Source organism: Thunnus maccoyii, chromosome 17, assembly GCF_910596095.1.
Source record: "Thunnus maccoyii chromosome 17, fThuMac1.1, whole genome shotgun sequence".
Taxonomy (NCBI): Eukaryota; Metazoa; Chordata; class Actinopteri; order Scombriformes; family Scombridae; genus Thunnus; species Thunnus maccoyii.
The window spans coordinates 20,392,520-20,533,866 of NC_056549.1; the positions used below are offsets into that span (position 1 = coordinate 20,392,520).

Consider the following 141,347-nt stretch of genomic DNA (forward strand, 5'->3'; position numbering starts at 1 on the left):
TAGTTCAAGGTGCATGGCAGCACAGTCACATCACTGTTTGGTTTCGTATTATGGTGAGAATAGGTCTAACCTCCGATATATACGGGTCTATTTTAATCCCGTCAGCCTATTGGTCGGTTTAGCTATGACGCCTCCCCTCTCTTTTGGCAGTGCTTCCTGTAGTTCAGAGCAGGGCGGATGACGCACACTTCCCCAGAGAACTACAGTGCAAAAAAAAAGAAGAAGAAAAAAAAAAGTTTCTGCTGTGATGCAATTGTGGTCACAGATGACAGCTCAGTCTTTACACAGAAGAGAGAGGAGGTCACAGTTTATTTATTCAGAGATTACACCGACACGGAGCTCAACTACTCATATTATAATTAACTTATTACGTTTGTTTCCCCTTTGAGTTAAATCTTTATTTTGTACAAAATTGGTAATACAAAATACAGAGAAAACTCTACAAATTTGATTTTAAAGGGCGATTCATGGACATAATTGATTTAAGACGAAAAATATTTGTGTTATTGTATATGTTGAATGTTATGTCATGTCATGGTTTGTCACTTATTGTCTGCGACGCTATATGTGAATATTATTTAATACTGTTTTTAGCCATAAAAATGGAAATAAAGCCAAAAAATATATATTCAGATAGAATAATTATAAAAATAATAAAAAGAGATTATTTAAAATCGTATTTAGTTATAAAAGATTAAGCTTCAAAGCGTGTAGAAACCAAGAAGCAGTGATCATTACAGTGTGCTGGATGACATTCGACCCAGTTAAAGTGTGTAACTGGGACATAGAGCAGGCTACACACTTCTGGTTTTGATCTTTCAAACATGATAATGTCAAACCACTAGGCAAATCATGATAGAGTTACACCAAACAGACAATTACAGAAAAAGTCAAAAATCCATATGTCGTTATCCAGCAGTCACACAATGATTAATATTCAGGTGCACTCCCACGTGACATCTTCATGAGCTTTTTTAGCTTTATGGGCCCCTAAACCATCATGGTGAGTTGATGCAAGACTCTCATTTTCCATGCCAACAACCTTTAACATCATTTTCAGAAAAAAACTGATGAGATAAACCTTAACCCAACAAAACTGTGGATGAGGAAAGACCAGCTTCAGTTAAAAAGCCCCTTAGTGATAATAAAACTACCTTTAGTTTTGCGGGGAGGCCCCTAAAAAGTCCACTGGCGGTCCCTGGGGCCCTAGCTTGTGAACTAGCGCTCCCCCAGTTTACCGGTGACAGCAGGAACAGTCTCGGTCGTCTGTGCGCCACAGTGGGATGGATGAGCGCCATATTGCGCCTGGCTGAACAGAGGGAGGGGGAATCTGCGGCTGTGAGCTTCAGACCGCCGTATAATCATCTGCTGATCTCCAAAGCTCCTCAGCTCCGGTAAGACTTTTAAATAAGTGGATCAAGCTGTCTGTTGTACTGACCGAAATTTACAACAACAACAAGGAGATTCACTAAAACATTACTTGTCGCACTTTTTCCGCGCACTTTCTGCTGCTCTCCACAAAGGAGGCAAATCTCACAACAGGTGTCTGCGGGATTACACAGTGAGGATGAAGATGAAGCTCATGCGCCGCCGGCGACAAAGGGCAGCAACATAATTTACAGCCTGAGTTAAATACTGTTGTGATATTTGTTTTAATATGATAAATCGCTGTCGGTGAGGTTCAGAAGCGCAGAGGTGGACTTTCTCGTTTTCTGGGCTGGAAATCGTTTCCCTGTTGTTGTGGGTGTGTTACCATTTCACCCATAACACCAACACGAGTCTATCGTGAAAAATACTCACTTTGTTATATTTTCTTACACTGTAATAACCTCAAAGTGTTACAGTGCGGCTGAGTATTGATGGTTATCTGTAGTGAGGAGCAACAGTGTTTCTTTCCTCTTAAAGCGACGTTATTAAATAGAAACAAAACTGTGAATGTATCCCGTTAATCTAATTTGGGGTGTGTGTTTGTCAGCAAACAGTGGTGTTAAATTAAGCAGCTAAAAGAAAGAAGGGTGGGTGCTATAACTTTATCGTGGCCAGTGGGTGAGGCATATTTAACCTACCTGGTGCCTGCATGATTCAACAAGTCAAGTTAGCATTAAACTGCGGGACTTCCGATGTTCAACTCCAGAGTAAAGTCGTTATTGAGTAACAGAGGAGCGGGGACCTGGAAGATGCTTATACAACATTAAAATGGAAGTAACAGGCCCTTTGAAGCTTATATATAATTTGTTTAATTGGAAATACACACAATAGGTCCTTAACTGTTGCTACATTATAGAGGCACTGTGATCAAACAATATATTACATATGAGGCCTGATGGAGGGAATTCAAGTTATGTAACAATCAAAAATATTAAACATTATCTGGTGCTAGTTTCTCAAATGTGGAGACTTGCTTCTTTTCTTTGTTTTAATTGCAAACAGAATATTTTTGTTCTTAAAACTGCTGGTCAAAGTAAACCATTTGAAGATGCCACCGTGGGCTCTGGACAGTTGTGACAGTCATTTTACACTGTATTGATGTTTATAGACTAAATGATTCATATTTTTATCAAAAGTTATAATCACATAATCATTATTTGCAGCCTTAAAGTCTTCTATTAATCAAAAACGCCAAACACTGGTTCCAACTTCTCAAATGTGAAGATTTGCTACTTATTTCAACTGTATGTCATTAAGTTGAATATATTGGGATTTTGGATCGTTGGTTTGTAAAAACAAGCAATTTGAAAATTTCTCATTGACTGATAATTTACAGAGAAAATGAACAATCAAAAACTAATCAACAGATACGGTTGCAGTCAAAAGTTCGGACATACTTTCTCATTCATGGTAATGAGAAGGTGTAGGAACTCTCTTTAGCTACGCTATAAAATGTCAGAAAAATTGTGTAAAATCTCTGTTTCCCAAAACCCGATACGATTCATCCCAATCAACAGTCCTCAATTGGAAGACAATCAGTTTACTATCATAGAAACCACATCGGAGAAGCTGGAACCAGAGATTTTTTTTTCTTAAACAGTGACTCCAAACGATTAATCGATTATAAAAATAGTTGGCATCGACTAATCGATAAATTGACTAGCCTAATAATTTCAGCTCTAGTATAAAGTTGAAAATTGTTATGTTCAGGTTCAAGATTAAAGACAGCTGAGGTTAGTCAGAGGTTTGGTGTGGTTTAACAACTTGGCAGACTTGTGCTCTTATTTTAGAGCTCAGACACGGGCTCTTCCTGTTCTGTGTGTCTGGCTGCTGTGAGCTTGACGATTTTGGTGATTCATCCTGATGACTGTCGTCTCTCAGCCGGGTTTAAGTAACGCCGAAGAGGCTGAAACTCGTTTCTCCTCTTTCTCTCTTTTCAGGAAGGTACAGTGAGAACTACAGCCACACGGAGCACAGGTCTCTTTTTTGGAAACACTTTTTTATTAACAGCAGCTCCTCGCACAGAGCCAGGAAAAGGACAGAAAAATGCCCAAAGCGGTAAGTAGCCCCTTTGGTTTATTGATATTTCCTCTCACTGCTTGTATCGCTGCTTTAAAGGTATTCAAACCAACACAACATGTAACTTGAATGGAGGATTGAGCTTCCTAAATTCAGTACAATCTTCTATTTGAGGAGGAGTTTTCACATCTTTTCTTACATTCAAATAAATTATATTAGATTATAAACCTTTAGATTTTATGTGAACTGTTAAATATCTGTTACAGTGAATGTGAGCATGTTAATACTGATAAAACGTCATAGATGAGTGAAAGCTTTGACAGCTTGATTTAAAACAGACTTGTTCAGGTCTAAACGGTTTTAGTTTATGTTTGGTAACTACTTAATGGCTCATTTGGAGTAAAAAATCTTAAATCACTTGATGAGATTGACAGATTGTCAGTGTTAAAGTGATGCTATCACAGTAGTTTCCTCACTTTTAAAAACTGTATTTTACATTTTTACTTCTTCTAAACTCCCAAGTAAAACTTTGAGACTTTATACACTGAGTCAGAACAATGTCACTTTTCACTGGGTTGGATATAATGTCGTAGACACTTATCTGTAGGTCCTGTGTTAAAAGGGGAACACCACTCAAATCACATGCTCTGCTCATATCCTGGGGGTGTCCCATATGTACTCTATGACAACATCATCCACTTTCCTTTTGGAAGGCTTGGAACAATTGTGAGACTTATGCTCTAGACATGCACAGTTTGAGCTGTGTTTCATTTATAATGTGCTTTCATCGATGGACAAATCATGCTCTGTAATCTTGTACATTTGTCCAACATCATAAAACAGGCTGGTGGAAAATCTGTTGTTTATAATTTTGGGAGACTGCGATGAAAACAGGATATTTTCTCAGTTATTAGACGTTATTTTCAAGGCTGAAATGTTAGCCACTTAAAGTTGGGTTCCCAGAGTCATTTAGGTGACTTTATGGATACTTTGTACATTGATTTCATTTACTTTCAGTCATTATGAAATAGATTATATAAACAGTCATTATGTTTGATTAAGATGTCCTGGTTTATGCCTTCAAGTTCTCCTGACTCTCTTTGCCCCACCCCAGTTATTACATACTGTACAGTCGCACATGGCTCATGTCCCTCCCTCAGCTTACTGTTTGGAAATTTCTGGTAGGCGTATAATAGCATGTGTATATTTTAGAGTATGAAGGAAAATGTGATGGGAATTTGCTCGACATGGATATATGCCCGAAGCATATTTCCATTTTTAATTAAAAAGCACCACTGAACCGAACCCATGAGGTATGTCTAAACCTCACATGTCAAACTTTTCTGTATCCTCCGTTCTTTAAAAAAAAAGGTCAACTGAAACCTACAAGGGCTGCGACTAACATATATTTTCATTATCGAGGTTGAATTTGGATATTTTTTCCCAAAAAATGATTAATCAATTAATCAAGGTTGGCGACTAAAAAATTCAATGAATGGCCTAATTGTTTCAGCTCTAAAACAAACAGTAAATTAAACACAATCTTGATCAAACTGGGGAAGATTTTAGTAAAAAGACAAAAACTGAATCAAACTTTGCTGCCTGGTCAGATCATGACTGACAGGTTGAGCAGTGCAGCATTTTGTGATGACAATGACTAAAACCCTGGTCAGAGTCATCAAGTTTGTTGTTGTTGGTTTGTTTAGAATGGCCTCTGGGTTGTCATGAGCGTCGCCGTGGAAATGACATCATTACTGTCTGACAGCAGCAGTTGCAACAGAACAGACTTTTTTGGTCGATAGTGTCAGACTTTATTTTCTTTTCCGTGATATCAAGAACTCTCAAACCCCAATTTTAATTTGATCCTAGTACTGACTGTTCAATATGTGAACTCATGACTGCCTCAGCCTTTCCAACATACCATGAGAAATATGAATAGAACACTAAGTCTGTTTTAATGAAGTTGTTCCTTTGATGCCGTTTGCTCTATAAAGCTTCATACTCTCAGATTAATCCCTGAAATGCTGACTGTCACTTTTAGTATTGGTGAAATATGTAAATAAGGGTTTGTACCCTGACTTCCTGAAAAACTGTGAAATTAGATTACTAGTTGGAAGAGTATCAGTGGCTCAAGCTTGAAGCCAGAAACATACAGTATAATGGTCGGGAGAGGTGGGGATTGTGGGTGTGGGAGTGTCGAGCATCATCACCAAGAGCTACAGATAAGCCTCATGATACGTACAAGCTATTTAGAGTTATGTTAGTGCGTCATATTTAAATAGAATGGAGGTAAACAATAAATAACAGCCTTGTAAAACTAACGTGATCTTGTTTTTGTGCAGACAGTATGCAAAAAAGAAAGAAAGGGTTCTTATGGGAGCCCCGGATTTTATAGATTTTGTCGAAATATTAGATTTGTTTTCTAGATTTATAATGTTTACATTCAGTTATTCTTGTCTGCCATAAAATACACATGATGTCCTGGGTTTGAATCCAGACCCTGCGTCCTCACCACATGTCTTTCTTTCTTTACCGGTTCTATCTTTTTTCACTGGCCGCTGATAAAATGCAAATTTATCCCCAAAAATAACCTTTAAAACAAATTTTTGGTGTCATAATACCTTCAAAAGTTGTCCTACTTTAGACAGCTGTAGTACAGTCATTAAAGTTTAATGTGAAGTGATGGAAAAGTTTTTAAATTTATTGATAAAATAAATGCAAATCAAAGAGTATAACGTACTAACTTGCCTTAAATCTGATGCTAAGCGGCGCAGAAGCCTACAGGCAGTCTGAATACAGCTCAGATATTTTGAAAGGATATCAAACATTCCAACATTGTGTGACAATGCAACGGCAGGACGTTGGACCAGATTTAAGGAGCAGCGTGGAGGCTCCTGTACTGCTGCTTCTGTGACTCAGTTTTCACTTATCTGAATGACACATTGTCAGAAGTGAATGACGGAGCTCCTCGGCTCTCCCAAAATCCTGTTCCCCTGTGGTCACAGCTTGTGACACAAACCATACAAGGCGTGGCAATGATCAACATGGATGGGTGTTTCCTCTTTATGTCCAGTTCTATTGTTAGTGTTTGTCTTTTTTAAATAATTGATTACTCAATCATGCCTGGAACGCCCTCTAGTCCTGATTCACCAAATGAGAAATGGTCACAATGGACACATGTTTAATGTTGACTTATCCTATTAACATCCACTCACAAGATATGTTACTATGAACTGAGATGACAAGTTGATTAATTGATTAATCAATCATAGAAGGAAAAAAAAGTAATTATATAGCAATCATTTTTCTAATAGATTCATTTACTTGTCATTTTTCATGCAGAAATGCCAAATATTCTCTCATTCTAGACTCAAATGTGAGGGTTTCCTATTTTTCTACTTTGTATATCATTATAAACTAAATATTTTTTAATTTTTGATGTTAGTTGGAAAAAACAAGACATTTGAAGACATCATCTTTGAATATAATTGTTAGTTGCAGCTCTTATGTCACTTTCTAAAGCCTTAATGAAAGAAACATTAGGCCTGTTCTCTCCATCCATGTTGTACTGCCGCACTAGACTCAAATAGTAGCAGTCATTTATGGCTATATTGTTCTCAGACCATTTCAATAGAATCCCCATGGTGACTCCCATTGCAAGACTCTTGTAAAACCATGCAAACTATGCAGAGGGTTAAATATTGAAAGGTCCTCACTGAAGAATGCAACTTATTTACAGTTTAACTACTGAGGTGATGAACACCTCATCAGAGCAGCTCCTCAACTTTGAAAAGGCTGAAGGGTTAAGAAGTCTTTTTTTTTTTTTGCCTTGTTATGTCTCATCTTGTTAAAAATATATTGTAATCTAGTGTTTCTGCTGCATGGTCTTTGTTACCATAGAGCTGATGCTGCTAGTTGTCATTGTTTCTTGGTTACCGAAGCTTCGTGGCTTCCTCTGAGAGTGTGAAAACCTGTTGGGAAACCCACGCTCCTGTAGAAGAAATGATTGAGTCAGTTAGTACATTAATGATTTGAAACTGGGGTTTATACAGTTAATACAGACGCCTGTACTTTCCTCTGACTAAAGTTGCTCATTGTGGAACTCTGGGTCCCTGCCCAGTGTATTTTTAGCATATGTGTCATGTTTTCTTTACCGCTCTGAATGGCCTCAGTTTATTGTGAGTTACCGTTGGAGGACTTACTTTGAGATCAGATATCACTCACTCAGTGGTTTCTGTTGGCTTGCCCGATCCACACACATTCACATATTCCATTCTCTTGCTGGTCAGGGTGTGTTTCTACAGTAGGTGCTCCATCTGTAGCTGCTGTAAATTTATACAGTGATGTTGAGAGAAGTATCCCAAATCACACAATCAGTTTTAAACAAGTGAAGTCAGCCAGTTTCCGATCAGTTCTGATGCAATTTCGCTGTAGTTTTTGGTAATCTGGCCTCTTCTAGGACGCAGATGATGATAGCGAAGGGACCGCTGGGGCACTGCAGCTGAAAGGGGATCTTTGTTTTGCTGTGTAAAGTAACTGCAGCGTCTCCCCCCCCTCCTTCCCTTGCTTTTTAGCTCTGACTTGAAGCTGGTGTAAGCTGCTCTGTTGGATAGTTGATTCAAATTGCATGCACATGTTGCAAGTGCTCCAATCGTTTTGATTTTGTTGATAAAGCAAAAGTTTGCCATGACACACATCCTGGGTGAGTCAACTTAGCACCAAGTTAGTTAACTCTCCTCTAACCTTACTTGACAGCAGCAGACACATGGATAAAAAAAAAAATGGGGCATCCCTGAATATCCACTGTCTAGACTACTGTATCCTTGACAACACAGCGTAGAGGTGTTTGCCATCCAACGCTGTGATTGGATTTACCTTCTTTGCAGGATTTAAGTCTGTCTGTTAGTTGCTCAGCCTGTGTAGCTTCGGAGGAATCTGTGTAGCCGTGAGTCACCAGACCAGTCACTGCTGCAGCCCAGACATCCCTTTTCCAGTGGGCGTCATTGAATTTGTTCACCGCCAAGGCTCTGCGCCGCTCACAATGGACTGGAGATGAAAGATGTCACTGGAGGGTTCTGTGTACTGTGTCCACTAACCTCTTTGTATCGTTTTCACTGGGCATTAATAAGTTCAGCCACAATACTCGGAGGATCTGTGTCTTTTCATAACCCCCCCGCAAATACCAGAGACATTTGACATTATACCCACAGAACAGAGATTCAGTATTTGCATTACCTCAAAGCAGCGATTGTAAATATTTGTGCATTGTGGCATGGCCTTTGTGTGAAATTCAGATGCCATTTGCCGATTACTGGCTGAATCTACAATACATAATATTGTTTCTCTCCATTATGGCCCACAGTTGACGTCACCAGTCATGCTATTTGTAATGGTTTTGAAATTGCGTATTAATCACTCTGGTGGATTTCTAGAAGCAGACATTAAATTCTCTGCTCATGAAGCAGGTTTCAGTTAGATGGACCACCTTTTTTTGTATGCGCAGGTCATTCTGATCAATCATTAACCAGTGAACTGAAAGACATGCCTTTCTTCTGTGAATGGGAGGCAACAACTGAAGTAGTCTTGTTCTCCCATTTGTAATTTCAGAACAACATTCATGGAGCTTCTTGTTAGCTTGATGAATTATATGAGGAATTAGTGCTAGAAATGCCACTTCTAATTTTGTATGCAACAAACAAACATTCATATGCTACTTGAATTTAAAACTTACAGCCAACACTGAATGTTTTACCCAAACACCTAAGATCTTTTAGCAGGATTTTCCTCAATCAGCACATCTGTCTTTGAGAAGGCTGAGATAAACACGGAGTCCTGTGTGTTTACTCTGCAAATACAACCCCCCCCCTACCAAACACACACTAACACACATACACATGAAAGCAGCGCTCTGCAGTTTGCCACGCTTTTCCTCGTATTGGTCCTTACCTATGAGGAACCTCTCTGTACTGTACTGTAGCTCCGGTCATGTTTTGAACTGCTTTTTTTTCCTGTTTTTCTGCAGGTCAATGTTCGCGTCACCACCATGGACGCTGAGCTGGAGTTTGCCGTCCAGCCCAGCACCACCGGCAAGCAGCTGTTTGACCAGGTATGCTGCATATCAGTGCTGTATTGACCTCCAGCATCAAAATCGACCCATAAATGTGTTATCAGGATCGCTCTAAAAAGATGATTAACAAATTGGAAATCAGGTTTTTGGATAAAGCCATTTTGATTGAGAGGATTGGTATAAAAAAGCAGGACATGCAGGACTTACACAAGAGGTAATTTGTAGAGTTACAGGACTAGTTTAACATTTTGGGAAATATACTTTCTTGCGGAGTTAGATGAGAATTGTAAGGTGTGTAAGGTAAATATGTAGCTGGAGCTTAGCACAAAGACTAGAAACAGGGGGAAACAGCTAACCCAGCTTGTCAAAATATAATAAAACCTGCCTACCAGCACCTCTAAAGCTCACACATTAACACATTACACATCATTTGTGTGATTGGTACAAAAACCAAAGTGTAAAAATGACAAATTGTATTATGTGAGAGACTATTCCATGGCTGGGAGCAGCTGCCAGGCAACCAGTAGAGACCCCAGGAAGTTACTGGTCCCAGCCAGTAACAGATGTGTGAATGGTATTGATCTAATCTAACTTTCAGCAAGAAAGCAAATAAGCCTATTTCCCACAATGCTGAATTATTCCTTGAAATGTTTTTTTTTTTAATTTAACAAAAAGTATTTCAAAGAAAGTGCTTCACTTTGAAAGAACCAAGAAATCCTGCACAGTGTCCATCTGTTGTACTTGATTGACGTTTCGGTTCTCAAACCTTCATCAGGTGAATTTATATCAACAAACACAGTCAGTTTTTGATCCGATGCAGACTCATGTGCAAGAACTTTGTAGAATAAAGTAAACTGAGTCAAATTTAGATTTGTTATTAGTTCATCTATACTCTGCTGTAGCTTTACATTTCAACTGTCATCACTACAAACCACATAAAACTGCTCTAACCTTCCTCATCATGTCCGATAACTGGATTGACGTCACAGAGAAAGATCTGTGTCAGGAGAAAGTGTCTGCCCTCATTATCATCCCTCCAAAGCTCTTTCCATTCATTACTTCCAGGTCTGAAAAGTTATCTCCTGCAGAAGAGATTAGAGGAGCTTTTGGCTTCAAGTATCCTTATCAGCGCCTGCCTTCCCCGCGAGGTTCAGGGATGATTATAAATGGTTTCCTGTGATGAAAAATGACAGTTTAACATAAGTGAGCAAAAAGAACTTGAGGCATTTATTAAACTCATGATTAATGGCATCAGTAGAATCACCAGCGAAGTGGTGAATGAAGTGTGGGAGGAATTTACACAGCCTCTGTACAGAGTGAAAGGTGTGGCAATAATGAAGGACATATGAAAATTGTGGTTGTAGTTATGGCTCCCCAGTCTTACTACACGCTTATTTACAGAAGATATTAATTTCGGACATGATTATTGCAAGTGATCACCTGTGTTTTGTGATGTCTGTAATCTCCTTGATACGTCTTATTTAGAAAACATAAAGCATTTTATCTTTATAGTAATGTAAAGTCATTTTAGAACACATTTCTTCTATTTATTAAAGAATGAATGCAGCCATCATTGGCACTCAAATTGCTCTTAGCACTTTTATTAATGTTTGTTCATTACAGCGGACCTGGTTATGTAATAAATAGAAGTGGAGGTATGTAGCGTCAGGCTCTATTGTTGACTATTGTCAAGCAAAGAATCTTATTTTCATTTCTCTCCCTCTGCTTTTTGAACAATACTATTTCAAAGCTTGGGTCCTAAAATCCAAAAGTAGATGACATGTCATTAGCGTGAGCTCGTCTGAGGTTGTGTGACAGCACCGGAGGAGGAAAGGCATTGTTTTAGCCACTTCCTGTATAACTCGTTTTTTAATAGCTGGTGTCGCCGGCTGTGTGTACTGTGGCTGCACGTCAGGGGATTCACTGTTCATCTCAGAAGCACCGTAGAGAACATTTTAGTCAAAAAAAAAAAAATTAATAATTGAATATCCAATATGTGATTTTGCCATACTCAGACATTGTGCGCTATAGATGTAACTGCTTGTGTATGGATGGAGTTTGTTTAGTTTTGAGCACTCATGACAGTTGTATTGATTGAAGAATAGTGGCCAGAGCTCTAAAACCATCCATGTGTGGTTTTGTTAAAGGAAAGAATAGCTAAAGACCCAGGATATTCACCTCTGACATCTCTCTATTTATAGTTGTTGGTGAATTCCCCCGCCTACTTGTTAGAATGGCTCTCAAAGGGGTGTGCCGCAGATAATCACTCACTCCCTGTGAGTGTCAGAGACAGTTCAGTGCTCCATTTTAGCGCAAAGATACAGTTTACTAATTTGAGCATGGGAAACTGTCTACAAAGCTTCACACCTTGTCTGAGGTCTGAGCAGCGGTTAACATTGGAAGCAGATTAATTCAACTGACATTTAGCTTTAGTGGTTGGTCCCTGAAGTCTGCCACCGGCATGATTTAGTTTTAAACGGGCACTTTGGCAGTAATTAGGTGCAACGACACAAGTACACAGTCGCAGAGTGCTAGACAGGTTCTGTGGAAATGCTGAGTAACAGCAGTGAGCTCATTCCTAGGGCCAGCGTGAGGCCTGGTGTGGCCCGTGTGGTCAGCACTGATCATAGCCTTAGTCCCTGTCATGCCGCTCTTAAAAAGAAATGCCTGCCACTCCCCTACACACCCTCGTGCAGTTTAACTTCCATCTGCCTGCGCGCTGCTCGTTTCATTTTGCCTGGAGCCTCAGTTAGAGAAATGCTCTCTATTTTACTAATGTAGTTTCAAAAAGCCTTTTGGTTTCAGCTTTTGTTTTAGATTGGTTAAAATCAGAAGGAAGATTGATGTTTAACAGCTGAAACATGGCAACATTTTTAACAGTTCAGCAATAACTTGAACCAAATCCAAGTCTGGCTGACAGGTGCCAGGAGGAAAATATGAAACTAGTTCACTCTCAGAGCCAACAAAGACAGACACCCAACCCACATGTCAAAGCTGAATTTAAAAAAAAAGAATTGCTGCAAAGCTCTTCCAAGTCAAGAGAGGGAACATACTGCATGATGGCTTTACTTGTTAGCTCTAGTATTGTAGAACTATTCTTACATATTTAACTCTAAAATATTGGCTTTGTAACACTCCCTTTACTGTTCGCTTCACAATGAATGTGTGGTCTGACACTAGTAAACCCATTTCCTTTGGGCCAGTATATGCTGCCCCCCCCCCACCTCAAAACACACTCCTTCATCTTTGTGCCGGTCCCTGTTTGAGGCCTGACTGGGTGAACCCCTCCCTTTCCCTCTTCAGTCGCTGGAGGACTCGGCATTATTCAGCCCAGAGGATGCAGTGAGTAATGCTGTTTCAGCCCAGTGGCATTCCTCTCTCTCACCACAGGACCCGAGAGCCTATAAACCAGACGGAGGGACATTCACTCGTCTTTCACTTTCACTAAGTCATGTGAACTGTTCCTATGTATTGCTGCAACGTATACTCCTTCAACCTAAAATGAGTGTGAAGTGGCTGACGACACAGAATTCGACCTGACTACAAATGTTTCACTGAGTTTACAGTCTTTAATCATTGCCAGAGTGAAACAGACTTGTGCCTGCTGCTTGTAACAGCTTATAAAAAGAGTTGCTCTGAAGGAGTTTGGCTTCTATATTTTTGGGTTACAGTCACAAATATATTTCGCAAGCAGCTGCTCTCCATTTTGCATTGGAGTGTTTTAATTTCAGTAGTCTTAGGACCTCTTGATGTACATTGGAATGAACTAGCAACCCATTAAAGCCAAGGCAGGCTGCCAAACCAACCTGCTGCGATGTCAGTTTAGTAAACCTGTGTCCCTAGATTCAGATTTAATCCTCCTCTAATGAACTGTATTATTTTCAGTATCCTTTGTCAGCAGGTGTTCATAACATGTGTAACATGTCATTAAAGCTGGTTTACCCATTTGTCAGCGGAAGTACAGGCGCATTTTACCACAGTGATGTTGTTAAAGGTTAATAAGCTTGCCCAGGAAAAATGGTTACTTACCCATGGAGAAAAACAAGCATAACTCTTAAGGTATCTATGTGTTCCCACTGTGTTTCTCTGCCTCTCACTCTGCAGACCCCAAAGCACAACCACCATGAAAGGGCTGGTTGTGCTCTGAGTCCTTATGTGTTTCATTACAGGTGAGATGAAATGCTCTCTCATTTCACCCCCCTTCTAGTGCTTGTTGTCGAGCTAAATACAATCCATCAGAAAAGGTCCCTGAATCAAAGCCATTCATCTGCGCTTCCACAGGTCAGCCTGCCCTGTATTTTGTGTTAGCGACAAAGTGGGCAAGTTTGATTTTAATTTTAACCTTGGCTGGAGCTTATCATTGGGAATGGGCTTGGCCGGAGCAGCAGCGTGTTGACTAAGACTTCACCCAGGCAACTTAGCACCTCACCTGGTGATTGGGTGGGGAATTTGGCAGTGATTCATTCAAAAAGGGCCCGGCACAAAGATTGTCTAACTTAACGGCACACACACACACACGTAGACACAAAAACATGAATTCCGACATGGTACTGTTGGAAAAATCGCTTTGCCTCTCTGAAGCCCATAAAGAGCCTCTGGTCGTTGAGGTTTCTCTCAGAAGCCAGTGGAAAATGGCAGCTCCTCCTGCAGCATGAGTGATTATTCCAGATCTATAAGTGGGTTTTTACTTTCTGCCTGAGCTGCACAGTCAAACATTTTCTTTCAAAGTGCTGATCTGAAAACATTCTTCTATGGTCAGACCTAATTGTAAGTGAGGTTGAAATTAAAACTGCTCTCATAATCTGCCTTTTAAAAGATAATAACGAGCAGTTTTACAGGACTGTAAGTTGGAGTCCTCGCTGCAGCCCTCTCAATCTTTTCCAGTCAAAGACAGGATGCTAGTCATGCAGCACGCCCTCGTTATACAGTATCACTTCTCACTAGTCAAACAATAGGACCACTCTGTTAAAGACTAGTCCTAAGCATGCTCTTGTGTGCTGTGGCGTATTGAACCAGACAGACAGATGTGAACTAAGTGTTACTTCAGATGTGTCAAAAGTGTTACTGAAGCATCTGAACATTGCTAGTAAAGGTTATGATTGTTTATGATGGTTTTAATTGGTCATTTTAAGGGATATACAAGGATCAGTTGAGTCCAAGAATCTATCATACATTAGCTGAATTCCTCCAGACAAACATATGGTGTTTTAGAGTGTACTGTAGTTTGTCTTAGATGTATTTGGATGCAGTTTTTATCGTAAACCTGGCCAACTCCATGCTCAGACCTGGGAATGTGTAACACTATGAGGCTTGTCGACTAGAAAAGTCTTGTACCTGAGTATGTCACCTTAGGGTTAGATTCTCTCTGCTTTGCCAGCCTTTGTGAAGCACTAAAGGCCTTTCATAACTTCTCACTCTGCTGGAAGAAATCCATCAGTGATTCATTTACGTTTATTGGAAAAATTACCTCATTGATTTTTGAGGTGTGAGGACATGAGTTCTTTCTGTTAACTACTGAAGTTACGTCATCATCTCATATTCTGTGTTCGCTGGAAGAGCAGGTGGTGTTTTCTTTGAAGTAATGCAGTCTTAAATCTGGTCAAAGTTGATATCCTACTACTTCAACCAAATCAACATCAAAGTGTCTGCCATCAAGCATTGAAACTCTTCCAATTACGCGTTAACATTTTCCTATTTCTTTCCTTCAATTTATGAAGAAATAATTAAGCATAATATTTTGTTTCAGGGCATATTTTGGTATTGTGAAGTGAAAACCTGATACCAGCGCTGTTCCATGGAGTGTGTTTAAAGTAGCACTCTCAAAGATCTCCGTTTTGTTCTCTTTGGTGACACCTATGGCGATAATCGGTAATTACAGGTGTGTTTCTGGATCTCACTTCCTAAAGATCCAAACAGTGTCTCCTGTGTGATGTCAGTAACTGTTAACTCGCAACGCTAGCAGAGACTGGAAAAAACAGTAAGCCGTTTCACACACAAGTGAGTTGAAGAGCAAGTCTGTTGTGTTAGCTCTGCCTACCCTCTCTGGTTGACCAACCACTGCTGGGTGATGGAAAACGTGTCACTAACTGTGTGCTTGTGATTTTTTTTTTTTTTTTCCCCCGGGAATGTCGCCACCGACACCTAGTTTGTAATACTCATAATACTGCAAAGAGCTGCAAGAGCTTTCATCAATGGGCCACAGGCTCAGTCACCATTGTGTTACCTCATTTGGCTATAGATAGTCACTTAACGAACATTTATTTAAATGAAAATCTTCAAAGTTATTACTTTAAACCTCATTTCTTTTCTCTATCTGTAGGTGGTGAAAACCATCGGCTTACGTGAGGTCTGGTACTTTGGACTTCAGTATATGGATGGCAAAGGTTATTTCACTTGGCTAAAACTGGACAAAAAGGTAAGATTCATCCTCAGTAAATCAAGTGTTTTGTTTGATTTTGTCACATCATAATCTTTGTCTTTTGTAAATGCTCAGATGTAAAGAGCAACAAGGTTTGGAGAAAAATCTTGTCCAGTGATACAAATAATACGCAGTTTAGCTGAGGTGTTAAGCCACCCAGATCAATTTAGTTAGTAGATGATGGCCTATCTTAAGATGCATATCCTCCCTGAAAGTTAATATTTTATTTCATGAAAGTATTCATTCTTTATGATGTCAGCAGAGGTGGTCTTTTTCCAGACGGGGCAGCATGCCTTAACTATAAAAACATTGCAGGAAACCTTGCAATACTACATAATTCACCCATTAATCATAATGATCATAAATACTTTTTAAAAAGTAGACCCAAACATTATAATTTGTTTTCACATTCATTAATAATTATTTCATTATTTGCCCTTTTAATACCATGGAATTTTAATATCATTACACATCATGATACACTTTAACCCACAGTGCATGTTGGATATCTTCATGGTCATTTCACCTGCAATCTGAAAAATGTCCCAACTTCCGAACTTTTGCAACACATGGAGTCAAATTCAATAAACAATAGAGAAAGAATGCATTCCTCTGAGGGGGCGGCAGAATCACTGCTCCAGTGTTTGCCTTCCAGTCAATCAGTAGCCACCGTATTAAAGCATGTATATTATTCACATGGCTCTATTGTGGTCACTGTCTTCCATTTCCAACATGGCAGCAAATTTTTGAAAGTCTGTCTGATTTCTATCTGTGCTGTGGGGTCACAGCACTGCATGTAATCAGCTGGAGTTGGATTATTTGACTAGAGTGAGAAGTGTGAACTCTTTGTGAACCACAACTGCCTCAACTGTCTCTGTTGTTCCTGAGTAAACACAGGTTATCTGGGCGCCACTAACTGTTATTCCTGAAGTTGCTTATAATCCATCTAACATCTAATCAACAGTCTAATTAAGATTGTTTTTGTATCACAGTTGCAGTATAATGCACCTGCAGCCTTTTAGACCAGTTGTTTTTGCATTTATAATCTGCTAAATATACACCTGTCTCTGGGTAATAGTGCACCAGTTAAACAAATGTTTAGGCTATATATTTCTATGTAATGAGATCGAAGGGAGATTTTCTGATGAACGTCTCCCTGACTGAGACACACGTAGGAAACTGTGCTAAACTCTCTAGAGGAAGTTTGAAAGTTGCCTCTTTGCGCTTTATCATCATAAACAAGGGTCAGAGAGAGAGAGAGAAAAAAGGTTATGCTTGCCTCAGTCAGCAGCAGTATACTGTACACTGTGTGCTGACACTGCGCTGCAGCTCATCAGTACAATGCAAAGCTCAAACTGGAATATTCCTGGCCTTGTACAGCCCCATTCTCCCCATCAAGACCGCTTGGTTCCTGTTTTGAATTAAGAGGAAGAGGCATATTGTGTAAACACACACTCTAGCGGAGAGTTATTAAAGTTTATTTCCACCAAATGAAAATGGGAGATTCCATTTTGTAAGGGCGGGGCACCCATGAAACTGCGGAACTAGCTGTATAAAGCTGTGACACACAGTATTCATTCATGTTGCTAATTGTGATTGTTTTGTAGCCAGTAATACAACTATATTGTAAAGCATCATGATTCTCAGCATGATCATATCCTGGCTCTCAAGTTTGAGAAAATCAAAGCACTGACTTATACCCCAAATACACCTGATAAGATCAGTAATGTGCTTTTCAGTTTGACATTAACGGAAAAGTATGACTGTTAGTTTTGGGTAATGCGCCTATTTGCTTTCTTGCCAAGAGTTAGATGAAAAAAACGATGCCACTGCCCCATCAGTGCAGTACAAATGTGGCCTGTTACTAACAGCCTGTTAGCTTAGCATAAATACTAAAAATGGCTAGCATGGCAACCAGAGGAGACTCCAGACACTCGGCAAATTGTAGTTTTTACATTTAAGTTGTGCAGATTAAACAAACAAGATTTAATGTGTGTAGTTCGTGAGCTTTAGAGTTGCTAGTAGGTGGATTTTGTTCCCTCTGGACAGAGCAAGCTCTTTCCACCTGCTTCCCATCTTTAAGCTAAGCTAACCGGCTGCTGGCTCCAGCTACATATTTAAAGTACAGAGAGTGGTATAGAGTTGCAGGGATTAGTTGATTAATCAGGACAGAAAATTAATCAGTATCTATACTGATTAATATTTAATTTTTTGGTCATTTTTTAAGTAGAAATGCCAAATATTTGCTGGTTGTAGCTGCTCAGATTTGAGGATTTGATGCTTTTTTGTGTCATCCATGACAGTAAATTGATTTTGGACTGTTGATCAGACAAAACAAGACATTTAAAGATGTCACTATGAGCGCCAAGAAATAATAATGGGCATTTTTCCCTATTTTCTGACGTTTATAGACAAAACAATTCATCAATTAATTGAGAAAATAATCAGCAGATTAATCGATGATCAATCGTCTCATCTATCTTGGCAAGAGAGCGAATAAGCATATTTCCCAAAATGTCAAACTATTCCTTTAATGGTTACGTGACACTATTTGTTACTTAACTATGTTTTTAATTCCTCCCCAGGTGTCATCCCAGGATGTGAAGAAGGAGAATCCACTGCAGTTCAAGTTTCGGGCCAAGTTCTTCCCGGAGGATGTGTCTGAGGAGCTGATCCAGGACATCACCCAGAAGCTCTTCTTCCTGCAGGTGAAAGAAGGCATCCTGAGCGATGAGGTTTATTGTCCACCAGAAACAGCCGTGCTGCTGGCCTCCTACTCCGTTCAGGCCAAGTTTGGAGACTACAACAAAGAAGTCCACCGGCCTGGATACCTCCTTTCTGAACGCCTGCTGCCACACAGGTGAGATGTGCCAGTTCATTCAGGACAACAAATCAAGCTTTGTTGTTATAGTGTTATATTGTTTATATTGTTATATGGTCAAAATGCAAGATGCAGCCACAATGAAGCTGTTGGGTTGGCACTGGCAGAAAGTAATCTTGTTAGGAAGAAGGAACTAAAAAACTTATATTAAAAATTCCTAAAAGTGCTGAACTCATTAACATTGGTGGAACCTGCTGCAAAGAAAATCACCATCTCCACCCTGGTAGCCAAAGAAACAAAAGAAGAGAATGAGGTTTATGTAACAATTATGATTTCTAGAAAATTATGTAAGTAACTGTATGTGCGTGTGTTTGTGTGCCATCTATTCAAATGAGCTCCCTTTGGACCATCGCGCCTGAGAAAACAAAAGATAAGAGAGTCGCCACCAAGAGTGGGTGTGTGTAGAATCAGGAAGAATCCATCATCTTTCTTACTTTAGGGGTGGATGTGTTAGGGACTGGTGACAATGATTTCCGATCATATCAGCTCCATGTATCCCCTGTAAGAGTAGTGCCCTCCCTTCATGATACAGTTTGGTCAGAAACACCTTCTCCTGAGAGGGACATGCAGTTATTTGGCAATGTCAATACATGGCAGCTCAAATATGCCAAGATTGTGATGACTTTTCTAATACACATTTCTGGATATATTGAAAGATCACAAAGTTGTCGCCATGTCTGACATTGCTGTTGATTTGTGCTGCACAAACTAAGAAACTGTTAAGAATAAAAAAGCATAAATATCTAGTTGCCTATCACCTTTAGTTCATTGCTGTATAGGGAATGACACAACTGAAAACGAAGGCCTTTATACACCATGGTAGAGTAGCTAGATGGTAGATATTAATCTTAACTGTGCATTATAATGATCAAAGTAAAGTTGATACTTTGTTCATTTAGATGTGTCTGCTCATGATCTAAGACCTAGTGTAATGACAGTAAAACATTACCAAAAGAGGTTTATGCAAATCTAGAAAGTGTTATGCGGATGTCTGACTGAGCAGAATATGTGTTAGTCTTAACACAAAATTTGGTTGCTCTACTGATTTGCTCCCTGGCACGCACCCCATTGTGCCTTTCCTCTAACCGTGGCACACAGCACGTCACCAAAATACCAAAATAGTGCTGATAAGTAAGGAAATGCTACTTCACTAACACAAAGTTGCACTTTGCGCAGCACCACTGCTTGAAAAAACAGCCCATAATGCTACTTTCCACACCAAAACCAAAAATATCAGATTGTCTTGTCTGTTAATTGTCTCTGTATGGTCATATAGCTGACCTTTGTCACTTTCTTCTCTCTTTCTGTAGAGTCATGGAGCAGCACAAGTTATCCAGAGAACAGTGGGAGGAGAGGATTCAGGTGTGGCACGAGGAGCACCGTGGGATGCTGAAGTGAGTGTGTGTTTTATATAATGTCACTCATTGAGTTACAGTATGTCGGGATTGGTTGATTATTGCAGTATGAATAGGAATTGGATTGATAGATCATACCACTCGTTTCCTGAGCTCTGTCCATTCTTTCAGGGAGGACGCTATGCTGGAGTACCTGAAGATCGCTCAGGATCTGGAAATGTACGGAGTCAATTACTTTGACATCAAGAATAAGAAAGGAACAGAGCTGTGGCTGGGAGTGGATGCCCTGGGACTCAACATTTATGAGAAGGATGACAAGTAAGTACTGTATTTTGACAGACCCTGGAAGTAAACAGAGCAGCCCTGCTGTTAGTGTCTGGTCTGGTTCTTTTTTTCTGCTTGCTGCAGCCTTGAAACACAGAGCTAAACTGGCTGGGCCAGGTCCATGCCTGTACTTAATCACTATTCCAGTTTCTCAGCAGACAGTATGACAGGAATAACAATGAAGGCCAAATGGATACCGTCTTTAGAAGAAGAGCTAAAGCTGAGCCTTTTACTTTATCTATAATTTTTTTGCAGACACAAGAGACCCATATAATATGGTTTATGATTTCTGCCTCGTATATAATTGTGCTTGCTGTATTTGAGTCTGTCATTGTCTCTTATATATATATATGTAGGACATCTTTTGTTCCCAACTCTGCTTGAAATGGTGTAATTACTTCTCCACATACTGCTGATGACAATGACCTCCTGAAACATATAGTACATGTGTGCCATTCATACTGTAGATGGCATATGTACGTAATTGAAGTAAAATTCCTGCTGTACAGTAGCAGATGTTATTGTTCCCAGTTTTATTTCCAACCTGATTTAGTGCTAGCTCTTGTTTACTGGCTGGATCTAGTCTCATTTCTGTAACACAGAGGCATGTCTTGCATGTCCAGGTCCATGTGAATAGTTAAGTACTGCCCATTTCTTCAATTTATCAACAGTATAAAGAATGTAAAAAAAAAAAAAAAAGAAGTAAATATCCTTCTTTTGTATCCTCCTTGGATGAGGGTTTTTTTGTCTGGTGTTGTGCTTAAAGAGAAATCTACTTTGGAGATCTGCAGTGTTTACAGCATCCACCAACATACTGGTCGTGATTGCCCCTTTGTTTATGGGGCAATACAGTTTGGGAGATAATCACCCTCTATTTGGCTAAATGAGTTCTGACATCTGCTGTGGCTGGTGGCCTTGTCTGTGGGGCTACTGAAGTGAAGTGCACCGTGTTAGAGGAGCACTTCATCCCAGGTGACTTGCCTTTCAGTCACTGACCCTGTACACTGTACTGACCCGCTGGCTGAGCTGTGTTGTTCATGACTCTTCCCATATTAAACTATCTGCACTGTGTCAGCTTTCGTTCCAGCTGCTATTGAAAGCACTGTGGCCTTCTGTGTCTGCCTAGTGGAAGAAATGAATACAGCAAGCTGGTGGCAGTATAATGACAAAGTTTAGGGCTTTAATTGAACCTTTACTGGCTGCTTCTTTGTCTTTTATCAACACAAGATTTTCTTTTCAAGTCTAAATGGTTTAATTACGGTCACCACCATTGTGTTAAAGTTCATCTGGTCTTTCATTTAGCTTTATTGTAACTATACTGTGCTGTGAAACCTTCAGCAAGAGTGAGAAACACACTATTAAAAAGCATACAGGGTCCTTGTGTCCTTGTGTGAGTCTGTCTCTTTATGCGCTGCCTGGGATCAGCAAAGAAATGCCTTTCCTCCACGGTGCCCTCTGCCGTAACCATGGCTACGCCGACTGGTTTTTCAAGCTGTGCGGCACTTAAGAATGTGAGGCTAACCTACAACAGTGTCTCTCCAATGAGGGCAGCCGGCCCACAATGCAGCAGTGCAGCCAAGACTTCACCGAGGCACAAGTCTGGTGCTGGTTTAACTCCTTACGTGCCGCCGCTCCACAAACCACAGCACTGCTCATTTTATAGGACAGATTTCCTAGAGTTTGTCTTGAGCCAGCGTTTCCTCTTAGCAACCAGCCCAGTCAAACACACACACACAGTGAAACCAGTCAGACAGACTCACTAGCTCTAATGTTGGATTTACTTTGAAAAATTCTTGCAAATCACCACTGATTTTAGCAATTCCAATCAGTATTTTTCTTTTCAGCAGGAATGCCAAACTTGAATAGTGTCCAGCTTTTTTATTTATTCTTCTTTTATTTGACTTATGTGACAGTTAATTGAATATTTTTGGATTAAGACAAGCTTTTTGGCCTTTAGATAACTCTTACAGATGTCTGTAGATGAATCAATAATGGAAATAATTGTTAGTTGCGGCCCTACACGATTACAAAAATATATTAGATGCTCTTACTTTTTCTTGCTTTCACTGTTTTACACTCAATCAATAGTAGTAACATTGGTATCTAGCCAGACTACAACTGTACCTGAACCTGAAAAATACCTTTTATTACTCATGTATTTTGATATATCGTTTACATTAGCCTTTGCTATTAATTGCTAACATTCTGTAAGAGTTTTTCATACATTAGTAATGTATGTCACAGAAAGCACCTCATAAAATTCCAGCTACTATGATGATTTCCTTCCTTAATTTTTTTGTAAACACTATAATTCCCACTAACATGAATCCACAGATAGAGCACAGCTCCATAAACCACACAATGAGATAACTTCCACATTGTTTTCTCAATTCCACAAGTATGTGTCATGGGTCAGTAAGTGATTGAGATTCCAGTTCAGGCAGTACAGTTTCAGAGCCGAGTTTCACTGTGAGATGGATGACTGCTTTTCTAGATTACAACATTATGGGCCTGTCAATGTTTACAGTGCAACTTCGTCGTCGTGTCGAATGGGATTGGCATCCGTTCGGTTTGTCTGGCACAATAGAACCTCGAGCCACACCCCATACTCATCCCTCATACTTCAACAGCGGATACAGATATCCGTGTTGTCAGTCAGTCTGAGAGCGGTTTACTCTTATAGATAATTACTCCAAATCATCTGTATTACTCTAAAACTGATTGTGTTACAGCAGTAATAAAGTGTTTTCTTAAATAAGATTTACATTTTTGGTCTGTGTGTAAAGTGAAACATTCAAATTAAAAATCAAATCAAAAGATGTCAATAATGAAACTTATACAGTAGCTTATTATCACGGTATAACATTCATGTTCATGTGGTCACTCCCTCAGATTGACCCCAAAGATCGGCTTCCCCTGGAGTGAGATCAGAAACATTTCCTTCAATGACAAAAAGTTCATCATCAAGCCCATTGACAAAAAATCTCCGGTGAGTAACACTTCAGCAGCATGAGTCAATGTTTAGATTTCACACATTGTGACATACCTAATCCTGAACATCCTACCTCTTCTCTAAAACATCCCCCTTTCTGTCTGATTTCACAATCCCTTGTTCCTCTTTAGGTGAAATTACGCTTTTCAGAGCCTATTGAGTTTCAATGTGTGTCTATACTTAAGGACTGCTTCTGTTTTACTGGGGGCATTATGTGTCTCTGTAGTGGAGAGAAAAACCATTAGACATAGTCTGATCTAGCATACAGAATAGCCAGGGCTACTTTCCGGGCAGTGCTATTAGTGATGGAGCCCAATTACACAAACACAAAAGTAAGTCTATACCTTATCAGGGTACCTCAGGCCACTTGGCCTGGGAAGTAGAGCAGTCTGTGTAGTATTGTTTTTAGCAGAAATAAGAATTGAGTCTCCCTGCACATGCTCAGAGCCACTACTGGAGTCTTTGTCCTTTATCAGCAAATCACATTGAGCAGGCAGCAAGTGTTTGTTTATTTATCTGCTCTTGCTCTATGTCTCTTGCTCATCCCTCTTGTCTGTTTCTTCTCCAAATTTCAGGACTTTGTGTTTTATGCCCCGAGGCTGCGCATAAACAAGCGCATCCTGCAGCTGTGTATGGGCAACCACGAGCTCTACATGCGTCGCCGCAAGCCAGACACGATTGAGGTGCAGCAGATGAAGGCCCAGGCCAGAGAGGAGAAGCAACAGAAACAGATGGAGAGGTAAAAAAAAGAGAGAGAGATGTGTTTGATGACCGTAGTGATGTCGGTTTTGTTTGAGATTCTTTTGACATTGGACCTCTGACTATCAAATACCAGACTCATTTTCTTTAAATGTGTGTTATTTGAACTCAGAAGAGTTCAGGGCTGCACCTCACAATTATTTTCATATATTTTCTAATCTGAAGATTGTTTTCTTGATTAATCAATGAATTGTTCGGTCTATAAAAAGTCTGAGTATTGTAAAAACTGCCCATCAAAATTCCCAGAGCCCAAGGTGACACCTTCAGATGTCTTGTTTTGTCAGACCAACAGTCCCAAAGATATAATATAAACAGAAAAAAGAAGAAAATTCTCACAACAAATGTCCAGTTAACTATAACAATTAATAGATTATCAGATTATTTGCTCTGTAAGAGTTTCCATATTCTCAAGATACACCTTTATTTAAAAGAACACACTCTTTTGATAATGAATTTTAACACAGTACTGACCACACAGCACTAAAAGTTTGGATTTTTGTGTTGTATTTCTTTAAACATGTAGCTTTACTACATTATCAACAGCAGTAGATGATGCTCCATGTAGTAGATTAAGGCCAGCAGGGCACTATTAAAAAGTTTGACCTCGTTCTTTGCTTACTGAATCAGCTTTACCGATGGCAGATACTATTGTTAGCCAAGCTTACTGGTAGTCCACCTTCAATTCATGCAGTCCAACATGTAAAGTGAAACTACCATTCACTGGAAAATAATACAACATTCCTTTTCAAGTAAGGAGGAATCTACTTCCTGAATGGGCTGAACTGAAAGTGAATGGCTGTTGACCCTGGTCTCAGCTACAGCTGTCGGCCCACTGTCTGTCCCGTCCAGCTGTTTAAACATGGTGATGTAACGCAGAGCAGACAACAAAGTAAATACCAGTGAAAGAGCCATTAGATCACCAGGCCCCAGTAGAAAGAGTTAGAGTTCACACACAGTAGCTGACAGTGGTCAGTGTCTATGAGAGAGTCTGGGCTGTTGTCCAAATGTAGTTACAAGATGGTTTGTGATGACTTCCTTAAGAACCCTCATTGAAACATAATTAAACCCTCGGGGAGATATCAGGTGTTACTTAAGCAACTTCAGCAAAAGTAACATAATAATGCAAGGAAATGTAGATGGCAGGAACTCAGGAAGCCACTAAGAGTAACAAATACAGACAACAATATTGCTTAAACATCAGTGCCTTCACCTTATTTGCATATGTGGTAAATAAGAGAGTTAAGGCTTTGGAATATTCATATATATTGTATTTTTCCAAACATTTGTTGATGCCAGTTATTTAAAACCAAGGTTTTACTGTTTTTCTCTCTTTTATGTCATTCTAATCTTTAGATTTTTGACTGTTGGTCACATTTTATAGACTTTGCTCTGATGTTTTATTGACTAAACAGATAATCAGAAACAAAATTGACAAATTAATCAATAATGAAAATAATTTTTAGTCGCAGACTTAGACAAAATTCATTCAATATGGGTAAAACTCTTTGAAGAATCACAGATGACTGCACTCACATCTTGCAGCCTGCTACTGCAGCAGCAGTTTTCATCCACCTGTCATATGATGTTAATGCTGAAGTAATTTAGGGAAATGCTTGTGAGTGTGGTGCAATTTCAAAGTGAAAGGCCTCACCTGCAAATACTCATCATCTGAGGTAAATTTATATTTACATGAAAGTGTAGTGTTTTGTATGTGACCATAACAGAGGTAGAGGCCTTTTTTTTTTTTTTTTTTGACCAGAGCTGCTTGTGCAAATCTGTGGTGAATCTAGGCTCGTACGTGAGCTCACAGACTGTTGTTATTTATGTGTGCGTGTGCTCAACAACTGTTGTTTGTCAGCCGTAACTGTGTGTCGGCTGTGTCAGCTCTCTTTGTTGGCTCACGGAGGCTGTGTCTTATCTGCAGGGCCCAGCTGGAGAACGAGAAGAAGAAGAGGGAGGCCATTGAGAAAGAGAAGGAGCAGATGGAGAGAGAGAAGCAGGAGCTGATGATGAGGCTCTACCAGTTCGAGGAGAAGACCAAGAAGGCAGAGAAAGGTGAGGGGGGTGGGGGTCGGGATGGGTCACTGCACAGAGGGACCTTAGGGGCTTTCAATGAGAATAGAAAATGTGTGTGCACGTGCAAATAGTTAAAAAGTTAAAAAAATTCGTGTATATCTGATTGTGCGGGTAGGTTACTTGTTTTGTAAACAGCATGGATGATGAATGTAATAATCAAAGGATGTTCAAACAGCTGTAACTTTACTTTAGCAGTATTATTATCTATATATTATAAGCCTTGCAATTTGTATTTTTCTTAATTTTGTATTTTGATTATATTTTGGTTCAGTATCCAAACCACAATAACTTTTTGTGAGGCTGGACTCTACACTTCTAGTTTTACCTGTTTCTGCTTGTGACAATCTTGTCTACTGGCAGTAAAACAGAAAACAAATTCTGATTGACCTCAGAAATCAGGTCATGTCTTGTTCACAAACTCAGAGAGAAAGTTTCAGGCTAATACGATTATTAAGTGACTCCAGGGCTTTGTCTTAAGTCATGATAGCCTGGGCATAAAATAGCACCAAATGATTTGCAGTGTTTGTGTTTAAATGCTTTAAATACCAGCAGATTATGAACAATGTCACCTTCAATAATACAATTTCTTGAAAGAGCTTCATTGCAAGATTATTATACTTTTCTGATACTGACATCTGATTAGACCGTTTTCTCTGTTTTCTGTCTCCTTGTTTCTCTGGTAACATTTGGGGTAGCATCATGACATTGGACAGATTTACTTTTTGAAAATTGAAATTTCATCTGAGTTTTGAACTTTGTTGTAGAAATATTCTGGTTTTTAGATGACAGTAGATCATTTGCATACAGGCTGCTATATCATGCTATTATACCAACTACAACCAGCAGTTGGTAATATTTCTGTAGCAGTGTTATTACTTTGGTCATTAAGAAAGCTTTAATAAGTTTACAATGCCAGTAAATTTAGACTTGTTTTGTTGTTATGGAAAGTGTTTACAGCTGTAAAAATGATGTATTTGTTGAAACTTTATTATGGTATGATTGTATGATAGCTTAAAATGGTGTGAGCAAAATCATAATCATAATAAAGCGCTGAGGATTTGATGAAAAAAGGCAGGAAACTTAAGTTGGAATTTTTAATGGAAAAACTGGGAAAATCTCTCTTTTTTTTACATACTTGTAGCTGTCATTTTGTGTTTTCCTGTGTGCAGTAGCTTAGCATTTCTCTCATATGTCTTCCTCTCTCTCCATTCTGTATTATAGATCTTCAAGACCAGCTCCAGAGAGCCATGATGCTGGAGCAGGAGCGGAGGAGAGCTGAGGAGGAAGCAGCTCGTCTGGAGGCAGAGCGTCAGGCTGCCCTGCTGGCTAAAGAGGAGCTGGCTCGCCATGCCGAGGACCAGAAAAAGAGTCAGGAGCAGCTGGTCAGTATTTCTGTGACTGTTCATTTTTACAACACAGAAGAACTGCCTGCAGTGGCTCAATTTAAATAGGGGAAAAAAAAGGCTTCCTGGCAGGGTTTATTAATGAAAAGAAAGCCTGGCTAGTTCATCAACAAAATCTCAAGATAAGTTTGCAAGATAAGATGAATTGTCCAGGTCAGTACCAGGTACATTGCATTGTGGAATATTCAACAGTGCCTGGCTGCTGTAGCTCCAGACAAAACCACTTTGTAGCGTCCAGCTGAACCACACCCCATTACTTCAGACTAACCGCCCCCTCACCCCGAGCTGCACGGCTGTGGACCACCCAGCATGTGTGCAATGTGTGCTACTCCCTCTTTTACTTTAACAGTCCTGACAATAAAGCTGCGGTTCCTTCTCCACATTCAGCCACTGACAGTCAAACACCAGCACAGTTTTATCGGACAGACACCTGCTGCGTCACCCTTTATACTTAAACCCTATTAAGACTCTTGTGCAATGGATTAAGTGTCCGTGCGACTTCCACTGACTGTGACTGAAAAAGACATGTAGGAGTCGTGTTAAAAACGTGTTAAACAATATTTAGCATTAACCTCACTCACCCCCACAAGACCTATTAATGCTATTTCAACACTGTGTCGGGTATTTTTTAACTGAGTGGCCAATTTTCCAGCTGAACACCTTTCACATAACAATTTCAGGGCCAAGTGCTTCAGAGTGGGCCGAAGTCTGTTCAGTATCTTTTTCACACACACACACACACACTGAACACCCAAAGCAGGTGCGCCGTTTAATACTGAGCCTGGTTAGTTCAGTCTGGTGAAAGACAAGCTGTTCCCATTGTTGTGGTGGTCAGAAGGAATGTACCACAACACCCGCAGAGGCTGCACAGAGTCTGGTTACATTTCATCAGGATGTTCTCCTCAAAGTGCCAGCTGCTTTTTTTTCTGCTACTGCTGTATTTATATTGACGTTACTCCATTTTTCTGGTATTACTGAAAGCCCTGAATGCTTTGAAAGTTAAGATCATTAAACTATCAAAGCTAAAATTACTTAAAGTGCCATGTTTAAAGGAGGTTTCAACAAAGCCACTGGAAAGCTGTTGTTATTTATAGTGATTATTAGCTCAGCCAAGAAATGTTGCTTTAACCTTCTTGTTTCTAAAAAAAATCAATTTTAAATGACAGAAATGTCTTTGAAAAGTAATGTAAAGCAAATCTGAGGTTACTTGTCAGGTTCTTTTTTAACACTGACCCATGTAACATTAGAGTGGCTGTAGGATTCAATGAACAAACTCTCACGTGCAATCAGTACGGTTTGCTGCATATTTCAGATATCACTCACCTGCTGGGGGATTCATTTGAAATCTGCAAATATGACAAAGATGTTCCAGCTTAAACATACATAAACAACATAGATTGGCATAAATAAATGTGCTGCAAAGACTGAAAATCAAGAGTATCTAGTTGTGCTAGTAGTTAGTTTGTACTTGTACCTCTTCAGTAATTGTTTGTCTTGTTGTTTTATATCAGGCTGCAGAGCTGGAAGAGCACACAGCCAAGATCGCCCTGCTGGAGGATGCCAAGAGACGCAAGGAAGAGGAGGCTGAAACTTGGCAGCTCAGGGTGAGAGCTTTAACTGAAGGGACACTGCAGTGTGCAATGTACTGAGGCTCATTCAGCTATTTTTGTCTGGTGGGAAAATTGGAGAAGGTTATTTACAGTAGACAGTTACATTATACCTACAGGGACTGGAGTGTCATCGGTTTAGACTCTTTTCTTCTATTCCAAAATATTTAACCAGACGGATCCACAAAACTGTCTAATGAACAAGCTAGTAGTGAGTTTGTTTGTTTGTGTTTTAGAGTTCCGATTGCCGTAATTGGGCATTGTGACACTCAAACATACAATACAAAAGGTGACATAACTTTCTAACACAGTTCAGAGACCAAAGAAGAGCAAACTGACTGTCTTCCTCTGTTCCTCCTCTGTTCTCACCAGGCCAGGGAGGCCCAGGACGATCTAGTGAAGACCAAGGAGGAGCTGCATATGGTGATGACGGCGCCCGCGCCACCTCTACCTTTACCTCCCCCTCCCCCCATGTACGACCACCTTGACGACAACAGCGACAGCGAGGAGAACGCCAGCACGCACAGCGCTGACCTGCAGACTGAAGGCATCAACGACCACCGCAACGAGGAGGATCGCCTGACTGAGGCTGAGAAGAACGAGCGCGTCCAGAAACAGCTGAAGGTGAGAACAGTGTGATCAGAAGACATTACCCCCACCCAGTATGTTAAGTTGCATACTAGACCACATTTGACTCCAAACTAGTTGTGATATCACAAATCATGTTCAGAGGCACACACCTTAAACACAAACTTTCCATTATCAGTAGCTGAATCTGAAAACAGCCTTCTAGTGTCAAACATACTGTTTATCATTCTGCACAGTGAAGCTCAAACATTCAAGTGTAGGAACAATACGAACAAAACACGTTTTTGAATGGAGGGGGGACCTTAAGAAATATAGTTGTTTGGTTTAAACATACTTCAAGCTTATCTAACAATTGGGTGTGGAAATCAGTAACACCAGCAATGTAAGCGATGTGGAGGTGTGAGATATGTGCTGCAGAGGTGTTAAACGGTGCAAAATGAAATGAAGATGATGGGTGGATGCCTGCTAAAGGAAGAGAGAGAGTAAGCAAACGGGCCTACAAGCCCAGCTGAGCTAGATCAGAGCTGTGTCTGCAATCACTCCCTTTTTACTACATAGTGCGCTATATTCACTGTCCACTGTTTTAATTCAGTGTCATATGGTGCATTATGATCAAAAATGACTGTTCAGTACACCTGTCTTGATTTGACACATGGGAATCATACTTTCCTGCTCACTACTGAGTAAACTTCAGTTATGTAAGGAGAAGTGAATGAGTGAACAAGGGAGTGATTTCAGATAGTGCGGAACAGCAGTGGGACAGATGTCAGACTGACGCGGTGGCACTACAATGGTCTTCTTTTATGGTTGAATTACATCATTGACAGTGTTTGTCGGGTTTGTTCATCTCATGCCTCCTCTCTTCCTCTCCCCCTCAGGCCCTGACTTCAGAGCTGGCTCAGGCACGTGACGAATCCAAGAATACCCAGAACGATCTTCTTCACTGTGAGAACGTCCGGGCCGGTCGAGACAAATACAAGACCCTGCGACAGATCAGGCAGGGCAACACCAAGCAGAGGATCGACGAGTTCGAAGCCTTATAAGAAGGCTCCAGCCCTCAGCCACTTACCCTTTCTGAATGGTCTCTACATCTCGCTCCTTGGCTGACACATATCAACACACAGAAAGAAACACGCCCAAACTCACAAACACACATCAGTTGAAACTGGAGCAGTATAAGCACAGCAGAAGCATCATTTACAGAGAGACAAATTCCAGCTGAGAGATTGTCTGGCAGTATGCAGGGCTTTGCAAATCCTTTGAAGAAAACTTAGTGCCAAAACATTTTCTCTTCTTAGTGTTTCAGATCTTATTTGTGTATTTGATTGTGTGTAATTTGATCAATTAAGACCAAATCATTATTGTTTTTAACCAGAGATGGGATAAGTTAGAGGGACTAGCCAAATTTTATTATTATTTCACGATGTGCACATAGAGTATGTAATCAAAGCCTCGCTTCTTTTCGATGTCTGTCATTTGTTGTGTAGGAAGAAAAGGACAGTTTGTCGTTTCATAGCGACCACTCAGAAAGGGGTAAACAGTATAAGCAGAAAAAAAATGTATGTTTGTTTTTGTTTTCCATTATATTTGAACACTTACATTTATGTTTAATATTGCTATTCAGTAGTTTAAATTCATACCTAGTTTGATATTTATACTGTATATGGGACATTAAAAAGGGTATTTCATCTTGGTTTGTATATTTTTGCTATCTACTAATGAGAATGAAAACATTTACTATGTTTCAAAGGTTTTATATATTGACCAAAATAATAGCAGTCTTATGTTCCATACATTTTCCTTTAGATCACTAAATTAAAGAGATTTAATTGTAAATTATTATTTTTTACTGTAGGAAATATCCAGCTGCATGCCATTAAATCAGTTAAGGAGATTGCTATCTATCTAGGTACTTTTGATTAGGTTTTTTGCCGTGCATTTCACAGCATGCCGAGGGATGTCTATCCTCAGAGCACTGTGTTGACTCGGACACTTTAGGTTTAATATATTTTATTTCTGTCTAATCTGTGTCATGTCGCTGTCAAGTGAGAGTTGAGCACGTGTTGTGTGCTTTGACCCTCCGAAGTGGCCTTTCTCTCTGGCTGAACCTCTGCAGGGTGCAGTCCCAGACAGTTGGTCTTCACTTTTTAGCCAAGGTGCATAGTCTCAAAAATATGGATGTAACTTTGAAAACCTTTTTACAGGTTTTTTTTTAGTGTTAGACCTCCACTGAGGTTAAAAAGATGGTTGAGGTGAATGTTATGAAGAGTTTTTATTTTGCAATTTGGTCACAATGGACTGACCCAGACGGTCACCAACATGTCATTCTCCTCTCTCTGGACATGGACTAGAGTAGCATCTACTGCCACTGTAATGGAAACACACAGCTCTGCTGGCCTTTGTATATGAACAGGATTTTATAATGAGGTGTTCAACATATTGGCAATAAAAAAAGTCTATGATTACACATCAGAGTGTATTTTCTTTGTATGTTATGAAAAGGTTGTGGACTCATGTTTTTGTGTACTTTTGGATTGGGGATGTTTTTTTATGGTTTGGGTTTCCAATTAAAGAGTAAGGTTGGCATTTTTAAATGTTTCTTATTTTTAACAAGCTGCATGAAAAGATCAAAATCAACATATCAAAAAAATCAACTTAATCCATTTGTTGCTACTGGAGATTTTTTTTTTAAAAATGCCAAAACAAACACAAACGGGAATATGAATATATAGTTTCATTTGAAATGAAAGCTATGTAACTTCTTAACATTGTAGCATCTGGGCACTAGTTGTCAGCAAACTTTACTCTGACGAAAATAATGCTTTTGGTGGGGACGATTTTCAGCCATGGATTAATACACATTTGGTGTGCTGGTGAGTATTTACTGCAGCAGGATTTAAAATAAACTACAGTGCCCATGTTGATCATAATGAAGGAACGTGTCTACCAGTATGTGTTGTGTTTTCAATTGTTTTCGGACAACAGGCACAGAAGAATGAGATATATCAGGTTATATCAGGCAGGTTTGCATACATGATATGGACTGTTGTTGGTTTTGGTTGTTCAATTAGATGACAAAACAGAATATCACCAGCCTTATCCTTTGAGACAAATTATATTTTAGACAAAAGTGTGCTTCCAACGTTATGCAATAGTTTGTCCAATGCCACTCCCTTCCTGTTTCAAAAAAAGGAACCATAAAGAAATGTTTTTCTGAGTTTGGTGTGGAAGAAGTTGACTGGCCTGCACAGAGCCCAACTGGGATGAAGTGGGACACTGATTGTGAGCCACTCTTTATGGCTCTATCTCACTATGGGTGCAGAATGGGAGCAAATCTCTGCAACCAGATTCAAAGAACTTGTGGAGAACCGGTTGGAGGCTGTTGTAGCAGCAGCTCATTGATGCCCATGGTTTTTGGCCATGTTTGAGGTATGGCTATATGACCACCACTTTGGTCCAGACTGAAATATCTCAACAACTATTGGATAGACCGCTGAAATTTTGTGCAGACGTTCATGGTTCTTAGAGGATGAATCTTTATTATGTTGGTGAACCCTTGTATCCTATATGACCAATTCCCATCAGCCTCAACTGTACTTTACTTAGTGTATAGCAAATGTTATCATGCTAACATGCTGAACTGAGATGATGCCATCAATGGTAAACATTATATCTGTTAAACATCAGCATGTTAGCATCCTGGTGTTAGCATTTAGCTCAAAAGTTGCCTAAAATCTTGTTGAATAGGGTATTATCAATCACATATAGGTGTTATGTTTAGGTTTAAAGGATAGGTTCACAATTTTTCAAGTCTGTCTTAAAACAACAGTCAGGTGTCCATATGAACACTGAAAGAGGTTTTCCTCGCTTTAATCATTCTTCCTGTTCATACTGATTATTAAAAGATCTCCTTTAATGATGATACTGTACCAATCGCCAGAATAAAACGTTGGCATTGTATGTTTCTGCAAACCACAAATATTCTGAATCTCTGTTTCAATTTCTACTTTTCAATGTTTAAGGTTTGGGTAGGCTTAGGCACAAAAAACACTTGGTTAGGGTTAGGAAAAGATTATAGTTTGGGTTAAAATATCCGGTTTTATTGCCAGAAAAACGGCTGTAAATGTCCAAATACCCAGTTTTGTTGGTTGAAATGGGAAGCGAGCAGTGGTCTCTGCTGCTTTGATGCTTTTGCAACTTTCTGCCATGCAACTAACTTTCTAGCCAACCACCCAAACCACCTCCTCCTGACATGGAAGTGAGCTCATATTGATGTCATCTGAACTACGTCACTTTTCCTATGATACATATTGCACAAATGATGATAAGCTACGTATTAAACGCGTTGAAACATAAAGATTCAACTTATCTGTGGTCTGCAGAAATGTACAATGCCAACATTTTATTCTGGCAACTGGGCTGTACTGACAGTGATGGAGGCCAAAATCCACAGTGTGTCCACATAGTCATTTTGGTCCCCATCACTTATATTGTAAGTGAATTATGAAAGGATCTTCTAATGGTCAGTATGAACAGGATGAAGAATGATTATGGTAAGAAAAATTTCAATTTCAATGTTCATTTGGGCACCTGACTGTGAACCTGCCCTTTAAACATATAAGAAATGAATACTTTAAATTATAAAGTGCTTTAATTTAACAGATAAATAAATTAAAAACAAATTTCTTTACAATACGTGCATGGCTCAGCTCATAAAAATACAATCCTGTCACATGAGGCTTTGTAAATTGAATGAATCATAAATAGCTGACAGCTTATTACAGTATGAATATGGTACAGCAAACAGAAAGTGCTGAGTCTGTTGACTGATGACTTCATGTTCCCTGGCTGTTGACGTTGGCGAGAACTGGCAAGCTGATGTCACGCCACTTGTTGGGCATCCTTTACACTGGTTGCCATGGTGACTCTGGAGAAGAGGGGGTTAATGGAGAATTCCAGGTCAGTGACATCACCGCTCCTGCTAAAGGAACGTGTTTTCTTCTTCTTCTTCTTCTTCTTTTTCTTCATGGAGCTGTGAAACCAGAGACTGAGCATGTCTTTCACACGCTGCTAAGACGGAGACAAGAAAGACCTCATTGTACAGAAGGAACATGCTGAAGAGTCTGCCCGCCTGCCCCTAAATGCCTGTGAAATAACTTCAACCGCTTCCTGTGGCGGGTGTGGCTCCAAATGTCATTTGTGAGAAATATTATCCCAGTGTCTATTCCAGTAATTTCATTTGCATGGATGTTTATCTGCTTGACTCCTCTGATTGATCATCACTTTAAAGAGGAAATTGAATTTGAAAGATGCCTTGAATGCAGTAGAGTGACATCTATTCTATGTTAAAACTGGACCAGTAAAGCATTTCCTCAAACCCCCCTATATTTAACGTTTCTATAGACACTTAATAAATTGTATAATACACTATAATGTGGTTGTAAGCTGATATAAGGACTTTTAAATGGTTTTTTATGTATTTCTCAACAAATACACTATGAAGCATTCATAACAGTGCATGAACAGTTAATGAATGATTGATAACTCAGTATAGCTGTATATCATGTTTAATGATGTACACACAATAATATATCCTTAAAGTTTAAAAACATTTAACTGTTTATACGCATGTACTTATATATACATGTACACATATAATTATTCACAGACACATTTTAAAACTGTTTGTAAATGTATATAAAACTCATAAAAACGTGACATTTCAGGTTTCATTCTTGACTGAGGAAATAGTAAATTAAAACTGCAATAATCAGTAGTTTTATATTAACAATAGATCAAATGACTGCATGTTATGTGAAAGGTATTGCTTGTTGTGACAAATCCACAGATAGTTATCACCCAACTGTGATTCCTCTCAGGTCTACAGAGCTTTCAGTTCTTTGTTGTGGTTTTCAGGTCCTGCAACCTTACTATTTTGGTTGACCCCCACCAGTATTTTCAGGCTCAGCAGACAGCTGAGTCAAAAAAAATCTGATAATGCAAGAATTCTTCATTCAAGGTCCAGTTACTAGATTTATCCCAGAGCTTTCAGCTGCATGTCATGGCTTTCATTAGCAAATGGAGTGGATGGAGAGAGAAGAATTTACAAATACATACTTTATTAATAAATAAAATCAATATAATTAACAAATAAAATAAATAAATACATGTACATATTTCATGTTCATATACAATAGGTGGATACGATTCATATGATTACAACTGTGTTACATTGTCAATCATGAATTCATTGCTCCAAATGCTTCACAGCATGAGTTGTAGTTGTTGACAGATACATTGATAATCACTTAAAAATGTTTGTATATCTGCCTACAACTAGCATGCTATAAACCATTTATTAAATGTTTACATTGGGCTTATTAACATAAAATTGTGTGTAATGAGTTCCTAGAGAATTTATTATTTAATATGTGGAAAATCTCTGCTGTTACTGAGGTCCATTCAAGCCTCTCCCAACAGGGGTCCCTCAGACAGCCAGGAGAGGCCTTGGTCCCACAGCTCCAAGTTCAGAGATCCATCCAAATTCTCCATTCTCACCCTCAGAAATGGGCGTCATCTGGACGAGCTCTCTGCCTTCTCCCAGAGTCAGACACCTAAACACAACACACAAATAGCTGTATAAACATACCAGCATGCCTATTAAACACTTACACTTTTAATGCATTCACAAACACACACCAGAACACACATAACACACCTCGCAGGCCTGCAGGCACTGAAATGCATACACAAAGAGACACGCAGCCCACAATGAGGAGTATTTACACTCTGACGCAGGTGTTCTAACTAGTGTTTGCATTAATGGGAAGGTGTTTGGCACCTATGATAAGGACAGTTAGTTGATCATTGCCATGTGGCTGAGTGTTAACCCCTGAGAGGCGCAAGACAACATGATGGTCATGGTCGTGTCCAAAAGAGAGATTCTTCTGACCTCTAGTGCTGGAATAAAAGAACCTCAGGATGATGACTGCTGAAATATGGTGTTTTTATCCCTTTTAAACCCTGCTTTCAACTCATTGTAAAAGTATCATTTATAATGTGGGGCTTTAATTTACTATTTTCATATTGAATAAGTGGGCCTGCATTTGAATTGTTGTAGCACATCTATAGCACATTTTAACCACATGATAACCACAACAGTAAATACAGTATAATCTACCATAATGACACTGGAGGTAATGAGACTCTTATAATTATAATTCTATTCTATAATTTATTTAGTTTTTTAAGATATGATATATATTATGAGCTGAAATTCTTATTAATATGACTTATTTTGTTATCTAATTAATATTAATAGTTGATATTAATAATACAATTAATAACATTATAGGTGGATGAAAACCTTGCAACTCAAGTCAAGTTTAGAAGCCCAATATCACAGACTACAATACTACTACTACAATGTCTCAGTGGGCTTTCCAACACAACCCACAACTCTCTGAACAGACAATAAAAAGTAGCCTTTAGTGATAACTGTACTTTATTTTCAGTTGAATGATTCCCCATTCTGGTTTTAGACAGTAAGGGTCAGAATTAAAAAAAAAAAAAAAAAAAAAACATTTCAAAAAAAAAAAAGCAAATTAAACACATAGCTGCTTTCATTTCTCTCCAAAAGCTGACATTATGTAGTGTTTTTGTGTATAACAACAAATGCTAAATCATCCATTTTCAAGCTTTTGGTGCAAATTTAAAGATTCCCTCCAGGCATGTTTTAAGGCATCCAGGAATACTCTGCTTTGAATATTTGTATCAATTACCTGATTAGAAATTCTTATTATGACATCTAACCCTTTCTACCTTATTAAAATCCAGAATCTATGATTATGCAAATATTTGCGATTACAAAAAAATAAAAGCTGGACACAAGATGTCTCCTACTTCACTGTCAAGTAATTTTTCAGTGTACAGTATGTGCACTGGAGGCTTCAAGTTTTCACATTACAGTTGTGATATATACGGAAAACATACTTTTGAGTGGAGGGGGACTTTAAGGATAACCACCGAAAGTTTAGTTGAATGAAAATGCAGATACGACATTAGATTATTTATTAAATTAAGTTAATATAATTAAATTCTCTAGCGAACAGAAAGATGTGTCTCTCTTTCTGGCAGATATTTAAGGGAGCTGAGCTGCAGGAGCTCACCCTGGTTGATGGAGCTGAACTTCACTCTGACCACTTCTCCTCCATCCTGCTCCACAGCGCCCCCCTCTGGACTCTGGGCCTGCTGGAGAGACAGAAAAACAAGAGAGACAAAGAAAATAAAATAAGACACATGTGGCTTCAAAACAAAACAATCCTTCAAGCATTAAAACTTAAAGTGTTTTTCTTCTCTCATCTTGATAATATTACAGCTGAGTATCTGCTCTGGTTTACCTTTGGACACAGTGGGTACCAGTTGAAGCACTGGGAGGCCTTATCCTCAAATCTCCAGCCGTCTAGTGGGATGAGGACCTCGCCGAGAAACACCTTCCTTTTTAGGGTTCCTGAATGCCACACAGATGCCTGCAGTCTCTTTCCAAACAGCAGATGGCGCTCTATGTGATGCTGTGAAAATCAAGGCAAGAAACTGAATTAAATCTGACCAAGTCAAGCATGATGCAACACCAAATTGACTAATTCAAGTAGCTGAAGTTGAAAGTTTTCTCTTTTTACCTGTAAAACCTCATTATAAAGTGGATCTGTGGTGTTTCTCTTGACTGTCGTCTTCAGTTTGTTGCTCTTTTCTGGTAGCACGTAGAGTTTGACATATCTGGAATTAATGATACAGGATGTGGTTTTCATTGAGACTCAAGCAACAAAATATGCTCATATATTCTGCAGAGTGTTATATTGTATTATATTATCCTCACGGGTGACACTTGCTCCTCTTGGTGTCTCCATTGGTGAGATTTCTGCAGGCACCAACTGTGATCTCCAGACAGGAGCTGTTTGTGTTATAGGCCAGAGCTAGCTGTAGCTCTCCTGCCACAGCAATGCCCTCGAAGAGACCACAGTCTGTGTTGATGCTACTGTTACTGCCCTGAGGAAGCAAAACACAAGCTGTAGCTTCAATCAGTAGAAGTAAAGCAAAACAAAGAAAAAGGGGATTTCACATTTATGAGCTAAGACGCTGAACTGATGACTATCTAAAATCTGATATATCAACTGCCACAGGATGTTTGCTTGTCAATATATTTTTTCTACTTACTCTGTTTCCTCCAGAGTACTCAGAACCGAAGGAAGTTTCTTCTTCAGCCCCCGTGGAGGAGCCTTCCTGGTCACTGTCTTTGCTTCTCTTGAACAGGTTTGGAAGACTTGGGCCTTTGCAGAGCTGAAAAGAAGAAGGATTTTTTATATATAGACTGGTAGCATGATCTATCAAAAGGGATATGATCAGTTTGATAAATAATACCACCAACTACACATTACCTCTGAACCAGGTGCTGGCATTTGTTGTGGAACAAAAAAAAAAACAACAACCCACAATTTGAGATTTAAGGTTGTTGTTCCTACTTAACGCCAGTAGAGTCCGGTAAAGGTCTTAGATTACCTCATGCCACTTTAATTGTCCTGTTCAAAGATCTCATCACCACAAATTGTATTGTCTGTCGCAATTGGCAGACCTTGTCTAGACATTGTCGGTAAAGATGGACTCAGAAATTGGACTGAAAATTAGATTTTGTCGTTTCTTTTCTATCTCAACTTTAAGCACTTAAGGTGGCATTTCTAAGACTGTGCATCTAGAGTTCAGTGCGTTCTGTTGCCCTACTAAATGTAGTATGCACTGTTGCAGCCAACTTACATTGCTAGATTTGTTGATGTCAGTGTCAGACAGGCTCTTTTGGGTGGTAAAGGTAAAACATGACACTCTTCTGCTGTTGTTGTCGACTTTCAGCAGGTCACCTCGCACATCATTCTGAGACGTGGAAATCTCTGCATTGAGAAAAGAGAAGTCAGACACTCCAAATCTCAGAAAAAAGTTAAAACACAAAGAGTAGCGTGTGATTTGTCCAGAGGCTGGACAAATGTTCACATAGCTCAAAACACTGTGTGAAGGTTTTTTTTTTGTAATGCATACAGACATGTTGCTTACTGAGCCCATGCACTGCTGTCATCCATAGAAATAGTTTTAAGTGCTTTTCTCTGTCTTTTGGTTCTTTTAACTCTTTTGAAGTTTTAAGTTTTTGTTTAAATTCCTGGTTCAGTTCCTCTGCTTTGTATACTTTTATACAGACCTCCTAAGCTAAATAGTTTTATTCATGAATTTTCTGAGCTTCTCTCTTGTTTATACCCAAATATGATGACAGTTCATCCTTGATTGCAATATCCATGTATGTTGTCCTTCTAACCCTCTTTCCTGTGATTTCCTGGATCTTATTGAGTCTTTTAGTTTCAACCAAATTGTTAAAGATGCCAAACATTCTACAGGCCATACTTTAGATCTGGTCCTCACTAGTGGTTTTCTCCCCATAAATGTGAATCTTGTTGACGTTTATCTCTCAGATCACAAGGCTATTGTTTTTTAATGTTCTTTCATCTCCTCCCACTGGTAAGCTTTGTGCAATTGTCCTGTTATGTGTTCTTAATGCTGATTCTGCCAGTAAATTCTGTGAAGCTTTTGTCCAATACCTTAACCTTGAGCTCTTTTATGCAGCAACAGTGCCCTGATGCCTTGGCTACTTCTCTCAACTATATCTGCCTCTCTCTCTCTCTCGCCTTTCTAAAATATCTTTAAATCTAAAGTGTTGGAGAAAGGTATTGCCTCTCAACTGATTGTTTATATGATTGTTAACATATTTTTTTGATAACTATCAGTCTGGTTTTAGAGCTCTACACAGTACTGAGACAGCCTTAGTTAAGGTGACAAATGAGTAACTCCTTGCTGCAGATAGAATGGAGGTTAAAGCTCCATTCTGGTCCAGCTAGACTCGAGTGTGGCCTTTGTTACAGTAGACCACTTCTTCTTACACCGTCGTGAAACTGTGTAGAACCTTTTCTGTTGTTGGAAATTCCCCATCTTCTGTTTCTGAGTTCACTCATGGCGTTCCTCAAGGTTCAATCTTGGGTCCATTACTGTTCTTCATTTATATGCTGCCCTTGGGTCAGGTTATTAATAAACATAATGTACAGTACCATTGTTATGCTGACGACACCCAGTTATATGTCCCATTACAATCTACTAATCACAGCAGCCTAACCCAACTTGCCGCCTACCTTCTCAAAACTTCCTCAAACTTAACAATGATCAAATGGAAATTAGCTTGTTTGCCACACCCAATCCTTTCAGTTGAACAGTCTGCAATCTTGGAGGCCTATCACATAACATTAAGCCAACTGCAAGAAAAGGGTGTTTTATTTGATTCTGGCCTTTGTTTTGATGACCAAGTAAAGACGGTTGTTCAGTCATGTTTATTTCAACTTAATTTCAAAAATTAGATACTTCTTATCCTTTGAGGATTAACATGGGGTTGTTTATGCCTTTATTTTTTCTGTAATGCCCTCTACACAGGCATTACTCAGGCTTTCCTCTGTCGCCTTCAATTGGTTCAAAATACTGATGCTACAATTATCACCAGTTCAAGAAAACAAAACCATATAGCTACAATTCTGGCCTCCCTGCATTGGCTTCCCTTTCATTTTTGCATTGAATTAAAAATTTTATTATTGACTTTCAAGGCTTTACATGACCAGGCCCCTAATTATATCAAAGCTCAACTAACCCCTTATGAGCCTCGGCGCCCTCTTAGATCTGCTGATAGTGGCTTTCTGGTTGTTCCAAGAACCTAACTGGTGACGACTGATGATCGGGCTTTTGCAGTCCAGGCACCCAAACTCTGGAACTTGCCTGCTGACATTAGGTTTGCTAAATCTATCACTGCCTTTAAATCTCTTATTAAAACATTTTTTTTAAAAAAGCTTTTATCTCTGTGTGAATTTTAATTTATTTCATTTTATTCATCTATTGTATTATTATTGTTTTATTGTATTTTTTTCTTTTTGTGAAGCTCTTTGTAACATTGTTAAGAGAAGGGTTATATAAATAAAGTTTATTATTATTATTATCACCTTATGCAACTTCTGACATGGCAGTTGGTGTAATGAGGTCAGAGGGGTTTTTGATATCCTTTGTGGTTGCATGTATATTGAGTTCTTTGAAGGCGGAGATCAGATTACGTTTTGACAGAATCTAGAGGAAGTGATTCACTTCATTCAGAGGTGACAGTTCCTGACTAAGAGATACATTGCCAAGACTTGATGTGATCAATTTCGTGTGCATGTTGTGTTGAGTAATTCAACTTGCAGAATTCCCCTTTATTTATTTGACCATTTATAACGGATGACACATCAACTTACTTTTAATATGACTTGTGAAAGAAACCATCAGATCTTCCATTGATTTGGTAAAAGGTTTTGAGTGTTTCAAATTCTGTGGATCAAAACACACAATTATTAGTACTCAGTACATACAATTTACATTTTTCTGTAAAATAATGGTGGAATTAAGTTCTAATTACCCCAGATCTGCTCAGAAACTGATGATCCAAGTGAGGTGGAGGAGTGGGTGGCACAACTGATATATGACTGTGAAAAATATAAGAAAAACATGTTACTTTGTGTCTTTATATTCAAACATTTCATTTCAAACACCAAAAAGCCACACGTGAATGTGAATATTCATCATACCTCAGCACACTGTAGGTCTTTAATAGTTTCTCCCCAACTGTCTCATATTTGTCTGCAAAGCACACAAAGTTAATGAAAGACACATGGCACTACAAGTGTGAAACTGTTTGAAGAGAACAAAACAAGATGGGTGGAGTTCACTCTGTCAGGACAACCTGTCTACATTGATAATGACACCATTATCTACACTGATAATGCCACCATTATCTACATTGATAATACCATCATTATCGACGTAGATTATGGCGTCACAAGGAAAGTCACAGGAAATAAGACTTTCCTGTGACAGTCTAAAGTTAAATATTACAATTCTGGTTATTGGGATAATGCTTTACTGCACTGTATAACGGTAACATTGAGTAATTTAGTGTATAATAAGTTTAATTTATTGTAATTTATTTATTTATTATTAATTTAGTGTGAGTTAAGTTTTCATGCCCATGTAAAGAAAACAGATTAAACAAATATACTTGTCATCCATAATTTATCGACCAGTGTAGCTGAACTCGTTGATATCAAGGGAGTATCAATAATAAATAAGAGTACATTTTAAAAAAAGAAACCAATTGTGTGTGTGTATATAGTATGTATAGTTGGAGTATTGTAAACAAACCTGCAGTGAGTGTAAATTTCTTTGCCTTCTCCTCCAAGAACCACTCTCCAGACCTGATCTTCATCTCCCTGTGAAGAAAAAAAAAAAACACTGTAAAGGCACTCTTACTACATAGGGAGCAAACTGAAAAAGAAGAAGTTGCACAGTTACGGTAATATATGACTCCATATATTATTTTAAGGTTATGTGAACCTTTTTGATGCCTATTTTTTCTGAAGCTTGAGTTTTATTTTTATGACAGATTTGACTGATATTATACAGTTTGCTTTTTTACATTTTTTAAATTTTAATTCCATTTTTCTGCTGGTCTAATAGAAGTATATTTGCTCCAACACGGACAAGATTAAAGGGCATTTAAAGGTGCAATACAACAATTGAGAGAAATGATCTCAGTCTAGTTTCTGTACAGAGTCAAAAAAAAGTGAAAGTAATCTCAAAAGTAAAAGTAACAACTACAGTACAGAAAGTGACTGGTAGTAGCCACCAACCTTGTTGATAACCTCAAGTGCTTACAGTAAACAATCACTTTGCTCTGATTTGAGCATCATTGAATGAAATATTTCAGTTCTCTTTACATCAAGCCAGTGGTTATCTCTCTACCTGTAGGCGTGGCAGACCGTGCACTTCCAGTCTGTCGCTCCCATGCCCACACGACATTTTCTGCAGATTCGGTGGCTGCAGCCACGGCAGACTGCACCTGAGTTCCAGAACTTTCCCAGCGGCCTCTGGCAGCGTGCACACGTCCGCTCGCCATACTGCCGGGCAAAACTCTTTGCGCCCTTCCTTCGAAGTTCCTGGAGCTCATATCTCATCCTCCTGAGATGGGAGAAGATGGAAAGAATTACAGACACCTTTAATTGCCACTGTCAAAAAGAAAACTGAAGTTTAAAACCTATTTTCACTAAAATGTCAGTTTTAAACATCCTTGTAGAAAGAAAAAGAGAAAATATATATCTATATATCTTTACAATTTGATTTCCAGATTATGAAATATACCAGAGGACAGGAGATACAAAAAAGGACAGGGATACAAAAAATAGCACAAAATCATATTTCTTGACAATATGATTGTTTTCTTTTGACATTGTTGGTTGCTTATGTTGATCAATGAGAGAAGGTACTTCAGCCTGTCAGAAGAATCAGAATCAGTCAGAAGAATTTCCCTGAAAGGACTTTGTGAGAGAACATATGAGCAAAAATGACTCACCTTATCCTGTCCTCTTCTATTGTACGCAGCAGTTTGTCTCTCCGAAGAACCTCCAGGACTCTTTCTCTCTCCAGTGTCTGAAGCAAACTTAAATCCATCTTTGAACGACTGTCTCTGATCTTCTGTCAGCCTCACTGGTCCTCTTCTCTCTGTCCTCCTCTCTGTGTCAGTGCCTTCTTTTTGTTCCTGTCTCCTCCCCCTTTCTTCTTTATCCCACCCCCTTACTGAACCTGAGCAGCCTCAGCCCTCCTCTATTTAGTCTCCTGGAGCTCAAAGAGTAAAAAAAAATAGATGGTAAAGGTTATTCTTCATGCTGCTAGGATATCCCTTCTCCTGACTGTGATCTCCACGGAGTCTCCATCCGTGTCAGAGCCGGATACAGACTTCCTGAATAGATATAACTGCTTGTACTGTTTCCACTTGGATGATTAAACTTCACTGTCTACCCCAACAACTATGGAAATACCCTTTTAAATATTCTTTTCTCTGTGGGCAAGTGAAGACCTACAAGTCTGCTACCTGATGACGCAGATGGTTAGTCAGCCTGCAGCACAACAACAAACTCACATTTTATTGCATTTGGGCAATATTTGCAGCTCCTAATCATTATTTCTTTGCCCACAGCTCCTCCTAGAGTACTCATATCCTCATTCTTCTGTTTATCAGTGTCACAAGGCTTTTTTCCCTCCAGTATTCAACTCCTCTTCGGGCAAACTGCTTCCTCAGCCTCGGGAGGAGCAGTGATGCTTCACTGATAGCAGGGCTGCAAAACAAACCAAATGCCAACCCTTGCATTATTGATGGCTGATGTGCGTCTGTGTTCTAGTTTCTCTTTCCTTTTTTTATGCAGGTGTTTCTTTTTATTCAAACAGCTAAAAATCATTTTAAAATGAAAGTCATTATCTAAAGATCTGTTTTTAGGATGCAAATATAGTCTTAAATGCTTCATTTTGAAGGATTGTTTGACATTTTTGGGGAATAGGTTTGTTTGCTTTCTTGCAGAGTTACAAGAGAAGATCAATACCACGCTCACATTTGCTAAATATGAAGCTGTGCAGCTGAACACACAGTTAGAGTTGTTGATGGATTTTTATCACCTTTGGTCAGAGCCAGGCTAGCTGTTTCCCCCTGTTTCCAGTCTTTATGCTAAAGCTAAGCTGCTGGTTGGAGCTTCATGTTTACTGTGCAGATATGAGAATGGTATTGATTCTCATCTAACTCCAATAACATTCAGATCCAGAAACATATTTCCTAAAATGTCCATTGACTTCTCATTCATCCCATTCCCAAAATAGTGCACATCTCAATTTGGAACCAGACAGTAGACAAGTGAAGCATGGGGAGCAAAGAGGAAGTGGCCTGTTGAACAGCTGGATGCCAGCCTGTGTTGCTAGATAAGAGTCTGTCCTTGTTACTATCCAGAGCTGCCAGCAACCCAGAGAAAACAATCAGCGTCAGATGTAATTAGGCTTCATGGCTCACAGAAGGACACAGATGTTATCTGTCCTCTGCTGACGTGTGCCATGCCTAAAGGGATTTTCTCAAGTTGTAAATAACAATGAGACATGATGAAAAATATGCTACTAGAGAAAGTTTTAAAAATGCAGGGGACATTTCTTCATGCTTCTCATGCGATCTGACACCTCATCCGGCTCTCAGTTTGACAGCTTGATTGGAAGACATTGCTTGTACGGGGCATGTTTATCATCACGTCAACAAAAGGTACACTCATTTCTCACGCACCTCTACTATGCAGAGGACCATTATCATTCAGGATGTGTGTGGTCAGAGATGACTGTGAGTTAATATCCGAGAAGAGAGGGTGGGAGCCTGTATCAGCCCACCACAGCAGTGACAGTAAGATACTGAAACCCAAATAGCATCTGAGTGCTGTGAGAAGAGACCAAACCAATCACAGGGTCTCTGACATGTTGCAGAGTTTCCTGGAAGACCTGTGTGAACGACTGCATACCTCAAGCCAGTTCTGGCAGCATGACTGTGCTGACAGCCAGACTGATCACCACAGACTTATTCCAAATAAAAAACTCACTCACTGTTATGGTCATGCTAGCACACCACAAGCTCTGACACAGAAACTGTGGCTCTTTTATTTTAGAAAGAATGACCTGTTCTTCCAAAACCTGCTTAGGTCACACAACCCCCCACATTTGTGTATTTTTAAAACCATGCAATGGGTTTCCAAGAAGTTTTCGACAGCTCACACAGTCCATGCAGTTCTTTACAATAACTTAAAATACGTCATGCCGGCTAAAAAAAAAAAAATTTCATTTGTGACTAAAATGGAAGCTTGAGTGTCTGCTGCTACTATGTTTCACTTTCAATGTACTGCTCTATGAGACACATGCAGAGCTCAATTGCTGCATTTGCAAACCTAACATACACTTAACAGCAGCAGTAACCACATTTTTCCTTTGCATGACTGAAATGTGAATTGTGGATTAGAAAAAAATTACTGCGTGCTGTAAATTGCTAAACTCTCTGTTGCTAAACATTCTATATTGCTAAATGTCAGCAGAGACAAAATTTTGACACTAAGCCAAAAAAAAAAAAAAATAAAAAAAAAAAATAACATGACAATCCAGTCAAAAAGGGAAGCAAACTCAGCTTTGTGACATGAGAATTAGGTCACAGCACAGTTATGAGGTGCAGAGCAGAAAGTTGCAAGATCTTACCTTCAAGCTCACGGCAAGAGTGGTCAACCTGAGGAAGTGGCTGATTTTATACACCGAGAGAAATGTACAGAAGTCAGTTTCCTTTCCTTTTATGTTCACATACACACTGTTGCAACCTGTAGAAGGCTGAGAGAGCAGCTGCTGGTTCTGTCTCACATTATGTTCTCGCCTGAATGATTTCCTTTTCTTTGAGTGTAATGCTGTGCTCTTACACCCAGATTGGGGGCAGCACAGTGTGATAGGTTAGGAACAAAAGATGCAAGTCACAATGTCAGTGTGGAAGAGTTTTTATATGAAATTGTGTATTTGTCCATAGCTGCCATTTCTGACAATACTCTTAAAAAGCTGTACATAATGGAAATGGTTGAACCTTTCTTTTTTTCCCCTGCAAATTACTTGCACATCTTCAACTTCCAGACAGTGAAGAAGAAAGATCAAAGACTGAACAAGGAGTGTGTTGATCCCAAAAAGAATTTCAGCCACGCACACACACACACACACACACACACACACACACACATACACACACTCACAAAGACACACACACAGACACACACACACACACACACACAGACACACACACAGACACACACATGCACTCAAAAATCTAAAAACTATGTCAAAAAATTTAATTGACCAAAATGTACAAAATACCAAAAACAACACTGGCGCTGAAAATACAAAAATAACAACCATGGACATACAGCGACAACATATGGCAGGTGAAACCTTGAATTATTATATTAACAATTTCTTTTTGTGGAGTAAAACTTTTTTTTTTCTTAAATTCTCACATTTGGTGTTCATTCCAGCTGCTACAGCCCATGCTCCAGATGTGTGGAAAGACTCCCGCCTCAGCAAACAGCAGACACGACTGTTTCCAGATTGAGATGAGTTTCCTGAAATGCCCCTGCCAATACAAGCCTTTGCGATAAAAATACATTCTTCTTCCTCCGTCAATAAATGTTTTCTTTTCCCTTTTTATATTGTTCCTGTCCCATGTGCCCGTCTGAAGCTTCGGGGCCACTCAGCAGATGTGACGGCGTCTTTGGTTCTGAGATCTGGAGCCTCATTTATAAAAAAAATGACTTTATCTCTTAAAAACACAATCAAAAACAAATATATGGCTTTCACACAATTAATTATTATAAAATTAGTTTTGGAATGAGACATTACAAAAAAAACAAAACAAAAACAAAACTGGATGGAACTTAATGTTGGGATAAATTTGGTCTGAACACAGGAAACTTTTATAAGTGAGGCACCCATTAAACCCACTGACAGCAGGTTAACTGTGTGTCCACATGGACAGAGGCCTGTAAAGCAGACCGATATGGCTTCCTTTTTTCATTGGATAATGTCTCTAATTTTAAACAGTATGTAAAAAAGTCTTGAGCTGTAGCGTCTCCTCCACTGATAACCTGTTGTGGTAGAAACTGAGTCCGGTCAGGAGCTCGATGTCTCGGACGCGGGCAGTGTGAAACTGCAGCCAATCCTCCACCCATGTCAAGTCTGCCCCAGTCTGCAGAGAAACAGAAATAGAGAGAGAGAGAGAGGGAAAGAAGAACCAGAAAGATGTATCAATGTCAGATCTATTTTAAATGCACTGCTTTGACCATATTTTCCATTATACAATGCATCAGCAGGTTCCCACAGTAGACTGCCAGAAAGGAAACAGCGGTGTAACTCACAGAACAGCTCTCTGTGTGGTCAGGCCTGTTGGGCAGGATGAAGGACTTGGCCTGCAGAGGACCCTCGCAGTTAACAGGGCTGAAGGTCGAGTTCTTACAGCTGGTCAGGATCACAAAGAAATGTGTCGGGGTAGGAGCCACGTTTCTGGGAAGACATGAGATCTGAGAGTTTAACAAACTGTGGTCTCATTTCTAGAAATCTCTTAATAAAATTTACCTTTAGTGTGAAATTAATCAGTTTGGGGTGTGTAAATGCTGCATTAATACTATACTTAAAACAGTACATAATGGCATAAATGAGTTTCATTCGTACATAAAAAATGATCACTATGGGGAAGTTCACTGCAATAATTACACAACGCTGGTGTGCAAGAAGTCTAAAACCATAAATTCTTGAAAAAGGAAGGTTCTCTGTTCAATCCAAAAGCCAAGCTGGTCATTAGACCTTCAACAGGGCAAATATTTAACAAAATCTACCCTCAGTTTTTGTGCTTTTTGTGCTTTTTCATGCAAGTTCACAGTTACAGTTCTCAAGGTCTAAATCCATAGACACAAAATGAGATGAAAACCGAGGTTGTAGTTTATCAAACATTTTCCCTGATGAAAGATGACATAGCAGATAAAATGAACAGCTAATGGTTTCATTTAAGTCTTTAGAACTGTATTTTAAGAGGCCTCAGAAGTCTTCATGGGTAGCTGAAACCCAAGAGCAAGTTTCACTTTTAACCACAATTTATTCCTAAAGAGCAATGAAGATATTCTTCATTCTTCTCTAACCCGTATTTTTCATGTCAAATCTTTCTTGGACTAAGCACTGTTAAAAGGCCAGTAAATGTTGGTTTGCGTTTACAAAATAAATTCAAACATATATTGATTGATTATTAGAGCTTACATGATTATGTGGTTGATTGTCATATTATGATTATATTATCATATAAAGAAATCTACCGCCTGGTGTCTGAATGTGTGTTTAACTTACGTCGATACTGTTTGGAATGCATCAACGTTTCCATCAGCATTTTCATCGAATATTGGCCCACTCATGATGTTAACTCCGTTCAGCTGTTGTGAATATTTTGGAAGCAGGAAGTCATGGAAATGTGCCCAAACATCTGCGGTTCGAGAACATACAAAAACCTTTGATATAACACATCATCATCAATCATTTATTTGTTGACAGATTTGTATTGTGTATGCATGTTTATAATGTTTTGACCTGGTGTTTTTATTTGATCATGTTAAGTGATTTTATATGTTTGTATTGTGATATTTAAGTCAATAAATTAACTGACTGGCCTCCCTTCATAATGCTCAACACAATAATGAGCCAGCAGGGGGCAGCATTGGTTAGCTGATTAATATTTAGGCCTCCAACATACACAAACTCCAGTATTTGGTGGTGTTTCATCTGAATGGGATCTCATACTAGTGAGAGAGTTTTCATTCATAGCGTGGGTGGCCCCAGTCGAAATCTGTGCAGAGCTGTGCTGTCTGACATGCTCAGTTTCTCCAAACAGTAATCACCCAACACAATGGACAAGTTTGAACTAAAACATGGCTCATCTTTACGCTCCTGCAGACCACAGCATGAGATTATTTCATCACGCTGACCACAATGCTTTCACATATGACACAGGTGATTCTGCCATGCATCCTGGTAATCCTAGCAAAAGAACAAAAACTAAGGGAGTGAACCAACATTCATCCCATTCCAGTTTCCAATGATTTTATAAATAGTCCCATCTAATGTGTTCATTAGAGCACACTCTGGTGAATCAGCGCAGTCAGATTACAAACTAAACCAACTTCAAAGTAAATGTGATTGTGCAGAGAACGGCTAGGATGGCATGAGGATTAACTCTGGGAAAGTTCCTCTCACTAAACCTTTAATTGTGCTTTACAGAGAGAGCTTCACTAAATTAAAGTACAGTAGTGCCATGTAATTTCAGCGGTTAGATCTTTGGACTCTTGTTATGTATATTTAAGAACCAAATGGGCTAAAGTATAGCCTGCTTTAGGAAATTCAGGTTTGAAAAGTATAATTGAGAAATAAAAATGGCAAACCACAATACCTGCTCTCGGAAAACTTGAGTTTTTTTTCTTAAAGATTATATTTTTTGGCATTTTTGCCTTTATTGAACAGTGAGCAGTGAAGAGGCAGACAGGAAACAAGGGCAGAGAGAGATGGGTATGACATGCAACAAAGGTCCCTCACTGCCATTTAGCCAGAGACGTTGCAGTTGTGGCATGCGCAGTAACCAGGGTGCTCTAAAAACTTGAGTGCTTCACAATTTAACAAAACAGTGCATGACATCATGTCTAGTCATGACCCAGAGTATCTCTTCAGCTCACTGGTTAATTGAATTAGTCACCTCTCATTCAGTTTAAGAGCTCTCGTTCAGATGGCAAATTAACTCTTCCGACAACTCTGGAGTGAGTTTTTTTTTATTTATGCAATACCACGATTACCATTTCCATTCCAGATGTGGGTGAAGCTAGAAATCCACAAACCAATAAATCTTTCCAAGACTACTTGCCTTTAAATGCAGGGAACATTGGTGCCATGTTGCTTGTGATTAGAGAGTCTGTGTCAGGTCTGTTGGCACTCAGATCTATAGACAGAGAATAAGAGACAGGGGAAAAGAGAGAGTGTGAGCCATATGGATGTGGATTAAAACACAAACTGCATGTAGAGAATAGAGATTTACCGGCTGAAACTAAACTTAACATGTCAGTGGAGCGAAATGCAAAGAGGTAAAATCATTAAAATGAGGTAAAATCACAGTGTGATCACTTTATCTGAACCATATGCCAGATAAAAAGCCTAATTCTGTGGGTTTCTCAGCTCACTTTTACTTCACTCTGTAAGTTTGTCACTTCCCTTTGTGGTGAGCTGTCTGCACCTGAAACCAGAATTTCATTAGTAATAGAATCGGGGGGGATGGGACACTCTTTACTATTGCAGCCCAAAAAGCACAGGTGCATTTTTACATGAGAATGTGGCTCTATAACACTTCAACTTGAATTCAACACCCAGCTGGGGTCGACGAGCTGTGACCCCACCCCTCCACCCACCCACCCACACACACACACACACTCACTGGGGGGATGCAGCAGGCCATAGGACAGAAGTGGGTCGTCAATGTAGCGCCGGCACAGCTGGCTGGAGGACGGTGGGATGCGTACATCAGCACGAACACATGCCGCCAAATCTGGGTCCAGGAGTCGCTCTGAGGTCTGAAAGAGAGGATCAGTCAGTGGTGGACAGTGTTTTGACTCCAGGCCTGCACTCTGAATGTTGTGTAAGATCACTTGGCTTGGTTTTGCTTTGCTTGTGTATATGGGTCAGCGAGAGCATTGTATTGTTTCTGTTTGCAGAGCTCTCTAAAAATAATAATCTCATCTCACTCCCTTGTTAGAGAAAAATGTCGGGTTTTTGGAATAAACTGGACAAATTTTGACACTTTGACACTTGACATTTATCAGTAATTTCCAAATAATTTCCAAGACATTTCCTGCAAAAGAGTACATAACTAATTAAGTCCTAACCTGTAGCATATTTTAGAGAGTCTTTAATTCAGCGCGAAGCAGGTCAGCTAATCATACAACATGATTATGAGTCTAAAGACATGCTAATAATTCTGTGTGGCTGTTCTTAGCCTCAGCAGTGCTTTGAGCTAAATTCTAACAACAGCATGCCAACACGCTCACAATGACTAAGCAGGTATAATGTTTATCATGTTCTTAGTTTAGCATGTTAGCATGGTAACATTTGCTTATTATCAGGAAGCACAAAGTACAGCCGAGGGTTGAGTTTTTCAGATATTATCATCAACAAACATTGGACAATTTTTTTTTAAGGTGGCACTAGATGAAAAGTGAAGGGATTACGAAAGTTATTAAAACCTGTGTGTAACATGAATGTCTGTAACAAATTTCATGACAATCCATTCAAAAGTTTTTGAGACATTTAACCTAAAATCTAAAATCTGCTGGTGGCACTAGAGAAGAAGTCAGAGGATCACTAAAGTCATTAGGATTCATCTTCTGGGGCTTACTGTATGAATGTTTATAAAAAAAACCCCAAAACATTCATGCCATTCAATATTTCAGTCTGGACCAAAGTGGTGAACTGAACATTTCCATCACAGAGCCACACTGCTTCTTAATGTAATATCAACTTCTACTTCTACTTCTAAAAAATCATTCTTTCCCTATAATTAGTGCCAAAATATGTGTCTCTTTGTTGGAAATTACTTGGAAAAATTATGGATCTCAGAAATGTGGTATCAAAGGCTGAACATATGTTTCAAACATACTGTACAAGAATAGTAATACAAGCTTGTTGTGGGGGCAGATCAACAGCGTGGCCTCATATTTCTCATTGATTCATTGATTTTCTGGTGGGAAAACTAGCTTGAGGTGAGCTTTATGGAGATATTAACTTTGACAAGCTGTAAAACGTATGTTTGTTGTGGGAACACAAGTGGGTTTAGCATAATGCTGTATGGTATGCCATGTCAGTTGTACAAAACAATCTGAAGCATGATTCTTTGTCCAAATGAATACAGAGGATATAGCAGAAGCCATATCTGGCTTGTAATGTGCTGTATTTGGATAAAGCTTGATTGAAAACAAATCTACATCCTCATTTGCTCTATCATTTAGACAGAACAGTGTAAACTCTCCTGGGAATGTATCACTCTATCTGAGGTCATGATTTACACTAAATCTCAACCGCATAATGAGAAAGACAAGAAGTATTTGAGCCAACATGAGCACGAAAGATGAGTAACAGCTGCTTAGAGAAGAGATTCATATACTAAACAACCTCTTACATTCTCCAGCCAAACCCTAACCGCAGAAGAAATATAGCTGGGACAACTCAGCTGAACAGGCTATGTTTAGAGATGAAAGACAGCTCCAAACGGAGGACTCACCAGAGGCTGGATGGTGTAAGACACCCAGAGAGGCATGAGGCGGTCTTTGCTGTATCCGCTGAGGTAGTCCGAGTGGTGCAGCAGACAAAAGGTGGCGCCTGGTTGGACGACTAAAGGGATGCCGAAAGGATGGTGGAGGCGACGTAAGCTGGCTTTAACACCTAAAAAGGGAAAAAAATCAAAGTATTAAAAAAACGCTTCTTCACGTCAGTTCTCAAGTACACTATCTAATCAAAAGTATGTGTTTGTTGAACATCTGATTTCAAAGCCCACATGTTTTTGAGACTTGGCTGCAGGAAATTTGCTCCCACACAGCAACAACAACACCAGTGAGGTCAGACACTGATATTGGACAATAAGGTTTCCATGTGGATACAGGAAAGGGCCTTCCCCAAACTGCTGCCACAAAGTTGGAAGCACACTGCTAAAATTAAATGTCTAAAAATACAACGTATGCTCTGACATTATGATTTCTCTCAATCAGAATATGAACCACGAAAACCATGAAAAACAGTTCCAGATGTACAGTAAAGTACACAAATACTGTAGTTTATCTCATATTTCTCTCTAAAAACCTTTATAATGCAAAGAAAAACAAAAAGATACTCACTGTCGTTAGTTGTCATGAGACGTCTGTTCATATCTTCCACCTGAAAATAAACGCACACTTTTTTGTTAGTCTGCTTATGTTAAATCTGTTAAAAGCTACAGCGTATCTACTGCACAGTCACCATGCATGTCAATGTAAGATCTGTAAAGTAGGGCTGCAGCTAATGATTATCTTCATTGATTGATTGATTATTATTCATTGATGAATCTGTCGATTATTTCCTCGATTAATCGATTAGTTGTTTGGTGTATAAAATGTCAGAAAATGGTGAAAAACTCTGATCACTGTCTCCAAAAGCCCAAGGTGACTTCATCTTCAAATGTCTTCTTTCGTCCCATGATATTCAGTTTACTATCACAGAAGACTAAAGAAACCAGAAAATATTCACATTTCAGAAACTGGAATCTGAGAATTTTGGCATTTTTTCTTAAAAATTACTCAAAATGACTGTTTGATCACCAAAATAGTTGGCCACTAATCTATTAATGGACTAATAATTGCAGCTCTACTCTCTTGTAAGTTTTAATGAACCTTTGCACTGAGGTTATTAAGGTCATTAACTTAAATGTCTGTAAACGTTGATGGAAATTCTGATACTGACATGGCTCGTTATGTTGTTAGTAGCAAATTATATTTCTAAACAACTATATTTTGGGGTATTTGTACTTTTTTAAAGGAATCACTACATTTATCATTTGCATCAAAAAATAACTTATCTGCTTTGAACTTGCTGAAGGACTTGGAGAAGCAAACATTAACTTTAACAACTAAAACAACTGCCTCATTAACTGACGGACATACCATTGCTTTGGTTTGGGATCCACAGGTGCACTGCAGGTCGTCAGTGGGAATGGGGGAAGTGGCCTCGCAGGGGGTATCATGGGAGAGCTGCGCTGGGTGAACGGGGAGGTGGACGGGATGCTTCAGGAGGTGGTTCAGACTGCCGTGGGTCCCGTTGTTCGGAGCGGGACGAATTCCAAGGAGATCTGGAGGAGAGAGAGAGAGCAAGTGCATTTCAGACACAACAAAGGACAGTTAATCTGTTAAGATTTGGCCACTCCTAACAGCTATAGTAACATTTAATAGAGATATAGAGATACAGGGACTAAGTGACACATCTAGACACATTTTTACAATGTACAGTAGTCAGTTGGGGCAAGTACAGTAACACAAGGGATCACACAAGTTTTTAAACATTTAAGTAAAACTAAAGAAGGAACAAGCCATACTTGTTGCCTTTATATTTAGTCTCTTAAAAATACTTTAGGGTGCTACCAGCCAGGAGTCCATTGAATTCACATATACACAGATTTTCTTACATTTTTCTTTTTGTTAAATCATTATCGACAGTCAACTACGTACACAGATGTATGAACACACACACTGAGAAAGGCAGAGCCCAAATGGTGTGTGTGTGTAGTGGACAGTTTATGATAATTATAATAAAAATCTGTCTCAGGGTGGAACCAGGGTGAGTCTGTCTGATTCATCCTGGTTCCACTGTGATGCCTAACCAGAGATCCCCACAACAACACTGCAACTTTCCCCCTGTTTTTTTCTTTTTTCTTTCTTCCTCTCCTTCCTTCCTCTCGTTCCTCCCTCTATATCCTTACACATTAACACACACACACACACACACACACGCACACACACACACACACACACACACACACACACACACACACACACACACCTAGTGCATCTAGTATTAACCCAAAATTTCATTTATCTATTTAAATTTGTATTTGTATTTATTTATTTATGTATTCTCCATGTTATTGTTTTCTTGGGTTACTGTCTGGTCCTTTCTTGTTTGTACTGTGTTTATTTTGATGTTAATCACTTATCCTGCACTCAATTTGTGTTCACATATCTAACCAATTATCTTGCACTAAATAAAGGGGGGAAAAAAAGAAAAATGTTAGAAGAAAATGTGTGCTCACCCTGCAGTACATGTGAATTCAAGCTATTTAACCATAATACTTAAGCAAATATTTTGGGAGTGAAAAGATGAACTTAACCTGTTCATTCATTCAAACCTTTAATTAAGCCTCAAAAATCATTGAGGTTTCCCTCATTTGCAATGATGCTGAGATACAGAGTTAAAAACAAAATACGTAGAGTTAAATAGATCAAAAGAGAACAATATTCAGTGAAAACAACTGCAGACTGAGGTGAAATGGTTTGAGATCATAGTCTTGAAATGTCCAAAGTTACCAAGAATGTCGATCTTGAGGATTTGTTGAAGATAATTCAATGTGTTTGGTGCACAAAAACTACAGTCAAGGCTAAACCCGCAGGACTCGAAGCATAAGACAGTTAGTACGACAAGTTTGGGACTGTAGGGTCCCATGGTCATACAGCATAGATGTTGCTATATGTAGGGTGTTAAATGTCCAATAAGGGCTTTATGGATGAAAAGATACGAGTGTTCATTGCACCTCTGGGCCAGAGAGGACCAACCAAATTCGTTATACTGAATGCGATGGTAGGTGTCATGAGAATCTCCAGTAATGAACTGTAAACATCAGCAGAGGTATCTGGTTCTGTTGTTCTAATGTCTTCCATATTGTGTATGTTTCTCTTCATTTTGATATCCAAATAATTTGATTTAAATTACTGGGTTAATCTACCTGCCTGTTGATTTGATTACATGTGTTAGCTGCCCTTATAATTTTGTCATCCTGTTTTCCATGCTGTATGTCTGTAATTTGTCTTTCTTGGTCTTTTCTTTGCACACATCATCTATTGCACGTCTGTCCTTGCTGTGAGTGGGATCCTCCTCTGTTGCTCTTCCTGAGGTCTCTTCTATTTTTCTCCCTGTTAAAGAGTTTTAAGGGGGTTTTCCTTATTCACAATAAAGGTCTAAGGTCAGAGGATGTTGTATGGCTGTACAGATTGTACAGCCCCCTGAGGCAAATTTGTGATTTGCGATAATGGGCTATATATATAAACTTGGCTTGACTTGACTTGACTATCCATCTTTTTTTCTTTAATGTGGTTGATGTGCAGCACAATCAACTGAAATTCAGTTTAGGAGAAGTGCACCAGTTTCCTCCTCTGAACTGCATTGCTGTATTTTCTGCAATAAAACTGCTTAGTACAGTGTTTTCATAACTGAATGACATAACTGGGTGTCGGCTACACTTCTATGAAAATTAGGCCCAAGTCATAAAAAAAGCGATTGCAAAGTTCCTTAATGTGCAGATAGACAGTGAACGATGGTGCAGAACATAAAGTTCATGTGGTGATCAGGGTCATCAAGCACAACAACTTCAAAATATGAAATCCATATTTTACAAAATCATTCATCAATCAGTCAGTTACAGCTTCAGTACAGGAGGATAAAGTACAGTGAACGTGCACTAACAAAGCCGCTTACCACACATGAGGTTATATACTTCAATGTTTTCAAAAGGGGGCACAACAGCTTGCTTTTTAAATCCTGGACCAAAGCCAATGAAGATCGCCTGAAAAAGAAGATAAGCATTAACAAACTGACGTTCATGCATTTATTTAGAGACATTTCTACATACAAATACAAATGAGTGAACAGTGAACTATATTAACAACAGTGTCCAGAGGTTTGTGAACCGCATTTAAACTCTAAAACAGGAAGATGTGAAACATTCAATTCCATAATTAGGTCATGTGTAAATATTTCAAATGAACTCAACTCAAGTTTCTTTTTAAAATGACCTCACACAACCTTGACAAAATACCGTTGGTGGTGGGTGGTGGCGGTGGGGGGGGGGTTGAACTGTCTATTTCAAGCACACTTTGCTCTTGTTCTCTGCTGTGTGTCGGCAGGTTTGAAGCCATTCATTGTGAGTTTTTCTTGACTTGCATACTTTTTTTTCTTTTTTTCTTATTTTTTTTAGAAAAGTCAGAAACCCAAGAAAGGTAATTATACTAATTCTACTTAAATTACATCATTGTATTGTGATGACTAAAGTGACAGAAATTATGTAAACAAACTTTCAAAAGGAACAAAGTCGATCCAAAGCAGAGACAGCGTAGGTGGAGAGTAACTTCTAACAACAAGTATAAATACTGTACTTGAGTAGTGTGGGAGAGTTAGACAGTATTTTGTGTTTCTCATGTGTACTTTGGATGTTTTTTTAAAGTATCTGCTCCTAAGTTTAGTTTGGCTTCATTTGTGGAGATATCTTGAATTTAGACTCAAACAATAATTCCTAAAGCTAGTGGAAACACTGACCATTCAACGTATTTTGCAACAGATTTTGAAGAATACACAAAATGTTTCATTCTGCATCTATAATGTATAAAAAATAAAATCTTGAGTGGTGTTTTGCATGTAGTTTTCTCTCTTCTGTGTCAAATGTGGCTTGATCAGAAATACTTGTTCTTCTTTAAAATAATATCAGACTCTTTCATCTGTTTTCTGTGTGATGGTGTATAAGAAAGATTAAGTCTAAGATGGTAGTTTAAGCTCTGAGTTATCCAACAACATCCTAAAAATTTGAGAATAAAACTGGCAGCTGGTTTAAACAAGGAAACTTTTTGAGGAAAATACAAATGGAGCAATGAGTGACGCTGTGCTTTTACGCTACGGTGGAGCTGCCTTTGAGCAAATCATTTAACCCAAATTAGATCTATTGAACCCGATTGTAGAGAATTGGTGCTTATCAGCTTTCGAATGTGAGTAAGTGTAGCAGCACTGTGTGAATGACAACATCTGTGATGAAAAGGAGCATGTGCACATTACTCAACTGAATGAAAAATATCAATAATTTCTCTCTACAGGAAATCATTTACTTGAGTTTACCCTTTGCTTGAATTTTGGATTAGAATTTATTGCAAAATGTGGAAGTACTATTCATATTTTGTTGGAAATCTTGTATACAGCAGCTACTATACAGCAAGAATATTACACAACTTGTTTCCAACCAACTGAGAGGTTGTACGATGACTAACAAGATATGAAAGAAGAAAAAAAAAATTTTTTCTGTATGAAATTTTCTGGTGAAATCCTGAATCTTTATACATTCCTTCAATGTTTAAGAGTTCACAAGTCAAACCACAGTTGTGAACCACTGCCACCAGCATTCAATGTGTTTGCTGTTTGAAACCTACTTTCACATCTGAGCAGTTCCTTCATTTTTCCAAGAAAGTGTACTGGCAGTCTTTGCTGTTTTGTTCTTAGAAGAGGACATTGTGGCACAAGTGGCACTTGTCGGCATTTCAGCTTTTTGTTGAGTTTGACGGCAGCTGACAGCTGGGCAAAGCAGCAAATGATGGGAGGTAGTTTGATGAAAAACATCAGCACCTCTTGTCGCTTCAAAATCTACTTAACCTGAGCATGGGAGTTAGAAAATTAAGCATGATTTTGGAGTTACTCCCCTCAAAATTATTCAGAGGCTAGTTTCAGTGGTTAATTCAGGTGACTTTTCACATCACCAAATCATTTGTCATGTTCTATCGGTTTGTTATCAGTGAGTTTTTGTCCCATCAGCTGCAGTACAGGTTTATATTTATGTCTAACCAGTGAGGTAAATGCCTGTCAAGCATCTATTGTCCAGGCTACTTGAAGTAAATCCCACTTGTGAATGCCTACAGAGTCTTGTGAAACTGTTAATATTTTTTTATATATGTGTCAATGAATCATCAGGACTTCCTGGATTTCCACAGGATGTGATTAATGTTCACAATAGTCGGCACATACACACGTCTGACCTGCATGTTGGTGAAGAGGTTATCAGAGCCGTGAAAACCACCGGCGCAGTACTTGATTTCTTTGCTGTTCCTGAAGAGAGACAACACCTTATCTGAGTGGTCAAAATATACAACGTTGAGACGGACATGAAAAAGAAACAGAAAGTAACTGTTACACCACCCTCATTTAATTTTGAAAGAACAGTTATTCTCACTTCATCTCACTTTACGGGCAGGGACAAGTTTAATTCAATAAAACCCATAGAGAAAGTCATATTACTGTACAGTGTGACTACATTCTGTATGTTGCATCTGTGTCTAAGTCGACTGAATACATTTTTCAGCCTGAAGCAATTTTCCATGATTACATGGTTACTATTCATCGAAGCGGTTGTGCAACTCCTCTCCAACATAGGCTTCAGGATTGCTATCACTAATTACTGTAAATGATTCAACTTCTGTGAATGCTTAGACTTCTGTGTAGCCAAAGAAAATGACTCCTTAACAATTACTCTAACAGCTCTGGTATCTTAAACAAACTCTAACAAGCTAAGAGTAATTGGTATACATGTCAGATTATTTCAGAAGCAAAATGAACTGTGCTATTTTTAAATGTGGCAACTACAAATGTTTGAGATTCTCCCAAAGCAGTGAAGTAAAAACAGACTGGTTGCTATTCTAATGCAGTGTTATTGGAGATAAAAGATAAGGTAACTATAGTAATTATGTTACGTGGTTTTGCAGCCAAAACAAGTACATAATTTTGTCATCAACTTGCTGAGAGCTTGCTTGCTGCTTAACCCTCCAACAAACGTCTCCACACTCCTGCTCTGGTTAGCAGGTTGGAAACAGAGTCAGTCTGGTATTTGTTTTGGAAACAATGAAGTCGTTTTTGCCAATTTTTATGCTACCATGAGCAGTTTGCAGAATAAAAAGGCACAAGAGGCAAACTTACTGTGTTCGAGTGCTCAACACTTACTTTAAAAGGCCCAGTGGAATGGCAGTAAGGGCATATTTAGCTTCTGTAAAGTGATTGAATGAGTGAATATGTGAGCAGAGAATCACATTGTTCAGGGATTTGATCATATCGCAAAACTGGGCGTGCTTTAGCTCCAGTCTCTGGAGAATTATGTAGGAGCTGTAGAAGACTGCAGGTTACCTTAACCTCAACCATGTTCCTTTTGACATGTAAACAAAACCTTTGCCAACTGACATCCAAACACATACCTCTGATGATATTTCTCAAGTGCGGTTTTGTATGAGGGAGTTAATTAGTCACCCCAAAGCACATTTGACTGGATAAATTATGTACGTTCCCTGGAGTGCAGCAATAAAATATTTTACAGGGCAAGAAAACGGAGGGTTTCAAATATAAACAAAAAAAACATTTTGACATATATTTGGCACCAAGAAAGAACAACAATTAGTGCAGGCACACAGGGTCACAACTTGTAACATATTTTTTGTTTTACTGGGTCTTTAAAGGTTTTTGACCTCCTGAATTTTCATTTTGGGATAAACCGTGCATTTAATAGACTTGATACAACTCCCTGACACCATTTAATGTGTTGCCCTCGCTTCAGCTTCTTTCTTCCATTCTGCAGTTTGTAAAGAATTAACACACAGAGGTATGTGATTGGCTGACTGCTCGTGTTTCTTGTCCTCCTCTGACTTCTTTTTAGTGCTCCCTGAATTTCCACATCAGCAGCTAGTGGGTCACTTACAGCGCAGCCTGCCAGCCCTTCTTCATATAGAGGTGTCCTCTCTCTATACGTTTGTTGTTCGCAAAATGCATCCGTTTGGGGAGGTTCTCTTTGAGGTAAGGCCTCATTGGCTGATCAGGGGTCCTGCACTTCAGAACAGACACAGACGAGAGGAGAATCAACAGACGGCAGAGGGAGAATGGGTTTGTTTGACATGAAGCCAGGCAAGCACATAATTTTCCATTCTTGCTATCAATACAATAGTCACATTTGGAATACTTCGCATACCGACAGGTTCTTCACCAGGCCCTCATAGTCGACTGGGGAGAGAGACAAAGGGACATTTATAATGAGGACAAGGTCAGCCACACTGTTTACAAACTAACTGACACTGAGTGATGCTGCAAAGCTGGGAAAAAGGCAAGTTGGGTGTTAGCGACGGGAACTCACAGGAGAAGTAGTCTTCTGGGAGGCGTTTTGGTCTGATGCGAGCAGCTGGGCCTTGGATGATGTCAAAGGCATCAGTGTTGGTTTGGTAAGTGGACACATATGCTGCCTTTTCACACGTCGCCTCCTCCATGCCTGTACATAAATGAAAATATTAATTCTTACAAACTTACTTACAAACAAATGTAGCCATGATAGAATGAAAAATTCAAAGCTTGTGCAACTTTACTGTACTTCCATGATCATATGTAAATGTTTTTGGATGTTTTTTAATGTTTTTAAGTGCTCTTTCCCAGCAGGGCCACTAAGATTTATTTTGTGAGTAATGTGTCTGAAAATAAACACATTTACTGTGTCATCACCACATTTTCACAGCCTTTTAAATTCATGCAGATGCTGTGTGTGATTTTAAGATTCATATCTACAGTACAACATTTGTTGACAACATTTTGGGTGTGGTGGATCTTTCTTTGTTTCCTGTCCTTGATGACGATATCTAGACCAGGACGTTAAAATGAATATCTTCTCTTGGGAATGACGTCTTTGATGAGGATGTCTGGGCAAGGCCCTGAGCCACATTTATTTCAGCACATTGATCTTTAATATACCTAATTACAAGACTAAACATATGGTCTCCAGATGTCCAGAGCAACGTCCTCTCAAAATATCCAAACATCCCACTGAGAACAGATTTTCCCGGTTTACTTCCAGTGAACAGACTCATTTTTCATCAGCTTTCCCTCTGGTATGTGCCTGTAGTTTTCCTGCAACAGGTGCAATGATTCAATCAAGCCAAACATTTGAAGCTGACACTAAGTCTCTAAAGTCCCTCTCAGTGGCGGAAAACGGAACTGTGTCTTACTATTATGAAACCACAGACAATTAAGATGACTATACCAACTTTATTTCTAAGCAAATGGCGTAAAAGTTAAAGAAAGTACAAAAAATGAATTCTATTGCCTCTCAGGCACTTAAAAAATGTCTGTTGCTTTCTTATTATACTGGTGAAAGATGTTTTGATGTTATTTTTGTTTTCTAAACAAAAAGATATGTCACCTGTCTATTATTGACTGGCTTTTTTGACCACATTTCTTTTTTATTATTTTAATTTACTGTAAAATTACTTCTATGTTTATTTGAATTACAGCAAATCTGATTGTGACTTGTCATCATTTGTAATCACAGCTGTGTGGACTAGTTGTCTCACCGTGGTCAGATACGATTATAATGTTGACACAGTTGTGCAGGTTTTTCTGTTTCAGGCCATCCATCAGCATACCCATAATCCGGTCAACGTTCTTCAAGGCCTCAATGACCTGGGAGCACAACAGCAGTTAAGAGTTAAAGTGTTACTGTGGCAACAAAAAAATGTTCACAAAAACACTGAGTCAGTTTTTCCATGAATACATTTCAGGAACCATCTTCAGCAAGTGAATCATTAGGAAATATGACATAAAATGGGTTTTGGTTCAAAACTGGGGACGGAGGCAAGATGCTACATGAACAATAAAATAAGTTTAAAAAACAAAACTGGCTTCAACAGTTTTGGTTCCTAGACACTGACAAGGTGAAGTGTTTTAAAGATAATAAAAATCATATTTAACACAATACTTTAAAAGGCATTCAGTATGCGCAGTTCCTCCATGTTTCTTTGCACACTTACAGTCACATACACAGCAGAAACTATTAGTAGATTAATCAATTTGTCGATCAGCAGAAAAATAATCTGTATCTATTTTGATAATTGACTAATCGTTTAAGACATCTTTCAAGGAACACTGCCAAACATTTGCGGGATCCATCTTGTTTTTGACCTGTCATGTGATATAGTAATTTGAGTATATTTCAATTTTAGATAGTTGGTTGAACAAAACATGCAATAAGAAGATGTCACGTTGGGCTTTAAATACTGGTGATCTATTTTCACCATTTTCTAACATTTTATAGACTTAACGTTTAATTGATGAATATACTATATATTATATTCTTATATTTTTAGTTGAAATATACTCCAAAGCATATCTTAATGTGTAGAGGTGTTGTCAAAGGCTCATTGAACAGCCTGGCAGCAGCACAGAGATATTCCCCTCTCGAGTTTTTAAGCGAGCCTCGTCTTTCTAACCAATCACAGGGGGCCAGAGTCAGGGGTGGGATCTCACAGCTGTCAATCAATACATGAACGCACTTCTGGCTTCCTCTTGTACCGAGGCTCCAAGCTAGCATTAGCTGCTGGAAGACATCGATATCTCTTACTCACAGGCTAGAATGCTCCATTACTTCCACTTCCCAGAAAGAAATCAATACATCGGGTGCACAACAGAGCAGGGAGAGGGAGTGGAGTGGTTTGCTTTAGAGTCTTATGCTAGTGCTAAACAGGAGCTTGACTTCTAGAACTTGCATATTTTAGCTTTAATTGAGAAAAAAGTTGTCAGAGTGATGGATAATAATCCACTTACTAGCTTTTCCAGACATTCAACTGCATCTCATGGCCTTCTTCAGTGGATGGAGATTTTTTCAAACCTTCCCTCATATATATGACAATTTCTTATTCCATGGCTGAAGTTCAATACTTCAGTGATGTCGTGACAACTGAGCCATCTCCATAACACGAAAGCAAAATCTGCTGATAAAGACCATGAAATCCAGTTGCAAGCTCTGGAAAAAAGCTAGTAAGTGGACCTTGAGTTTAGATTATTTTGTCAAACTACTGCACTGCGTCCAAGGTAAAGAATTAACTTTCCTCTCATTTCTTGTGTTTAGTCTGCTGTTCTTTTAGGTAATTAACTGCCGGCTTGGTTTAATGTTTGGTGAATGACTAACCTGCTTGCTTGCTGGTCCGTAACGATGGCCTGCTGAGTCAGGTTCATCCAGGTACAAAGTGATAAAGTCAGGTCTGAAATCACAGAAGCCACAGTTAAGTGTGATGCTCAGGTGTTTCTTGGAGGGAACTTGCAGCAACGTCTTTGTAATGATAACGAAGAGCATATGATACCTTTCTCCCTGAGGTAAACTGAGCCATTCAAACACCGTTTCCACCCTCTGCTCAAAAGCGATCTTCCTGTGCTCAAAAAGGGTTCATGTAATTTATGAACACATCAACACACAGCAATAAGACCATAACATTTCTTGTCACAATTACAGTGCAGGCATGAATTCAAAGGTAGGTAACATACTGTAATGATGGTGCTCTTACTTATCATATGATTTGTAGAAATTTGGGTAGGTGCCATTGATGTCTACATCTGAGCCTGGCCAGAAGAACGTTCCTGTTTTTTGTTTGTGACGCATGGCGGTGATCCAGACCTAAGGAGAGGAGAGGAGAGGAGAGAAGAAGGGAGAGAAAAGAAGACAAGAGGACACAATATGGGGCAAAGGAAGGGAGAGGAGACAAAAGAAGAGAGGAGATGAAAGGAGAGAAGACAAGAGGAAAAGAGACAAAAGGAAAGAAGAGGAGACATGGGGAGACAAAAGAAGAGGAGAAGAGAGGAAACAGAAGAGAAGAAATGAGACAAAATGAGTGGAGACAAAAGTAGAGGACAGGAAAAAGACAAAAGAGGTGGGGAGAGAACAGAACAGGAGACAAGAGGAGACAGGAGAAGAGAAGATTATGGGAAACAAGGAGAGAGGAAGAGAGCTTTATGTACATTCATAATTAATTCAGTAAATCTGTGATGTACTAATATCTAACTCATTCATCTCAGTACTTCACAGCAGCAGTGTTTGGTCCATCAGGATAAGTGTAATCCCTCACAGCTCTGACAAGACTGATGGAAATCTAACCACATATTTTATGCTAAATCAATAGCTATTAGACTGATCTGCAGGTAGATGTGTTTTATTCATGAAGCAGACTTGCATAAGTGTATTTTGGCAGGTGCACTTAGTTGTATTGGTTCAAAAGTCATTACAAAGGAATGCATTACTGCAGAATAAATCCTTCCACATGGGTCCACCGTTTATCTAGTTCTCCTGTCCTAGAAAGTCATATGGCCGCATGGTGTATTTTCAAGAAGAGCAGGCTGTCAAGTTGAGGAATGAGATTTGAAAACCGCGAAGAGTCTAAACAAGCACAACTCGCAGCCCTCACAAGCTGTCATTTAGCACGAGCCTAGTCCATAATTATAAGAAGAAGCACATTACGGGGGGAGCTGATTTCTGAGAGATAAAACTCGGCGCTGTCAGAAAAAACAAGTGTCTCGTGCCATTCACAGACAGACAGCAAATTACAGCTCGATCTGAGCACGATAACGTAGTTTTTTTCTACCACAATTCATATGTCTTACACAAGACAAGTGCGTTCTCTTGATTCATGCAGAAAGCATGGGTGTGTTAACTGAACAACTCTGTCTGGCTCCCAGATGAGTGCAGGGATTGTTATTTCTCACTACTGCCTTGTGGCCTTGCTCAACAAAAACTAAATTCCCACCAACTTTTTTAGCATCACTAATATTTACTGAGCAGTGAATCTGCACCTTTGTATACAGGTCTGGTTGCACAGAGTCACTTACTGGCTCCCCTTGGTACCATTTCGGGTTGAATTTCTCATCAGTTTTCAAGCTGAAGAAAGCGTTTCGGGTCACGTCGTACATCTTGTTGTCTACAATCCCATGAGACTCGGGATAAAGACCCTGCAGGAATCAAAGGTAAAAACACACAGATGAGGCAAAATGCTTTGATATTGTAGCTGCAGGGATTTATACTGATAACCTCCTTTGTCCTCCCTTTCTAACCTAAATATTATCTGTAACCACCACATATCCCAGTTTGTTTTAATTGCAGGAGTGAAATCCACCCTTTAAGCCCCTTGCTTCTGCTCTGCTTCCTCTCCACAAACACATGTAAACCTTTAACCCTCTATAGAAACTTCTCTACATTTATTTCACAGCTATAGCTACTAGTTATTTTTCAGATTAAGCTTTGTCATCTGGAACAAACTTCCAGAAGATCTCAGACTAGAGACAATACTGACTACTTTGAAATTTAAACTGAAGACGCATCTGTTTGCCATAGCTTTAAATCTAAAGTTGCACTTCATGATTTTTATCCTTTACGCTGCCTTTAAAACGATCTTTACCTTTTCATCAAATGTTATGTATTTTACTCTTCTATTACTTTCTATTATTTCTGGTCTTACATTCTTTTGCATTATGTAAAGCACTTTGGATTTCTTTGTGTAGGAAATGTGCTACATAAATAAACTTGCTTTGCCTGTAACATAATCATTAGCATCAAATTTTACTGATAATACTTCTGTACTTTTACCTAAGTAGAAATGAAGGATTTTTAGTTGTAATAGAGTATTTCTACATTGTTATATTGCTACTTTTACTTAAGTAAAGTATCCAAGTACTTCTTCCACCACAACAGAAAGTCAGAAAAACAACCTGACCGATTGTGTACAATAAATCAACCTCTTAATCTGTGAGCATACCAGAAAAGACTTACAGTCACGATACTGTAGTGGTTGGGAAAAGTCTTTGTGGGATAAACAGGCCTCATATATGGCGTTGTTGTACCATAGTTTCCTGCAACACAGTAATATTTAATCACACCAGGATGCCTGGTAAACCATGAAGGGCTGCGGAGTCAACAATGCTCTTGTTGGTGACTTACGTAACTTGTTGATGACAGGAAGGTGGCTGCCGTGATCTTTCAGATACTCCGCCCTGAAACCGTCTAAAGACACCAGAATGAGGGGAGGCCTGGAAAAGCTGAGCGGGAAGACAGAGAGATTCAAATGATGCTTTATGAGGATACTGAGGTGGGTTTGTGAATGGGGGGTGGAATGATTACTCAGCGGGACACAAGGCTATCTTTGGCACCAGTGGTGTCGGCATGGTAGTGTGGTAAAGTAAGTCTGTGTACAGAGGATACAAAGCAGCTCTTTGACTGAGCCGGCAAGCGGAGGAATTAAGTCAAATCGCAGACCACACACAAAAACACAGGGAGGAGAAGTGGCAGACAAACGTGACTGCTGATTATGAATCAGACACGAGTCTCAACAGATTTCTGTTCCCAAAAGAAAGGCATGGTCTCATCCTGTCTCACTGGAAGTACAGAATCGATTACGTAGTTTTTGTTTCATCATCCTCTTTTCACTATGAGAGTTACAAGTTATTGCTATATAACCCATAGTGAGTTATACAGTTATCAAAACATCATGCTATGTAGAGCTGAGTATCAAACCACCAATCAAACTCAGTCAGTGGTATTGAGCAACGAGGTGTCAACGTTTTGAAAGGTGGTTTTCTAACCAACTTCTTTGATCAAAATTTTTTGTGATCAAAATCAGGAAACTTTTCTACTGCAACTTAAACCTGTATAGCACTTCTTTGTTTAACATCGATGCATTGGGCAGTTTGGCATATTGTGTTAAATTAAAATAAAGAATTAAACATTCCCCAAACTAACACATCAAAAGAGTTTTGTTTCAGTAGTTTCAGTCTAAAAGGTTGATATAGTGAACGCACTGGCTAAGAACAGCATATTTACATATCCAGCAAATACAAAGCAACATTTATATTTGTTTCTGTCCACCTGATATCAATATTAACTCTTCTTTTAGCTCTGTTTTTGCTCTCTACCAACTCCTGAGGGAAATATTCAGCTCTGCAGCTGCTAAATGCTCCTCTACTGACAACTTTACCATTTGGTGCTAAGCAGGTAGAGTACTGTGCAGTGGTTGTATCAGAGTTTTTTCATTAAAAACAGCTGCATCCTGCAACTGGAAATGAGGTAAATGAGAGCGATGAGAATGAACCAAAACAGTAAACCAAAACAATGAGCTGAAAGACACTATAACACTCTAGAGCTTTAAAGAACTGCAAAGTTGGCTGAGCTCTTTCTAACCTAAAGAGCTTTGACGGCGAGTTCGTACAACGTGTCTTCAGACCACGTCAGAAAGCAAAAGTATCGACAGCTGTTCCAAATGGTCACATTCAAGAGTGGGGTGAAGAGCCAGCTGTCATAGAGATAACTGTTTAAATATGTTGATAACAGCTCAGTCTCTCCTGGTCTTGGAAGAGTTTCATAGTGTTGCACTCGTCTGTACACACAAAAAGTGACAGAAGTAGTTTAATAAAGAGTTAAAAAAAGAAAACCCTGCCACACACCTGGCCAATGTCTGCGTGGAGTGTGTGACAGGAGCTGTCAGACACAGCCTGCCCAATTCCAACATCGGATATGTTTTGGGGGGAGAGGGTTTCTGAAGTTGTTTGGCCATTCGACAAGCACTTCTGCTGAAGCATAATCAGTGGGGCTTGCCCTTTAATTGTCTGTGGGTTTGTCACTACAGTACAAGTGACACCCTTTACATAACAAAGTCATTTAATCCTTTGTTGATAAATATTAATTAGTATAACTTTAATAATAATACATTCATAAAGTCTTCATAACACCTTATGATGTTCTGCTTACTACTCATGATTTTGTACAGTAAAATAATCTGCACATTTAAAAACATCAACATGTAAAAAATGTTTGCATTCAGCATTTTTCAAAAGAACTTCTTTGCGTGCAAAGGGCAAACCACACATGACGTAGAGGTGTGGTTTACCAACAGAAACAAAATGAGGAAAGCCAACAAAACGAGTGGTGTAAGATGCTGATATAAAAAGACAGACAGACAACATTACACGTGTTTAAAAGATATTTTTACAAACCAAATGTAGCTTCATTTGGAGCCAAAGGTTTTTTTTTCCATAGTATAATGGGTCTGTCTGGGGTAACTCCTTTACTAAGCAGCAACACACACACATGTGACCACACACTCACACAATTACTCACATTACCCAGTTTCCATAGAGAATGGGACTTTTTCCACTGAACCAACACCATCATAAAAGAACAAGTCATGTGTTATTTACAAATGTCTTAAAAAAACTAAGATGAACACACTGAATAGTTACAGAAAAGCCTTTCTATTTTCTGTTTAATTTTCACTAAGAACCACCTACTGGGAACAATGGTCTCCACTCATGATAAGGGTGGGCGACACAACTGAACAGCTTTATTCTCAGCACCAAAACATGGTGAAAGATATTGTACAAAGAGGAGCAGAGGAGCTGATGTAGGGCAAACTAGGGCAGAGATTTGAGATATTATTTTCTACCAAATCCACATCAGTTCTTACATTACAGCAGCAAAACAAGAGTATTGTATTACCCAGATGGACACTGTGGCTGCTCAGTTTCCTCGAGGGCCTCCTGCAGCCAAAGCCCTTCATCTGGAAAAGAGAAGAGTTGTCAAAGTTGTGTTTTTGGTATACAATATGTTTCTCTGAGCTACTGTGACTGTAACACACGATACTGATGTCAGTAGGCAAGGCAAGTTTATTTGTACAGCACATTTCAACAACAAGGCAATTCAAAGTGCTTTACATAAAACATAAAAGGCTTCAAGACAGACTGTAAAAGCAACATAAGGCAATATAAAAAGACATTTAAATACTATTAAAAAGTGTTAAATTGGAAATACAAATAAGCTAAAATAGAATAAGACAGATAAAACAGGAGAGTAGAAGTTACAGTGCAGTATAAGATAGTAATCGAAAGCCTCCAATTTGATTTAAAAATAGGCATCGGCAAACAGAAAAGTCTTCAGTCTTCATTTAAAAGAACTGAGAGTTGCAGCAGACTTGCAGTTTTCTGGGAGTTTGTTCCAGATATGTGGTGCATAAAAACTGAAAGCTGCTTCTCTGTGTTTAGTTTTGACTCTGGGGACAAAAAGCAGACTTGTGCCAGATGACCTGAGAGGTCTCGATGTTTCATAATGTAGCAGAAGATCAGAAATGTATTTTGGCTCTAAACCATTCAGTACTTTATAAACCAACAGCAGTATTTTAAAAGCAATTCTTTGACAGACAGGAAACCAGTGTAAATTTCTGAGAACTGGAGTGATGTGGTCCACTTTTTTGGTCTTAGTGAAGACTCGATCAGCTGTCTGATTGATTTTTTAGAGACCTGTAAAGACACAGTACAGTTATAGTAGTCGAGTCTTTCCAAGTTTTTCCAAATATTTTGCTGAGTCCTTTAATTCTTGATATATTCTTCAAGTGATTGTAGGCTGTCTTAATGTGGCTGTTGAAATTCAGGTCTGAGTCCATGACTGGATGGAAACGCATTTTCTTTTATCGATTGTCTGGAGTTTCTGTTAGAATATGTGCTAGATTTGGACGGGAACCTGACTGAAGTCTTTCCACTGATCCTTGGAACTAAAAGAAAGCACAACTCTGTGAACCACATGACTATATTATGTAAGAGAGATCTCATGAACAAATACAAAATAGTCAACTATTACATTTTTAAATTTTTGCTGGATAGCATATGTTCACAAACAACAGAAAACATCTGGACTTTGTTTTCATGGAAACAAAACAGTGAATAAACAGTAACCAACTAATTTTTTTGAATATTTTTGTTTTTAGGCCATACAAGCACCTTGAAATAGGGCACATTACTACCTCAAAATCATGTAATTTACATGATTTAAGTTAACTTAAGTGAATTAAAGGAAGCTACAGCATCTCATAACATTTGCAGATCTTTTGAACTGGCATTAATAGATTTTTGGGGCACATTGGGGCAGCAAAACAAGCCGTAAACGTGACATTGAGTGAACGTGTTAGCAAACAGTCGCCTATTCACACACACCGAGCAGAAATAGAGCAACATTAACATCATTTGGAGTTGTGGCCACCTGGTGAATGCAAGTCCAACTTTGCCTTTCTGCTGTTTGGTGCTGAGCAGGTACTGTACAATGGGTTTATTAGAGCTGTGAGTAAACAGCTGAAAGTGAACCAAAACACTTAAGTTGTGGACAGTAAAAGCAAAATAAGTGTAAAGGAGCTAAAACGCTCTGTAGAGCTGAGGGGACTTGCTGAGTGGGGTGATAATTTCATAGCTCATAGTTCATATATAGTTTCAAATACAAGCAGTCATGTGTTCCATTGTTAACAGAAAACTATTGATCAGTGCACCCAGTGTAGGAAATTTAAAAAATATTTGAGGGGAAACTTTTAGCCCCACTGTTTAAAAAATTAGGGCATTCACAAAATTTTGGAGGCACTTTTAAAAAATAGTAATTAGTGCATAAAGTTGCTGTTTTCAATGTAAAATGAGCCCAGATTAAAATGTATACAGTAATCACCACCTTGTGTAACCACCTCAGTAAACACCGTCCCATTTGTGATAACTATCTACATTTTCTAACTAAAGGTGTTCCAGTGATACACAGTGTTCGGGCAAACACTGATTACATTACTTGTCCATCGCCCCCACAGTCATTTTGCTTTTTTTATAGAAATAAAACCCACTTAGTTTATTTTTGCATATGAACGCCCACATTCATCGAATAAAAAAACCCAACCACAACAACAACCTAATATGTAAAAATACTCAGTGGTGTGTTATCAATACTTAGTCATTAGTCGTACGACAGACGCTACCATTATAAACTGAAAGTGTCTGCACCATAACTGTCTGCAGCAGCAGCAGAGTTGCAGTAGAGTAGCGGAGGGAGACGTCTGTCCTCCCTCCTGCTCCCTGCTGTAAACACACGTAGCTGTCAGTCAGCAGCTGCTCTCATGTCTCCCCGGGTTTTGGTGCTTGTTTTCGGCAGAAATTCTCCCGCTCTTTGCCTGCTCACGCTGCTCTCGGATGGTAGGCGGATTGCTCCATGGATGTATTGAGCTATACTGCTAACTTCATACTCTGTGCTTTGCAGCTTCACAATCACACACACACTCTCTAACTCTCGACCGCATACTCGCTATACACTGAGCTATTCTTTAAAGGAGCTACAGCACAGGTATAACTCATTTAGTTTAAATAACATCTTAAAATACATTTTAAAAAATCCCTGATGCTTAGGCCCAGTGAGGGGTCAACTCAGCCCAGCAGGCCGCCGGACTTGCAATATACTGGTGGAAACCCTGATGATGAGCTCAATATGATATTTAATGGGCTTGATCTAATTAGCTTCAGCAAAAGTTGTGGTCGGGGGGTTAATGTCATATTCAGACCTCCTACAACTCAAAACCAGTCTAACTTCGATGATTTCATCATTGTGGGTCTGATACATTGCATGCCACAGCCTCAGGTGTTTTCACAAAATTACAGACTAGTAGCTACAAGTACTGTCAAAAGAGCCAAAATGAGTGTAATATTCCCTCTTTATTGATGCTGTTCTGGAAATAACTTAACTTCATTTCATCTCCAAATTTCACTGGGGAAAAATGCACTGTTGAAACAATAGCTAATTAGATGCTCAGCTGCAGCACATTAAACATTTTTTTTTGCCTAAGCTGGTAAATATAAAATTATTTTTTTCAATTCTTGGGGGCAGTTTTAAGAAGCATTCTGAGATTTCAAAGGCAAGGGCATTTTTGCCCTTGCCCACCGTTAATTTCTGACACAACTTTAAAATCCAACTAAAATCCCATTCAATCATCCCTCTTTGCAGTGATAAATAATGTCAACATGTTTCTTAATTGTATTATTAATGGTTTTGTATAATTAGAATGAAGAAAAAAGGGTCTTTGAGGATATATCAGAAATGCTTATTTCTATCTCAGCCAGCTGGGCAGGCGTGTCAAAGGTTTTTTGATTGTCATTAGCTGGCAGGCACACAGTGCTACAACGTACGGAACAGAGACAAAGTAAACAAACTGCTGTAGCAACAAGTCATGGACAGACGGTGTGTTGCTAACAGGGCAATGACCAAACCAGCATCTCACAGGTCCAAAGTCATGTTTTCAGGTATCTTTACGTGCTCTTTAATGTGCGTGAGTGGGGCACTTTTCTCCAGTGAATTATTTTTTTTGTGGCTTGTTCAATAAGCTAAGGTGCAGGGCAAGATGTGTGTTCATGTTTGGTAAGTTAGATAAGAAGGAGACTTTAGCAGGGAAACTCATGTGGGTTGTTGTTGTTCAGAGTCTGTGGCTCGAATGGTGTGGAAGGGTGTTATCAGGCTCAGTGTGACTTTTTGCTCTGCCTATGATGACATGATAAAATGATAAAACAACTAAACGCCAGCTGATAATTAATCATCAAGTATTGTACAAAGTACGGACACACGGTATAAAACCCTAAAACAAATACAATATAACCTACATTGTTTTCCCTTGAGCAGCTCCTGTAACTTTCGGAAAACAAACTGTTTTTGGACAAGGACACTCCCACTGATAAGGTGACTCAATCCAAGAAGCTTTAAGTCACCTATTTCACCTTCTAAGCAACTGCCAACCCATAGGTCAACCCAAGCCTGCTGACTGGACATATGACAGAGCGAAACTTAGCATGTTGGTGAGAAAGCCCCTCCTCACTGCCTCTCCAGGCCAGCAGTGTGGTTTGGACCGAATACGGGGATGCTCTGTCTCAGGAGACAAGTTGCTGTGGTCAGTAATCCACGGGAAAACCCACTCTCAGTATTTTACACTACATGCTCTGTAAGCCTCTGTGGAAGAAGTGGAGGTTTGGGTTATTTTTATTGCTTTTCATCTCTTTCCAAAGTCCTTGAAAGCAGCTTTATGAAAGATGTAGACGTTCCAACAAAGTTAGAGATTTTTCGTGAGCGCAAAGGCAAAATGTATTCTTCCCATATGGCTTTCATGTTAGCTGAGTAGGAAATATAAGTTAAAGGGAAATGCCACAGCAGAGAGAGCACCCCACCCAGGCTGGAGACAGCTGCCCACATTCACCACCGCTGCCCCTGAAATGGAAGAGGGGTGTTTTGGCACAGCGGTTTGCAACAAAGAATATACTGACGCCGCTGCCCACGTCTAACCAGATGGAATCTATAGCTGGAGAAAACATGCCAGTCTTGGGTGAACATTCCTGTCTCCCTTGGAAGTGGGTTTATGACATGTTTTGTAACAGCAGGCAAAAGAATCCATATCACACCACCCTGACAGACTCATATCCTGTGAACAAATCATACTCATAGGCAGTCTCACCTCTCAGTCTCTCTCTCACTCCCTTCCTTCTCGACTGGCTGGCTGGTTACTTGACCCTCCTTCACAGTTGCTTTAAATACTCCCAATTTGGAATTTCTGAGCGATCTGCAGTGGGACGTTAAGAGTTTCTACCTTGTAGGTAGACTTCCTGGAAGCCTAAACAGTAGTTTTATAGCCTCACAGTAGCAGGATGCAGGCTTGTTTGCCCCTCTACCTACTCACAACTTGTAGTATGTGTTTTCACCAACCCTTTCTGAAGAAATGTTCCAAAATGTAATCTGAGATGGTTATTTCCGTCTGTCACTCTCAGTTGCTCTCAAAGTAACTTCATTCAGTGCCTGTGTCAAGGAGTGAAGGCTGACAAAAAGCTTATATTTACATGTAGGTGAAAGCAAGAGCAGCTGAACTTTTTGGCATTTATGTATAGATAAATCTGTTAAATCTGTGAGAATTATTTCATTAAAAATGGCACTGTGTGTATGGGGGGAACAGGGGTTTAAATGTGTTTTTTCTTCCTTTTTTCATTACCTGCACTACACAGATCTTCGAAGTTAAAGCCCCTTTTTAAGTGATTAGCTATCAAATTACTCTGGTGACATTATGTTTCTGTCTACAGAAAAATAAGACAATTCCATTTGCTTTCAGCCCAATTATTGTAGTGTCCTCAAGTCAGATCTTTAAAGAAATAGTTTGGGAAATACACTTTCTGACAGACAGACAGATGACAAGATTGTTACCACTCTTGTATATGTATGGTAAATATGATGCTAACGTGAGCACATGGTTAGCCTAACTTGGCACAAAGACTGGAAATAGTAGGAAACAGCTAGAATGGCTCTGTCCAAAGCTAACAAAATCTGCCTACCAGCACCTTTAAAGCTCATTTATTAACGTGCTATATTTTATTTGTTTAATCTGTACAGATACCGAAGTGTAAAAATGACAATTGGCGAATTGTCATGACAATTGGCGAATTGTCATTTTTTACCTTAGATTTTTGTATAGGTGCGTCCGTGTTTGTGCACAAGAAACAAACACAAGTGGGACCCACAGCATCAAAACATTGCTCCATAGCAAAATGGCAAATGGCAACCTAACTATAAGTGAATTCTGCTAACGAGCACTCCTACTACAACTAGTCACTGAGGATACACAAATGGTGTGGAAACATAGCTGTACAATCAACTGTATGTAGGTCAATTAACAGTGACGCCTACCTTTCTCATTGCTGCTCTTTTTCAGGGAAAGCACCACAGCAAGGATGATTGCCAGTAAACACAGCGGCAGTACCTAAAATACAGAAGACACATGTCAGAATTTTTGTTAAGATTAATGAAGATAATAGTTTATTTATCACATGTAGATGCAAACAAACACAGCTGACAGTGTTTAGATTGAACTCTTGGCTCTGGTGAGAAAGAAAAACAAGAGGTAAGCGACTCCTCAAGCCACAAGAGTCAAACAGTCTACTGCACTGTGAGTTGAAAACCTGCTCTGATATGTGATTCATCTAAAATAGTTTGGTTACTACTAATGGCAGACCATCTGTTCCTATTACTGTTTGCAGTTACCAAATACCTTCTAATTTAATGTAAAAAATGAAAAAGTGAACAAAACAGAATCAAATTTAAACAGAGAAATACAGCCAATTTGGACATTTTATGGGAAATGCTACTGTGCATGGTTAAAATGTCCTTGGAAGAAGTTTAAATTTTATTCTACTGGTACTCTAAACACACTCTAGTGTCAGCTACATGCTTTGTTACCCTAATATAAACATACTGCAACAGGCTTCTGGCTCTACACAGGAAGACATAAATAAAGATATTTTGCTGAACCTCCTTTAATCATTGGACTTGAATGTTTATTCTTGACAGATTTAAGGTCATACAGCGAAAGTTGCTGAGAAAAGAGGGGCTGTATTTTATTTCCTTAACCCAGAGATGCTAATCATTCCCACTTTTCCCCATACACCATCTCCAACCATCCAAATGTTGCTCATGGCCCTCTGTAGGCCAGTCAAAGCAGCACGGACAACTAGCTGCTTCTTGATCGGCTGCTTTGCTTGTAAAGCTGCCTGCTCACTGGGGGTGAAGAGTTTGTAATTAGAGGGGCGTTTCAAAGACGTCTCAATCAGTTTATTTAGAAAGGGGGGAGGTGTACAGCAGTACTATCATTTCTGCATATTATGAAGCCCCCGCTACACCCAAACCAGGCTGTTCATCATGGTTCTTAAATCAGCACAGAAGTTGAAAGCTGGTTTGAAACTTTGATTTAAAATGTGCTGCTAGTTTTAAACATTATTTGGTCCTGTATGTCAATGGCTGTGAAACTTTTTGGCTTGTGGCACCTTTAAAGGTTCACAGTTTGTCTTAAAACAACAAAGCGGTGTCCATATGAACATTGAAGGAGATTTAACTTACTGTAATCTTTACTCCTACATACTGACCATTAAAAGATCCCTTCCTAAAGAGATTTCAATGTAAGTGATGGGGGACAAAATCCACAGTCCTCAATCTGTGAAATGAGGCTTCAGCAGTCTGGGTCAGTCATATGTGTCTTTTTAGTCTTTTTTTTTCCCTGTTCAGCTGCAGTGGAAGGAAAAGATGTTCAAAGCTTAATGTTCATATGAGCACCTGACTATTGTTTTAAGACAGACTTAAAATTGTGAACCTGTCCTTTGAAATAAAGAAATGTATACTTATGACCCATTATCACAGTTCATTAGAGATACAACATGTCCATGAAAGTCCATTGTGACCCCTCAGATTTATCTTGGGACTCTCAGCAATAGTTTGTTTGTCTGTATTAGTTGTTTGTGTGTCTCGCTTAATGTGGGTATAATTTTATGTAAATGTGATTTTTGATTTGCATTAAAATAAAAAATGAACAAACTAAAAACTAACCACACAACATTGTCCTGTGTAGAGACTGAATCCAACACTGAAAGCTATCATTTTAGAGTGAGTCACTGTAAAAATATCAACTTACACTGCACAAATACATAATCAGGTTTTCCTCTGTTGTAACCTTGTAACCTTTGTTGCTACGGCAAGTGTCTCAAACAAATCCAAATCTTATCTTTTAATATATTAGTCATTAAAATTCAATCTTACTGTATTTATCTTGTGTTTTCTTATCCTTTTGCCAGTTTTGAAATATATATTTTTTCACATGGAAAAACTTACAGATTTGCTTATTTCTGTTTTATCTTCAAAATTAAAACCAGTTACTTACACAAAGCTGAATAAAATACATGAATCCAACAAAAGCTCACTTGTTAGACAAATTGAAACCACACACTGCTGGACAATGGGAACACATGACGTTAAGTAACCCACGTGGGAGGTGTTTTTATGTGTTTTAGGACAAATAGGCCCCTCTGACTTCACATTAGATAAGATATTTTCATGGTGCAGTCATTCATGCCTGTTAATTAACTCATGCTGCAAAGCTGTGGTAGTGTTCAGTTAGTCTCAAAACCAGGCTTGTGGGAATCCTCCACCACGAGTAATCCATTTAGTGTGATTCACATACGTATATTCTTATTTTCTCCAGTTATAGGTGAAAACACAGAGAGAGAATGATAGGGGCTTTTGGACGGGCTCCTTTGGACAGCTTTTAGACGTGGTCCTTGTGGGTTGTGAAAGTAAACAGTCTGTGTGGTTGAAACCTACACGTCTGACACTTAAATACACTGGATTACAACAGGGATCTGGTGAAACTGTCAAACTAGACAGCATGAAAAAAATCCACAAGGCATGAAAAAATACCTTACTAGAGTGCAATTCTTTAATGAGTAAGCCTCATGTTAGTGCTTTTTTTTGTCCATTTTAGCCCCAAGATGTTACAATCATCCTTCTGCAAGACCTTAAATAACACTGCAGTGTAACACATACCGGTATTACAATGACTAACAGATGTATGTTGGCTCATGTATGTCAGGACATAGCATATTGTAGTCTAGACTTTACCACATGTGTATCTAATCAGTGCCAGGCAGACTGCAGAGCTTCTCCTGGAGCCGAAAACACTGGTTCCCATGGTTTTAGTTGGAGTTTGCCAGTAAATAGTTTGAAAGGTGTGTATACTATCAAAAGATTCTCCGATCTGTACAGTTCATATTTCACTGATGAGTTAGATTGGTATGTACAGAGAGCTAAAGAGACTGCTTATACTGTGGTTTAACCATTCTTACACATATGTTTCAGCCTGATTAATCAATTAGTTTCATTCTTGAATGTATATTCCAAACCACAGCTGTGTAAAAGCAGTACTTATACCATATATAAGCATTTTTCTTTGCAGTTCTTTCAAGTGTGCGGTTTAAATCATCATGAAAAGTTCCAAATGTATCCCAGATTTTGCCTCTCTATGAATATGTGTGGTTAGTCTCCCATGCCGTGAACAATAAAAGCTGAAAAAGGAATACAAAGAAAACAGTGAAGCATATTCTCATCCAGGTCATAAGAGAGCTACTCAGTTTGGTTTTGAGGAACAGGAGTGGCGTAAAATACTGACTTTCAGCAAAATTCGGTCCAAGAGCAGCAACACAAGCTCTAAAAATTTCATGAGTCAAAGGCTACTAAAAGTTCTGAATACACCCTCAACTATATGTGTGAAGCCGCATGCTGCACAGTGGACACTTTTATCCAAATTATATTATGTAAAAGGGAAACTGACACTCTGACTTCAGCAGCGTGCCAAGATGCTAAAACTAAACACACACAACCAGCCACATGTCTGTGTCTGTTGCCTGTGTCCTCTCTAAACTCTAAACATCAAGAATGCCATCTGAAATAGTGGACTACTGCAGAACAAAGTGGCCAGTCGTGCGTGAAAATCCTGCTATCTGACTGTGAGACTGCACCAAACTTCCAGCTGAAACTTCACACCGTTGCATCACCAACATCACTGTAGGTGCAGGAACAACTGTAGTTCATCCTCACCTGCAGAGACACTCCTGGCCCCTGTCTTTTTGCACTGAAGTGAAAACATTTTGTTTCCACGTTCACACTGGCAGCTCTGACACTCTAAGCTGTTTGGCAGCTGTGGATTAATGACACAGGGAGTAAACAGTGCGCAAAGGCAGACCTGAGGTTGTGGTTTAATGTTTTCTGGTGATTCATTATATTCCCTCATGATGAAGTAAGGCACAGTCACTGTAAAGTCAGTATCTGAGAGAGTTTATGGACACATTTAATGTATTACAGTGATATTACAGTGCCTTACAAAAGATATAAATGATAAAAATGACATTTAGGTGACTATATAAAGTTAAATACCAATATAATGTAGATTTTTACATGCATATAACAGTATGGTTAAAGGTGCAGGAATTTTGTTACAGTTTTAAAGGCATTTAAAAGTTTTTGACACATAAATGAGCTGTATGAGCTCAACTTTTAGAGTGTGAAAGTAAATAACTGCTTGCACTCCTGAGCAAGAGAAGTGTCCTTTAGTTTTAGTTAAAACAAAGAGGTAGGGAGATATTAGTGCCTTTGAACGTACCACACTAATGATTTTACAGTGGTTGCTCCTCTTCCTTCTCCTGCCAGTGTTTTCTCTTTGACCCTCCAGCTCTGATGTCCCAAATAAAGACGCAGCTTGCTCAGCCGACCGCTCCTCTCCTTTAGTTACCGCCATGCTGCTGAGCGCACCAAAAAAAACCCTACAGCCAGTGTTTTCCAGGAGAGACTGAGTGGCAGCAGAGGTTTCCTGCTTAGGAATATATGCCGTGACTCCCTGCTGAAGTGTAGCACCGCCTTGTTTCTGAACGACGTCTCCAAGTTTACAGAGCGGCCGCGTGCGACTGATCAGAGAGGAGGTTGATTGAAGAGGGCAGAGCAGACCTCAACAGTCTGCTATTTTGGCTCAAGTATTATTTTCCCATTACAGTCTGCTCACCAGTGACTCTGATACTTTGCTGCTTTAGAGAGAAATTGTCGTTTTAATTAAAAATACGCACAACTCATTCATTCATGGTCATACATGTGTCAGAGTGTGTTGACCATGCCTGAATGATCAGCTGTGAAGAAAAGAGCTCAACAGTAGCTAAATTAGCTGCTGAGGAACTTTAATGATTTACTGTACAGGTGACTGACTGCTGCCGCCACCTTGTGGTCAGACTGTAGTAGTGCAATTAAATAAAATAAAAAACATTAGACTGCTGCAGAAAATGTACCTGACTAATGGTTTTCTTCGTAAAACTAAAACAAAGCATTATCAAATTATGTTTTCGCAGCAAATTTTTTAATCAGCCTTAATAATAATTAATTTAAAAAAGTTAATTATTTAGAGCTTAAGAATTTCCCTAAAATCATGCAAAATCAACATCTTTAAAACTCTTCACACAGTCAACACAACAGCAACAATTATGGACCAAACTGTGAAGACATTTGCATTTGCTTTCACACAAAAAGCATCCAGTGACTTACAGCCTTCAAGTTTCCTGAATACTTCTCTCACTCAAACATAACCAACCAACAAAACTCTGCAGCCCATTTTATAAATTCTTACATTTTCACATCAAAACCCTTGAGTTTATATTCAAACATGTAGCTATGATCACATTGAAATACATCTGTATTCAACCAAAAATAAGAACAGACAAGAATAAAGCCCACTGAAACTTTTATTGCTACATTTCTGTGACTTGTTCCTGTAGAATACTCTGCAGTACGTTCTATAGAGAGGTAAAAATGTTACTGTATTTTGTAATGAAGTTAATTTAGATTATTTTTATTTCAAACATGTTAAAATTACAAAATAAAATAGATAGGCAGTGAAACAAAACAAATAACAATAACAGCAAAATTTCAGTAAGCAACACAAATAATAACCTTTCAATGTTCGAAAAGGGCATAGGATGAAGTAAAGAACATTTCTACATTTTTCTACTTTTCTTACACTATTAACAATTTTAAAACAGCATATATGCTACACAAAAAACTAGTAAATCATAAAGTGATTTACTACTTTGAAGACTGCCATAAAAAGATGCATGATGTGTTGTCTGTTGTTAGTGTTTTTTATCTCAGTGTTCTGATTGATACATTTACACGTCATTAAAAGAGTATCAGAACACATTGCAGATACCGTAGATACAAACGGTTTATACTTTTTAAAAATAGAAATAGTGTATAAAAAAACCACAAGATGGCGATGTTGCAACACTGTTAGTGATGCTTAATTACCTTCCTTGTAGGAGAACATTTTCATGGTGCTAAAAGAGGTGCTTTTTATATAATCCAACACTGCCCCTCATCCTTGACAGCTTCAACACATGCAGACATATTTCAGCTCTGTGAGGTCCAGTTTTCCTTCACATCCAGTCGTGTCTCATGGTGTGATAATGAAGATCACGTGTGCAGGAACTCCTGACCTCTGACCTCTGCCTTGTCTTGCACTCACAAACAGCCTTCGGTTAACTGTTCTCACTGCATGTTTATCTTTGTCTCCCTGTGAACATGCATGTACATGTGTGTGTGTGTGTGTGTGTGTGTGGGTGTGTGTGTGTGTGTGTGTGTGTGTGTGTGTCTGTGCATGTATGAATGCCTAATAGTGAAACCAAGTCTGATTTTGTGCTGTCATTTTAAAGAGTGTGCGTGCATGTCTGTGTGTGTGGGTTTTCAAGTGTGCTCGTGTGTGGTTGTGGTTACAGTGTGTGTGTGTGTGTGTGTGTGTGTGTGTGTGTGTGTGTGTGTGTTTGTGTTTGTGTGTATGTGTGCATATATGAATGCCTAATTGTGAAAACAAGTCTGATGTGTTTGTTGTGTTTGTGTTGTCATTTTAAACCTACAAGAGTGTGCGTGCATGTCCGTGTGTGTGGGTTTTCAAGTGTGCTCATGTGTGGTTGTGGTTACAGTGTGTGTGTGTTTGTGTGTGTGTGTGTGTCCTGCTCAGGGAACTGCATGTCTCTCAGCAGAGTGTCTCTCTACAGCTGTCCCCAACCCAGCTGGACTTTACAGTATGACCTTTTAATGTTGACTTGCACATGTCGCACTTACTGTCCTCATCACATGTCCCTCCCGATTTCTTTTAGCCTTTTAAAGAAATATTTTACATGAGTGTGACCTCATGCTTGGATCCCACTAGCTTGTTATTATCACAAAGGCATGCTGAGCTGCAAAGCACTTTTCAGACCTACTGAATTTCATTCAAATATTTAAAAAAATATTCCATGATGACCTTCTTAGGTTTTAATATATGACTTAAAATAAACATTTTAGTGCTCCAAACAATCCTCACAACAAGAAGGTAAAGAATATACAGTATATGACATGTTGTCATACAGTATGGAAGAAAACATGTTTTATCTAACTTGAATTCTGGGAGTTTCTGCTCAGTTTCCCCTAAGGAGCTTCAGAGTAAGAAAGATATTGTTTTCCACACTGTATCACATATATATATTCTGCACCCACTTGAGCCAGAACTTCACTGAAAGTACTATATGATGCTTATACTGAGAGAAATACTGAAAGCTGTCATTTTTTTATGGCTGCAACACAGCATCAAATGGAAATGTTTTAAGCATGATTTTATACAAATGTTACTGCAATTTAGCCTGATAGATTTATTTTAATCTTTGACAATTCTGTGACCTTTAATACAGTTTAAATTAATGAAATGCTTGTCACAACATCTTGAAATAATAGACCCATATGTAGACCTGTGAGGGTTGAAGAAATTAAGTTAAAATTTGCAGTAAACACTGAAAACACTGAAGATTGAGATGCTAAATAACATATTAAACTGACAGTTTACTAAATTCCCTTTGCATTTTGCATGTTTAATATATTATCTTTTTTAGCCATTTTCTGTTTATTTTTGCTTTGATATTGTGATCTACTACTACTGCATGTGTTTATTTCTGTATGGCATAGTCCAGAATAAGTCCATTCTTATCTAGATGACCTATGACAAACATAAAAGCTCAAATCTTTCATTCATTTGCAACAAGTGACAGCAACAGGTGATGGAGGGTTTTTTTTAATCATTTTTACAGTCTCTGCAGTCGGAGTCTGGAGCTCTAAAATCAATTAGACATCACTGTCGGAACAATCCAAAGCCCCCGGCAACACTTGAAGAGAAGTGGAATGGCTTGAGCCCAAGCCCTGACTGAATAATGCATCTGGAGGAGCAGCAGTAGGTGTGCTTAAAGAATTCATCAGCTGACAGTTATAGGCACGTCTTCCCCATGAGATTCACTGTAGGCACTTGTAAATCTGCCATGAATTATTCATTCAACATGACACAACCCCCAGCACGTTATATTGAAAGCTTCTGTCCTATCAGACATATCTGTCACCAGCTACCTGTCAGCCAGGACTTACAGTAGAGCTGAATGTCTTTGGTCTGCTGTTTGCCTCTGTTGTTGTCCTGAAATAATGAGCATCTTTTAAAGCTTTTGATATACATTCATCCACAACTGGATCATAAAATAGAGTCGTCCACCTAATCACTTTGTGCATATATATTGATTATTTTCACTGTTTTTGACACTTATTACATAAGCTTTTGGTTAAAGGATTGACAGCATGTGACAGTAAAACAAAGTCTTACATGTTTTTGACTAACAAAGGTTTGTCCATGTTGTATTAAGTTCAGTGCAAACCTAACCTGCATGTTTTATGATTATATGTCATACAGTTACTATATTATGGGCGAAGAAGTCTCCAAAAAAGCTTATTTCAGATCATAATGCTGGAGTGAATGCTGATGCATGCAGTATGTTTGCAGCTTTATGCTGACACCTCTGTGAGCTTCACTCTCGCTAATGATGCTGTGAATATGCTGAGATGGCATTCGACACTTGAAATAAGGACAAAGCTGGAGGGACGCTGTCAAAACCTTTCCTTCATAACTGTGAAAGTTTACCGCAGGTTTGCATGGAAAATTAGTGCTTTTCTGTCTCACTGGAATGAGACTGACTACTTTTATCCCAAAATGAGACAGGCTTTTAATTTATTTAGTCATATGCTAGTGATGTGTCACTATGGATTGCAATGATGGTCTGTCAATCCACCACTTTGGTCTAGACTGAAATATCTCGACAACGATTTGATGCCATGAATTTTGTACACACATTCACGGTCCCCAGAGAATGAATCCCCTGACTTTTCCTGGACCACTGTCAGGTTCACTTTTGTGGTTTTAAAATATAATAATAAAACTATTGGATGGACTGTTGTGAAAATTGACATTCATGTCCCCTTCAGGATAAACTGTAATCACTTTGGTGACCCCTTGCCTTTCCCTCAAAACTCATCATCAGGTCAAAATTTTAATTTTTCCAATACTTTGGTTTTTGACCAATTAATGACCTTCCATCATCCATCAACCTCAGCTCAACTATGTGTTATTGCAAATTAGCGTATGTTAATATGCTACACACTAACTTAAAGGTGAAAATGGCTACACGTCTGCATTTTAGCATGATGACATTAGCATTTAGCTCAAAGCAGCGCTGTGTCAAAGTACAGCCTCACAGCCTCATTCAGGCTTCTAGACTTGTTATTTTTGTGTTTTATGCAAAATTTCTCGTTTGTATCTCATGTTTTGTAGAGTTAAGAGTTGACTTATTTTAGTGCAACTCCAAACCAACACTGATGAAACATAAAGTGTTTGTGATGCACAGGTAGGCTTTATTCTGTTCACTATGGGAAGGGAGTAGATTCCCCCCCAAAATTCAGGCACACCATTTCACTAAAGTATAAACAGGTAAATGGATCAACGCACATGGACCACACACAGACAGTTGCTTATACCCTGCGCAGTTGCTTTTTTTTTTTTTGGATATCTTTTTGTTGGATATCTACCATTGACAGTATGACAGAATGAAACCAAAACAAACCATCCTCCTCTAGAAAAAGAAATCTTAGGAGGTAAATGTCAGTTGTACTTTCTATCATCAAACTGAAAATATTTTTGGAAATGAACCCTGGCGCAGAGAGAACAGCGGGACAGCACGTCCATACTGTGCAAAGTGACAGAGTGGGACACATACTTACAGACAGTTGACTGCCCATGTCTCTACACACATAAATGTATCTGTGGAGGAGTTATGGTCAGTGTCTGCAGCTGCAAACAAATTCAATCCAGGATTAGATTCTGTCTTGCGGCCTGCCAACCCTACTCAGGAGTACCCATCATCCTCAATGTTCTCTTTCTTTGCACAGCTTCTTCAGTCCTTCTGAAACTGGGTTAAGGCAACTTTCTCCATCCCATCAGTGATTGTTGGAGAAGTGTAGCTACAGTATTGTTGTTGAAACAGCATTTTATGAAAAAAAGGAATCAACTGTTTTTATTTAATGCAACCTCTGAACATTTGGTGATGTTATTAAAAAAAGCAACGTGTTGAACCTGTGTGCCAGGAGGGAGAACAGGACAGCAGCGCAATCAATTTGCAACTTGCAACCAAGCCAACAAAAGTGACTCACTCGCATAGTCCCTTATGACCAATGCTTATGGGACTTTAAAAAGTAAAGAACATGCAAGAAGATCGACAGACAGTGGGAACAGAGGTCAGTTAAGAAAAACAATATCTACAGAAAAACACAAAAAAAGTAATAAAGAAGATTTTTTACCACTGATACATACTTGTTTCTGCTTTAGTTTGATGACATCTTGTTTTTGCAATGCTCTTACACAGACATCACATGTCCATTTTTGAAACTTTAATTTTCTGTTGACGTTAGAGGTTTTATAGCCACAATGAGGATCACTGGTCATGTTAATGCTAACCACCCAGTTCCTCTTATTTATTTTATGTTGTAAGAAATAAATGAATCATTGTTTTGTGTGTCAGACACAAAGGTTGCTTCTGTTTTTTTTGTCCATAAGTAAGAGAAGGATAGCTCGTTGTCATCATGCATGAGTTGAAGGCAACAACTGACGTCTTCAAAAAAAATGGGGAAACTACTGCAATGAGACTTCTGACTAAACAGCACATTCTGAAAAATAGCACAATGTTGGAAATATTGACAAACTGAACATATGAATCCAGCTGGAGTCTAATTTTAAGAGCTCTGCTGTCAAGTTAAGTCAATTTTATTTATAAGATTGACTCAGAGAGCTTTACATTGCCTACAACATACAACACTCTACCTTTAGATTGATTTGATAAATTAAAAAAAAAAAACACTCTAAAGGATAGGTTCACGATTATGCAAGTCTGTCCTAAAACTATAGTGAGGTGCCTAAATGAACATTCATGCATGTTTGTCTTGCTGTAATCATTCCTCCTGTTCATTTTGGCCATTAAGAGATCCCTTCATAATCCACTTTCAGTGTAAATGATTGGGGACAAAATCCAGAGCCCTATTTGAGTATAATATGAGGCTTGAGCCATCCAAATTAGTCAAAACAAATCAATATCTTTCAAAGTTACTATATTTTTAGTGCCAAATTCCCTCTGTCCGTCAAGAGAAATTCTTACTAAAAAGACTGTAACTTTGGGAAACATCCACTTTATCTGACTAACTCAGACTGCTAAAGCCTCATATTATCTTCAGATAAACTTTTAAATAATTTTTTTGCTCAAAATGAGGGCTGTGTATTTTTTTGTAAGGGCATTTAGAGGGGATCCTCTAGTGGCCAGCATGACAGGAGGAAAGATTACAGTCAACAAAACCTGTTTCAATATTCACATGGGCGTCTGACTGTTGTTTTAAGACAGACTCGAAAAATTGTGAACTGTCCTTTAATTCCACCCCTCTTCCAAGATGGACTGATATGCAATAGGCTGCCTATTTATATTGTAGACAGAATTAGCAGAATTACAATAGAAATTAGAAATTAAATATTAAGTGTCATAATCCCATTCTCTTCCTATAATTTTACCAGGAAAAGCGACCACATATTAGGGATTTAGAACAACAAATGTAAAAGCTTTCACAGGCTATTGCTCAAAAGAATGAAGATGACCCTGACTAGAACTGTTTAGTTGAAACTATGTGATCCTATGCAAGATAAATATTGAGTTGAAGATATTTTCCATTATGAAATGAATCATCTGAACCTTTCAAATGAGGAAAAAATGCTTCAGTGTTTGAATTTTTTGCAAGCACTGAAGAAAAGAGACATGTACTTTGTGTCAGCAGTAACTTTTAAGTTCAGGCATCAATCACTGACGATGGTCTTTTATCACCTTAATTAATCTGAAATGTCATTTTGACATTTACATAAATTGTGGTAATAACCTCTTAACAAGAAATGTCTGAGTGAGCACAACACCTATAAACTAGGACTACCACTTTTCTATTTGAGTTAAGAATAATGACGTGACCGACGGACAGACAGACAGTCTCATGTCCAGTCCATGGGAAGCCCAGCTGGAAATCTAAGGAGCTGTTAAGAGTCTCATTACTGTCTGTCAGATGTGTCACTTGGTGGGATGCCGAGCTGCAGCAAGAACCCCAAAGTTTACTCGCTCGATCCTTAACAGCATCAGTATTACAGGAGGACCAGCCAATCAAACACTGTGACCTCAGTGTACATTACAGTATGTTGTCATTTTCTTGTGCATCTATTTTTATTCTCTATTCATGTATACCTTTATTAGCCTTATACTGTAGAAAATATTCCTGTAAAGTGCTGTCTGGGAAATAAAAGTAGTTTTAGCCAGGATTCACATATTATCATATCTCATGAAAAGGTTAAGTGTTGCTAATTATACTTTCAACATATATTTATAAATGGAAATAATAATAATTGTCATTCCATGACAGGAAAAGTAAAAGATGGCAAGTAATAATCATCCCTCCTGTGAGCAATCAATTATATCTAATTGCATAATGAGTGATGTAAATTTAGGTATTTTCTATTTTATTTAAATTTTTTGCTCCACAAGTTTCGGGGTTTTTTTTGGTCTGATCATTCCTGAAGAGCTCCTGCTGCCCTCATTTGCTCATGATTTCTAAATATATCTGCTATTTTGTGTGCCATTGATCCATTTTAAGCCAAATCAATAACTGAAAAACCAATATATGACCTTTTCTCACTTTAGGTTTAATGAGGGTCATGCTGTCAATGTTTATTGTGGATCTATGGGAAGAAAAGCTGGTGACAGGGCAAGTAATCAACTGAAATATTCATATGGAAAGACAAGCGTTATGTAATAACACAATGGACATGTGACAGTGTTCATTAGAGTAGATAGTGGTAATGCGGGCAGCAGGAATGACTTGTTAGGGAAGACAGAGACAGAAGAGCCTGTGGGATGACAGGTTAGTGTTTATATAAAAGTAGATGGATTCTTCTTATTTTATGTAAAACATGCATGTCCTTGAGAGAGAAAGGTCAAGGGGTCACCATAGTCAGGCTTTGTCCAGGGAACATTCATCATCCAGTGTCTGTGCAAAACTTCATGGCAACTCATCCAATAGTTGTTGAGACATTTCACTTTGGACCCAATGTGGTGGCTGGCTGGCTGAAGCTGCCATCCTTAAAGCCATGCTGCTAGTGTAGAAAAAAACCCAAAGCAACAGGAATCCTAACTTTTTTGCAGATTTTTTGTGAAGTTATCAAATTTGAAAATGGCATTTGTTTAATTTGCAACAGCGCTGTTGACATCCACTGACATACAGTATGCCTCCTTTCCCATTAGACATACTTTGACAAGTCAATAAATTACCTAATTAGACAGAAAGTATTTCCTCTCAGAAAAAGCAATCAATTCACAAATTAGCCAATTTCATGCATAATGATTTTAGATTTGACCCAGACTCACATGGTCCAATCATGCAACTCAACCATAACAAAATATCCTAAGTATTGGTTAGAGGTGACAACACATGAACCAGAACCATGAACTATCTAATCAGTCGCTAAGCTGGTACTCTTCTACCTTCCCAGTTTAAACAGTTCAAAAATAGTTACATTATTGTATGTCACTTCCTGCCATCCTTTCATCTTGAAGACCAGCGCAGGTGTATCTCACTCGTTGGGGTGCCAAGGCTAATACATAGATTCACCCCTAATTGGAGAGATGTTTGGAATAATTATCCAATGACAGCAGGAGCGGTGGCACAGTCACGGAGGCAGAGCAAATGATGGGAAAATGAAAGACTTTAATTGAATGTCAGCAGGAAGCTGCGGGCCATGTTGAACCTCATGTAATGAGATGTAGGCAGCTGAAGGGCACCCCTCCCGGGATGCTTTTCCTGGTAGGGAGGAGGCAGGGGTGCAAACTGGGGGGGGGTTTGGGATGGCTCCTGTCTCTCTGGCATTGCCTTAATGATGTACTCATATCAAGGCATTATGTAATGTACTCTCCAGTAATGTTTAGTCAGCCTTATACACCCCAAGCCCTGCCAACGAGTGCAACATGCAGCTGTGTGTATATTTGTATAAGGCTAAATATGTGTGTTTGTGTGTGTACATGTATACATATGTTGGTAATATGCTATTTTCACCTGGATGGCCTCAAAATCAATGTGCAATATTTCACCAGGGGGTATGAATTTTTCTTTTACCTCTGAGTTTTTCAGTTTCCCAATAAAGTACAAGAGACAGTGAACTGGGAATTTGTGAATGGAACATTCATGACTGAACATATCACAAACTTACTTATCCTCTTCATCCCAGCTGGGACATAAGGACATATTTTATGCTGCCACTGAACCCTGTCTCATGCTTTGGCCTGTGCTTCGTCCCACGAGAGATCCATCTCTTCCAGTTCCGTCATCATTGTCCTTCTCCAAGTGATTTTTGGTCTGCCTCTCTTTCTCCTCCGAGTTGGGGTCCATCTCAAGGCAACTTTAGATATCCTTTTATTGGGCATCCTCAGGACATGACCGAGTCATTGTAACCTGCATTTCTTTATCTCAAGGGGTATATTCATGCTGTCTTCCTATACAGTTCCTCATTTGAGATCTTGTTAGCCCATAGATATTGCAGATTTTATGTAAGCAGCTATTGTGGAAAACGTCAGCCTTTCTCACTTATTGTTACTCTCCCTCACTCAGAGCCATACAGAAGGACTGTCTTAACACTGCTGTTGTAAGCCTAATTTTAGTTTTGAGGCTGTATTGCTTGGATTTCCAGATGTTATGAAGTCAACTAAAAGCACCTCTGGCTTTGTTAAGATGGGTCTTAATATCTTTTTGGGTGCCATTTTCACTGCTTATGAGACTGAGGTATGTGAAATCTTCAATGCATTCCATTGCTTCTCCATTGATGGTGATTGGTGGTACTGTTGGGGTATTGATGCACATAACTTGTCTATTTCTGGTTGATGTGCAGACCAGTTAGATTTACATAATTGCTTAGCCGGTCAGATCGTCAACAAAGTCAAAGTCTTCCAAGTATGTGAGCAAGGTCCATTGGATTACATTGGGATGGTCTGATGTTGTTTGACACATCACACAGTCAATGGTGATAAGAAACAGAGCTGGAGAGAGAACGCAGCCTTGTCTTATTCCATACTTCACAGAGAATGACTCTGGCAGAGTGTTCTCCAGAATGACACTGCATTCGAAGTGTTCATAGACTTCCCCAATGATGGTTACAATTTTAGATGGTATTCTATATATCCTTAAGATCTTCCATAGGCTCTCACAATAAACACTGTCAAATGCCTTCTTAAAGTCAATGAAGTTGACATACAAGGGGGCATTCCACTCAATGCACTGCTCAATGATGTTCCAAAGAGTGAAAATCTGACATTAGCATCCTTGACCTTTACAAAATCCCGCCTGTTCCTGCCTTAGCTTGACATCTATGGTGCTATTGAACTTTTTGTGGAAAACTCTGCAGAAGACCTTTCCAGAAATGGAAAGAAGTGTTACGCCTCACCAGTTGTCACATTTGCTGAAGTCACCCTTCTTAGGAAGGTTGAATATGAGGCCCTTGCTCCAGTCCTTTGGGATGACATTGCGTTCCCATATCTATGCAAAGAGATCTGTCAGCACCATGGAGGCTGTGGTGATATCTGCCCTTAGCAATTCTGTCTGTAGCGAATCGATTCCAGGTGCTTTCCCATTCTTCATTGCCTTGATTGCTGTCTACTTCAGCTTGGGAGGGAGGACTGGTGTTAATGATAATGTCATCTGAAGGTTCTTCAAATTCTGGCCAGTTGAGCACTTCTCAAAATGCCGAACCCATCTTGCAGCTTGTTCCCTTTCAGTTATTATCAGTTCTCCATGTTTATCTTTGACCAGCTTAGTATAGGTGTTACTTCTCTGCTTCACTTTCCAATTCTTCCACAAAGCCTCTCTTTCCTTTCGAGCACTCCTTTTGACCTCTATGTCTTTATTCTTATACTCTTCCTTTGCATGTTCAGTCAGCCGAGGGACTTTGCACTTAGCAGTTTGTCTTTGGCTTTTCTCCTCTCATTGATTTTCCTCCAAGTCTGAGGTGTTATCCATTCCTTTTCTTTTTTCTTTCTAAAGCCTGTGACACTCTCTGCTTTTTCTTTATACACTTTTGTGATGTTACCCCACATTTTTTCAACAATGTCCTGCTCTTCTCCATCTTTATCTTCAAGTGCATTGAAGTGATTTCTAAGCTCAATAGTAAACTCTCTTTTAAACCCTGATGCAAAAAGCTTATTGATGTCAAACACTTTGTGTCATTTTTTAGTGGTAGGTGTTGCTCGCAGTTTCAACCTGACCTTGGCTATTACCAGGTGGTGGTCACTGCCGACATCTGCCCCATGATGGACTTTGACATCCAGAAGTGATCGCTGCCATTTCTTGTTGATGATGACATGGTCAGTCTGGTTGACAGTATGCCCATCTGCAGATCTTCAATTCAATTTGTGGATGTGTCTGTGGGAGAATATTGTCCCACCTATTATGCATCTGTTAAGGCAAAATTCGACAAGCCTCTCTCCACTGTCATTGATGGTTCCACAACCGTGCCACCCCATTGCATCCTCTCTCTGATGTTATCATTTCCAACTTTAGCTTTCAAATTGCTCTTACCAGTCGTCCTTGTCCTCCTCCTCCTCCACCTTGTTGGTAGGGGCATAGCACTGCAGGATGATCAGTTTGCAGTATAAGGAGTCAAACCTTGCTCTGATCACTGATGGGTTCCCACTCAATAAGAGATTTTGCTGTTTGTTTGCTTGCAATAAGAGCTACATCACTAGAGTGTGCATTGTCTTTTTCAGAAAAAGGAATAGTTGAGCCCTCGCTTGTCAGCTTACATCCTGAACCATTCCATCTGCACTTGCTCACACCAAGGACATCCAAATTATAGTTCAGGATTTCTTTGATGACTTGTGCTGTCTTTGTAGTTTCAAACATGGTACGGACATTCCATGCTCTAAGACAGATCATAGTTCGGGGTCCTAGAAAACTCTGATTCAAGATGGGTTTTCATCTGGAGCTATCACTTGGCTAGAGTTACCTATTGGAACCCTGGTTCTTGTGGTTAGTATTTTTGCAGTTTTCATAACAAGATGCTATTTTCTGGGCTGGGTTTGTTATAGGGATGTGCAGAGGGCCCAGTATTTGTATTTGTATCTATATTTGTTGAGGCAGCAAATTATTTGTATTAGTATTTGTATTTGAATAAAAGTGGAAAGAGGCTTAAAAATCCTGTTTTTGTTTTTATTACTCTTTTTAGAAAATTAAAGTGTTACAATAAATGTTCAAGAATAAACTACCTCCCCACACCGGGTCTTGAAATGGAGTCTCCCAGATCACAGACAGCTGTGCTGACCACTGCGTGTGTTAGTAGCTCAGCTTTATCTCCCCCAACTCCAGGAGTGATAATAAGGAAAATAAGGAAATGTGCATCATGTAGCAGGTGGATGTGACTCCCCTCGCTGACACCTGCTGATAGACGTAACAGCTGAGCAGAGGAGAGAGACTGAGATAGCAATGTAACCAGTCTGCGCACTGGTATTTGACATGGTTGTTTTTCTTCCCAAAAGCAAATAATTTTTAAAATATTTGTATGAAACAAATATAGTATTCGGGCAAACCCATAGTTTGTTAGCTACATGCCTCAACCCCTGACCTTGAGGACCAGGTGCTGCTTTTTGTCCTCTCCCCTGTAACCTGCCTGGCTTGGTTAAACCTGCCAGGGGCTTTAAGGCCCAACCGGTGTAGCTCACAAGGTCCTGGAAGCATGCAAGCCCCCCACTACATCAAGATGGCAGCATGTAGGGAGGGAACATATCACAAAAGGAAGAATCAAGAAGAATTGAGGAATCTAGTAATAATGAATCAAGGACTAGCCTACAGTAGACAACGTGATACCATAAAACTTATTTGAAGATACTAGTACATTGATGAATCATTGTGTAGCCTAATGATTACCTCATAAATTTTGTGAATCAACATACTGACCACTTTTTTCGTGAGTTGTTCCTGAACCAGACACTCAACGACTTATTACTTAACTTAATCATTAGTTACTCTTTTTTTTGCACTCATACTGAGTAGTTACTGAGGAATTAAACTAACATGTAGCTTTTATTCACAGCCATATAAGCTACATAAGATACAGTTATGCAAAACTAACTTGTAAGCATATGATGTATTATTGTAATAACATTTCATATTTCTTCATTTCACTGCAATGCACGGCCCTAGACTCATAATCTTGTTTGATAGATGACATGTTGTCAATTCATTGCCTGTCAACCCCTGATTCTGAGAACCCCCTACATTTCTGTTTAATTATTTTATGTGAGGATGACAGAATATATAACACATAGACAGAATGAAGGGGGGGGGGGGGGGGGCTCCAAGCAGGTTAATCTGTCCATGTTGGTGTGACGTTCATGTTCTGTATATTTTGACCATCAGCATACAAACGTAGTGGTGTTGATCCTGCTCCAGTGTTTATGTTATATCTGTAAGTCTCAGAGGACCACATCTGTCACAAGTCAGGGGGGAAATGCCTTGTAAAGTGAAGATAAGGCTTGCAAACTTTGTAGCAAGGTCACGGTGCTGCTTACAGTTGGAGTCACACTTGGTGCCTAGTGACCTGCCTGTATCTATTGTTTCTCCTCCAAAACTTTCTGCAGAGTGCCTTGAGACTATCTGGGTGTCTTTGCATATCACAGAGGACACATTTCAATGAGTATGTCATCAGACTGAAAGCCTGTTCATGTGAGAGGGGATGAATCACAGCTAAATCACAGTTCTGAGATGCACAGCAAATACAGTGTGACACCTATTATGTCTGTCAGGTTTTCCTGTTTACTTGACTTGTGTAGTCTGAGATAAAAGTTGAAATAGCTTTAGAGGAGCTCATATAAACATTGCAAAGGGCTTTACTTTTGAAATTAGCAAATGTGTTAAGTCTGAAGATTCCCTCTGCAGATGAGTCATTAAAAATTGATGTAAAGTTTTCAGACACCTATTTCAAAGCACCAGACCATAAATAAAACAACCATAAAATCAATACCTAACTTACTTATTTATTATTTTTTCCTCAGTGGACATTTGCTTTTAGGAACTTTCTTTACACAGTTTTTTGGTGATTTTTGGAGGTTTCCACTCTGAACACCCACAAGGCTAAAAGTACATCAAAGCTCTGACTTATGTGTGGACTTTGCAGCCTCTCCAAAATCGCAGTAATGAGGGTCCAAGCCTGATCCCCAGCTGAAACCGCCGGGGGTCAGAACCTGCCACTGGAAAATTTTGTTCTGATGGGTCAGTGGCTGCAGGAAGTGCTCTGGCTCACGACATGAGGATGTATTGGTGATTATGCAGTGAAGGAGATGGAGAGTGCTGCCCGGCCTGCAGCTGAAGCCCTGCAGGTCTGCAGGACTCTACAGCTGAGGCTGATCCTTGTACTTCAGATAGGGATCCACAACTAACCTGAAAAAGAGATAACACACAGTCGCACACAAAACAGAGCACCATATCAAAAAATATCTTTGGTGGGGCTTTCAGATTGTTTGTAGTTTGTTTGAAGGATTGTTATGTAGTTTCTCATTTTCCTTTGACCACAGTGGCACTGCAGAAAGGCTTGTTTCTTGTGACATTAACACCCATTAATACCAGAGTTAGTAAAAGTTTCAATACACGACATTCAGCCACTAGATATGTCGCACTATAGCACCGACAGTGCAGATTGTAATAGTAACAAAATACTCTGTTGATAGTATAATGAAAAATCCCATGAAAATAAGTAAAACCAACAATTGATCCCACTAACAAGTATTTCCAGTGTAGCAAAAGCCAGATACATCTTATTCCTCAGTGTTATAGACCTCCATTGTTGTCCAAAAACTATTAAAAACACATAATTGAGCGACATCATTGCACTGGGTGACATGATCCTTCATTACAGTGAACACAGTTTATTTTGAGTCTTACCCACATAGAAAATAGTCCCTGAGAAAAACCTTTGACTCTGACTCCTGTTTGAGTAAGTTTTTCTAAAAACAACAATGCCCAGCTGTTTCAGGAAATTGCTTAGGCTTTTTTAAAATTGAAAGTTTAAATTTGTGACTGTTTAGTAGTAACAAACAGGCTGGATGGGGGAGTCAGAAAGTGTTTAAAGCCGTACTAACACATTGTTGGTTTTCATGGGATGTGTTGATAATAAAAACATAAGATATCACCACACTTTTATTTTAACAATGAATGCATAATTATTATTCAGTCTTTATTTCATTTCATTGTGAATCTAAATGATACCATAATGAAGACATTATTTTTCTGTATGTTAATATTTTCGTAACTAGTTCCCTCAAAAGGGTATCATTTTCTATATATACTGTACTGTATAAATGGAAATATATTTCTAAAGAAGTGAAAGTGTATTGATGCTGTTTTATGTCCTTGGTCTTAAGCTGCCAAAGAGCATTTTTGAAAAGCCACATTTTTTATCAAAGTGTCATGGATTAATTGACATATTGATCTGAGCGAAGCCTGCAGCACTTCAGTTTGTGATGGGAGGATTTATGCAGGATCAGGCATGGTTGACTTGACTGACCTGGTTATTGAAGCCAGGGCTATTTTTGGCATGGCTCACAGTGTGGCACTTAAGACTGACCAGGATCTATCAGTCAATGATTGAGTCAGTGAGATACAGTGCAGATGACATCGTCTGTCACAGGTTGGTAGAGGTATGGATAAAAAAATACATTTTAGGGAGTGAGGTTGGTTAGATGTTGTGTTTAATTGTCTGTAATGGCTCACTGGGAAATAACAACTAAGCTCACATTCAGTTGGAAATATATTTTTTATTTTTTATGAGACAAAATTAGAGAAGAAAAGCATTTTATTTCCCATAAAAATGGAATACCTGTACTACCTGAAGAGTAAGAATAAAACCACGACAAAATGGTTTATTCTCCATACACCCCATGTGTGTTTGTGCAAGTAAAAAGCATTTGGTTGTGAGTAAACAATAGACATTAGTAAATAAGGATTATAAAGGATGAAATCTGATTGGGGTTGCCTTGACCTCCTTACAGTGTCCTCACAAAACAGTGTCTCCATCTCCCTCTGACGTACAACACATCAGGGAACCTCCGACTGGAAAACAGTGACACTGAAGGTCATCAAATTTGGCATCTGTTAAACTTTCACTTGACATTTTGTCTCTTTGCGTCAAATCATCATTATCACATGTTTCTCTTTCAGCTTAAACACACTGAAGTTCACTCCTCACACACCACTCTTAATGCTAGAATGCCAGTCAGTGTATACAAAAAGTTTAAACAAAGTTGGAAACTTATATATGAGGTCTATTAACTTTTATATTTTGAAAAATATGTTTGAAAAATTGTTTCTGGTATTGCCTTGTTGCGCTGGGGGATGATAAGGTCAAAGAGCGGACATTGGAGTTTTTCTTGGAGCCAGAGTAACAGCTGGACTCTGAAGAAATTTTGTGGTGAGTCATATTGAGAGCATCACTCATAGTTGGAGAAGTTTCCCTTCAGCTGTAAAAAAAAAAAAAACAACCCAAACCCTCACAGCAGTGAATGTAAATGAATAACCTAAGGCTTTTTAACCCCAGCTGCTCTATTGAAGTAGTAGTAGTCAACAAGGCTGCTGTAGTGCACATAGTCTCATAGGATTTTCTTCCAAAAAGCAAACATTTTTATCTTTTGAAAAGTCACCATCCATTAAATTGATAACTATTTGGTTAGGACTGGTCAGGGACTGTCAACTTGCTGTTACCTTTACCTCACATGTATAGGTATATGTCTAAAATTCCCATTAGAAAGTTGTCAAGAACTAACATGAATTGGATTATTTTATGTTCTGTTTTCAAGTGTATGGATGGAGCTCAAACAGTACAGAAAACATGTTAACAGGGACATTATCCTGCACATTTCCAGGTCTATATTTATATTCTGGGGCTCTACTGGAATATCTTTGCATGATTTACAGTTAAAAAACCTCCTTATTTATTGTATACTGGCCCTTTATGCTGCCCCTCAGTTCAGCCTCTGTCTGAAACAGGCCGTCTTAGCTCCTGTCTCTTTAAGGGCCCCCTCCTGATGAGCCCACTCTGTTCTAATTTGTACTCGGCAGACTTCCAGCAGCTCTGGAGGCTCCATAAACAAACAGTAGTAGTAGGATTTTTTATTTTTCTCATTCTTTACTCAAAATAGAAACTTCTCAAATACATCCGTACATGTTCGAGCCTGAATTCGATCTGAAATATGCAGTGGAAAACTTGAGCAACCCATGGAACAATCTTAGCAACAAAGGCTACATACACAAACAATCTGATGTCATCACAAGGAGGAAGTAGAGGTAACATTGTAAACAGTGTTCAGAGCAGCCTAAAGCCTGGGCTTTTGAATTTCAGGGAGCATTTTTACATACATTTGCCTCAAGTTTTGGAACTTTGACCATGTTTAACATAGACATCCAACATTATAGCAACAGTATATAAATGATAGAAAATCATGAAATGCCCCCTTTAAAGGCCTGATCTTCCACACAAGTGTTTCAGTTATTCTGTTTGATTATACCTGCACTCATGTTGAAGGTGTGTGGAGCTATATGCTTGAATTTCACCAAACTTCACCTACCAATAAGAATGATGAAGTTGTAACTTCTCCCACCTGAACAAGTGCAGCAACACTAAAAGAAGAGTCAGTCAAGCAGTCTGTACTCACCCACATCCTGTCCCAAAGGAGTGTCATTAGGTAAAATAAATAAAAACAATTTTATGGATGTTGGTATAAAACACAACTTAGGTTTGCATATGTGTAATAAATCACATGGCATGTAATAAACAAGAAACAAATCATTGTTTAATATTCTTTACCTTATAATTATTGTTGAGTGTTGTGTAACATCTGAATTTCCCACATATCTTCACTTACACATACTTCTTTAGTTTGCTCTTTAAATAGCATAAGATATTTAATAATTACTTATTGGTGATGACATGTTATGTTAATCAATTATTTGACATAAATTAACTATTTTTGATGGTTTGTATGCTATGTATTCATAAATAATGAAAAAAAAGACTTTTAGCAGATATATAACATGCTGATTCTGAAAAGGTTTGTATTCATGCACAGCCACATACTCCCCTAAGAATAAGAGTAAAATTTAAAAATCTAAATAAATAATTAAATGGTTCCTCATCCTCTGCCCTCAGTGTCGCCTCCTCTCATGTGAGCTCCAGCTCATGTCAGCTCAGATTAGTCTCTGTTTTGTGTTTCCTCTGAGCATCTTTTCACTCCTGACCCTGCCATCCCTCACCTGTCCACTAGTTGACCCTGTTGGGTTGCTGTTACTCTGTTCTTGCATCAGTAATACTGTCACAACTTCTCATATCACTCTTCACTTACAACAGCAGATATATAATGTAACAGCAAATGAAGGTATTATATTCAATCAATCAATCAATCAATCAATCAATCAAACTTTATTTGTATAGCACCTTTCATATAGGTTAGTGCAATTCAAAGTGCTTTACAGAATGATTGTCAGCATTCACACTAAAAACAGTAAAATACTGTTCTAAAATAAAATAATATAAAATAAAATGAAGTAAGAATTAGTTAAAACTGATAAAACACAATGACAGTTAAAATAGGTGAGATGGAATTAAACATTGAACACGAATACCATAAATGTTAAAATAAAATAAATAATGGTCTTAAAATACGTAGGTTTTTAGTTTACATGTAATGATACTAATTGTAATGGATTACTAAACTTAAAAAACAAAGGTAAGTTTAAAGTTTTTTTGGATTTTTTTTATATCATGTGAAAAACACACCTTGGCATGCTTTGAAAAATGGTGGGTAGTTAAAAAATATGTGATTGATTGTGGGGGGGGTCATGCAAGTCACCCCTCCACGTCACTGAGCCACCATATCAGGCTCGCCCAAATAATCTTGAACACAGAAGTGGTGAAAAACAGTTTAACGCTCCAACTCCACAATTCAGTGCTACATAGTTCACAGTCTTTTCACATGTTTTCAGTTATTATTTTCTAACATGTATAATGTGTTTAAAAAGAAATCTCTGATTTCCTTTACACAGACTTCAATGTAAAATTTTGAATGCAGCACTTACTTGTAATTGGAGGTGAAATGTTACTATTTAAAGTAAATTTACATATACAGGTACAGGTAATGCCATCTAGAGTAGCTATATCATTACATAATGTGTTAAAGGTGTTTAGGACCAATCACGATAACTTTAGTTTTGTCTGAGTTTAGTAGCAGAAAATTGCAGGTCATCCAGGTCTTTATATCCTTAAGGTATGCTTGAACTTTAACTGAACTGATTGGTTTCATCTGGCTTTACTGATAAATAAAATTGGGTATCATCTGCATAATAATGAAAATTTATGGAATGTTTCCTAATAATATTACCTAAAGGAAGCATATATAAGGTGAATAGTATTGGTCCAAGCACAGAACCTTGTGGAACTAACGTGTACAAACTGGAATCGATCTGATAAATAGGACTTAAACTAGCTTAATGCAGTTCCTTTAATGTTAATTAAATTCTGTGCTTTCACTTAAAGTCCCTCTCCACTCAAAAATGTGTTTTGCTTATTGTGGCTTCAGTTGGATGTTTGAGCTTCGCTGTGCAGAATGATGTATGTGCAGAGTTTGACACTAGAAGGCTGTTTCACATTCATCTGCTGAAGGGGGAAAGTTTCTCTGTGCTCACTGAAAATCTTAGTGTAAGGCATGGGTCTGTGAGCATGATTTGTGACATCAGGACTTCTTCGGAGGCTCGTTGTGATCCAGTAAGCAACCTACACAAGTGTGATGTGGAAACTCGAAGCATCCAGTGCACAAACACTGAAAATGGACTTTACAGTGAAGGAGGAAACATCTTTTGTCCAGCAATCAGACTTTCGACGTTAACAATATTTGCATTTTAACCGATTCTGGATTTTTCAATGAGGGAGAAGGAACAAATGGTTTTTAATTAGGTACTTTTTATGAGGAAAAACACATATTACTATTCCAATAATAAGTATTTTTTATATATCTTACAACATGACTAGAGGGGATCTTTAAATTGTTTTCCGAACTTTGAAATGGGGTATTTTTACATTGTTGTATTTACTAAAGTAAGAGCTGAATACTTCTTCTGAGCTTTTTTTTCATTCTGGTACTGCTACTTTTACCCTAGTGACATATGTATTATAATTTCCCCACTACTACATATAAAATATGACACAACCAAATTACAAATAGTTACAGTATTTTGTTAAACTACATACTTTCCCCCCGATATACTGTCAAATCTCAGATAGGAGAAAGAGAGATAGGGAGGGATGTTTGGGTGGGTGGAGGGGGAGGATTCCTGCAGTGGGAGGGGGGGAGGGGTGGTGCTGAATGAACAGCTCCTCGGCTCATAAAGTAATCAGAGAGCTCCTCCGCTCCGTCAGAGCAGCACAGCCATGAGCCAGCCGAGCTCCCCGTCCTCCAGACCCGCGCTGACACTCCGCCTGTCGCCCTGACAAGCACCACACCACCATGAAGAGGCAAAACGTGAGGACCCTCGCCCTAATCATCTGCACCTTCACCTACCTGATAGTCGGCGCCGCGATTTTTGACGCGTTGGAATCCCAGGAGGAGACGACTCAGCGGAGGGAGGTGAACCGGACAAAAGATGAGCTGCTCAAAACCTTCAACTTGTCCCTGGAGGACTTTGACGAGCTGGAGAAGGTGGTACTGCAGCTGAAGCCGCACAAAGCCGGGGTGCAGTGGCAATTCGCCGGCTCGTTTTACTTCGCCATCACTGTGATCACAACCATAGGTAAGAGAGCATTATTAAGATCATCCCTGGGAACTTTGATTTTTATTCTGTCGGCGAAAAAAAGTTGAAATGATTGATTATACGCTGGTTTCTGTTTGATGTAAGGCAAAATTCAATGCGTGTGAACTGTTAGGGAATTAATTGTAGGTTATAGTAACCTAAGGTTATAGAATGCTTTTAAGAAAACTGTACCATACCACAGGTCTCCATCAACTCAGTTTCGCATAATCAACGATTACAGAACATTATGCGAGCACTGCAGTGATACAACGGATTGAGAAAATTCCATAAAATGCCATATTTATAAACTCAATATTAGATACAACAGGTGTGCCATAAATCCCTTGCCGCTATTAAGAATATACAGTGGCGGAGGAAGTACTCAGATGTACTTACATACTCAGACTTACTTAAGTACAAAAAAAGCAATACTGCAATCCGTTACAAGTACTGCATCGAAAATGCCACTAAAGTAAAAGTATTTTTGTATTATTAGCAAAATGTACTAAGAATATCAAAAGCAGAAGTGCTCATAATGAGAAAAATAGTCTCTGTGAGTGTTATACTGTTATATATAATATTATTGTTTTATTACTACTGATGTACTTATGTGTAAGTGGCATTTTGCTGTTGTTGGTCAAAGTGGAGCTGTTCAAAAAAACTATATTACACAATGTTGGGCAGTTAATTCATATCAAAGCATCATGTTTTATAAGCTCATAACAGGCTTTATATGTAAAACCTTAATCTGTAAATAGTAACTAAAGATGTTGAATAAATGTAGTGGAGTGGAAGTAAAGTAGCATGAAATGGAAATACTGAAGTAAAATACCGCTAATTTGTACTTAAGTGTATGTACAGAACTCAGTTACTGTCCAACACTGCTGAAGACATATAAAACATGCTTTTAGGAACATCATACTGTGGGATTACTACAGTAAGTAATAAAAGGTATATATAGTGATACCACAAATGGAAGAATTATTAATTATAAGATCAGTTTTAAGTACAGGTGTACCATGAATCTTACTTAACTTAATACTTACAGAATTGTTATATGACTATTATAATGATAGTAGATAAGGTAAAAAAAACAAACAAAAAAAAACATAAATGAGATGAACTTTCATAATAAGCTCAACAGTCCCTATAGGGACTCATGGCAGCTGGTGTTTTGAAACCTCATCATTGCCGTCTAAACATTGTGTGCATCGCTTCGCACAGACCGAGCAGAGAGGAGACCTCTTACAACCTGAACACAGAGAAAATTGTTCTGCCAACAAGTTGTCATCAGAGCTCTTTTATATTGGAGCATTTTTACTGAATTGCAGCATTGAAAAGGGTCGCCTCAAAGTCAAATCTGTAGCAGCCAAAAAGGCACTCTTGAGGACAAGTGTCTCTGCTGCTCATAACTCAAAGGTGTCATTAGAGAAGATGCTCCGGGAATCTTAAGTTATGAGGCATTTATTTGCCTTCTCTTGTGCTCTCTCACTCATTAATCCTGCTCCAAGAGCCCCTACAGGCTCCTGGCCTTTTTTATTTACTTTGCCTTAAAAATGTGCTTGTTTGCTTCAGTGCTTTGCATAACACTCTGCTCACAACTACAATTATTCCAAGTATACAGTTTGTTTAATTAGTGTGACATAGAAAATGAAGCCAAAAAGAAAATAATGTTTTGTTTACTTTTGTCTCATATGTAATTTTAAGGCTGTTGTCAAATGAAGCACACATCTGTTTGTTCAACCAAAGAAATCAAGCTTTTATTTAATCTCAGAGAAGGTTCACATGCCCCATCTTTCACCCTTATCATCTTCTTTTCATCCCTTTAGAAGCCGTCCTTGTCACCACCTCCTATCTGAGCCTGTGTTTAGTGACCGGGGGCAGTTGTCAGTAGTGACCTGTGACTTGTAACCCTATCAGATGCAGGCGACTAATTGCACACCAACCCAACCCGGGTGTCTGTAACCGCATTCTGTAATTGTGAGCCCCGCGGCTGCTACAAACACAGTGATTGGTGTTTCAGCCTGCCATTAAGTATTAATGACAACACCAGACCCTCACTGTTCCATTGGCCTCCTGGCACACAACATTAACACTGTAGATACTGCATACTCAATATCACGGAGCCATGACTTACAGTATACACATAGCGACAACAACAGGACAAATATTTACATTTTATATAAGTCAAATCTAAGATAAAGCTGTGATTTTTATTTAGGTTTTTCTGATGATAACAGAGAGGCTGAAACTATTTCTGTCACCAACCAACGTTTAAAAATAGGCATCCTTTTATTTCCTGTCATATTCTTTGAAATTATAATTAAATCAAGGATAAAGCCATTTTAGAAATGAGGCCTCAGGACATTCAGATCCAACACAGAATACCCCCAGAGGTGCCAAAGTTGGTGTGAAAACAGTGTTCTCTGTATGAGTTTGTAAGAAGCATAAAAGAGTAATGAGATTTATATTTTCCTGTATATAACACATACAGTAGGCTGTTGATACTGTGAAAACAAATAATATCCTTGAAAGCCATGATGAGTACATATCCACATTTCTGAACTGCACAATCGTCTGTGGAAACAGTCGACACATGACAAGATCTGGCCCCTGCATGCTCTACTAATAATTTAACATAAGAGAAGAAGGGAGGAGACGCCGCAATCAGTAATCAGTCATCACTTTCCACAGAGGAGAGGGGAGGTGGAGGGCAGGGTGTCCATTTACCCGCCAACTACGGGGAAAGATTGAAGCGATGCGAGGAACACCACAAGAAGAAAATAAATGAGCCTGGAGCGAGAAAGCGCTCTCAAGATGGCAGGAGATTGGGGCAGCTCCTTGCATGGTCAAGAACTGGGTGTGATGAAAGTCTGGGGCTCAGGGGACTCGCCTCGTGGGTACAATCATAGTCATCTTCCCTCTGCCTTCATCATGCAGCCTTCCACCTCCAGGGGATGAACATCTTGTCATTGCCACGTCAGTGTATGTGACCGCAGCGTACACTGAATGCCCTGCTGCAGTTCAAGGTCATCCAGACCATGCTGAGGCCAAACACACAACATGAGAACATTATTTTATGGCTCATATCCTCTGTCTGTTATCTGATGTGCTTTATACCATCTGATAAGGACAGGAACATGTGAAGCAGTTGTGTTGTTCTTCTCAGGCAGCTGGCTCGTGTTTTCCTAGTATCCCAAGGAATTGCATCCATATTAGATGATTAAATATGTCGTTTGACCATGTGCGCTCTAGAACAACACATAGGAGCATTTTCTAATCTGGAGCCTCTATCGGCCACCTCCCAGAACCATTACAAACCACTGTTAAAAAATAATTATGTTTTATGATGTGACAACACTGTGGTTATGATCTGGTTAGGTTTGAGGAAAGATAATAAAAAGAAACGCACATCCCAGTACCCAACAGGATGGGTGCTGGATCAAAAAATACTTAGCAGAGTTGAAAAGGAGAGAGATCCGCACACCCAGTAGTTCCTGTTTTTATTTTCTGCTGCATGATGTTTTGAGCACAAGGCTTTTTCTCAGACTGCTTCTGATACATACAGAGAGTCGCCATCTTAAATACCCATAGTTCACAAAACCATGTGACATAGCACACCAGGTGTAGATTGTCGTCAATAAAGTTGTAGTAAACCTTACAATATTTTATATATTTTACATATACATTGTTTTTTATGACTACACAGTATAAATATATATTTAGTATAAATAGGCTACATAAATACACAAATATATACAAAAGGTACAAAAAAGAAATATAGTAGATATAGTACATGTACCCCCAATGGTTTGTACTCCAATAAAGGACTCAGGCTAGATAGCCATCATACATACTACCTATTAGAAGCGCCTCTGTCTATTTATAAAAATATATCTATGATTTTGACATAGGGAAAAAATGTAACACCATATATAAAACAGAACACAATACAGAGAGACAATATTATTGTTTGAGAAATGACACATAAGATATGTATTCATAAAAATGGTCCAATGTCCTCATTAAGGCCTTTTGGGGCCAAAGTGCCCAGTGTAACAGTTCATGTCTTGGGAGCACAGAGTTAGTATCTCCCCCCTCTGTGTGGGTGTTTTTTAAAGCTTCAATCCCTACATATATCTGAGAGTGAAAGTATTGTGCCACAGGACTAGATGTTACATTATTTCTGATAGTGCTGCGGTGTTCAGCAATTCGAGTTTTTAGAGGTCTGGTGGTCTTATCAGTGTATGCCAGCCCACATGGGCATTTAAGCATGTATATGACATCGGCAGTAGAACATCAAATAACACCTTTGATGTTGTATTTTCTTCCTGTGTGAGGTTGGTTGAACGAGTTAGTTTTTCATGTGAAATGGTATTGTTGGCAACGACCACATGGGTAATTTCCAGAGGGGACCAGGCTAAGAAAATGTGAGGGTGATGGAGGGGGGAGATCTGTCCTCACCAGCATGTTACGCACGCTCTAAACCACTCAAGGGGGATTGGAAAAGCAATTCTTCAGTACTGGATCCATCTCTACAATATGCCAATGCTCTTTGACTCTCTGACTTTCTATGTCCTTGGATACAGGTGAATACTGAATGTCACAATGCTCCTAAAACATGAACTGTTCTGGATACATACACTGGACAGTAATGAGGACTTTGACATTAGACCATTTTTACCCATGTGGGGTAAAATTACTACTTCCTTAAAGTTAGGTGCCCTTCGTTGTCATGGCTACAATAATAACCATGGGGTTATGGTTAGGGGACGATATAGTTGTGTTTTTTAAAAAACTCTGAACTGCACCACTGCTGCGGGTCATAATTACTACAGCAGCCGGATGGCATCTGTCTCTCAAATGTAACTATATGTCATTTTCGGGCAACTGTCATTACGACCTATTGTGTTGTTTTTCTTGGGGGGACAGTCTCACAGTTCCACACCTCACATTTTACATCCAATCCTAACATTTAGTGCCAATGCAGGAAGTAGTGTTCCCATATGCAACAAGATGGAAAGTAAGGGTGTGGAGGTTGGAGAGGTGGATGGTCGTGTTGCATACCTGACTTTAATGCGGGAGATCAAAGTTTGTGTCCTGTCACAGATTTGCAATTCACTATCACTTCTTTATGAAATGATCTTTATCTAAACCAAGTGTTTCAGTTGCCTAATCATCCCTTAAAACATGCCTCATTTATAACCACAATCTTTCTCTAACCACAGTCATACCTTAGTTGCCATAGTTATTGCAGAAAGCAAACATTTAAAAAATGTTGGCAGTGAAAGGTTTTGCAGAATTGTCTTGTATCAGCATTCTTGTCTGGTGATAATTTTTTGTTTTGCGTTTTTAACTGTCGACAGTCTCTGTGTATTGCAGTACGTTTACACCAGCCAACTTAAAGGGTTGGTTCACCCAAATTATGCACAAAAAAGTATATTTTCTATATGTCTTCCTTATTCCAATGATATCCAAACCATACAGACAGTTTTGTTTTTGTTTTTTATTAATCCATCTGCATGCAGTAGAGGTGAAAGGAGATTTGTGGTGCTCAAATAGTTGAATAAAATGACATTTAAAGGAATCAAAAGCTGCACATTTCTCTGGATAATCGATAGACTTCACCATGATGAATTTTCCTTGAAATTACTTTGTACTTGTAAGAAATCTATACAGTCCATATTAAGTCCATATAAAAGAAGCTGGCAGCGTATGGATTAACAAGGAGATTGTTTTTGGAAATAGATGTTACTGATTAGTTTTTTTTAATGTAATTTTCTAGTACTGTGAGCACCACAAATAATTAACTCCCATTGTAGTTGTTTGGAAGCAGAAATCTCAGATAACTCAAAATCTGACCAATGAAACCAAAACTGTCTGCCTGGCTAGATACCATCACATGTAAGTGACAAAATGTCTTTTGGTATTTTGAGTGAACTAACCTTCAATTACTGACCATTTTCTTTTTTAATCATATCTAGCTCTTTAGGGTTAGAGAGAATAACCTTGAGGAAAAGGTATTTTGACTTCTAACTTTTTGTCTATTATCTAATGTCTGAAGTCATTAACCTTCCTCTTTGTGATCCATTCAGGCTCATAAACAAAACTTTAAAATCACCATGTGGTTGTGGTTAGAAAAACATTCCTTCAAAAAGAACATGCTTCGCTTGGATTTTTATTATTGTGAATCACCTCCTGTTAAATTGTTTTCGTTCAAAGATCATTTGGCTGTTTGCCTCTTGTTGATTCAGCAGACGTGAGCTCAGTGCTTTGCTGTGACGCTGCGCTCATCGTCTGTAGACTATGAATCTGTAATCTGCTGAAAGAGAGGAACTGAATAATCCCAAAAGATAGCATCCCATCTGGTTTAAAGGCTGGGACTGGTGGGGAAAATCTGCTGGTTGGTTTGCAAGTAACACTCTTCCATCACATTAAAAGTGGATCGGATCAGAGAGCTTGAAGCCTTTCCAGCTCTGGTTTAGTTGCTCTGTCATCACCAGTACATCAGTTATTGCTGTACTGGGCAGCTACCAAGTGTGGAAGCACATTAGTGTATGAATGTGAAGCAGGCTGTCGCTGAAAAAGAGCAGACATGCTCAGCAAATCCTCTCTGGGTCACTGAATCTAATGCTTCTATATGTGGACTAAAATACCTGATCTTTTTTTTTTTTTTTTCTATTTTCATCACTGACACTATGCTTTGATTTGGCGGCAGGTGTGAATCCATTTTCAGCAGTTGCATAATTAGAGGGCACATCTTGAATTATTAATGGTAATTACTTTCATTAGTATCATCATTATTATTCAGTCAGTTTAAGAGGTGAGTGCAGTAAGTGGTTGAGAGCACAAAGAATACAACTCTCACCAGCTATTCCACAAGGACACCCATCATCATCATCATCAAAGGGAGATGGATACTTCAGCACTTCTCAGAGGAGATATGGGAGAGTGTGGGCATTGAATAGATTTAAAAAAGTGACAATACAAATAAATATATCACTGTAATATACATCAATAGCTAACTGAGTGACATCAGTAGGGAGAGGATAGTTATTTCTCGATGGAGAAATGTGGTGAAAGTGCTTATTCATTTGCTGATGAAGGAAGAGTTTCAAGAGTCTTCAAGCTAGAATTTAAAAAAGCTTTTATATCAACACACACATTGAAAATGACTCAAATGTGACTCAAACACACTGTGGCTTTGATTGGGAATAAGCAAACCCTGTTTCCTAGAAATTAACAATACAAACTACTAAATTTCAACACCTGAATTACGTTTTCTGTCAACATAATGAGGAAATGTTGTTAATTAATGTATCTTGCAAGTCGCAAAAATTTTGATATTGAACACATGAAAACATTTAATTTTTTTTCGCCAAAATATCAGATCTCGCAGTACAATCTGCTGTTAGTATTATTAATATTTTTATGGTTATGTTTGGTTATGGTTCAACACAAAGTAATTTGGACAACAATTTAGTATATAAACAGAATTTCTTGAAGACAGAATTCATTAAGTATATTGAGCTGCATGAAGATATTTCCTATACTGTTCTGTACCTTTTTATGTTCTTAGGCTCCCCATGCAGGATACAGCTTAGCCAATTATTGGAGTTGTTATGTTCATTTGAACGACGGAAGAAATTAAGACTTTGGATTAATTGTTTTGTCGGTCCCTGATACCAGAGTCCTCCTCTTTGTTACTTCAGTGCAGTATATAAATTTACTGCCTAATTAATTTGAAAAAATGTTGCCTGTGAAAATAATCCAGGCAGCAATTACAATTTCCAATTCAATGTAACTGAGGAAACAATTTAGTTGTATATTTATGTATATAAACTTAATTTCTTAGTGGCGTGGCTCTTGGGATGGAAATGTCACAGTGACACAATGACAACTCAATTTCTAAAATTACTCAAAAATTGGAAAACATTCTAAAATGCAGCCAATCAACAGTGAATCAAGTGACAATTAATAGTTTATAATCAACCCCAGCAGATTTATTTTACAGTTTAATTGAATTGAGGGTGAATTGGTCCGTGCCCTGCTGCTGTGTTTTAAGTGATTTGGGGGATAAGGTAGCTGTGGCTCTCCCTGGTGTAGGGGTGGGCGATATGGCAAAAATATCATATGATTTTTTTTCAGGCAGGATCACGATCCACAATCCTTTCATGATTCTTTTTCATGTTGGTTTTTTAGACTATTTTGCAAGTTACTGAACAATACTCAAGATTCAAGATTCAAAAAACTTGTCTCTCACATAGTAGGCCTAAATTTGGGTTGGGGCTCACAAACAACAAAAAAACATGTGTCCATGAAAGACTCACATAATGTTACATTAAAACACAACAACACAACACAAACAATTACATAAATAAATAAGAGCAGGTGTGCAAAGCTGCATTAAAAAATAGTGACTGTCTATTTGGCCTTGTTTAAAACGGTGTGAAACCAGAGTAACAGTACAACCGAACTAATTTCATAGCTGCAAAGCAAACAGTTGATGTTGTGTAGAAGTGTTAGTGTGTCGTTTCGGATGTGCACCGATAAAAAAAGGCACTAACACAGTATACCAGAGCTGACATCACGCTAACTTGCGGCATGACAGAAGTTAGTGCCACCAGTTAGCAGGCGAGCTAACCGCTAAATGGTGGTGTTTACCTGCAGCCCAGCTGTCAGTTTAACATGATGTGCAGCAGGTGAGCCTCCTAGCAGGATATTAAAATTGCTGTAGATTTCACAAACACACTACCAAGCATCAAATTTGTGAGCTAAGTGGTGAGCTGGCAACGTGATGATGCTCAGACAGGTGGCAGGCTCGACACAAGTGCTGCTGCTCGCTGTTTTCGTAGCATTTACCGTTAAAAACAGTTTGGGCTGCTGATGTGAGCCGTGCAGATAGTTTGCTCTGCTGTAAGCTTGTTTTTACCCTAAATCCTTGTCGCTGGGGGTCATTTTCACTGGCAGATTGGAGATGTGGTACTAGGAGCCCGCCATGTCGGTGCTGTTACCCATTAGCCTCCTGCTAGCAGACTGCGCTCCATCGTGGAGCTGAACTGATATAATGTGCACTGCAGCACAATTCTAACAATCTCTCTGTAGAGGCAGACCGTGGAGACATTTTAATTGTTCACAATCTAATATTGTCATATCATACAACCCTACCCTGGTGCTTGCATAAAGGTCCTCAAAACAGAGTAAATAACCTTGCATAACCCAGTGTCGGGCTCTTCTCACTCATCATGGGGACACACTGTGGTGTACACTAATATGACATTTTGTTGAGCCGCAGGCAAAAAAAAACATTTTTCTTTTGTAATTGCTGCCAATGTATTTTTGAAACAGATTTCTAAACAGGTTTCAAGGTCCCAAAGGTCACAGGACAAACTGAACATGACACAAGTATGCATGTGAGCAATTGTTAATTAAGAGAGAGCAATGGCCTCAGCGTCTTTGAGTCAGTGCTGCCACAGGCCTGTCACTGAAAACTTAAAGCGCTGAAAGGATGACTAAGCTCTCTTTGTTTGATTTGCCCAGCATTATGTCACTAAGGTTACACAAACCTCATAACAAAGACAGTAAGTCTGCAGTTGAATAAGACACACTGGTTCAGGTCGCAGATGTGGTCATGGAGGTATCAGAGGTATCTACAAAAAAACAGTAAACTCATCACATGAAGGCTTCTCTGTGGGTTCTCCTGTAGGTCTTCAGAAGTAATTTGAAGCAACCTGACATGTAGGCAGGCCTGGATTACTCAGAAATCATGTCATACATGACATAATGACATAACAGTCACATGGTTATGTTTACAGACTAGCCTGATCTTTTTATGCCAAACAATACAGAAGGGATTAATGAGGTAAGAGTGTTGATAAGTAAGCTTCTCTCAGGATGGAGCGCTCACTCACTGTTTCGGACAATGTTGGTTCCAAACCTTTTTTGGTTTGTGACCCTTAAAAACAATCAACTCAAGACTCCTCATCAAAGGTTACATATGTCTTTGAGCTGTGAGCAATTCAAGCAAGTAAAACATGACTTTTTAACTTCTCATGTTCTTCATTTGAATAATTTTTAGAGGCCTGAGGAGACAAAATAATTAAGTATCCAAGAAAAAAGCTACAAAGTTAAACATAATTCTGTGGAGCAGAAAAGAGTTTTTTCTTCTTTCCTAACTTGTTATTCATTTTGTGACACTTCAGATTTGTGTCAGTGTTTCCAGTTGATGAGCCCTGTTCATACACTGACAGTTGTTCACAATATGCTGCGTTATACAGTAGTAGCACTATCAGGAAAGTGAAAAAATTTGAAGTTGCAGCAGCACAAACACAGGATGGTTTAGGAGCGCCAGACCTGTTTAGAGGACAGGTGAAACAGAGTAGATATTTCTGGCTCAACTTCACCTATTTCTAAGCTGCATGGAGAAGGGAAATAATTTGAAGGTCAAAACTCCAGCAACACTTGTAGTATAAAGAACTTTATGAGACCAACGCGTTTTGTCTCATGGCCTGTGGCTGGTGAGACACACATAAAATCCTGGCAAAAGCACCTGTCTTCTTGTTTTGAAGTGGGAAATGTTGCACCATTGATTTTTTTTTAAATGCCTATCTTCAAACTGTGCTCAGTGCTAATTGTGTGTGATTACCTGAGACTCTACATGCTGTTCAGGAACACTACATTAAGTATATTTACTAGCACAGAGAAAAATGTGATGCCTTTCTTCTTGTCATGCGTTGGGTAAGGTTACGAGACAGGCTAAAATCTCAGGAAGTAGGTGTAGTTCTTTATGTTTAAAACCTGAAACCATACATTATTTGGACAAAAAGCTTTTAAAAACCCACATGTGTAGGCTTGCATTTGTATAACTTCTTACTCCAGTTGTTTTTATTTTTTTTCAAATGGTTTTGTTTCTCTATGATTGAACATTTCCTGAGATTCATGTTGTATCTCTTGGCATTGTATTTGTATGTGCAGCTGTGATGCACCTTGTAACTCTGGATTTAAATGGTGTTATAGAACTTACAAATAGAGACAAACTAGGTCTCAGTTAGGGGAAAAGCTTTTATCTGCTGCTGTCACATTATGTTTTCTACTTTGGTAAAATGGGAATAATAACAAAGACCAAAAGACTACACTGATACAGTTGTAATGATGGTCACTTTGTTGATCTGTTTGATGAAAATGCATTACATTTTCTGTGTTTACTAAGTGAATGTAAATGAGCAATTGACAGCAGCGTTCCACTAAATGTGGATTTAAACAGGTTCTTATTTTTGTAATCATAATTATTGTATCGTAGTTATTGAGTAGGATAAATGTGAAAGAGCAGCGAGGGAAAGTAATATGCAGTAACACATCCATAACTCTATTAATATTTAGTCACAAAGCAAACAAACCCTTGTGTGTCAAAGAAGTGTTAATGGATTTTGCATGTAATTCCTAGCACGTGTAACATTCACTTACACTACTGAGCTGTAGGTACAAACTACTCTACAGAGAGACAAACAATGAGACCTCCGCAGCTATTACTGGCAGAGAAAGCTTGTTGGTGTTCTGGATCTGGAGGAGTAACGTCTGAGAAAGTTGATAGAAGTGACTCTCATTGCTGCTGCTGCTCCGTTCACATGACCAGCGAATGTTTACCTATTGTACGTCTGCTTTATGCTCCGCTGCCTCAATGGAAAGTTGAGTGCTTGCCTGACTCACTAAACAAAACATGACTTTGTATTTATTAGACTTCATAATCCAGTGGGGGAATGATTGGAGTTTAACCAAATAAAATAGTACACAGTAGTGAGATCTCAATCTCTTTCACTTGAAGTTTCCTACTGATTCTATTCCAGGGTATAAATATACACTGTGTCACGTGTAAAGTCGAAGCTATACTGCATGTGGCAAACTGACTGCTGTGAGGTTTATTTGACCAGAAATGAGAGCTCTTTTCTCAATTTTTCTCTGAATGGAAGAATGCCTACTATCTAATGTCCTGGAATATTGAATTATGTGCCTCACCACAACCCAGAGCTTTTAGCAAGGGCTGGACATAGCTGCTCGATTAATGTCCTAATCCTTCCAGTAGAAATTTGAGATTAGCTGAGATGTGTCTCAGCTTTCCAGGAACAAAATATGCCCACAACTCCAACACGATAAGTATATAAACAAAATATACTACCTCACTGTATGAGATTGTCCCCAAATCTGATGAATTTTTATATCATTTGGATACTTTGAGGCATTACATCTGTTTATATGGGCTAATATTGAATGCTAGACACTTTTCTTAGTATTTAAAAGGTGTATATTTGTCTGCATGATGGGGGATTTCTCTCCCTGATCAGTAACAAAGATCAACATTGCCCACTGACTGAGTCACAAAGGAAAATGAGATATGTAATGTGAAACTCTATGCAGAGGAAACTGACTGCTTGTAAAATTGTCATGGAGCTGTCTCTTGAACTATGCTCACTCACTGTGTTTCTCTTCTCGTGACCTGAAAAGGAAAGGTATTGGGAACTTGTAAGTGTGCAGACAGTCAGGATTTGATTCCAGAAACAATGCTGGTAATGAGGCTGTGACTATTGGCTCAATGAGGGTTTACAGGGAAGGGATTTTTAGAAACCTTTTGAAAATGCTACAATTAAAGCATAAATATTTTGTACATACATTACTGGATACCTGTGAAATACTTATGGATATCCTGTAGGTAAAAGGAAAGAAGTGCAGGGAATAAGGGGATGACAAATTTGCATTTATGAGCGATCTATAAATAAATTACACCTTATAGCTGGAGTGCAGAACTTTTAAATATAAATGAATGTCCGTTACATTCAAGCTCTTGCCAAACAAGTTCACACAATGCTGATTAAGCCTATCACTGCCAGATAAATCTCTCTGTATTTCACATTATACAGAGTTTTTAAGTCTCATGTCGGGGACAACATTCCTGCACTGGTCATTTGGCTGTTAATCATGTGGCTCGTCTAGATTTTCCAAATGTTATTGGACTGAATTGATCAAATTCTGATAGTGAAACGGGTCATTTCGTTGGGGTTGTGTGATGCTCAAAACAATTTATCCACCGTTTTACAACCGCAACAGCAGGTTACGGCCAGTATGTACTGGCCATCGGGCATACTGGGACAAATCCGTGGGCCGTAAAAAATACATTTTTGGGCTGGTGCACCGTCAAAACATATCCGTTTTTACCGGCCCTCTCTGTGTGCCTGTCATTCGGGGTGTGCATGAGAGCGTGCTGCATGCCTGAGTCAGGCCCTATTCAAACCAAATCAGGCGTTGCGGCACACTGCCGCAGGGTTGAGCAGAGGTGTGTGGGGGTGTGTGCGTGTTTGTGCTCTAGAATGTAACCTGTGAAACAATCAGAAAATAACATTTTATTGATCTGATTCACCGGCTTTCTCACCATCCACGCTCCCTCTCTTCATTCACCCTCTAGCTCACTCAACCACAGTTGCTCTCTCTCTCTCTCCTCTTTTTTAAAATGAGTCGGGAAGCCGACAGAAAAGTCTAACTTTACTTTTAACGTTATCAAATGAAGAGACATGACCTCCCCTTGTCCTAGTTATGTCTTTGTACTCATGCAATCACAGCCAAACGCCCCCCTTTACTCTCACTGCCAGAAGGGGGAGACAGAAGCACTCCAGCTTTAAGTACATTTTATTGCAATAGCTAGCCAATATCATGAAAAGGATCTTAAATTAGATCCTAAAATTTCGATCTGCCACAATTAGTTGATTTATCGATTAATTAAACAACAGTAAGTTAATCACCACCTATTTTGATAATTGATCATTTTTTTTCTTTTTTAAATGCTAAAATGTTCTTGTTCCAGCTCCTCAAATGTGAATGTTTTCTGGTTTCTTTAGTCCTCTGTGATAGTAAACTGAATATCTTTGGGTTGTGGACTGTTGGTTGGGACAAAACAAGACATTTAAGGTTGCATCTTGGGCTTTGGGAAATGGTCATTAACATTTTTCATTGATATTTTAAAGACCGAACACCTAATCGATTAATTGAGAAAATAATCCACAGAATAATAGATATAATATTCTAATAAAAATAATCGTTAGTTGCAGCCCTACCAGAATTACATCACTGTTAGCTAGTATTAAATCATCATTTTTAAAGACATACACATTTTAACACAACAATTTTATTGCTACAGCTACATTATAAAAGTACACTCTTCCTCCCAGACTCAGCCATTTTGTTCCCCAGCAAACATATTAACGAGTTCTGCACATTCAAAAACCTTTTACAATAATCTTCCTTATAAATTTTAAGTGTACCATCTGTTTAAACACTATTTCTGTACCCTGTAATCATCATATAGCTACTTAGTCATTAAGAAACACATTTTTACTGTATTTTTTTGTAAATCTCTCTTAAATACGAGGTTGTTACCCCCTAACATTTTGTCTTCTTCCCTCGTACTAACATTTTTGTCCCAGTATAGACGCTTAGTAAATATTTTATTGATACATCAAATGTTCTAAATGATACATAATTACTGTATATGTATTGTAATTTGCAGGCAGTCTACACCAGCCTTTCCTACAGATCACTAATCAAACACTTATCACATTCAATAAGTCTCCCAGAGATTCTCTCAAACATTAACATGCAGTTGTTGTCCACGCTGCTGCAGTTACAGGCTATGACAGCATTAATCTCAAAAATCCATGTGAGCCATTTCACATGAACTGCCTGAGAGAACTTGCATTGTGTTTAGCAAATTATGCAGAAATGTGAGAGAAGCCATTCAGAAAAGCATCCAGACATTTTCCTCAGTGATGCTTAAGAGACACAGCCCACACTGTGCCTCTAATTGTTTGCGTTTATTTTTCCAAGAAAATGCCCAAATGCTGATGGGAAATTTGCACTGAGAAGCTCATTATGTGTTCAGTGGCATTTGTGTGCAGCATTGCATCTGTTTTTCCTTGTAGGTTTGAACTCTTTCACCTACAGCTACTGTATACTGCTACAATAGTGTATACAGTATAATCCCAAAGGACACAAACACACACCTCAGTGCAGCAAAGCCCAAGAATACCTGAGAAACAATTACATGGCAAATAATTTAAAAAGAAAAAAGCTTTCCCTTAAACCCAAATTATTCTTACCTGCTTTGAAATTGTATTATAAAAACAGATGAATCTTTCCTGCGTTTGGGGCCTAAAACCAAAATGAAACTGCCCTCTGTTGCTATAAAAAGCCGATACACAGATAGTCACACCACCACAGCAGTGAAATTCTCCCTAAGGAGCACACAGTGTCACGAAACGCAGCTCTCACGCACATTTCTTTCAGATGAGAGGGGGGTTTATACCAGCCGGCTGAGTGTTGATTATGTGCCCAAAGCACTGAGCTGTCTCCCCAGCACCCAGAGATGGTGAGGCCTCAGTTGCCTTAGCTTTTTTGCCTCAGTACATACCAGTGCCAAAAGAGAAAAAAAAAAAAAAAAAAACTTTCCACATCAAGCATAGTAGGCTCCTCAGCAGTGTGGAAAGCGTCTAAACACTGAGGTGAGAGGTGAGAAGCTAATACTCTATGTTTATGGTTCAGTGAAAAAAAGGAGAGCTCTCATTGCCATCCTTATCATAACAGCCTGAAGTGATTTTCTCACAACTCACTAGCTTCTGACGGCTCCAACCTTCTCCGAGTCTGGAGACGGGGATTGTGTTGAATGCTTTGGTAACTGCGGTGTTGTGTTAGCTTTACGCTACTCCAACTGGCTCAGAGCACTGGAATGATTCGGTCCGACAGCGCCAAGCGGCTGTAGCTCGCCTGGCTTGTACACTGTCTCCCAGGGGAATTTGTTTTCCAATTTGTTTTCAGCATCTGCTTAATCTCTCAACAAGCCAACCTGGATGAAGTGGACTGTCACACACTTGGGCCTAATGATAATAACAATAACAGTGATAGGTGAGTTGTGTTTACCCCCGAGGGCTGCGATCAGAGCATAAGCTTATGAGTACACATTTAATATCCATAATAAAAAAAAAAAAAGAAGAACCAAGGACCCTGTGACAACCTTGGGCTAAAACAACAGGCTGCCAAACAACTTTTTGTGAAGTAATCCTAATATTACAGCCGTCAGAGGTGATGTGCCAGCTCCCTGTCCACATGCTGGATGTGTGGTGGTGGAAAATGGTGCCAGGGTATTTATTGTTCATGGCAATTAACACCAGTTGGTACCAAAACAATCTGATTGGTCAAAGATGTATTTCCAGCATTCCAACTGTGTTGATAATACCAATAATGAAACTAGATGCCATATTAAAGGGGACATATCATGCCTTTTGTAATTTTGTTATTTTTATTCTGTAATGATGTCAGATGTCTATGTCAAACATGGTAAAAGTTACAAAACTTGAGATGAATGTATATAAAAATGCCCCCTGAAAGTTAAAAGCCAGGGCTTACGTCTACTTCCTCCTCGTGATGACATCAGACTTTTCACACATCCCCACAAACAGCCGTCTGTTCTGTAGCCTTTATTGGTAATGTTGTTCCATGTACTGTTTGCGTCGTCCACTTGTATATTTTGGATAAGATTTGATGTTGAACATGTACGGACGTATTTGAGAAGTGCCCATTTCAAGTAAAGAACAAGAAAAAGAAGGGAAATCCTATGACTATTGTTGTTTAAGTAGCCTCAAGTGTGAGGGGAAGCTTCCAGGAGCTAACCAATCAGAACAAAGTGGGCTCATGGGGAGGGGGTCCTTAAAGAGACAGGAGCTTCAACAGCCTGTTTCAGACAGAAGCTGAACTTAGGGGCTGCATAGAGGGCCAGTATAAGATAAATAAGTCGTGTGTCCTTGCTATGTAGCAAGCTGGGAAGTAAGTGGGCTTTCAGGCTGAAAACTTGTGTTAAAATTGCGAGAGGCTGGTTTGGTGAGGGCCTCAGGTACCAGCGAGATGATGCAATATGATCCAGAAAGGTCCATTTGAGTATTGATCTAAACCACTGCATAACACAGTTTACAGTACATCATGAGGAAGGATGTCACTGCTCTGGAAAGTTATCACAGTGGCAATTATTTTATTTTTTGTCACGAGCGCAAGGTAAACAGTAGAAATATGGTGTTCACAGAGGTTACAAAGTAATCTGCCAGGAATATGTGCTTGTATGTTTTGATTGGCCACCTCAGCACCTTCCCTCATGACATTGCATTTCTTAACTGTGAAAGATGAAATGGGTTGCGGTTTTTTTGTTTGTTTGTTTTTTGGGAGGGTTTTGCCCGACAACCATGCGCTTTCTTTTTGCCAAAGCTTTTTCATGATCTGAACATGTCTGAGTTTTATGCAGGAGACTGGAGTTCACGTCCAGTCACAGACCTGCAATAAACATTTGCTGTTTCTTCCCAGGTGTTTTAGCTGCCTAACCCAAACCATAGTTCATTTGCCAAACCACAATCCTGGACATAATCTGAGTTTTGCAGAATCGTCCAATATCAACATATTTGTCTTGCACAGACACTTCCTAAAAGCCAATTTATTACTGAACAATGATGTACTGTTCTTACAGTATTTGTGATAATGGGCATACTGACAATTTTCATTCCCATCAGTAATGTTAAGAACGTCCTCTTGGGTAAAGAAAGTTGACTCATCTCTGCCCAGCATTGTTCACTACATCTATTCCAGTGGAGTGTAGATTACTTAATGGATGCAAACTAAAAATAGGACTTCTAACTGGGAAAACTGGATATATGATATGTTTTTCTCTGTTCAATTTTAGTCAATTCAATTGATAAAGCCTGTGATTGATCCTACAGTATGTATCCTTACACTACATTAATAAGGCACATCCTATTACAGCACTTTGGAGTGATTCAAATACAAAGCAGCGTTTGAACTCCTTCTTTGGTGCTGGAACAGCAAGACATCATCTAAAAGACATTTACAATAGCTTGCCAGCAAACCTACCAGCTATTGTTGCAACATAAAAAAGTTTAGTGATATTTATGGTCTTTGGTTACTGAGCACCGTGTCACCCATCAGCGAACAGACAAAATAATTTGATCTACTTTAGTATTACAATGAAAATATGCTTATTTATGGGAAATGTAATTCTGTGCAGGCTTCATGTAGCCGGCACAAGCTTGTGTCAAAGCTTTTCTCTTGTAGACTCTGCAACTGCACACTGCATGATAATTGCTGTGGGTGATCCTTTTTGTGTCAGCCTCTGGTGAATCAGTGGGGCAGTCTGACTATCGGGGCTCCTAATGAAGATCAGGCTGGAACATAAACTTGAGTCAAATGACATTTGCATGTCCTTATTATGGTGGTTTTTGCCTCTGTAGGTGCCACATTGGTAGAGTTTGCTCTGTGAGAAATATCAGTAAGTTTAGACATCCTTAAAAACAAAAGGTGCCAATTATACACATTTTCATGACACTATATACTGTACAAGATTCATGATGATAAATAAAACTTTTTATATTACATGACCTGCTTACATAAGGTAATACAAAGTAAAATATATTAAAAAATCACAATGGTGCTGCAGATATAAATCTCATCCACTTAGTTCTCCAAGTAGGTTAAAACAATTGCTACGGATGGATTTGCAGATACTGTGTGACCCAGGTCTGGTAAGGTGAACCTGCAGATTGAGTGGAGGTGGAGCTGATGCTCTGCTCCCTGTCTGTCTGCTCCCGCCATATGGGCAGCCTGAGGCAGTGGTTACCCCACCAAGGTGACAAGGCGACCTGACACGCAGATAAAACTGGATGGTCATTCAGTAATAGCTTGGACAAACTTATAACACTCTACACAGTTCGATTAAGAATACGTTCACGTGTACTGCACATGTTTGCATGTCACAGTACAGACTGAGGCAAACAATAACAAACAGGGCAGCAAGGTCACTTCATCAGGGATGGAATCCCTGCCTTTTATGGAGATTAATACTGTGATCACACAGGTATACAATAATAAACAACAGACACTGCATTTACCTTTAATCATTATAACACTCCTCTTAAAGAGTGCATAAGGGTTCAAAGAAATTCATCAAAAGCACAGAAAAGCTGTATTCAATCAATATTTTGCACTTAGGAAAGAGAGTGGTTGCTATTTTTTTTAAACCTTGCATCTGACATGTGTGATTTTTAATGTTTAGCTACTCAAAACATCTAATGAAGCAGCATTAATTAAATTTTAATGCAAATAATTTTTGCGTTTTCATTCCGATTGCTCTGTTTTGAACAAAAAAAATAAAATAATCAGAACATAAACAGCAAAATAACATTTTGTTTTGTACAAAGGAGGATCAGGAGCAGCAGGCAGTACAGTTGGGGACTCATATAACACTTTAATAAGATCCATTACTTGATTTAATTGCATCTGGTCATTAAGACAGGTGCCAGCACTAGGCTCATGCATCACATGACGTGACATACGATAGCTTTACAATGTGGCACCCAGCCTAGTCAGACATCTCAGCCAGGACGTTGATGGGCACTCATGTCTCCATTACAAAGCCATTGTCAAAGGACCACACACACTTTTGTCTGTCTGAGTGTGTCGATGTGTATGTGCTGCAAAGCACTCACGCATTCCCTAATTTGGGTTTGTGTTTGCGTGTATATCTTCGTCAAATTGCTATTTGAAATAATGTTGTTTAATTGGATCGTCAGTTGTGACTATTTCAATGACAGTTTAATGTGGGCATATTTTTATACTGCAACTACTGCAGACTCAATGTTTAAACAAGAGCTAAAAGAATCATTTCAGTTGATCCATACTTGCATGTTTGGAGTGTGGAGTTCATAGTTGAATTTCCTTAAATGTAGGAGATCAGCTAAGCACACTGCAACACACTGATACCTTTTGTAAAGAAAAAATGGAATTATTCAACTATAAATACATCTTGAATGTACTGTTCATATCATCGTAATGTGTGACCTTACTTAGATCTTAGCGAGCTTGGTGAAGTTTCTACAAACAGGTAGTAAGCCACAACAGTATGAGGTCAGAAGTACAGGTATGTATAGGTCATATCTTGACTGCTGTAATCAATATTTTCATAACAACTGATGAAAAAACAATGTATAATGTGAAAGGGGTCGATCATAGTGATGAAGACACAGATATTTATCACCCACTCTGCAGCTCCACTCAGCTCTATGAAGCATTTTAGCGTCTTTCAGCTAAATGTTTTGGTTTTATGGCCCACAACAACAACAACAACTAGTGTTTTGGTTCATTCTCGACACCATCATCAGTTTGCTCCTCTGGATATGCCATAACCTAGATGACTAATAATCTTGACAGACATAAAGAGCCAGATATCTCCCTCGTAAGTTCCCTCATTGGTTTCTGAAGAGCAGTCTTGAAGCTCAAAGTGCACGCCTCCGACCGTTGCCATCTTGGCAGTGCCTGACTCTGCCTAACCCCTGACTAATCCAAAATGGGCAAAGAGGTGGAGCTGAGGCGGCCCAAATGAAGCCTGGTTGCTGAAACAAGCCACCTAGCAGCTAGCGACCTGTCACTCAAAGCAGCGACATCCTTAATTATGCATAACTTTACGGCTTAATAACATTTAAACAGGTGAGTTATAAAAAAAAAAAATCATCCCCTTTACAGTTGTCATGAAAGGGGAAATTAGCTATATTTGTACCAAGCTGTAAACATGTCTATTTCTGCTGTAAAGTTGGGCATTTCAACATGGGGTCTATGGAGATCGATTCACTTTTGGAGCGAACCTCAAGTGGCCATTTGAGGAACTTCAGTTTTTGGCACTTCCGCATTGGCTTCAATTTTCAGCCCTGGAGGTTGCTGCTTGAACCAAACCAGAGTGAACAGGAAAGTAACTATTGGATTTACATCCATCAGGTGGCCAGTAACATGACTTGAAATGAATACTGACATTGCTCTGTATTTGCTGTTTGTGTAAATAAGCCACTAACATATTTGCCATATAGCCTTCATAAGGCGATAATATTCTGATGTTGTATTTAAAATATTTTAAAAAGGGAAACCAATAAATTAATACCTCCTTAGATTTTACAGTTGCAGCAAACAGGTTTTTTGCAAATAAAGATACAAAACTTTATCATAATCTACCTTACTGTATGAATTATCTTCAGTTCTCAGAGTAATGTCATAGAAACCTTAGATTTATTTGAAGTTCAATACTAGAAGTTTTGAAAGTTTCATTTATGGCTCCTGAAACATTTTTTACAGTGTATGATGGTGCAAGCCTTAATAGAATTTCCAGGATAAATTAGCATGCAAAACAACATGAGGATGGAAAAGATATACAGTATCCTACAGTATGTACAGGATATCGTTTTTATGTCACATTTTTAGGCAAACATTCTTTGTGCAACCAGGCACTGATGTTTATCATCGTCCCTCTGTGTGTTCCTCTGTCTTCTCTTCTCATTTAATCCGGGGTTTTTCCATATTGTCTTCCTTTTCTCTGTGTAAACTGATCTGTGTGTGTTATGTGCCAGGATACAGTGCCTCCCCCTCGCCAGCACATGTCAGTTTAGGACAGCATCTGCTCCCTGTGAGCAGCTGAACGAGCTGAATGGGGGCCAGAGCATGTACGCATATATCAGTGGAATCAGGTGACAGAGACAGGTGACTGTGCTGCAAAGAAAGAGCAAATACATCTCTTTGAATTAGAGACTGAGGGAAAGAGAAATAGAGGGAGAGGAGGGTGGAAAGAGTCAGAACTGAGAAGAAAATAAATATGAGAGTGAAAAGAAATGTGAAAGTGAAAGATGAGAAAGGGAAAAGAAATAGTCAGAGGAACGAGATAGCAAGACAAGCAGCAGCTATTTTTAAAAAGAGCATTCAGCTGAATAAAACATTAACCGGCTGCGGCCCAAATTACCAGAAATCACAAGGCAAGCGTGAAATAACCATGTCAAATTATAGCAGGCTTGTCACATATGTTTTGTTTTTTAATGACGCCAAGATGGCTTTTTTTTAAACATGCAGTTTCTCATGTGCTGGATCGCTGAGACCTGTTCCAATGAGTCAGGATTAACAACCATAAAATGTTGTTTATGTTCTACACGATCAGATGCCTTTTCACCGTCACATGTGGCAAAAACAAAACACTGTTTGGAGCATAAAAATTCAATCGTCTCCTGATTCACACTTGGCCCAGTTCCTAGCCTAGATGTAAGTGTGCCTCGGCTCTTTATATATTCCACCAAAAATGATCCTTGTCATCCTCAGCGTCATCATCATCAGTGACATCTGTGACTAATTATGCATGCTGTAGTCTAGGCCAGTGCTTCCCAACTGTTTTTGTCTGATGTACCCCGTCAGATGAACTCAAGTACCCCTGCCACCAGTCTGGGTTCCTAATTTGCTCATTTGAATTGATTTTAAACTGAGTGATGTTAAACACCATCAATTATATTAAACAATATATTGTTACAACAGTTTTGAACTCTCAGTGTTTAGCTTATTTATACATTACTGTTAGGGTTAGGGTTAGCTATTTCAACTATTTCAACTGTGTATATTCATTACTTATAGCTAATTATTTTGTCTGTTTATCCATTACTTAAGTCAACTGATTCAACAGTAAATTCAGAACATTTCTCACGCACAGACCCTAAGCAACAATGGACTCATCCTACTTACAAGTAATGTGTGTATATCCAAAACTTGATATATCGTATTCCTCTGTGTCGTTAACCTCTGTTGCTGTCCAAAATCTATTAAAACATGTTGATGAGTGACATGTTGCTTTGCCACAAAAAGAGTTTAGGCACAATAGTTTGTTTAGAAATGGCTCCAAAGACTTGACTTGTAAATTTCTCAAAGAACATCCATATAAAGTCAAGAGGTTGTGATGTGTAACACAACAAGCTAGCAAAGCTCTGTAAACAGAACCACGTTCCTGCGCCTCTGCAGTGGCGTCTGACTTACACTGCTACTCTCCGGAGACTGAAAACCTGATCGCTATTATCAGTCATTGAAGACATTTCTAAATAAACTACTGTGACCAAACTCTTCATACTAAACTCACTGACTTGTTTTTAATAGTTTTTGGACTACAATGGAGATATACGGCACAGAGGAATAGATATATCAGGCTTTGGATGCACATACAATACTCCTAAGTATCAATTCACTGTTGCTCTGGCTCTGCACATGAGATTTATTGACAATAAGAAAAATAGAAAATCGTTTGTCATATCCTTTAATTCATTATTGTTTCGCTATTTCATTATATTTCCAATAGGCTTATATTTACTGTAGCTTAATTGTTTTAACTTTTAGCTGTTTTTTTTAACCATAATTACTTTTAGCCATGTACTGTACTGTATTTTACCCATTCACCCATTAAGCTAACTTTGCTGCTTGCTTGCTAACTAGTTTTCACACACTCTTAATTACAACATGTGATCAGGTGTTACATCTATATATACAGTACCAGTCAAAAGTTTGTTTGGACACATACTATATATACTATATATGTATATATATATATGTGTGTGTGTGTGTGTGTGTGTGTGTGTGTGTGTAGTATGTACCATATATGGCACCTATAGTCGTCATTATTCTGTATGTCCCTGCTTGTTTTAATTTAACATGTTATCATTCTTGGCAGTAGGTAGGTATGTTATGCTCTCCTGCCAGCTGTTTACCACAGGGAAAGAGCATCTATTCCCAAAAGAAACTATTTCAGATTCCAGTATCATATTACACAACATGTTCTCTCTTTCTCCTCACTTTTTCTCTCTCTTTGTGCCCACACAGCCACACTTTTAAAGCCCAAATGGAGCACTTGAAACAGATACGTCTGTTATTTGAGCTGACCTCCTAAAAGCCTGGAAAGAAATCCCAACTCGGAGTTCCTACATTAGCAATGACTACAAATTAAAGACTTCCTACCATCTAAATTAAGCTTTAAAGATTTAAATGTGTCTTGCCTCCTTTTAATTGAGCTTTTTTATCACTGCAGTGCAGAGCATGAGTTATGTATTCAAAGTCTGTTTCCCTTCAGACTTATTCTTAACCTTTCATCTGCTTGCTTTATTTCCCTTCATCCCCCGTTTCTACCCTTTCCTCCTCCTCCTACTTCCCCTCCTCCTCCTCCTCCTCCTCCTCCTCTTGCTCCCCTGTTGTGTACAGTATCTGTGTATGTGAACCCCATTTTAGTCCAGCTGTGTTGTGAGTTTTAAAACAAGTCTGAATCAACTGTGTATCAGGTACATAAATCACGTGATTTATTTAATTAGCTAACCCTCCCAGAGATCTCACACTCCGCTTGGAATGCCTCGCTTACTGACCTCATGGAAAACTGCAGCCTGCCAAGGTTTCCTCTCATATCCCCTAAAAAGGAACCTAAGGAGTACGTTTGGAAATAGACCCTGATAGGGATTTTTTTTCACAGTGAAAGCAAAACATAAGCTTAGGATGGTTGGACACACACAGGCACAAATTGGTGCTTTTGATGGGGGATAAAGTGCTTCTACAGATATCACATGTGAATGTTGTGTGTGTACTGCGTGATGATGAGAGGGTTTTACTACAAGACAGGTAAATTCAGAACCCTGGCAGCCATGTCACAGCTCTCTGATCTTACCCCTGGTTGCTTTGGTCTCCAGGCTTGTGATGCTTCAGTGTTTGGGCCTCAGCTGTGAGCTGGATGAGAGCACATGCTCCCAGGCCCGATTTGGAGCCCACACAGGGGTAACCAAGTTAAAGTGAACCCAGACAGACGCTTTGCCAATGTGCTGTCTCCTCTGGCGTTACATCAGATTGCTTGTGATGAATACATCCCGTATCCCCCCACTCTCTCTCCGTTTTTCTCTCTTGTACTGGCTAGACAGGCGTTTTGTCCTCTGTCAGGGCATATAATGAAAGTTTGATTAGAGAGATTATTCTTACTATTTTACAATCAACTGACAGCAAAGACAGCATTATGGAAAAGCTGACGTAGCTGTCATCATTACTAAGTATTGGATATTACACAGTACATCCTTGCAAATACTCTGATCCATGCTGAAAAGCCAATATAGTAAGTTGAAATGTATGTTGTTTAAAACAACCACCTGCAAAAGTAAATGTATTAATGTTGATATAAGTCACCAACCATTGTTTCAAAATACTATCAAAATATACATGTTTATCTTAATATGTACAGTATATTACATAATATCAGTGGTGGAAATATACTTGTTTACTCACTTACTTAGGCCTTTGTTTTCCCTAAGGAACACAGGCCATCAACAAAGCCCTCCATCCTCTCTGATGGAATTATAAGTCTGTACATTTACCCAAGTACCGGAGGCAAGCTGAGTGATTCTATTTGATGCTACTTTAATCACTACATTTCAGAGAAAAATACTGTACATTTTACTCCTCATTTATTTGACAGTTGAAGTTACTTTACAGATTGATAATTTACATACGAAACATATGATGAACTGAATTATGATGAATTGTTATAACTAAACAAGCATATTAAGTAGTTAAAATTAGTTCGCAACTAACTACAATGTTAAGATGCTGCTTAAATATTAATGCATAAGTAATCGTAATACAGTGTTATATATACAGTATATGTAATATAACACTCTGAAAGGGCCCATTATGCATAATACCTTTGATACTCAACCACATTTTGCTAATAATATTTATCTGCCACATTGTGAAACATTTTTGCTCTTTTGGGACAATTGTTATGTTGTGTTTAAAGGACCAGTGTGTAGGATTTAGTCGCATCTAGTGGTGAGGTTGCAGACTGCAACCAACTGAATACCCCTCACCCTCCCTCCGCTTGTCTATTCTGGGCTACTGTAGAAACATGCAACATGCATGGCAGGCTCTGTGGAAGAGGACCTGCTCCCTATGTAGATATAAAGGGCTCATTCTAAGGTAAGGTAAACACAACAATTATTATTTTCAGGGGATTACACACTGATTAAAATATACTTATAAATATTATACTCCATTTCTGCCGAGTCTGTTCCATTCAAATTATTATATATTGAACAAGACAAGAGAAAAAGGCTATTTTTGATTGCAGCAATACACCAACAGATGTAGGGAAGAAAACTGCAAGCTAGTAAACATAGATGTAAACAATGCAGGATTAAAGTACTCATAAAAATCAGCTTTGCAAATGAGGATGGAAATGCATTCTACAATTTTGTTAGACCTCAAGGATACACAGAATACACACAATGGGCCTCGTTCACCAACATCTTCCTATATCTTCCTAAGAAAAGTCTGTCAGATTCACGACATGTTCTTAAAACCGCATAATTGTTCGCACCTGTGTTCTTATAATGTTGAATCGTATTGTCCTCCTAAATTGAAAGCATTTGCAAGGTGGTCCTAATTTGCATAGGTAAACGCCTGCATAGGTAAAGCAAATAGTTGTGATAGAATTTGGCTGAGGTACTCTATGGGCTGTCTAATGTTTTTGCAAGAATAAAACACAATTTCTCAGCTGTTCTCTTTATACACACCTTCTCTGGTTTGTAAAGCAGCTTTCCACCTGCTGTGTCTAAAGACATCCAGTGTCCTTTTAAGATGCCAATGGTGCCCCCGATGGCAAAGTGAGTATGTGTGTGCTGCTGATTGAAGGACACCTCCTGGTGAGTCTGAGGGTTGGTGAGTGGTGTCATTAACCAAGGGGCCAGGGCATATCCTCCATCTCCTAATAAAACAAGTCATCATAGAAATAGAAGCCCACTGTTGCTGAAATTTATAATTACTCAAAGATGTGTACCAATGAGCCATGTGTCTCCAGCAGCTCCTTATTCAAGGTGCATACCCACAGAACTGTTTTGTAAAATGGGAAGTGGGGGACCACATTCAGAAGGTGGTTCTTGGAGTCGCAGATGAGTTGTACATTTATGGAATGGAATAGCTTGCAGTTGAGATATGGGAACAGATCTGAAGAGGGTGCCTTACGGGTGTGCAGTCTATTGCGCTGATGGTGTTGGGTAGACCAGCAATGGAATGGAATCCTGTCTTGACTGGGCCCCGTTCTTCTGCTGGGAATTTTATGTATTGTGTGGCCAGTTCATTTATTCCATCCACAACTCACAGGAGAGCTGATGGATGCCTGTGATATGTCCAACCTGTCTCTTAGCTCCCTCTGAAATGTCCCAGTGGCTAAAAAGCCCAAGGTGGAGAGTATCTGCACACGTGGTGGTACAGGGTTAGACCTTCTGGTATGGCTCCGCAGTTCTGGCCCCAAACTATTGCAAAGTTCCATGAGGACAGCTCTTGGTAGCCTAAAGCATCCCAAGAAGTCGTCACTCTCTGCAAATAGATCTACATGGTCCTGGAAGATGCGTTCCCTCCTCAGAGCACGATCTGCAACATCTTGCAGCAGCAGTAAATATGCCATTGTGCGATTAGGCTTATAAATAGCGTGATCAATCACTGAATATTGGATGGCATGGTTCCCAATTAACATAATTGATATGAACTGAAGTGTTAGTGTAGTGTTTATTTTAAAAGACCATAAACCTTTGTAAAATAATGAAAATAATTATTAAAAAACATTATAAATGATAAAAAATATTATTGTAATTTAATATACAACTGTAGAATTGAAGAAAACACAATAACCAATTGTTTTGCACAAACATGTCAGCACTCAAATGTGCGTAAGTGTGCTCTTGAGTGTGCGTAGATTCTGTTCTTACCTAAGAAGAATAAGAACCAAGAATAAGAAAACATTGGTGAACGCCAAAATCTTGTGTGAAAACTACATAAGTGTGTTTTAAGAAGAAATTTCTTCTCAAGAGCAGTTGGTAAATGAGGCCCAGTGTGTTTTGGTGAGTAACACTCAAATGTAAATAAAACTCTGCAGGGTCCCTTTAAAGACATTATATGAAAATTTCCATTGATTGCATCATGCAGTGGTAGTATGAAAAAGACCCTTGAAAGCTTCTGTAATCACATAAAATTCTACTTTAATGATACTTTGATGAATTTTAGATTGGCGGCAGTATCATGTCCAGTCTGCTGCTATTCCTTCAGTGGCAGCACTGCCCCTCTGAATAATACCATGCTGGAATCATATCAAGTCAAAAAAACAGCAGGAAAAGTTTTGTTTCCGATACATAACTCATTGAAAATGAATGAAGCAACTGTGTTCCTTTTTTCCAGAGACTTGATTACACTCATTGACTTTAAATATTGACATTTTTTCCAATAACAAGTATTCCTAGAATTCTTTGCTTTCACACACATGGACATTATACAGCAGCTGTCAGTAAGGCCTTGTGGGTCAAAAGCCGGACGGAGTAATGGAAGGAGTTGGGAGGACCAGAGCTGTGTTTGAGTGCCTGAATAAACAATCACGGGGTCGTCTGGAGTTTGAGGTGTCTGTGACTGAGAATTAATGGGGGTCTGCAGGTCCACGATTTGGATAAAGATGAGACATAACTCGTGGGAAATACAGTATCATGGTCAACTTTCTCTCTAGCGTGTTTGGGTGTTATCCATAGGAAATGTTTGATGCCTACAAAGTGGACAAGAGTTACAGTTTGTCGGGTCGTGTCATGATATCTTTGGCCAGACACAGCTGGAGATGAAAGAGGACTGTGGAGAAGTCAAGCTGGGAAGCAGAGTGGGCTGCTGCTCAAAGACAGCTTGTACCAAACGCATGACATGATCGGTGTTTATTTGCACAGTTGTACAGAACATTCCCCAATCTGCGCGGCATAATCGGGATGGCGTAAACGCAGACAAGAGTGACGTCACACTGGCATGGCCTCTCAGGCCACCTGTATTTTGAAGAACTAGGCTAGCCATATACGGCTAAATATTGTGATTCTCTGCAACACCTCTGAGGACACTTCAGCATTGCTGGAGGAATTTGTTTACTGACCACTACAGTGTCACACACTGACAGTCATATCCTCTCAGTGGAGCTGTAAATAATCACAACTATTCCAGTTACTCTGTTGCAAAAAGAAGTTCTCACTAAGCTGCTTTTGAGTGCACATTCAAAGTGAAACAAATTACATTCTTTTGGCATTACTTTTTTTTTCGAATTGATTTACATTTTTTTCTTCAACATTCACACACATCAAGGAGCAATTTGGGGTCTGGTGCGTCAGTTAAGGACACTTTGACGTGCGAAGATGACTAAACCAGCAACCATGCAATTAATGACTAACCTGCCCAACCACCTGAATTACAGCAACCCTAAAAAAATATGCACATTAGTATTAGTAGTGTTTTATACACATATTTCACAGATTAATATGCAAAACACTGGTATAATACCTTCTGAATGTGTGTAAAATATGTTATTGTAAAACTCTTTGGTTATTAATCTATTGATCAACTTTATTTTTATTTTTTCTTTCACAGAAACACTGTCATTTCTCAGTATTGATAGTTTTTTGACAGTTTATTATCAGTATGTATGAGTTTAAAGCAGTATCAAGAACAACAAAACAAGCTGTAAACAAACCCTTGACATATCACCACCTCATACAGTTGTTATGGCACATTTTAGAAAACTTGAACATTCATTTGCAGTTGAGTTTCTGTCCAGTATTCACTCTCTGAGCAGATGGTTAACAATGGGTTTATCAGAGCTTTTTCACTAAAAGCAGCTGCCTGACATGGCCTGAAAAAAAAGGTTGATCTGAGGGGAACTGCAGAGTCAGGTGATAATTATTTGTAGGTTCATGACTACGAATGACCCCTTTTTGTTTTCTTTTGTTTGTTAGCCTCGTCGATTTTCTTTTTTCTGCTATCTAATGATGGATACCTGTCTGAAGGATAAGAGAGATCCAAATGAACTCTACACTGATATTTTGTGGTCAATTTGCGGCCTTTCTACCTGGAGAAAGTTTTTTACAGGACAATTCATACACTGAGGGAGTTTCAATGTTTCGACTTTAAAAGGCTTTAAAAGCAGACACATAATACATAAAAGAGATTATTCAAAAAACATTAAGGGACAATTTCAAATGTCAGTGACAATGTCGAAAAGCTTCACATGAAAGAAATTACAGCACTAAAAAGTTTAGTTGGAGCTGGTCAAAAAGAGGCCAAACCCTGTCCCTTTAATGCACACCAGTAAACACTTTGTGCTCAACCTAATTAGCCACATGAGATGCTATATCCTTTAATTATACCTCGCAATTATGCAAAGAAAACAAAATCCAACCGGCTACTGTTTCCACCTTTGCCTATCAGTCTTCAGTGAAGCCCTGTGCCACACACAAATGAATGTATTATACCAGGTGCCACTGCCTGGTCTCGAGGGTACAGAGATGTAGGACATTATCAGTCACCAGTGAACCCCAGAGAGCAGCACTGCCACCAGCATTTTTGTTACTGACTCTGTTTCCTGAACTTGCTTCTCATGAGACTCTGTGGAGACCCTTGTTAGATATACTATGTGTATATAACATGCCATGTTTCATATCACGATTTGTAATCCCACCAGTGTGCTCATCAATTATTTGTACTTTTTGGCATCTGTAAACACATACAGTGCTGTATTTCCTTTTTGTGGCCTTTAATGTCACATGTTGTGGACAAGTAACTAAGCTCTTTTTTAGTCACGTAAGGGTTTTAACAGCTTATCTGTTTTTATACAAATTCCTGATAAATTAGCCCCTGATAAATGTACTGCCTCTTTGAGAATCCGGCCCCATTAGGTGAGCTGATGCGCTTGATGAATAGGTTGTGCTCCTCATCTTGTTGGCGAGAACAAATTGTACCCGGTAATCAATGAAAATTTAATTGAGTGACAGAGAACTGGAGCCCTAACAGGCACATTATGCCATTCTTTGATGTATTTTCAAAGCCTGTTTTTATCCCGGCCTAATTAATCAGTATAATGAAGACTTTAGATGCAGTGGGTGACGTGGGTGATGTGTTGTCTTAGAGGCAGACAACCACTGGCAAGTAACTGTGCACTGAGCTGTCATCTGTGGAGACAAACTAGCAATAACAAGAGCAAAAGGTGAAACGACAACCAGAGACAGTGTGATATATTTTGCACGGCTACAGATGAGCAGTGTTGAAAGATATCACACAAATTTAGAAAATCTGAGAGAGGGCTAATATGGCACAGTACTGAATGAAGCTGTGCACCCATCTGCTAAAATGACTAACTTAAAAAAAGGGTGGTATAGGCCTTGAAATGAAATCTCCAAATGACAAAATGTTTGCAGTGTTTAGGAATGGCAAAGATATCACAAGGGAATATTTCTTCTCTCTGTAAAATGATTTGTTTTGAGGCGTTAGCTTAAATGATTGGCTGTAACTTATGATTCAGTAATGAGAGGCAGCAGCGAGGTGGGAATGAGAGTTTTGACTATGGTGCACCTGCGTTCTGCTGACATTTATAATCCTCCCCTGCTTGTTAGTTTTGCCTAATAAGTCTTTTAAAGGCTCTTATCTCCTTATCTTCAATGTTATGCAATTTTAATATTTTCTTTCACATGATAATTACAGAAATTAGGTTGTGAGACAATCAGCCTCGGGTTGCAACAAAGTCTTTGATACTTCTTTTACATGCTGCAACAATCCTTACTCAAATTGAGCAACTGAGCTAATTTTAGAGGGAATTACTGTTTCCTGATAGCCTGTAATTTCCCAGATGTCTCCTCTCTGTTTTTCCCCGTCTATCCATCAAATATGTGCAAATAGTTGTAGCCATTCCTTCATAATGACACTGCTATTTTGAAACTAAACATGCTCAGTGTTAATGCAGCCACACATGAGCTTACAACAGCTGGTGCAAGAATCTGGGGTTCTTCAGATGTCAATCAGATATCTTTGGTCCATTGTTTTTTTCACCTTTCAGAGCGGTGAGGCTGCACTTTTCCTCTGCCAGTGGCAGAGACTGTAATCCATGTAAACAGAGTGAGTGGCCCTGGTGGCTTTGCGCTGCGTGCCAGGACAAGCCGTGGAGACGTCCTGTCTCATGAGAACTTTGTCACTGTTGGGGGAGCAGGAGAAGCTGAAAGGATGAGAGGGGAGGATGAGCTTGTCATGCGGGCCTCTTCACTCTCTCACACAGCGGCAGGACTGCTGGCCTTGTCGCCTCCAGCTCCTGCGTCTGCTGCTGACGAGGGCTGCTGTCACTCCGGTCGTCGTCCCAGTGTTTCGATAAGCTGCTGACAGCTCCTGACAGGCCTGCAGCTCAGCCTGCGTGCTCACCTGAACACACTGTCCTGCTCACTCCGAAATGAATGGTTAATAAATTAGTGTACCTCATTCAGTGTGGACATACTGACTTTTTAAAGAAGAAATAACACAATATTTCTCTTATACTTCATATGGAATAAAATCTTTGCTCAGTTCAGTACACTAAGAGCCTTGACAAGAGACTAGTAATTAATACTGTTTGGTAATGTTTCCAAAATGGATAGATATCCCTGTATAACTGATGTTACTAATTCTCTTTGCTGACTCTGTTGCTCTTCTGTACTATTTAGGATGTCACATAAACATTTTAATGGCTTCATCACAAAAGTAAAACAAGAAGTAAACAGGCTTAAACTACCAGTCATTGTCATTACCAGTTATTCTTCTGACAATTTTCTCAAGTACTCATTGTTTTGTCTATAAAATGTCAGAAAATAGTAAAATATGTGCAACCAAAAGTCCAAAACCCAACAATATTCAGTATACCATCATATAAGAGAAAGAAAAACAGCAAATCATCACATCTGAGAAGCTAGAATTAATGGATGTTTGGGCATGTTGACTAAAAACAAGGGACTCAAACAAGTATTAAAACAGTTGCTAATAAATTTTCTGTTGATTGATTCATCGATTAAACAGCTAATAGTTTGCTAAACTAAACATGCTGTACCTCACCAGGAGACATTTTTGTTGTTTCCTACTTGTAGTCCTTTTCTGCTCACTCTCAGTCATGCTGTTTGGTGGTGCGATAATGGATAAATTTGATATTTCACACAAAATTAAACAACACAGTTTTTTGTATGATCTATATTTAAATGAGTGAACTTTATCAGAACAACTTATCATCAGCCTAACAAAATGTAGTGGTTAGTTTGTACTCATTAGATGAAAGTACACAACTATGGTAATGAAAATTAAGAAACAATTGGGATATGAAATTAAAAAGTTGCGATTATTATTTGATATGGATCAACTGGACTTTTATTATGTCAAAAAATATACAGTACTTCGAGCACTGGTGGTCAAACCATTGGGTGATTCAGAATACATTACGAAGTTTAAAAGAAGGAAAGATGTAGGCCATGTATTATTAAAGGCTTTTTATGATTATACTCAAGACTCAGAGTGCCTTGGATTTTCTCTTCTTTTTACAGACATTATGAAGTTTCTTTGAGACCAAATGATGAAAGGCAAGTTACATAAAACCAATCACATCATGACGCAAAAAATGTGATTTCATAGCAAACAGTATTTCTGTTCCATTTAGCCAAGAGCATAGTCAGAATTAAATAGCTGTGCAAGGTTAAAGCAAATACAATTAAGGATCATATATTTTCTGTTGCAGTTCTTGAGGAGGTGTAATAAATGATATTTAAAATGTAGCAAAGAGCCAGTTAAAGGTGCAGTGTCTAGAATTTAGTGGCATCTAGCAGAACAGACTTTGTTAGAAATGGGATATAATATTTATAAGTATGTTTTAATTAGTGTATAATCACCTGAAAATAAGAAATGTTGTGTTTTCGTACCTTAGAATGAGCCCTTTGTATCTACACAGGGAGCGGGTCCTCTTCCATGGCCGCCATGTTGTACCACCATGTTTCTACAGGAGCCCAGAAGAGACAAACCAAACACTGGCTCTAGAGAGGGACTTTTGCATTTTTCGCAAGTTTTGCAGCCACCGTAGGTTCTCCTACATGCTTGGAAGTGGAGGGTGAGGGGTACTCAGTTGGTTGCAATCTGCAACCTCACTGCTAGATGCCACTAAATCTTACACACTGGTCCTTTAAAATTTTTACCCTCTCAAATGGAAGTTATAATTTTCATATATATTCATGATGGATCAGAGTGCATTAATATTTGCAGATCTGAGCTGGAATGTGGGGGAACGGGACTGACCATATAGACTCAGAGTATGCATTTTTGATGAGCAGAATCCACTGGAGAAAAAGCAAACCACTAGTTGGTTATTGTAAAGGTCGAGAGGAATGAGGATTGGTTCATGTTATGAGAATTGAACATATTCTAGAGACACTAAGGTCATAAATTGACCGGAGAACAAGTCTTTCTGGTAAAAATGACTACATCGACCACTAATCAGAACAGAGTTATCACAAAATGGGATACATTTCATAGTTTGGATGAGACTAATAATAGGTAATGCAAAATGCCTTGGTGCTTGGTGAACAGGTCCATTTTTTCCTTCCACAGGGAGATACATCAGTTGTAATGGCTCTCATTTTGGCGGCACAACTGGGAAAGCTTTAAACAGATTTGGCACCAGACAGACAGATGGCTCGACCGCACGGATCAGTGTGACAATAAAACCAGAGCCCAAAGAATTAAATCAACCCCAAGAGTAATTACATTCAAACTATTGGTCAACCTTTTTCCATTCGCTGATCCCATTGTTATCAGAGACATCATCTCTCAGCTCCTGTGTACAACAGGTCCACAAGTGTGGAATATATTTCAGGCGGTAATGATGTTGCGTGCGAGGGCCTCGTATCCTGTGGGACAAGAGGAGTGAGAAGATGATTTTATTAGACAAAAGATTGACGCTTAACCTGAAACGTGGTGGAAAGGAAGATCAAATCCATCCTGAAATTCATGAGCTCTGCAGCGTGAGTGCATACAGGATCACTCAGACACAGTATGAGTCATACTGTATCTGAAATTGGCTGGTGGTGAACACTCACAAGTATTCTCCAAGTGGCCATTTCAGTAAATGCACATGTCACTGACAATATGTTTATACAGTAAGTGGTTTATCAGCCTGTTTTATGGGAAATAAATTAATGGAAAGTTCCTCCTCCGAACTTTGACATGGCATGCTCTGTGCCATAAAGTTGCTTAATTAACTCAGAGTTTAGTGGGGAATTTTTATTCTTTTTTTGGGCAATGTGACTGTACAGATGACTCAGTGGAGCTCGCTCTAACCACGCTGAATTTTTCCATTATGCTGGAGGAGTCTTATAATCCGAAGATTCAAAGGACTGCAGGGCAAAGAGGGATTTTCCTACACAACAAAATAAGGACCAATATTTGCAGCGTACCCTATGGTGTCCTGTTTATTTGATCTGTGAAAATGTACAGGACTAATTATGTGCAAATGTACTCATTAGCTGAAGCCACTCCACAGAGAGAAATTGTCGATGAATTATTCAAGCTCTCTCTCTCCCATACATGACATCAATACTCGGCCATTCCTGCCACACTGCTGTGCATTCTCATCTCCAATTGCATTCTGCCGCTTTGAAATGAAGAGTCTTTGAATTTATCAGAAGAGATGCTCAAAGAATACAAATCATTTATATCTGTCTGCTCCAGGTTTGACTATCTTCCCAGCCTCCAGCCTTCTCTCCTCAGACCCCTGTCCTCTGCACTGTAGATTTAATTAGTTCTGCCCCAGTAACCCTGTGCCTTTCTTCTTCTTCCCCTCAGGATATGGCCATGCAGCCCCCAGCACAGATGGAGGGAAGGTGTTCTGCATGCTCTACGCCCTCCTGGGCATCCCTCTCACCTTGGTCATGTTCCAGAGCGTTGGTGAGCGGATCAACACCGTTGTCAGGTACCTGCTCCACCGCCTGAAGAAGTGCCTTGGCATGAGGCGCACCGAGGTTTCCATGGTCAACATGGTGACCATCGGCTTCATATCCTGCATGAGCACTCTGTGCGTGGGAGCGCTGGCCTTCTCTCATTTTGAGGGATGGACCTTCTTTCACGCCTACTACTACTGCTTCATCACGCTCACCACCATCGGCTTCGGGGACTATGTGGCGCTGCAGAATGACCACGCTCTACAGAAGAAGCCACAATACGTGGCCTTCAGCTTCATCTACATCCTGACAGGCTTGGCTGTGATCGGAGCCTTCCTCAACTTAGCGGTCCTCCGCTTCATGACCATGAACGCTGAGGATGAGAAGAGGGATGCTGAGCAGAGGGCTCTACTCGCACATAATGGTCAGGCGGGCGGACACATCCACTGCTCTGTAGACCCGGCCTCCTCCTCCTCCACGCCGTCTGGGTGTGGCGGAGGGAGCGCAGTTGGAGGTAGTGGGGGAGGAGCAGCGAGCCGGGGCCTACGTAACGTTTATGCCGAGGTGCTCCACTTCCAGTCCATGTGCTCCTGCCTTTGGTACAAGAGCAGAGAGAAGCTGCAGTACTCCATACCCATGATCATCCCACGAGATCTCTCCACTTCGGACACCTACATGGAGCAGGGAGAGGCTTTCTCCAACCCCCTCCACTCCAACGGCTGTGTGTGCAGCCTGCAGCGCCACTCGGGCATCAGCTCGGTGTCTACTGGTCTGCACAGCATCAGCAACTACAGAAGACTCAATAAACGAAGAAGCTCCATCTAGAAACCAGGAGAACTTCATGCTTTAAGGTCATGTCCCACTTGTGTGCACCATGTGGTGAGGAGGAGCTCTGCTACTGCGCTCCTAAATTAGCTGTGGACATCAGGGGAACACAACTCCAGTCCGAAAGAGACGCAGCGCTCCTGATGTTTGCTTCTTTAAGGCGCTGAAAAGAATGGAGCTGCAAGCCAGACTCCAGCCATGCATTTAACTTCCATTAGCTAAGCACAAACCATTTAGGACTAACATCATTACTGATGTCACTGAGAAATAATGCTAATGGTAGTTTAAGGGGAATTAATTACACAAACTCTGAAACTGTTGCTGTTAGAAGACAGGGAAATTAAAATATGTGCAGCTCTTTCTGCACCTCTGAATTCTAATATTATTATACTGTAATGATATTGAATTCAGTATTTTCTTTGTTCATATGACAGAAAATATCTTCTAATAAGAAAAGGGACAAAGTACACTGTGAGCAATGTTTTTAAGAGGGAGTGGGGTGTATAAACTGTAAATAATGCCCCACTGAGAAAATACAAACCTTATTTTATTGAATAATCTTAAATCCACTTTTTCCAAAAAGAACTTTCCAAAAGGAATCTTTGGTTGTATGTATTATACTCACTTCAGTGAAATTAAAAAATGTATATATTTGGACACTTCACTTGTAGGTGTTATTGAGGGAAAGCCTATTTTTTCAAGTTTTCAGAAATAATCTCATTGTCTTCTCCTGTGTGTCTGTAACTGAAGTTCAGGTTCAAGACAAACTTTTCTGATGTGCTTCATCTATTTTCCTTCCATGAGAAAACTCACATTTAGAGGCATTTAACTGACAGTTTTGATCGAGAGTGATTGCGCAGGTATGGCTTAAATGACTCACTGAAGGACTTTAACCACTAGGCCTCCCTGCCGCCCCTCTCAGACCTCACTGTCGTATTTTGTACAAATCACTATGAATTTCTTTTTCATAGTTTCTTCCTGTGCATCAAACTATTTTATGTACTTGTTGCTCGTCATATGTTTTCATATAGCACAACTATATTCTACTATAGTTTAAACTAGAGCATGTAAGCTCACTTTGTGCATAGTAGAAAATCATATCTTATTCACTGCTGCACCTTAGAAGATTGTTGTATTATGCTTTAGGACACTGGAATTCAGTGCACAATTTTATTTCATTTTTTTTATGGAATCACATTTATGTTTTGTTATGTAAATGATATGCCCTAATTAATTCTGTCTTGTGTTATCAGTCTGAGTTGTTTGATTCCATTCTCTGTGTTACTGATGACTGAGAATAATAGCAACACACCTCACTAATAAATGGCCTCAGAGTTTGCACCTCATGCACTTACAGGGTTTTTGCTCCGGCCCCAAGTAACACACTTGATTCAGCCAACTGAGGTCTTTATGCAGTGTTCATTTTGTGTTAGACCTCTGACGGAGTTTTCTTGCATAATCTTTATTTTATTTTATTTTTGTAGTTTTGCTTTACAATGTCTCGATATTTTAGTCTTATCACATTCACAGTCACATTTTCATCTTTTTTTTCTACTGGAAGATACTTCTTAACTGCAATATACCCATTAACAATGTTCAGCATCTCTCAGTAACTGAGTGAAGGACATGTGTGTGTGGCTATACATTTACAGTATGCTTTTCCTTTAATCATAATAAAATATGATTTAATTTAAAACAATAGTTTATTTATTTGAGTGTCAACTGGTCTGAATAATCTAATAATCTTTTAGTCTTATTATATGTACATTCATTTATTGTTTGTATTGTTTTTGTTACTATTAATGATGTACTGAATCTAACTTGCATAACTTGCGCATGCGTCTACCAAAGATTATATGCATACAAGATAATACATCAGCGTTATGGTCATCTGCCAGAAGCTCCGTCATAAATTGACTTTTATTTTTACAATAAACTTTTTAGATCTTGGTCTTTGTAAAGTATACATTTTAACCAGATGAAGGATTTGAGTCATTGGATGTCTAGATCTTAAGTTATCAGAGAAACAAGCTGAGCCAACGTTAGCAGCAGCTCGGCTCACAGCCCCTCCCAGAAGTCCTGTTTCCACTGAACAGCATCAGAGAAACACTGATTTTTAACATGAAACAGCTTTTTCCAGTGTTTTTACCAGTTTTAATCACCAAGTCCACTTTGTTTTCCTGGTAAAAACCTCATGCACAATGAACACTGAACCAAGAGAAGCTGACTGCAACAAAGGCGATGGTATTTGTTTAACAATGAAGACAACAACTCCCATGATCCCACGCTACTTCACGACATCATCAAACTCCGTCTCGTGTTATTGTTTTGATTGAGAGACCCCTTGCAGCAGAAATTACATTTTGCATATTTAATATTGAATAAATAAATTGCAGATTGCAGATAAAGTGAGCAATAGTGGTAGGCATTAATACTGGATGTAATGAGAAAGCATTACATGGACCAACATTCATTCAGCTGAAAATTGTAGCTCTGGGCAACTCATAACAGGGGGAAAGGACAA

At 39.0% G+C, this 141,347-nt stretch overlaps 4 protein-coding genes across 5 annotated transcripts; 2 read left to right on the plus strand and 2 right to left on the minus strand.

Annotated features, from left to right (window-relative positions):
- Positions 1-1,230: 1,230 nt before the first annotated feature.
- On the plus strand, positions 1,231-32,384 carry ezrb (ezrin b). Its single transcript, XM_042390880.1, has 14 exons — positions 1,231-1,394; positions 3,369-3,486; positions 9,470-9,553; positions 15,834-15,929; positions 18,518-18,792; positions 20,124-20,207; positions 20,340-20,486; positions 23,385-23,481; positions 24,060-24,223; positions 26,168-26,298; positions 27,541-27,701; positions 29,234-29,326; positions 29,702-29,953; positions 30,796-32,384. The coding sequence occupies exons 2-14, from the start codon at positions 3,475-3,477 to the stop codon at positions 30,958-30,960; spliced, it is 1,761 nt and encodes a 586-aa protein (XP_042246814.1). The 5' UTR covers positions 1,231-1,394; positions 3,369-3,474; the 3' UTR covers positions 30,961-32,384.
- Positions 32,385-36,069: 3,685 nt separating this feature from the next.
- Positions 36,070-47,246, minus strand: sytl3 (synaptotagmin-like 3). 2 transcript variants are annotated; one of them, XM_042389586.1, is made up of 14 exons: positions 47,120-47,246; positions 44,427-45,189; positions 43,820-44,035; positions 43,220-43,287; positions 42,607-42,658; positions 42,438-42,504; positions 42,277-42,349; positions 39,725-39,855; positions 39,131-39,253; positions 38,793-38,962; positions 38,596-38,692; positions 38,317-38,487; positions 38,086-38,164; positions 36,070-36,531 (listed from the first exon to the last, which is right to left on the minus strand). In XM_042389586.1, the coding sequence occupies exons 2-14, from the start codon at positions 44,522-44,524 to the stop codon at positions 36,524-36,526; spliced, it is 1,353 nt and encodes a 450-aa protein (XP_042245520.1). In that variant the 5' UTR covers positions 44,525-45,189; positions 47,120-47,246; the 3' UTR covers positions 36,070-36,523. The 2 variants fall into 2 exon arrangements, with proteins under 2 accessions (XP_042245520.1, XP_042245519.1); XM_042389585.1 differs by having other exon boundaries at positions 38,086-38,167; positions 47,120-47,245.
- A 144-nt stretch (positions 47,247-47,390) lies between these two features.
- enpp1 (ectonucleotide pyrophosphatase/phosphodiesterase 1) lies at positions 47,391-80,984 on the minus strand. Its single transcript, XM_042390988.1, has 23 exons — positions 80,650-80,984; positions 76,356-76,428; positions 70,350-70,410; positions 67,800-67,897; positions 67,632-67,711; positions 66,695-66,814; positions 65,380-65,489; positions 65,179-65,244; positions 65,007-65,079; positions 63,394-63,502; positions 62,190-62,321; positions 62,028-62,059; positions 61,761-61,888; positions 60,058-60,127; positions 57,743-57,830; positions 55,162-55,346; positions 54,361-54,400; positions 53,751-53,911; positions 51,912-52,047; positions 51,348-51,422; positions 49,790-49,922; positions 48,811-48,955; positions 47,391-48,641 (listed from the first exon to the last, which is right to left on the minus strand). Exons 1-23 carry the CDS (start codon positions 80,782-80,784, stop codon positions 48,489-48,491), a joined length of 2,403 nt encoding a protein of 800 aa, XP_042246922.1. The 5' UTR covers positions 80,785-80,984; the 3' UTR covers positions 47,391-48,488.
- A 20,995-nt stretch (positions 80,985-101,979) lies between these two features.
- Positions 101,980-140,467, plus strand: kcnk3a (potassium channel, subfamily K, member 3a). The gene is made up of 2 exons (XM_042390862.1): positions 101,980-102,314; positions 137,904-140,467. The coding sequence occupies exons 1-2, from the start codon at positions 102,032-102,034 to the stop codon at positions 138,821-138,823; spliced, it is 1,203 nt and encodes a 400-aa protein (XP_042246796.1). The 5' UTR covers positions 101,980-102,031; the 3' UTR covers positions 138,824-140,467.
- Positions 140,468-141,347: the final 880 nt, after the last annotated feature.

Coding starts and splice junctions, on each gene's coding strand:
- ezrb (XM_042390880.1), top strand. Junction 9,554..15,833: donor GCAAGCAGCTGTTTGACCAG/GTATGCTGCATA, acceptor CTCTATCTGTAG/GTGGTGAAAACCATCGGCTT. Junction 20,208..20,339: donor GAGCACCGTGGGATGCTGAA/GTGAGTGTGTGT, acceptor CCATTCTTTCAG/GGAGGACGCTATGCTGGAGT.
- sytl3 (XM_042389585.1), bottom strand. CDS start 44,524: ATGGATTTAAGTTTGCTTCAGACACTGGAGAGAGAAAGAGTCCTGGAG. Junction 42,505..42,606: donor AAGACCTACAGTGTGCTGAG/GTATGATGAATA, acceptor TATTTTTCACAG/TCATATATCAGTTGTGCCAC. Junction 42,350..42,437: donor AGTTTCTGAGCAGATCTGGG/GTAATTAGAACT, acceptor TTTGATCCACAG/AATTTGAAACACTCAAAACC.
- enpp1 (XM_042390988.1), bottom strand. CDS start 80,784: ATGGCGGTAACTAAAGGAGAGGAGCGGTCGGCTGAGCAAGCTGCGTCT. Junction 63,503..65,006: donor ACGGACCAGCAAGCAAGCAG/GTTAGTCATTCA, acceptor TTGTGCTCCCAG/GTCATTGAGGCCTTGAAGAA. Junction 52,048..53,750: donor CTTACACCATCCAGCCTCTG/GTGAGTCCTCCG, acceptor CCTCTCTTTCAG/ACCTCAGAGCGACTCCTGGA.
- kcnk3a (XM_042390862.1), top strand. CDS start 102,032: ATGAAGAGGCAAAACGTGAGGACCCTCGCCCTAATCATCTGCACCTTC. Junction 102,315..137,903: donor CACTGTGATCACAACCATAG/GTAAGAGAGCAT, acceptor TCTTCCCCTCAG/GATATGGCCATGCAGCCCCC.